This window comes from Anser cygnoides, chromosome 2 (assembly GCF_040182565.1).
Source record: "Anser cygnoides isolate HZ-2024a breed goose chromosome 2, Taihu_goose_T2T_genome, whole genome shotgun sequence".
Taxonomy (NCBI): domain Eukaryota; kingdom Metazoa; phylum Chordata; class Aves; order Anseriformes; family Anatidae; genus Anser; species Anser cygnoides.
Window position 1 is genome coordinate 112,848,979 of NC_089874.1, and position 144,179 is coordinate 112,993,157.

The following is a 144,179-nucleotide window of genomic DNA, read 5'->3' on the forward strand; positions in this document are numbered from 1 at the left end:
AAATTAGCTGAACTCCCATGAGGAGATTTCTGCCTCACCTGTCAGAGCTGATATAGAAAGAAGTAAACACTAACTAAATCTTAAACTAATCTAATACTTCTTTTCATTTTAGCATCCATACTTACCAGATTCATCAAGAAACCAAACTCTTCTGTACCAAAGTAGCAAGAAATTAAGCCCCATTGTACTTAATCTTAAATATAACTGTGGAATTAAGCATAAACCACTCCTTTGTTTGAAATCGGCTGCTGCACTTAACCTGAAGTAAACTCAGTGCTTTAGCCCTTGGTGTCCTAATCCTTGCACTTAACCATCACCCAGAAACTCCTAATTGACTCTGAATGAGCCATAAATTATTTGCCAGCGCTGATCGTGTTTTTCCTGTATGTCTTGCAGAATTCAGCAGTAAGCTGAACCCTTCAGTTCCTGTTTTTCTGGACCCAAACCTAATTTTAAAGCTTTGATATAAGCCTAATTTTATTCTATCCCGGAGCAGATCAAGCTTTTGTTACCCTGAAAATAAATTCAACCTACCCTTGCTCCATTCCTCATCAAAGTCCTAGAGGTCTTAGTAGATCCTGAATCTTCCTGATTTTTTCAGCTTCCCACGGACTGAAACCTAACATTAACCCTAACCCAAGCACAGGGTTTACATACATCCCACCAATCTATTCCAACACGAGCTGCTGGAAACAGAAGTCTGTTTTATTTCATTCTCCTACCAATGCCAGTCCTCACTGTGTGCCTCTTGGATGCAGCAATCATTTGACTTCTCAGCCTTCTTGAGCGCTGGGTAACAGCCAAACTTTAATGCTAGCATTAATCACAACTCAGCATTTAATTTGCAGTTGTGGCTGGCATCTTCATCCCCTATTGCATTTCTGGATCAACCCTTCCTATCTGAACCTCTAGCTGCAACTCCAGACTTCACTGCAAGAACCCACATCCTATGCTGTTCTTCTGATCTTCATGCCCTCTTTTTCTGAACCCAGTTCTTTACCCCATCTATCACTAGCCTTGGAACCTACCCTTCTCTGTTCTGCTGCCACAAACCTTTCACCATGCCAACCCCAGCCATTGCCCCACGTCTGTGATAGCAAGGAATGAAGAAATTCATCAAGATCCTGCAGCGTCCATGAGGAGAATGGCTGGGTTTATTGCGGAAGAGTGTTTAGAAGACTGGAGATGGTGCTAGGTAAGGCCTGCTCTGAGGCAGGAGTGACTCACACAAAATTTGGAAAGGCTGCATCTTGTTGGGGGCGGATAATATTTGAGTTAGGGTTTAAAAAAAAAAAAAAAAAAAGAGTTGAAAATGAGTTCTGTTGATTGCTGAGTTTTGCAAATCCTACTGCCACAAGCACCCAGTGATCCACAGTTAACAAGTGGGGATCCATGGTTAAGGTTTAAGCTGCACAGGATGATTGGCAAGATTCATGTTGCCTTTAAATGAAGGTCCGGGTTTCTTTATGGGATTGCCAGGCCAGAAGGCTTGTGAGGAAGAGTACCACGGACACAGCAGGTTTGTTTATTTTGAGTTGGTAGAAATGGAGGCCGCTGCTCTGTAGGTATTCTAGAACTGGGATTGTGGGATTGTGGGTTCTGGGTGGATAGAACTGACCATTTTTGTTTTCTGCATTTGTCAAGCCCAGTGCACCCTAAAGCCAACTACTGGTTAAAGCTAGGGTTAGAATCATAGAATCATAGAATATCTGAGTTGGAAGGGACCCACAAGGATCATTGAGTCCAACTCCTGGGTCCCTAAAGGACCACCCCCCAAAAAAATAAAAATAAAAAAATCAGACCATGTGTCTGAGAGCGTTGTCCAAACGCTTCTTGAACTTCAGCAGGTTTGGTGCCTTGACCACTGCCCTGGGGATCCTGTTCCAGTGCCTGACCACCCTCTTGGTGAAGAACCTTTTCTTGATATCCAGTCTGAAACCACCCTGTCACAGGTTCAAGCTGTTCCCTCAAGTCCTACTACTGGTCACCAGGGAGCAGAGCTTAGCGCCTGCCCCTCCGCTCCCCTCGTGAGGGAGCTGCAGGCCGCCATGAGGCCTCCCCTCAGAAATGGCATTAGATTTGGAGTATGGGATGAGTATGGGCCTGGAATGGGGGGTTTGTTTCCAATAGAGATGCTCAGGATTATTAAGTGGGGGATCAATGCTAGGAATTGAAAATGGCTTTTTGGCATTTGTTAGCCTCACAGGAGCTGTCGAATCCGTGTGTAGACCCTTGGATTTCAGCAATGTTTATTTTAAATGAGACTGGACATGCTCCTTTCCCCAAGGGAGACTGGGAAAGGAGCTGAAATCATGCAGAGACATGAGGCACGGCTGCAGCAGAATTCCGGGTGCATGAGCTTGAAAGAAACCCGGGCTGCAGAGGACTGGGTACTGTGCCAGGATTTCAGCAGGGAGGCAACCTCTGTGGCAGGCACCCAGGGGAATCGGCAGGCTGGTTCAAGCAGCGAGCAGGGCAGTGTGGGATCGTAGCTGAAGCGCTCGGAGTGATATAATTAACTTGAAAGAGGGATGCAGCTGCATAAACTCCACATCCACACTCACTCTGGAGAAGGAGCAAGCTCACGTGATGGGGAGCCCTTCTGCACTTGGCAGCACAAAGCAATTCCTCTCGCCATCCAAGAAGCAGCTTTCCCATACATGAGGGTGCTCGCTTCTCGTTTTGCTCATCCACCTGCGTGCACTTGCATGCCCTGTGGGAAGACGTAACCGAACGATAGTGTCAACAGTCATGAGAGTACTTGACCTGTTTCTTTACCTTTGTGATAGACCTTGGAGCAGAAAGCTGGCCAGGCTGCGAGCCTCCCTCCAGAGACCAGCAATGATAGCTGCTCCTCCTGGGTGCTGGCCCTATTGCTGATCTGGGAGAAACACACAAAGTAGAGCATGCAGGACAAGAGCTAACAGCTTGGAGATATAAAAATGAGGCTCAGATCCTTATCCTGTGTAAAAAGTACCATATTGCTGAGTGGTACACCACCTGGGGATGGCGAAGGGCCCTTGAAAGCAAAGAGAAAAGCAAAACAGAAAAACAAATAGAAACAGAATTTTTTAATTATATATATATTAGTTGCTGTGGAATTTTAGAAAGTCAAACAACTCTGTCAGGGGTAAGATGATGGGAATATATGACCATGGCTCCTTAAATGCAGCTTTCAGACCAGCCTTTTGAAGGCTGCTACCCCACCCAGCCACGTGGATAGGTCGGACTCCACTGCTTCCTGAGAGACGCTGGCAGCCAGAAAACAAGTCCAGGCATAAAAGCGCAAATCTGTTCACCTCACTAAATCCTGTGTAGGGCAGAGGATCAAATTGCTGTGTAACAGTTACCTCTTTTCAAAAAATATTATTAATTAACCATTTGCAGTAAATAAGACAAATTCTTCCAGATTTGTAATTGACACTAGAGCAGGCTCTGGGTTAATTCTTTGCTCTGCAAAAGGCTAGCACTGCTATGCACCATTAGAAGTGGTTGGTGCTTAAATGAGAACTTCATTCATCAGGTTACTTTGGCTATTAAAATTATACCATTTTTTTCACCATTCTTTCTTCAAAATTTACTTGTGGAAAGTTATATTTTCACAAATACTGTGTTGCTTTCTTGGCATTTTTTCCCCTTTTCTCAGTGACTGCTTCTGCTTATGGAGGACATGATGAATTATAATTAAATATATATATATATTTCCTCCATTTTATCTCATGGAGAATCTCCTTTTTTCACTAACAGTGGAGGGGGCAAAAAAAAAAAAAAAAAAAAAAGAGAGAGAGAGAAATATTTTGGGGATCTTTTACAGAAAAATGAGTTTCCTGTATACATTTGTTTTTCTTTATTATTTTTTTAAGTTAGGGAAATATTGAATAAACCCCTCTCTATGAGCCACTGTACTACAGGGTGGAAGATGGACATGCCCATACACTTGCTTCACAAGTTGAAGGAGTTCTTGTTTCACCTGCCACCGCTCCTCAGAGACCAGCATATAAATGCATTCATGAATTTAAATGCACTTGTTTTATATAAGGTTTTCACAGGAGTCTCAGAGAAAAAGAAAAAAAAAAAAAGACATCAAGATTTAGAATTGTTCAAAGTTGAACCCTTAATGTGTAGCCTAACCTACACTCTTCACAAGTATATTTCCACCCAAGAACATACAATGTTTCCATTATTGCATACAAGGAGACTGGTGTCTGAACAAATGTCTGTTCATGAATTTATACATATAGATAATAATGAATATAAACTAGTTGTCAAGTCCATGCTGGATACTTATAATGAATTATTGTCCTTAGACTTAGTTGTAAATGTACTGTTTATATGCATATAGCAGTATGAACTCTGTTTTTCTTGAAGAATATATTATGATAGGAATCCCCCCAAAAATCAAGAGCACAAAGGTTTCCCAGGGTGCCTTTGAAGGCGTTCTCCACAGAAGTTTGCCTTCAAAGGCTGCCAGAGCTCAGACATTCCTATGTTGCAGCTAAGTTTTTGAAGTTCTCCAGGAAGCTTTGTTTCTGTGTGGCCTCAGGACACTTCTGCTATTTGTTTTTACTTTTCTTGCTCAGAAAAAATAAACCGGGAGGTACCGTGAAGCCAAAATAATCCATATATTAGGTACCACAAGAGGGTGCAGTTGCATTTTGTTAAGTCTGGAGCCAACCACAAATAACAAACGGATTGCAGCAGCAGCTGCCTAGCTGCCTACAGAAATGACTAACAAAAGCAATTATAGAAAAAGACAAGAAAAAATATATTGAAACACACTGAATACATTAATAAACAGCACTTTGTCAGGTGATGTTGGCTAAAAAAAAAAAAACAAACACTAATACATTTATACATTTAAAGTACCTTTGAAACCATAGCAAGATCCATTTGTATTTTGTTTACTCTGAGCTAGTGAAGAGCCACAAGTGCTCCAAAGGGAAGTACTCCGCTATGAAATACACCCATCCATTTTAATTTGACTCCACAGACATTCTCAGAATGATCATGAAGCAAAAAGAGCATTGATGAATGTGTGATGAAGTCCAGAATTGTTAGGATTATTTTGCATGTCTGCCTAGCAAGGCTTTTTTATATTCCTATAGCTCTTATTATGAAAGCACCCAACAGGCTCGCCATGGGGACTAGCATTCCATTTTGAAAACTGTGCAAAGAACAAAAAAAAAGATGATGCATGCCTGCAAGAACCAGATAAGCGATCATGTAACACAGCTGACAAATGATCCGCATGCCGATAGGCAGTCATCATTGTCAAATAGCAGGCAGATTCCTGATCTGGTTTGTTGCTCTGCTCTTCATGCTTGTTGTTCCCTTAAGCCTCTGCCACCCAAAGGTGTGGACTCCCCACCTCTCAGTGCCTTCTGATCTATATGGGACACTTTGGTCTGGCCCAGGGGCTGGGTTCATGTGTGGGAAAAAACTGAGAGGTGGTGAGCTGCAGAGCTTCACTGACTGATCTGTTCATCACTTCTGCTCCCAAACTTGCTGAATTACCTGTTTATTACCCTCAGCAAAGCATGTGATTAATTTGGGTTACAGAAAATGACAGGCTTTGCTCTCTATCCACTATCGTAATGATGAAGTCTGCCCTGATACAAAGGCAGCCAGGACAAAGTTTGCCACATTTAACGTGAAAGTTGCCCTGAAATATAGATATTGGGATGTCTGCCAATTCTAGAAAGCCAGAGGCTCTCTTATACTTTGCAGCCTCCATCTGCCATCAGGGACTCACGGCCACTTTTGCAACACCAAGGTTATAGGATAGCCTGGCAGGTTATCCTCACTACCAGCATCCTCAAACTTCAGTAAGAGAACCCTATTCCATATCTTCTACTTTGCTGTCATCAGTAAAATTTGTGTCCTTTTCTTAGAACTGAACCTAGCAATATATTTCTGGGTAATAAATAACAATGAATTTTTCCTTACGTTTCTATAGCTACAAGTATGTTTCCAAAGCTAAAAGCTGAAGCTTTTGCTTTGTACACTGTTTTTTTTTTTTTTTTTTTTTTTCAAAAGCAGTGTTTTGTTTTTTAAAAAAGTGCCCACTCCCAGCAAAACAGTTGTGAAATCTTGTGTGGGATTTTTCACCTCAAAGGCCTAAGCTTTCAACAACAGTTCTTTTACATTGTTAAACAAGCACAGCTTTTGAGGGCCTCTGTGAAACATCATATTTCCAATGTGTTGAAACATAGCAAGTCATGCCACATGGATTTCATTTTGTTATATTCACTGTCTATGAAATATACTTACCTTTATGCTTCGTGTAAAACATGGAGATAATATAAAATTCTTATTGCCAGGTTGGAGCAGTCCTAGTGTTCTCTAGGGAGCGCGTTTTCAAATGTGCTTGGTTTTGGCTTGACGTCTTCCCCCATTGCTGCCCCAGAATTTTCTGTTCATGCTTTTTAATAGAGAAGTGGTTTCTGCAATATTCCGTTTTTCCACAGGAAAAAAAGTTGGTTATGCCAAAACAATGTAATGTCCCTTTGGGAGAATAAAAGAGAATTCAAAATGTTTTGAACTGCCCAAGTGAATCTAAATGTTTTCCTTCAGGATGGCTTGTCATTACTCATCAGGAGTTTGTCATGGTTAGGTCCCTCATTTCTCCCTGTCATCTGGGGTCCCTGAATGGATTACATTTTCCATAAAGAACAATAGAGACCCTTCTAGCTGTGGTATGATGATCCATCAAAGGCGCCCTAAGCCCACATTTCAAAACCCAAATATTGTGGAACTTTCCATGTTTTATTTTTCTTCCCAATTAGAGAACAAAAGCAAAAATATGGGACAGTGTAGGACAGACAGTCTGATTTTCAGTAGGCTCTGTTTTGAAAGAACTAGGAACAGGATAAGCAAATTCCTGCGTTTTGGAAAATCCCACTTTAACCAAAAGTGAAAGGGAAAAACAAGCAGAAGGAAGCAGCAGGTGAGCCACATTAATGTAATCTTTAACACCACATATTTTTCTTGAGTATTTAGTATTTCTCTTTGCCTTCATATTATTAATTAACACTGTTCCATTATTGTGAGGAGAATGATAAATGTTTCTTTATATCCCATAATTTACAATTTATTCTATGAACAATCAATTATGTGATGGTATTTGGCTGCCACAATCTGTTTAAAGAAATGTAGGGACCATAAGCAGATAGTGAAGTAAGACGTTACTTTAAAAAATAAAAATAAAAAAATAATATTCTCTCTGCAGTTTTCCAAAACAACAGGGTCTATTACTTACATATTTAGAGGAAAAAAAGAATACCCACCAGATCCTTTTTTTTTTTTAATGACTCAAAATTTGGAGAAATGCATGTCAATAAAAATTCTACTTTCTAAAAATATATATATATATATATATAAAAATCTTAACATTGTCGTTTTTATGTTTTCAGTTCTGAGTTCATGGCACGTACAGTGTTTTCTACTGAGTCTTTATAGCAGCTTTCCCACCACAACCCCCTTTTGAGGAATACAAACCTAAAAAGTTCTGAAAAGCTGTGACATATCACCAACTTAAATGCTCATGTAAAGGGGCTCAGGCTGGATTCTGCTCTGCTCGTTTCCCCACTTGAGAGTCAGCTTCTAGAGAAATGTGCTGATAAAAGAGCACGATCGCAGCCTGAAGCATGAAAAGAGAGGAACTCGGAAGCAGAGTCTTCCTTATTTATTCTTCCCTGTATTTTTTTTGTTCTTTTTAAGCAAGGGGTGGAGAAGGGAAGGGCCGCTACCACTTTCCCACAGTAATTGTTGCATGGTGGGAGGTCCATCCCAGTGCTACGTTCCTACCTAATTGCAAAGAAATGCTGGCTTAGCCTTTGAAGCCTCGGAGCGGAGCATCTCCAGTCTGCTTGGCAAGTAAGGCTTGTGGGAGGATATGTAGATAGTCTGGGGAGAGCTCAGCTTAGATGAACTAAGCCCCTACATGTGAAGTGAGACTGTGCAGAGGCTTACTCACCACCAGGTCAAATGTGGGTGTATTATTAAGAGATACCGCAAAAGTCATATCCCTGACATCAGCATGGGAGATTTGCTAAATTTCAGATGACTGTTCCCAGTTTGGAGGTCGAAGTACTTCTCTACAGATCAGCTGGAAAAGTTACTTTCTTCTGACATGAGAAAACAGCACATTTTCACAGTGCAGGTGTCCCCGCAGCGAGGCAGACAATTGCCAAGAACAACCTCAGCCTAAGAAGTTGAGGCTGGGTGGTTGCAGGCAACTGCAAACTCACTAGGCATCATTAACCAGCAGCAAGGCTACCAGCGCTGCTTTTATTAAATCCAGGCTTCTTCCACCTGTTGATGTGTTTCTCACATTTTAAAAAATGAGTTTTTCCACCGGTGCCTCTTGTCTGGCATTTGTTGCCTCGGCTGCCTCGCTCCTGACTGTCCCACTGGTCCTTACACCGATACTTATGGAAGGACGAAAAAAGAGGCTGTGGCTGCTGCAGCGGAGCAGAGCAGGTAACAAGGAGGGAACAAAAGGGGATTCGTCTGGAGCAGGGTGGGAGCTGGAAAAGAGCCATGTAGGGCCAAGTAACAGTTAAATATTAGGGAAACAGAGCCACTGGTTCTTCCCTCATCCCCACCACTACCGCAGTCTCCTCATCTATCAGTGTAGCCACATTGGGGTTTTCTAAATTCTGAATTTTAGAAGAATTCAGACTGTGGCTGCAGCTGAGGAGGATTAAGGAGTCGCTGGTCTCCTCCTTATGCGGTTACTTCTTTCCTCACAGCAGTGAGTACAACTGTATATATCTCACTCCCTAGATAAGTTGTATCAACCCTACCTCAATTTTTTATAAAACTGCGAAGAGACTTAAACTGACTGCGATCGTGTTGACAGAACTGCAAAAATACAGGGGAAAAAATGATAGCTGTAGTTGTACTGGCAGACCTGAGGGGACTGAAGCCTTCAGTTGCAGGAATAGTGATGAGAAAACAGAAGACAGGGGAGAAGAAATAACAGAGATACAGGACATGCCAAGTAAAGAAAATAGCATCTGACAGCTGTCCAACTTTCTGAGATCTCTACATGGTGCAAACCATTCGTGTTCACCTGTAATGGTGAGCACCATGACAGTGAACAGCCCCATCCTGATCAAAGCTCCACTCCAAGGATTTGTCTGGCATCCCGGACTGAGGCATGATTTTGCTCCTGGAGCTATTCCCAAAGTAATAAACTTCATCACATTCATCTCCAAGTGAAGAGGGAAAGCTTTCTGGTGCCCAGGAACACCAGCCAGACAATTATCCTCAAAACACCAGGGCACGAATAAACAACCAGGCATGGAAAATTCAGATCTGTTAAGGATTAATGCATAACAAAGGGCACCGACACAGGCCCCCAGAGATTGTCCATCTTCAGTCAGGGTGGGAGCAGAGAGGAAAGGACCACCCTGAGATTCAAGCAAGGCTGAGCACAGGAACTACCAACCAGCCCTGAGGAGGAGAAGACAGGGGAGTACGGCAGGGATGTGAAGGATGGGGTGGGCAGAGGAGAGGCTAATTAGGGAAAGACTTCTCCCACAGGGCCATATGAAGATGACGTATGTAACCCCTATGTCTTTGTAAGAAGAAAGTTGAATTTTGCTTCATTTTGCTTAGTTTTACGAAGTCATGTATAAAATCTCTGTATCAGCATGTGTATCCAGCAGCTAAAACTCAGGGTGCCCTGGAAAAGAACTGAATTTGGCACAGAATCCCCTAACAACTCTCTCTAAATGCTGTATTAACATGGATTTTGCAGCTAATAACATTAATAAGTGTGTTTCTTCCACAGTACTATCTTAGGCAGTCAGCACAATGTGCAAGAATAACTTAATAAGTAAAACCAATATTTATACATGCAAGTCTCCCAAAGTCAGCAGAAACTGCTCCTTTACACTGGCTGCCAAATGAGGTCAGAAGTCTCTTAAAGGCTCTGAACGGCTCTAGCACTGATGTCAAAAACAAAACTAGTTCAGGTCAGTTTTAACACATGTATTTCTTTTTCTCCCACTTTCTGAATAAGAGTGCACGACCCGCTTTGTGAGGAAGAGAGTATAAATTCCAAATCTCTCAGAAGAACACAGTGACTCAAAAAATGCATTACATTTTTCTGCACATGTATGATTTCACAGGTTTCAGATTTTTCAAACATGAAATTTAAATGAAAGCACTTGTCTGTACCTATTCATACCTGTGTCTGTGCACTTCCACTCGCAAATCACGCAAGATCCAAAGATACAGGATTTGTAGCTGCTACCAAAGCAGGGCTGGGTGTTAAGTGCTCATCATACAGAACACTGCCCTTGAAATAAAGGCAGTAGCTATTTTAAGTAACCATAAGCAATACTTATGTGCAATTCAAAGGAGATCGGATATAAAGAGATAAAGATTAGAGTACAGCAATACGGCTTTCATTATACAATGTAATCCAGCGTGTCTGATATAACTGGATGTGACACAAATGTAAATAGCAACAGGTTTGGAAGTGCAGTGTTTTCCAAGAGTGTAACATGCTCTCAGAATAGTTACTTCTGAGACATCAAAAATAATGTTTCATTCAATCTTTTAAAAAATCACAACAAAACCAACCTCCACACACTTGCTAAAAGTATAATATGTGTAAGTAGTTGGTCGTGTTTCAGAAGATCAAATGGAAATGTTATCTGAGTAAGAGCAGAATACTTAATCTTGCAAATAGAAGTGAGTAGCAAACACAAAGACCCCGGCTATTTGGAGATGCAGAATCATTTTATGGCAAAATGGGATATTTGTGAAGAAAACATTTTGAAGATTAACATAAAGTTTAAATAGCTTGCTTGTTTCTGAATAAGAAACAATGACAGATCCACCACTTGGTGACTTAACACCCCTTCCTTACTGAACTACTACATGCATATGCAATTTGCGTTATATCCAAGGAAGATGTGTGACTTTTAAAAATCAATGATCTTATTAATAACTTCACTTTAAGAATTTAACATGACAAAACAAAAACTACACACTTAACAATTAGAATAATCAGATTCAAAAGAAATATCTATGCTTTGCTAAACTCCCAATTCTTAAAATATTTACATAAGCGCTTAAAAGTTAGTATGCGATGAATACCAATTAATTCTAAGAAGAACTGCTTTTTGTAATTTCATTACATCATCCAATAGACAATGGGAACTTGCCAATGAATTTTAGGAGGTGTTGCCACTATTTTCCACACTTTTAAAGCTAAGATTAGGCCTTGACTACCATTTATTTCTCAAAATGAAAGGATGAATTTAGGTCCGGGTTTCTTTTAAAAGTTATTTGGAGGAGGCCATGAACCTCTACAGTATTTTATTTTTTATTCATATTTATTGGGAAATAATCCCAACAGTTGTGTTCAAAAACGTCTCAACGTTCCCAAGTTACTCTATACCTATAATGTGCACCATATATTAACCTTCAGCATGTATTGTTAAAGCTCTTCAGAAAATCAGTCTGCCCGCCTCCTTCAAAATCTCAGGGTACAAGTCCTGTATTCCTCAGTCACAAATCAGTGAAACCATACAAGTATCTGAAATAACCCAGTTTGCCTTCCTTCATATCTGTTCCTCTGCTCCTCCTTCTTTCTTCTCTTATACCTGTATTCCCTCTTATATTCCTAAAAATACTTCATCTGGCATACTCAGTTCTTGATCCCACCAATCACAAGGTAATTTGAACCAAAACACATTTAGAATTGTATAAATATAAGTGATTGCCTTCTTTAGAAATCAAATCTATAAGAATTTTCACAGATATAAGAATTATGTAAGAATTTTCACAGATAGCCTATATTTAGGAATTTACCTGAATCTTTGTGATTATGCTAATGCCAACCTCAACAGCAGCAATTCTCCTAAAATACTAAAAACACAACACAGTTGTTGCATTAACAAATGCTGAGCCTGTCTGAGGGGCTGGTCAGGAAATCATACCCAGCACATGGCAGCAGCTCACCTCTGCAGTGGTAGCATCTCACTCTGCATCCCAGCTGTGCTACAGCTCCTCCTTCCCCCTCCTGTACATGGTCAAAAATATAAATTTAAACCAAAAGGGTGGAGAAATTCGTAAAAGCAGGCACTGGTCTTAGCTGACTCTCAGCTGAGACTGGTACCAGCTACAGCTGATGCCTCCTGAGTGCACAGCGAGGGGTTTAAGCCCGACCTTTATGGCTTATGGCACTTACAGCACTGCAACAGATTTTAGAGCCCACTCAATAGCAGCCGAGCAGTAACAGAAGAGAGCTTTACCTAGGTAAAATGTGGCGACAGGCTGCAGGCTGACTCACAGGCAGAAGGTGGCAATGATGCCCCGAGTCCCTTCTAGCGCAGAATTAAACAGAGTGAGCCACCAGCAGCTTGATGGGTTTAAGTCACCTGTTCCACATGGCCTCATAAAAACGAGGAGCACTCAGACTGCCAGTAACAAGTGCAAGACAATTTAAGAAGTGGCCAGTTTTTCCACTGCAATGAAAGCATGTCTAGCCTCCACGACTCCAGACTCAAACCCTAATCTATTCTTTCACGTCCACATGGTGCGGGGCTGAGCTTGTTACCAGTTGCAAGACCGGTCATCTCCTCTTCCCCCAAACTGCTGTGCTATTTTAATCACACTGGGCTTGAAATTAAACATGCCAGTCTCTTCACTATTGAGAGAAGTCGATCTCTGGTGCAGCCCTAGTACTATTTGTGGAGGCACATCTGGGCAGTCAACAGCATATATGCCGTAAGAGAGCAAGCGGAGGCCACAGTCAACTGCTGCCTTTCAGAAACCCACCGACACTCTCCTTATATTGCTCCTTGGCAGAGAAAGCAATCGGAGAGGTACGATGTACTGAAAATCCCAGGTAACCTGTCGTTACCATATGCGTACAGCCAGGTGCGAAGAGAAATCCCATCCACCTACCGCAGGCCTGAAACCTAGACACCAAACTGCAGTGCCAAGAGCCAGCATGCCTCTAACCATAAAGCTTCAGCCCAAAGCTGCTCCATTTCTTACCAAAAACGAGTAATTTTGAAGCGTAATGATGACGACATCCTTGAGGCTGTCATTTTTTCAGATATGCAAGTTCTACCACTGAGATGTAAAATTAACCACATGGCGGTGCTTGCCTGTGTATAGGCAAACGCGACCGATGCTGGAGGTCAGACTGTGTTCCCACCAGTGCTGGGAAGCAGAGACAGACTCAGGCCTCTGCCACTCCGCAAATACTCCTCGGTTAAGTAATTCGCTGTCCAGCTCGATTCATAAAACTCGCTGTTGATTTCTAAATTAAAAATCAATTCTTTATAATGTGATTTAGGCTCCTGACAGGGCAGGAAAATGATAAACTCCACCACGCTAACAGGATTGCATGAATATGATTTATGGTAAGGAGCCTCAAAATCTGAAATGCCTTTTTTTTTTTTTCTTTTTGCTAACTGCCTGCTTAGTGTATTTATGGTCCTGTAAAAGCAAATACATGTATTCTCTTAAATTAAAAATTACAAACGTCTTTACTTTGCATCCCCGCCTAGAGAACAGATCTTGTGTTTTGCTTGCTTTAATGATTAAAACTACACTATTAGATTATCATTGCAGATCAATACAATTACCATTTTATATTCAGCCTGTGAACCAAATAAAGATGCAATAGACACAAACACTATTACAGCACCAAATTTTGCTATTAGCGAGCTGAAAGCAATAAAAGATAATTCTGAGTGATAACCACCAATTTGCCCACGTAAACTTCAATAACTTTGTCTCCTTCGGGTGGTTCGTGTTATTTTTTTTCCCCTTCTTCCTGCAGTCCGTAATTGGGAAGGCTGGATGCGTTGCAGTGACCCTTCTCCTTAAGCCCACCTCGACACAAACCCAACCTTTTTACTTCTTCAGCGTGAAAGGCTGGGGTCCGGAATTGAGGCTGGTGGGAAACCCATGACTCCAGACACCACGGAGCTAAGGGAGAGGACAGTGGGAAACCCTTAAAACCTAACATGAGGGAGCTCAGGGAGCCTTGCTCCCGCCTCGCCGGGCTTTTGGGAGCCACTTGGCGGTGTGGCGGAGGGGAAGGAGCTCACACACCTGAACCGGCGTGAAGCCGGGGGGGCACCAGCCGAGCTCGGGCTGCTCCCTGCTACCCCGGGGGACCCCCCTACGCCCACCCCAGCCCGCGGGGGCCGCCCCGGGGAGCGGGGACGGCTGCCCCCCGCCTCCCCGCCGTCAGGGCAGCGCCGCCACCATGTTGGCTCGGCCGGAGGGGGCCGCGCCGCCGCCATCCCGCGGCGTGGGGGCCGCCCGGCTCCTCCCCGCGGCCTCTGACTCGGGCGGGGAGCCTCGCCCGGAGGCAGCGGCGGGCGAGGCGAGGCCGGGCAAGGCGAGGCGAGGCGAGGCGGAGGAGGGGCCGGCGGTGCCCGGCGGAGAAGCCCGGCCGTAGGGGCGGGGAGTCTCCTCCTCCCGCCGCCAGGCTCCGGCTCCCCGCACGCACCGGAGCGCCCGGCTCCCTCCTCCTCCTCCTCCTCCCGCTCCTCTTCCCTCCTCCCTTCCCCTCCTCCCCCCCTTCCCTCCCCGGGTCGCCGCGGCTCCGGGAGGAGCGGGGGGGGCCCCGCTTCCTTCCCTCTCCCCCCTCCTTCTCCCACCGGCGCCGCCGAGGACAGGCAGGTGAGGACCCGGCCGCGCTCCGCCGCCCCGCGGGGAGAGGCGGCCGCGATGGCGGCGGCGGTGGCGGCGGCCGCAGCGGAGGCGCTAGGCCCCGGCCGCCCTCCCCCGGCCTCTCCCCGCGCCGCGACCCCTTCCTCCGCCCGAAGTTTCTCGCCAACTTTCCTGCCGGGCCCCGCCGGGGCACCGAGCGGGGAGGCGGCGGGGCTGGGGGGGACCGCACCCGGGGGGGGCGAGGAGGCACGGCCCGGGGCCGGCTGCGGCTCCCCGGGGACCCCCGGGGAGGGCTCGGAGCGGGGCCGCGGTCGCTGTGGGGGGGCCTTGGGGCGAGATCCAGGAAACTGGTTTCCGAAGGGGCTGTGCGCGCCTCGGCTTGTTTTATTTTATATATATATATATATATATATGTATGTATGTATTTTTTTTTTCGTTCGGTGTTCTGGTTTGCGTCCCTCCACCTAGCAAGAACACGACTGCTTGAGATTTCTGAGTCATTAATTTGAATATTCAGTCATAACACTTCATCAAACCTCCTCATGTTCCTTACATTTTTTTAATTTTTTTTTTAAAAAAAGCATTAAAAACACACAGGCCCCCATCCCCGCAGACACCGCGTGCAACTTTTCTTGCTGCAGACCCCCAGGCGTGCGGTGAGTGGAGTTATGTGTGCGTCCCTCCAGGCGAAGGGCTAGCAGCGCGTTGCCTCCCTGCCTTACACCCTGCATGGGTTCACTGCGTTTGCTTCAGGATGGTCCCTTCCAGATGTCGGATGCCTACAGAGGCACGAGCCAGTTTGTGTCAGAGAAAGTAGGATATGAATACGAGCGAACCTCGTGATTGCTGAGAAGGTTCGTTCAGGCCTACCTGCTGAATTTGAGCCCAGGCAGAGGCTGGTTGTTAATTAGAAAATAGCTGTATGAATTTACTTTAACTGGCAGGCTAAGACAAACCCAGCTTAAAACCTAGGACGTGTTGCCAAGGAAAGTGTATTGTATTTTTCTTAACAATTCGTCAGCAGCTGAATGAAATTTCAGACAAATTTTGCAAGCAAAATTGACCTTTAGTTGAGGAAGTGAGATACAAAAGTTTAATTGTCTCTTTTCTTTTTCATTTTTGGAAACCAAGACTATAAAGAAGGCTTTCTAATAAAACCGTGTTGTCAGTTACGTTTGTAACACTGTACTTCATACACCACAACAACTGTATGTTTCTGCAGGCTTGGTAAGTTTAAGGATTGTTCCTTTCCAGCCCAAAAAAAAAAACAGAACTGGTATGTGTGTTTCCTATGCATGTTTGTAAATTCAGCTGTAGGGGGTTTCTACTGAACATGTGCGTAAAGCAGAGACCCTGGGTGTGTTTTGTACAGCCAGGGTGCGAGGGTTAATTTCAGGATGAGGTAGCATTTGTGACATGAACAGAAGGAGAGCAGCACTGGCACTCAAAGGGACTGTGCTGAATTTCAGAAACAAACAAACAAACAAAAAAAAACCACCCACAATACCAAGTATATAAAACTGTGTCAATAGTTGGTAACAGTGATTGCCAATAATTGTTTTATTCCACCAGTTTTGTTAGCTTTATTTCCTCAAGAAGTGCAACTCAAGTGCAACTGCAACATCTGTGTGCCTGTCAGTCTCTCTAACAAATCTTCCAGCTGTTAGCCAATTTCAAACAAATTTGGCAGCAGAGGTCTCCCAGGTGGACAATTTGTACGGAATTTGCGAAAGTAAGGAAGCCAGGTAGAAAAGAGCTCTTAAGCTGCACACCGGAGAGTTCACATGAGCACTTCATTCGAGCTGGAAATCGACGCAGGAAATTAGGCTTCACCGGTTCTGCTGTTCGCAGAGCTGCCCGTGTAGTTTTTAATAACTTCCTAATTTTTGAACCCCTAGTACTCCTCTTTGAAATCTGGAGAATTTCATTTGGAGTGAGGGTGAGGCCGTGGTAGCTGTAATCTGTATTTCATATTATAAAGAGGGATTTATTTTATTCTATTTTTTTAATATTTACGACCTAACAGTTCTCTGGCTATGAAATAAATGAATGGCACTAAAAGTATATTGGAATAGCCAACTTGTTTGAAATAGCTAAAGGAGTGTCACACTTAATAAATCTTTGGTGTGGTGCATAGTGAGTACCAGAATTATTTCTAGAAAAATTGCAGTTTATAATTTAGTTGTTTTTTTTTTTTTTTTAACAATCCTGTTCTGCACCGGAGGAATATTCTTTGTTTTGAGACCTGTGTACTTCCTGCAATTCCAGAAGATAAGTCAGGACTGTGTTCACGCTGATAAAAGATTGTCATCATGTGACAGGGATGTGAACGTCTGCGTTGTGGCTCATGTCAGTTCATGTGGCCAAAGTTTACTTTATGAACGCAGTAGCTGCACGGTTTTACTTTCCTATATGCTCTGTATGTGGGCAAAAGCAGCATGTTTCCAGTAGCTGATTCCTCATGTTCAGACTGATAGTTAAGAGAAATACATTCTTTCATCTTTATTTCCCATTTGGATCAGACTGTTTTGCCCTGTACTTTGATCACAGTTTGAGTACGCTAACTTGATGTTAATTTAGAAATCGGTGTCAGTATTAACACGCAGACTACTTCAAGAGCGCTTGCTTATTCGGCTGTGTCGTATTGGGCAGATATTGTCAGGTAGGACACCTTCCATGCCTGTGCAGTCTCCAGTTTTTGAGAAGCCCTTCTGAAAGGTTTCAGCTTCTAGCACTGGAAATCCTCTGTAAGTTGACAGAACAGGTCCGGTATTGAGGAAGAAATGTAGTTTCTAAAACTACTGTTAAAAGTAGGGGCTGATTTTTAGGGTCCCAGAGGAACCACCTTTGACTACGAGAAGGTAGCTCATTCTCTGTCTTTATTTCATTTCTCTCCTTGAGAATGCCAGTAAGGTGCTGCTCTCTGGTGCTGGATTTTATGATGTAGCGACCACTATTTCTTGTTAATGATTTTTATTTTGAATACAAACTGCCTTACGGTTGCCATATGGTAACTTCTTTCAGTCGCTGCAGTCCTGGGCTGCATTCAAACCAGTGACTTGGAGCTGTGGGGTTCCAGAGCGTGTTAGCAGTTGCCAGGTTTTGAAGGCAAACCTGAACAAATTCCCATCTGTATGCTGAAGGGAAGAAGCAGTATTGAGAAGATGCTGTCAGCTAACTACAGGACAAGTTTAATTTTAGTCTTTCAGAGGTCATTCTTACTGCCAGTTCCACCTATGGGAATAGGATTTATTCTTAATGGTGCCAGTGCATCAAAGCAGCGATCAGCACCAAGGCAGGTTGGTGAAGCGAGTGGGACTGCACCCTTAGGTAACGTTAACACACACGGCTGGTCGAGGGATCGGAGATCAAGATGATAGTAATGGTAGTGAGAGAAGTAAAGAAGTTATTAGTTGCGCACAAGTTTTATTCTCTTTATATTTAAATGGATATTCTTTAAAAACGTGACTGGCGATGGGATTAAAGCCACCAAGCATCCCTTTCTGTTGTCCCTTCAGGTAGGTGCCTGTGTGGAGTGCTGGGTCTTGCACTGGGTCTCATGCTCTGTCCCAAAAATTAGTAAGTGAAAGCTGCACTCTGCTGCAAAGAGTCCCTGGGCCAAGGGTCTCCTCTGGGGACTGCCTGCTGTAGGCTTTTGTCCGACCCCGCAGCTGAGCGGGATGCTGCAGAAGGGATTGTCAGCAAGCGCATCTTTAGCCATGCTGACTGTTATCGCTGAGTTTGGGGTTTTGTTTCGATTTTTCTTGACTGTAGTCTTACGTAATGTTACAGGATATGGCTGGAGAGTGCCAAGGAAGTAGTGACCACCAAAACCTCAGGCAGGCATTATATGGTTTTCAACTTTTTGAGTACTCTGAGAGGCCACATATGGAGTTAGATGACCTTTTTTTGGCTAGGCTAGCTCTGTTTTATCTTTGTATTTTTGGAAGGCAAATGTTATCGTAATAGCATTATATAAGATAGATATAATCAATACAGATACTTAAATCTCAAGCGTTTATGTAAGTTGTGAATTCTGATGGTGCTACTGAACTTCAAAAAGCTTGTCTTTCAAATCAGTACTTCAGGAGGAAGCAAAACTTCTGTGGTTTAAGATACATGTTTCTGTGGTTTTCTTCACACCAGAAGTCTAGAGATGTCTGAGAAAAAATAAATGATCCTTCAGAAGCTTAGAGCCATGCTTTCTGTTTGGATTTTAGAATGAGGCTTACAGAAGTGAGTATCTTCATTTACTTACATTGCTGGTGAGCTGAGTAAACACGGTCACAGGAGTTAATCTTTGTAGATCGGGGTCTCTAACTTGTTTCTGGGGAAACTTCGGCACGTTTGGTGGCGTTAATCTGATATTTCAAGTTAGTCTTCATATCGGGGGGCTTTGGTTCACTGGGGTTAACTTCCTTCCTTTCCACATGCCCAAAGCACCTTCTAACCTTATAAAAATGAGACAGTAGAAGTGTTTTATCCACAGTGTGAATAACAGAGCATAAATGCAGTCAGGTCTCAGGTATGCTTACCAGGATCGATGGCCCCATAGCAAAAGAGCAGTAGGAGCAGAGGACAGCATTCATGTTTGTCCGTGCTCAGCTCGAAATGTTTGTCCACGGTTCAGGAAGACCTTCTAATGCTTCTACTCCGTGCTGGGAAAGTTCAGCTTCAGGAAGAAAAATGCAGTTATCTGGGCTAAAGGTTCTGAAATTTTCAACCGTACTTAATGCCCTCACGACTGTAATAAAAGACAGTGCTTAAGTGAGGTGTTTAAAGAGTAATTAGAGGGTACCCTGAATCCCTTGTGTATTGCAGTTGTGTAGCGTGGTAACTGCTTTTGGCAGTCAGCCAGGAGAAGACGACATAAAACAAATTAATGCTGAACAATCCCATGCTAATAAGTTATTTTTAAGTGCAGTTAGACAACAAAATTAATATTTATGCGTAAAATTTGATGAAGGAAAAAATAGGTCCGAGTTGTGTTGTACTTTTTTGCTTTTCAAGAACGTTTTATTGGAAACTAAAATCACTACACTTGTAATTAATTAAAAAACAAAACAAAACCCTCCCAAGTGCTTATGTATATACCTTGCTCTACTCTTCTACACTCTTCATGCTTCTGGTTGTCTTCACCAGCCTGGCTTGTTCAACACAACTACTCTGTTTTGCCAGTGACAGTACCACAAAGTCCAGAAACCGTCCTTGGCACGGGCTTTCTTGGTTCTTATGCTCCTGAACACCCTGAAGACACGGCACAGCTTGCCATCCCAGGCAGTAGGTGCTAGTGGTAGGCTTCTGATCCAGTTCAGGGGGAGATTGGGGTTAGATGGACTGCTGGTGAGATGTTCTTTCAGTGGGTTTAACTGAATAATGTGTGTGCATCGGAGAGGAGACGCAGCTAAGGTTTTGGTCAAAGCATGCTCCACTGAAAAATGAATACAGAATTAATATATAGGCGATATTCTAGTTTTCAAAATCTACATTTACCTGTTAATGCTTTTTCCTACAGATTGGCAGAAAAATGTTTCAAGGAGCTATTATGTGGTCAAGAAAGGAAATCCAAATATAATAACAGAAGTTCTATACTGTAAACTTCTTAAAATCAGCAAGTTTAGTAGTACATTTTCCTTTTTTAAAAAATTTTCTTTGATTCTGATATTATTTTTCTGAATGTCTGCAGTTTGAGATTAAAACCTTATCTTAGTACTTTCCAAACTGAGGTCTTCAGAAGCATATTCACAGGCAAAATTTTTGGTGTTTCAGAAAAAAATTAACAAAGTTATCCTGTGAGAAACTGAAAATTAAGGGCCATGTGTAGGTCTGAAATATGTTTGGAGTGAGTGGTCTCCAAACACGGTTTAAAAATGTTATATAAATTTGTTTTATATGATTTTAAAATGAAAAATTTGCACAGAACCTAGTAGCAAACTTCCCATTTTAAAGACGTGGCTTTTATGTTCATGTAAGGACTAAGCAAGGGTGAGATGGAATGGGAGGAAGGCACATGGTGGTAGAAGTGAATGTTTTGTGTCCCTTTTCCCATAATGTTTGGAGCTGAAAACAAAATGTGCAGGCAGAATGTTTTACTTCTGATTTTTTTTAATGATTTAGTATTTTAGATTAGCTCTGATTTCAGTAATTCAGTCAAAATAGTCCATGTTTCCACATAGGTGCAAACTCATTTGGTGCTACTATGAAGCTGCACGCCTTACGTACCACTGGGTAATTTCCCTTAGTAGAAAGTCTTGCAATATGCGACAACTGAACCTGAAAGCACAGATTATTATGTTTCCTAATGCAAATTTATGTAAGGCTTAGGTAACATCCCTGGGGCAAAGGCCTTTCTCTGCTTTGAGTGATGGCCAGCCCAGGTGAGTTGTGCGTCACTGTTGTAAGAAGGCTGTTCCTACTGCATGGGCGTTGGAAACCTGGGTTTGTCTGGTTTTGTTTTTTTTTTTTTTATCTTAAGTTGTAACAGTGTTTTTCCTCTTTGATGCTCATATTCAGTACATAAAGCCTCCTGAAAGGACAGCTGTCATGGATCAGACCAAAAGTCTAGACCAAATATCTCTTTATTAAGAGATTATTTAGAGATATTAAGAGTTTATCCTGAACTCAGAAATAATGAAGTCTCCAGTAAAAGTTTTTGGAACATCACTTACGGGGAAAATTTCAAAGTAGGTTTGTTCAGCTACAGGTGGTGGTTCTGATTCTGCCTGTTTTATATGAAAAGTATTCAGGTTTTCTTCCAGCTGTAGTATCTCAAAATGTACACGTGCTTTCTAGTTTCTGAGGCACTTGATATTTGGGACTTTTGCCAAAGTATGTTTTCGGTTGTGTTTTTTTTTTTTTGTGCATGTCTGTGTTCCTCCCCCAAGTTCTAGGTAGAAGGCACATTAATAGAACGACAACCTCCTGAAATCAAAGGGAGGGTTTTAACTGATTTTTGAAGATTGGTTTAAGGGGTTGTTAAAAGTTATAATAGTACAGTCCAGATCTCATCTGTACCTAACTGGAAAGCATGCTTTGGAGAGAGAGGGGGTATACTGTTCTCGCTGTAGACACCCATATTTAATTCCTTTTTCATTGTAAAGTTAAATACTCTAATCAGGAATGTATATAGTAAAATACTATTCCTTTTGAAAACAAGTACTTGTGAAACAAAGAATTGTAGGGAAAAACAGGATAATTCCTGAGCTACAGTAGTCAGTGGAAATTGTCCTGAATAAAATTGCTTTTCTCAGCAGCTATACTTTTTCAAGCCTGAAAAGTAAGTAGGTATTGTATTAATATTCTTTGAAGGTTAGAAAAAAAGGTTATGTTGTTTTTTTTTGGTGTTTTATGTTGTTGGTATTGACTTTTTTTTTTTTTTTTGCATTCTGGAGTTTTCAAATGAGCGAGCAAAATTCAAGGACAAAACTCTCAATTCCTGAAATAACACAGAAATTAAGCAGTGACTTGTACATGGTGTTAGAGGCTAAAATGCAATAGTAATATGACTATAATTTTCTTGTTTTTTTTTTTTACTTTTAAGTACAGCTTTGTACTTGAAGTACAGTTCTACACTTAAAACGCAATTCATAAATCATAGTGATTGAGGTTGCTCTTATCACTTTAAAAGTAGCTTGCTGAATAATTATATATATTATATAATTTGCTAAAGATATCAATCTCCTTTTTCATTCTAGGAAATATTTCATACACTGTAAAAACCTGTAGAACTGATTGATTCAGGTTATCATGATACACGAAAAAAGACACAAGTGATAGTTTAGAGATGGAAACCATATTGCTCTGAAAATAAAATTGGTTTGTTCATACAAAGTAGGTATATTTAAGTATTCTTGAATTAATTTGCATTGGTTATTAAATGTAGGACTTTTTTATTAACTTTTTTTTTCCACCTTTAGCTTAAGTCTGATGTACCATCCAAATACTATTTACATTTGGTGTGTACATGGTAAAACCATGGCCAAGTTAATACAGGGTGATTTGTAAAGTGACTTAAGTTAACAAGCACAGCACCTTGATTTTATATGGTATTTTAAATGAATATTTTAACCTGGTTTTGTACTTGTACTTCTTAGCTCTTTTCCCAGACAAAGAGGCTGAGTATTCCAGGTCAATAAAATAAGTTGACTATAACTGTATAGTAGGGTTTGTGCTAATCTTGCTAGTTTTTTTGCCAGTGACATGGATTTTCCAATTGTACTGTTTAATAATAAAATGTCTTAATAACTCTTTTAAGTTACGTGTATATTTGTTAAACAATGAAACCGAAATTTATTTGCGAGATAGTTTTTTCTTTCCATTTTGTGTTCAGTGGCATTTGAATGGGAGCTGTGATTGAAATTCATATAAATAACCAGTGTTATATTTTAAGGTGTAAGTTGTTAACATGTTGACTTTTAGATAAGGTTTTAGAAGGTGATAATTTGAATGGAAAGCCCATTTTGTTTTAAATCTGATGGGTATATTTACAAAAGGGAATGTTAGCTTCCATTTGTTAATTGGTTTTGGTTACCAAAAGCTCTGAAATGTTAGAATGAATGGATCTGTACTTGTAAGTTTTAGTTTTCTTTGAAGACATGAACAACAATCTGGCCTCTTCTGATCATATTTTGCCTGAATGTTTCACAGATTGTAGTGAACTGATATTTATATAATTTGGATGGAAATCCTCCATACTTGTAAGAGAAGCTGGTGGTTAAGGTACATCACCTTGAATCAGAATTTGAACGCTGGTTAAAAGTGAGCTCTGCCTGATTTGAATTGGTTTAAAATTTTGTTAGCTAGCATAATTTGAATACAATTGGACTTAATATAGGTTATCCTAACAGTAAATTTAGGTCTTACTATAAATAGATGTTGTAATTAAAAATAAATACTTATTTCTCAACTTTAAATATTAAAAAATGCAACCGGACAGGTAACTTTCCATTATAACATGGCTTGTGCCCAGCTAGCATATGACTCTGTTTGCCTGTGCAGAACTGGTATATTTTCCTTTTGCTCTTGCAAGAATACTCAGAAGTTAATGTTACTTACTGCGTTAGATGTCATATAGTATAAGCAGGTAACCAGATAATTTAGATGTCTGAATCAGTTCATCTTCAGGCTGACAAAGGAACCTGCCAAAACTTTGGAGCCAGCAATCGCAGCGTGAGAGATTCTTGAGGAAACCCCAATGTGCTGATGGGCAATTGGGAAGTGTGTAAGTGTTGTTGCTGCATGACTTGTACAGCTTGCAAACCGTGCAATTGACCTGTTGCTTCTGTTGACCTATTTCCTAGACTTGGACTTTTCCCCGCCTCTCGGTTCCTGTGAAACTGAAAAGACGAAGCAGGATGCATTAAATGATGCAGCTCTACAGCCAGAAAATTGGAATGGGGTTATTATTATTATTATTATTTTTAAAACCTTGCCATATTAAGCAACTTCTTACATGCTTTAAACTGAAGTGGAAATCAGACTTTTTTCCATTTTTGAATTGTTCATTTAGTCAAATCAATTGTATGATTTTTTTCAACTAATTAGGAAGTGGAAAAACCCGAATCTGTTCTTATTCACGGATATTTTAGTTTTGCTGTTCTAGGACCTGATCCTTTTTCATGTTGAAGTTAAGTGCAAAATTCCTCCTGACTTCAGGGAGAGTTGGTTTAGCTTTACATAAAAGGACCAAATTGTCCGCTGGGATAAGTGGAGGCAACTGTATTGAAGTAGGCTTCACTGGAGTATAAAATGAAGACAAAGAAGTGTGGCCTGCCTTTACAGGAGTGAAATTGGATCTGCTGTCTCAAACAGCTAGGCTCATTTAGCAGTGAATCAAAGAAGTTTTTTTCCTTTTTCCAGTTAGATAGAATCGGTTGTTCTGATTCACTGCACTGAGCAATTTCAGATGTCACTTACTTTTGACTAGAGATATTTTACAGTATCAGTCTTTTAGCACCGGAAAGCCGCAACCTGTTTATGAACTCTTGTGCATGTGTGATGTAAGAAATACGGGGAGAAAACACAAACACTTTCTGAACTGTTAGCAAATTTTCAAGCCGTTCACCTTCTCAGTTGCTTAAAGGGCTCTATATGCCATTTAAATTTGATATGATTTATATTACTAGTTATGTGGGGTTTGGGGGGCTTCTGTATTTTCACCTGCTTCATGTAGCCTCAGCAGCTGGGCAGGTCTTCTGAGGGGCTCTCCGTGGTCTTGCTGAGGTGGGAAGGAGATGCGCTTACACCAGAAGCTGGGCTGGATGTCAGCCTGTGTGTTTACCAGGGGTATGCAGAGTAATTTCACCGACTTCCACAACAGACAATAGCGTCTTTGGCATCTCTTTTGTGCTTTACACAGTGGTGTTGTCTGTGTTGTGTACGCAAACAAGGGAGAGAATTCGCAGAATGAACTGAAATACAGTGATTACTCATGTACTATTGTGTAATACTTCATGTAAAATGTATCGTGTGTCAATTTTGCTTATCAAGTCTTTCTTTCAGTGCTTCTAGTATCTGTTGGGATCGCAAATTAATTCAAGTCTCTGCAACTATTTTGACCTAAGCACTGGATGGCTTTCTTTTATTGCCTCTTTGAAGCTCCACAAAGGGAAGAAGGGCTGGCACGTTGTAATCCCCGTAGAATAATCGTAGAATGAGTGCGTAAATGCTGTTCAGCGTTCCTTTATTAATGTTTCACAAGCAAAATGAAATCCCATCAGTGGGAATAATGCAGATCCACGGCGCTCTAAGCTGTTTAAGCTTTCGCAGCTCTGCAAAAATAAAAATTCCCCAAATCCTGACTGCCGCTGCAATATTTCGCCGGGGTGGGGTTAAGCAGTAAATTAACATTCACTGTCATACTTGAGGTGCTAAATTTACAAATCAAAACCTAAAAGGGGCTTTAAGATTAGCCGTAGTTAGGAAGGTTATTGAAGCACGGGCTTCTTCCCGGAAACATCCTGTACTTTTGTTGTCTTCAGCTAGCTTCATCTATTCAGCGTCCTAACTGCTTTTCTGGTTTTTAGAAACTCTTGCTGCAACTTCTTTGTGACTAAAGCACATTGTCAATCAGCCCAAGCCTCCCCATGCCAGCCAACTGTCCCCTTAATGCAGCAATTCAATGGAATGAATAGAGCTCATACTTTAAGGAGACAATTGGCTACCAGAGCGAGTGCCAAGTTGATTTAACTTTGCACAAGTGTGAAAGAGTTTTTAAATGGATGCTGTCAACTAGTGTTGGCCCAAGGTTTCAGCTGCCTGAAAATTGTTATAATCTCATTGGGAGTATGTCCAAATTTGTTTAAAATATTTTAGTCAACCACTTCACTGCAGCGGGTATGAATATCGTAGGAACTATTGTTAGACGATCATCCTTGGTCTATCAAAACCATGGTAGATGTGCCCTGGCCAAATGTACAACATAGCTTTTATAATGGGCTCCATTTTTTTGGCAGTACATCACTAAATTGGTGAAAGAATACAGGATTCGTGTTGTAATCTGCTCTTCCACTGCAGTGTAATGCCACAGCTTGTGTTTGAAGCACTTAGTCGGATGCATAATACAGTACAAAACCACAACTGCAGCCTGCCATCCCTGTAAGGCTTGCAGAGCTGAGCCACCAGTTAGCCACACAGCTCCTGGCTTATCTAGTACCTGGAAATGTCTAGAGCTGTCTGGGATTTGGGAATACTGCATCATTTCTTTGCGGGCCAAAGTTTTTTGATGAATTTGTAGTGGGTTTGAAAGGATGCTCACGTTCTGGATACGCGTACTGGGCAGTACCAAACCCGCCCTTCGTTGGAGTGATGGTGTAAGCACAAGGCACCTTCTTAGCACAGTTTGTGGTCTGATAATTGTCGTCGCTGCAGCCTGAAGGGAAGACAGAAGGTGAAAAATGTTGTGAAAAAAAGCATGGAGAAGATGAACCCTAAGATTCCTAATGTCTCGATTGCTGGGAGGCTTGGGAATCTGTGAAGGGGAGCTACTTCTGTCAAGAGCACGACAAAATACAGGAATAAAACTAGCTCTGCAGAGATGTTTTTAACAAAATGCTTAATTTAAATTTAAATTTCTCCTAATTTAAATGTCTCCTCTAAAGGAGAGAAAAGGTCTTGTAGGCATGATTGTCATACAGTGTGCCTGGTAAACTCTTTTCCCAACGTTAAGTAACGAGTGTGTTTGGGGTGTGGGGGTGTTTTCCTAGCCTCTCTGAGATCATTTGGCCATTACAGCTGCAACAGCATTTCTATCGGTTTAGATACATTTGCCAGAGAAAAAAGAAGCATTGTTGTTTCAGTGCCTAGCTGGACTAAGCAGTTTTTTAAGGAGCGGCGTGAGATTGTCGGTTGTTTTAAGGACATCCCAGCTATTAGATGTGCAACTACTGTTGAGTGTATGTATTTGTGTAGATGTGAAAAATATTTAGTTTGGAAAAGATGGAGAACGGGAGCTGGAATAATTCCCAAGTATGACGGGCTGGAAGGTGTTTAGCAGCTGTCAGCATAACATGGTTTTATGAAGGGGAAATCATGCTGAAGGGGGCTAGAAACTGGCCGAACTGCTGGGCGTGGAGGGTCGTGAGCAGTGGTGAGATGTCCAGCTGCGGTCCGGTCACTAGTGGCGTACTCCAGGGCTCAGTAACAGGGCCAGTACTGTTCACCACCTTCACCACCGTCCTGGGTGAGCAGACAGGTGTGTCCTCAGCACATCTGCAGGGAGTACGAAACTGGGATGAGCGGTTTATAGACCAAAGGGCTGTGCTGACGTCCAGAGGGACCTTGACAGGCTGGAGACCTGGGCAGAGAGGAACCTCCTGCAGTTCAACAAGGGGAAGTGCAGGGTCCTAGACCTGGGGAAAAACAGCCCCAGGCACCAGGACACCCTGGGACCACCCTGGGAAGCAGCTCTGCAGAACGGGACCTGGGGGTCCTGGTGGACACCAAGTCGAACACGAGCCAGCAGTGTGCCCTTGCAGACAAGAAGGCCGATGGTGACCTGGGCTGCATTAGGCAGAGCACTGCCAGTGGGAGGGAGGTGGTGATCCTTCCCCTCTGCTCAGCACTGGTGAGGCCACCCCTGGAGTGCTGGGTCCAGTGCTGGGCTCCCCAGTACGAGAGGGACCTGGCCACGCTGGATAGAGACCAACATAGGTCTACAGAGATGATGAGGGGGTTGGAGTGTCTGACATGCGAAGACAGGCTGGGATTGCTGCCAGCTGGAGAAGAGAAGGTTGAGGAGGATCTCGTGTGTATGAATACCTCACAGGGTGGGTAAAGAGAACAGATCTAGACTCTTCTCAATAGTGTCCAGAGACCAGACAAGAGGCAGTGGGCACAAATCGTAATATGGGAAATTCCATATAGACATAATTGAAAAAGAAATTGTAAGGATGATTGAACACTGGACAGGTGGTCCAGAAAGGTGGTGTCATCTCCATCCTTGCTCGTAACTTTAAACTTAACTGGATACAGCCATTACCAACGTGCTGTGGTGGACATGGCTTTGAGCAGCAGAGGTGGAGTAGACAACCTGCAGATGTCCTTTCCAACTTTACCTGTTCAGGGTAGTTTTCATGTAAGGAGTAAAAGCGACACAGAAATAAGTGTCATAATTGAATTTTAACAAAACACAGGTGTTTAAAGGCAGAATATTTTTGTTTGTTTGTTTTGCCAGCCAACTTTTTTTTTTCCTGACATCTTGGGGAGGGGTGAAATAACTGTTTGCAACTGCATTGTTATCTTGGGTTTCTTTGCTTTCTGCTAGTAATATAAAGTCTGTGTATGGCCTCGTTGTCTGTCGTGCCTCCCTCTGCTCCATGGAAGGAGTGAAGAGGAGTTGGGATTAATTTCTCTGCTGCCTGGAAGGCTGAGCAGCACTAGAGGCTTTTAAGTTGAAGAAATGTTTTCATCTTGTGTTTGGAAAGGTGGTTTTTCAACATCTGTGATCGAATCATCTTTTTTTGTTGTTGTTCCTTAATGCTGTAAAAACTTAGGATGTGAACTCTATACTTGCTCCAATGTTGTCTTTACTAATGGTGACGAGGTGTTTTTTTTTGTTTTTCCTCCATATGTTTGACTAAACACCCTGAATTGTCGAATCCGTACTGTCATTGTGTTGGTGTTAGAACTACAAACTTGACTTAAACTAATACAAAATATAGATAAGAATCTGAAAGTGTTGCATGTGGATTTATATACACTGTTATATTAGAAATATGGTCACAAGGAAACCTGTCACAGGCAGGCATATATGAAACTTCTGAGCATACATCAGAAAAAGGCACCTGATGAGTTCAGTGAGATGGGACTCATTTTCAGCTCTGTCTTAGGACTTGTGAGTAGAAAATGACAGCACCGTCCTGAAGAAAAATTAGGTGAACTTCAACTTGAAATTTAGAGAGCATTTAGCAACCTTGTAAAATGAAGCTGCAATTTCAAACCATTGGTAAGGATAAAAATACTTGCGTATATTAAAAGTTGGCTTGGTGTAGTCCTTCTCTCAAGTTGCCTGGTTGTTGGTTATAATTTCTGTAGAAGTTCTCAATTCCTGTCTTCAAGCAAGATGTTAAAAGTTATACTTCCCTTTGAACAGTATCTTATTTATAAATGAATAACTGTGTTTTTACACATTTGTTTGTGTCTTCTGGTGATTAGGACCACTCTTAAATAGTTGACTAGCTCCTGCTGTACAGCAGTGCGTATTTATGGAACTATAATTTACAGACTGGAAAGATAAGAGAGTTCTTTTGATGCAACTAAATCTTTGTAGTATTACCGTTAAAGTAAATCTTTATCATGTACTGATCTCCCCCAAAATACTGTTTAAACTGTCTAAGGAAAATAAAAACATACACATCTCTTTCTAGAGGCTTACATTTATGCTTACACCCTTTAAGTCTAGCTTTCCAAACAGTAAGCAAGCAAACGAACATTGTACTTACTGTACGCAGTAAGCAACAAAGACACCATGTAGTTAAGATACAAATTCGTTTATGGATGATTTGCTATGGCTTAATCCGTATGTAACACTGATTTTTTTATTATTACTATCTTTTAAAAGGCTTCAGGAGAGATCTGAGGATCAGTAAGCTTGACACCTGTGCCAAGTAAATCAGTAAAAATAATAATGGAAGACAACATGGACAAACATGATGTGGTGAGGAAGAGTAAGGAGCCTGCTATGAAGGGATGTCATGTTTTGCAGACTCACTGGAGCTTTTTGAAGCTGTCAACAAGCACATGAATGAGTGAAATCTGACAGAAATAGTTCATTTGGATTTCCAACAGTCATATGACAGGAGCCCCCACCAAAAACCTTTGAAGAAACTAAGCAGCCATTGGATATGGAGAAAGGACTTCATGTGGCTGAATTGATGACTAAAATAAAAGGCACAGAGGGTTGGAGTAAATAGAGTAGAGAGGAGTCCTGGGTAATAATTCTCCATGGTTTTGTTCATGGGCTATGTTATGTTCATGACGGGTATGGGAGAAAGGTGAGCTCTCAGAGTTGACTGACAGGTAGTAGGCACAAATACAGACCATAATGCCATGTAAGGACTTGATAATGCTCAGCAAGTGGACATTAAAACAGCAGAAGTTGTTTGCCATCAAGAGCTTAATGTGGTGCATTCTGAAGGAGTAGGGGATTAAGCTTACCTTCACATCTAAAAAGGTGAGGTTAAAGCTGACTTGCTTCTCAGCATTGATGTCAAAAACAGCCAAAGGTTAGAAATGTTTAGAAAATAAAGAGAGACTGGTAGTTATACTGTTTTGTTGTTTTTTTTAAAGTCGTGAATTATTTTATTTAGTTCTGCCCCACTCACCTCTACTACTTCTTAAGACAATTAGAAATAAAAATCAAGCAGTTTCAGAACATAATTGAAGTGTTATGGAAGAGCAAATATGAAAGTAATAGGAAAAAATTGTGTAAGAGGAACAACGTGAATTCTTTTGGGTAGAAGCAACGACTGAAAAATGGTGTGGTAGAGTTCTGTAAAGTGATCAGTAGCAAAGGGGACATAAATAGGGAGTGTTTGTTCACTGTCTGTTTTTAGCACACACACACCAAGAGGTATCTAATGAAACTAGCAGCTGATGAATTGAAAACAGACAAAAGGAGGTGGTTCTTGACAGAACGTGTAATTAAGCTATAGAATTTCTTGCCTCGGGAATTTAAGGAGGCTAAACATTTCCCCTCAGCGCTGATGTCAACGTGGAGGAAAAATCATCAGTTGCAAATACCTGCTTGTTCAGGAAACCATACTTCTGCAAACTGTTGGAGGATGTTGGAGGCTCCTCAACTAAGGAGTATTCTGGGGAAGTATTGCTGTATATTTATAATGTTCTTCCATGCTTCTCTAGGTATCTAGTATCGGGTACTGTTAGTGAGAGGGTATTTGAATGGACCTTTTGATCTCGTCAGTACAGGCATTCCTTTGTTGTAAAGCTTTTTTTTTTTTTTTCCTCCCCTGATTTCTCTGTTGACTCGTTTTCCAGAATCCTTACTACCAGTAGCACTCAAACTTTGGGCCATAACGAGACACTAACTTCTGTAGGTGGTTTAGGTCCATAGGCTACATACTCTCTGTGTGACCTTGTATTTTCTGCCAAAATACACAGTCTCCACGAAGCCAGGGTCATGTTCAGGGCAGGGAGAAGACTGCTGGCACATGTCAGACAGTGGATTAATTTCGTATGACTTTGTCCTGTTACTGTTGCCTAGTATTTTTTAGGTTATTTAACGGATGCCCTCCCAGTCACATCTGTCTCATGCTCCATGCACAACAGAGGCCCTTTGGGGAAAGAGGTACTTTGGGAGAGAAGCATTTTTGAGTGGGTACTGGTGAAACAAATGCACGGCCTGGACTGTCTGTAGGCTGGTTATTCCTGCTTTCCCTTCAGACTCCTTTGCAGTGATTTTGTCTTGCCCTGCCCTCCCACAGGCATACTCAGCACCCTGTATCTCCGTGTCGTATGTGACCAGTTTATTGATGAAAAATGTAGTTCTTTTTTTCTGCAGTGACTAGAGAGAGCTCTCTACTTGTAAGTGGAGGAGTAATATAAAGAAGACATACTTTGTTCTGGATAGAAGTACTGCATTTGAGCAGATTCATGCTATTTGAAAAAAAAGAAGCTGCTATTTAATATAGCTCCTCTCTTCTTAATGTGGCAGCTGCACAACTCATGATTTTTTACTCTTTGGTTCAATCTTAATTGATAATTTTGATTTAATAATGTACCTTAGCATGGCAGTGGTTTTGAATCCCAAGTCCCTATTTTTCCTTAGAAACAGTTCAGGCTGAGTTTAGGCAATTAATAATCTTAGCATTTTCATCTAGTTCTGTATAAAAGCTTACTGTATGTGGTTGCATTATGTTAAAATAATCATTTCATATTCATCAGGTGTTACAATTTGTACTAAGATGTCAGATGTCTGGGGTTTATATTTGAAAGATGTGCTCGTTTTTATACGAAGAGTGCTCTAACCATAGCGTGAGGGGAAAATAGTAGTGGGTGCTAACGTTTATACCTAACTTAAACTAATTCCAGATGCTAATTTAGGGCATTGCTGCTTCTCACCTTCTTGAAAGAAAAGTTTCCCAGCCTAATTCTTTGACTCAGTAATAGATGGCACCATTAAGCATGCTGTGCAACGTGAACTTCAGCATTAGCTATCAGGAGACAGGTTGGTGAACACCAGCTTCGGCTGCCTGTGTGTGAGCTGGTTCTGTAGGCTCCCTTTATAGTCAGTGGAGAGAAATAAGCACTTCCACTGCATGATTCATCTCGTCCTGAGCGAGATCTCTAAATTTGGAAGATGAATTCCACCTGAAGTCCATTGCTGAGTATAAATGTCATTTGTTTAAGCTAGGGAGTTTTTTAAAAGGACACTAGCTTTGACTGGCACAGCAATTGAGTAGAAGTCCTTTGTTTTCTCCCATGAGTTAGTTTCCAGAGGTTTAAAATCAGTGCTCTGTATCCTGTTTTGTGTCTTGTGTTTTCTGAAGCTGCTCTGCTTTTATGGCACATTTGAAAGTTGACGATTAGGGTATATTCACATAGCCTTGTGGAGTTAGATGCTTAAAATTAGGCAAGCTGTTGTGTTGCCAGCTGGTTTTATTTTATTTTATTTTTAAGTGGCATAATGAGAAGAGCAGGGCATATAATACAATTTGCTTTACGCTCTGAACTTTGTTAAATGTTAGAGAAAAAAAATCAACAAAGCCAAACAAAAAAACAAACACGAAAACCTCTTCAGGTATCCAGAGCAGCCCATGTCTCTCTGTTGGTTACACAGGAAGCCCACGTACAGGTGATCCAGCCTTCAGATTTTCCAGACTGGAAGACAGGCATACAGATACCTTCCTTAACTTTTGTTTTGATTTCTCTGAAGTTGACGCTTGGAATAGCTCATATCCCCCCCCCCCCCTTTTTTTTTAAAGAACTTTTAGTGCTGTGCCGTGCTCGTGCACTCCATCACGCTTGAATACTCTGTCCCCTGCCTGCCCCCTCCCCTAAACTTTATTTTTCCTTGTTTATAGGTCTTACTTCCTTTCAGGGGAAATCTTTTGTTGTTTTCTTTTTATTTCCTTTGGGGAATTCTGCTTTTTAGGTCATCATTTGTGGCAATTTCATCTTCTTCATCACACTAATCAAGTCCTGCTACCAGACTCTATCCTTATATCTGGGGGGGGATTGTACTGTACACTTCTACTTTTCTATCCTATTCATTATATTTATGTTCAGCTACATATCAAAAGCAGTCAGAGTTTTGTCAGGCTTGTTGTGTTGTGTTTTTTCTCCATTACAGTTAGTATTTTTCATTTTCTCTATCCATCTTGACATTCTAGACAAGTAGTTTGGGGGTAGAAAATAACTCATATCATCATCTCGGGTTATATATACCTAGATAAATGTGCATTTTTCAAACATTTTTCTTGCTGTGAATTTTAAAGCACCAGATAGAAACACCAGGGGGAAAGGAGCCCCTCACCGTGAGCTCAGGGTTATTGCAGCTCACAGCGGGGAGCTGGGTGTCGGACACATTTCATGTGCACTCCTTACTTGTACCGACAAGGATGTAAAACAGTTCTCGGCTCTGCCACAGAAATAGCAAAAGTCAGAAGTCGCAACTATGACGCGCCGCAGAAAAAGGACGAATGAAGCACACTGCTGGCCTGTCCTTAGCACTCACAGAGCGTTTCTCAGATAGAGATTACCATTACACTGTGTAGATTTTACCAGTCTTCGTGAATGAACCATGCCAACCTTCCCCTGGTGGCTGAAGGTGCAGATATTTCCTCCTGCTAATCCTGCTCGGCCCCAGGGTTATCACTGTTGCTGTTACTGGTGGTGAATAGCAGGGCGCTCTGGCAGCGAGCCGTCCACAAGTTGTTCCAAACAGCAGAGCTTGTTTTCCAGCAGATTGGGTTAGTGTTTGGTCTAGAAGACAGGCTTTAAAAATACACAGAATTGGTTCTTGAAGTTAACCTGTGGGATGATGGCATTGCACTGGCCCTGCTTGAGAGAGGAGATGCAGAAGCACAATGGTTATAGAGCTGGTAAGGACCTGAGGAATTTCTGAAGTTTAAAAGATTTGAAGCAAAACAATCCCATTTCTTCTGGATTGGGAATACCTCTTAACTTTCAGGTAGATACAACTTCCTATTTAAACTTACAAGAAGTGACAAATACAAGTTTTTAAGTATTTGTAAGCCACTAGTTTAGATCAGTGTAAGTACTGGAGCACTGAACTGAATAGGAAAACCACATAAAAGGACTTAAAATACCTTCCCTACCACCCCTGGAAAGGCACAGAACAAGGTTTTCTTCCCTCTCATTTTCTGGAAAAAAAAAAAAAAAGAAAAAAAATAGTAGAATTATTTTGAATGCTTTTTAAAATTTTATTTGTTTTTAATAAATACTTTGTTTCACAGAAAGTTTCTGTTGGAGCTTCTCGGCTCTGCTGTGGGGTACATACTTCAGCTCTTTTAAGCATGCTGCTTATGTTTGAAGAGTATGAGTTCTGGCATCGCAATCTTTCTATTTTAGGAAGCACTAATTCTTTCTAAATGTCGTTAATTTGTTTCCTTCGTTGTTACTCAGAATTTAAATCCTTCTGACCTGTGACCAAAATGTAAATAACTGCCAGAAGTTACCAAGGAATAAGTTGTTTGACATGCATGTTTTTTGCTGAATCCTGGCCATCTTCCCCCCTCACCTTTCAGTGTTTCCACCTTTAACATTTTATTAAAATGGGAATTGCCCTTCCTTCTGGTTATACTCTTCAAGTCAAAAGAGCTCTGCTCTGCTTACTGGGTAGGAATGAGAAAATTTGCTACTGAACAGTAGTTAGCTTGAAGTGAATCTTTAAATATAAACTGTGTGCTCTGAAAAATAAGTACCAGAATGACTGAAAACCAAAAAAAAAAAAAAGGCTAAGGCATTTTGTCTGCTTGTTTAGAGTAGTGTTATCAGAATCTACAGATAAAAACTGAAGGATGTCCTTGTACTACGGAGTGCTTTATTGTAGGTGAACAGTATTTACATACGTGAAATACCTCAAAATAAAAATTTTCTGTTGTTCTTTCCTTTGTTGATTACTAATATTCTTTCCTTTTCTAATAAGAACCCATAGCACTCCAGTTGTACCTCTTCACACCCTTCTCTCATCTATTCCTCTTCTGCACCATGTGCAGCAGCTAACTTGTCATCGGTTGTGTTCACTTTGCACGCTGGGGAGACTAGGGACTGATAATGTGTTTCATGTGTTGCTCACTTGGAGTTTCACACTTGGATTTTGTTGACTGCGTGTTAGTGAGTAATCTGAGCTGGAAAATGCTAAATGAAAGGAAATATCTCTTGCCTGGTGTGGAAAACCCTTTACAGATAACAGATAACTAGATAACTGCTGTAATCTTTAATATATCTTTAGAGTATGCCTGAAGACTTCAACTTTTTTTTTTTAAAGTCCTTTGAGCAGTTTTAAGTGGTAAGGAAAAATCAGCAGAAGATCCATCTGAAGGAAAACAAAGGAGAAATGGGAAGTGAACGCTGTGTGGTTTTCCATTACATGTCATCATTGCAGGCTTGGTACATCCTGTACATGCCACTCTAATTGCTAGTCTGGAGCTGGAAAGAGTTGAGTATTTTGATTCCTTTAGGCAAAAGGATCAGCGTGAACGTGAGGGAAAACAGCACCTTGCTTTTGAAAGCAAAGAATTGAGGTTTTGGGGTTTTTTTTGGTAGCAGGCTCACAAATTGCTTGTGAAATGCCCACATGAAGAACAAAACTTAACCTGTTGAAGAGAGGATACTCCTACTTTACAGGAGCCAACCCTGGACTGGGACAAGTGATGTAGTGTGCAAATAGTCCAGTGTAGCCTCCCAGGACAAAAAGAAAGTGAATGCTTTCCTGTCTCCCAAGACAAAGTGGACGCTTTCTGCAGTGTGTGTGCTGTGGTGCAGCAGGAATATCTTCCTCGTACAGCAGCAGATGAGCTTGGGAACTAGAGCTGCTGCATGGCTGAGCTCCGTGCTTGTTGCAAAGCAGTGCCCAGTGCTTGTAGGGCAGGTTATGAATGGGACTGTGCAGTGTTTGGGGCATGTGTAAGAAGCCCTGGGCGTGGTAACGGTGAGACTCTGCTCTTACCATGTCCAGTTGTCTCTGATTTCAGATGAACGATCGCTTTTTCTTTTTCCAGTTCTTCCTCACAGCTCCATGACTAGAATAATCTGGATTAGTTGAGAGTCTGGGCCTGTTTTGTGCAGCGACATGTAATGTACCTGTAGCAAGAAAGATGAGGGCTGTGCTTTCAAGATGAGGGTGTTCTGTTCTAGAGCAGCTTTGAAAAATCCCTGGGAATGGTAAGGGACAGTGGCTGCAGCTGAAATAAATACTGCAATCTCAAGGAAGGATGAGGAAGAAAATGCCTTACCTGGGATGCTGTATCTGTGCCTGGAGATCCCTGCTAAAGGAAAGCACTGAAAAAAACTGAGGGGGTTTGGAGAAGATGAGATTGTCTGGAAAGTCACTCGCAGGACTGCACTCGAGTGAGATGCATCACGCTTACTGGAGGGAAAGGTGAGAGTCATGAAATGCCCAGAGAATGATGTGGCTGAGGTGGAAAAGACCCTCTGGAGGTCCCCTGGGGCAGCCCCTGCCGGGCAGGGTGCCCAGGAGCCTGTGTGCAGAGGGAGCGGAGGCTTGGTGCTGGTGGGGCTCTCAGGCGAAGGTGTTACAGGTGTGATACAGGGCACGTATTCCAGAGGTTACCGTGTTTAAAACGTGCTACTTGTCCAGCGTGGGTGGCTTCTCATAACAGGTCGTTTTGAAATTGAACGAATTCGAGCATGTGTGTACTTTCAAAAACACAGAAAAAGAGACATGAATTTAGCACAGCCCTATGGCCTCTATTGTGCGAGATGCCTGACTAGCTAATTAAGATAATTTCTTCCGGTCTTCTTTCCTATGACAGCTATTAGATCTGTCAGTACAGAAAGTAACATAACAGCCATAATGATAGCTATTAGGGTTATAATTCTTGTTTAGTTAAAACATCATCCAGCTCTTCCCTTTTAATAAGGCTATTATTTAGCAGGTGTCGTACATTTTTTCTGTTTAGTTTTGAATTTCGTTACAATATAATTGTACTCTTCACTTGTTTTTTATGTGCAAAGGGAAACACAAGCTATTGAAACACGAAAAAGAGCGTACATGTCTGGTTGTAATTGTTTATGCATACTTTTACTTTTTGTTTTAGTCAAAAGGGTGATGTTTTCCAGCTGGCTTCCTGAAATTCCTGTTGTTCAGCAAAGAACTAATTGCTGAAGGAGATCTGGGTCTATGGTCTTTGAATAAATGAGCTGTAACGTTTTATCAGTAATTGGATTTAAATACTTTAATTACTGATTTTTGTTAACGTGCTAATCATGTCAATTACGTTAGTGAGGATAAAATGGCTTTAGAATAAAGGGGAGTGTGCTTTCAACTTAGAGTGACATTTGGCAAACAGTAGCTGTAAAAGCTCATCTCTACAAAGTAGGTATGTGCAAATGTAAAGTAACTGTTGTGTCAAACACACACCAAATTAATTAAGTTCCATCAGATTCCCTAGCACTGTTCCTATGTTATAAGTTGGGTGGAGGTAACAATCATTTATTAAAACGTCTTTTTTTTTTTTTGGTTCACTTTCTAAGTTGCTGTGACTGGTCCTTTCTTTAGTATTTCTGAGTTGACTAACAGTGAGTAAATGAAGTAGCAGCTGGAGTGTTGCTATTACTAAATTCCTCTGTTCTCTCATCTTAAAATGTAATTGTCACTTTATCCGTAAGCCCAGCTGAGAAGATGCAAAATACTGTAGATTCATGTGAATTTCAGTATCTGAACTTTTGTGAGCTTGTGCTTCATGTAACCTATTTTTTGTATGTAGTTCATAATTGAACTTTGAAAAAAATGACTTCTTAAATTTTCACAGAAATTTTCAGAAGAAAAATGCTGCAAATTGTTCTTCTACTGCAGAAATTTCACTTCGATTTTTCTCTAACACAGATTTCCCGTGGGAAATCTGTATGCATCTTGTTGAAAACAGAACAATCATTTTAGTGAACAATATATAAAATGTGCTTTTTAAATTACTTCTGGAGGCATCTTTTTCTGAAGTTATATACTTAAATAGAATAGCTGGAAATGGTATATCTAAAAGTATTATGTGATACCAGGCATACTTCTTGTTCTTTTCCGAATAGGATTCAATGAAAACAAAATCTTTCTGTTTATAAATAAGTTCGTAAATCCTGTCTGAAATAGACTAGACAGCTTGACAAGTTATGACATGCATCTTACTGTCATCTGAAACATTCTTTTGGAGAGACTTCTCGAATATTTCGGGCTTTTAGTTTTCAAGATAATTCTAATTATTTACAAATTAGGAAGTATAAATAGCTCTTGCACTAAATTGTCCTTTTCTGCTTGAATTTATTTATTGATTGTGAGCTTAAATGTTCAAGACAATGGAGCAGCAATAATGCTGTCTAGACAATATATTGGTTGTTTTGTCTGTGGTATAGTCTATTGTCAGAGAAAATTTCTTGGTGTGGTAAAGGCTTCAAATTGTATTGCTTGACATTATAACTCTAAATTTAAAAATAGCTTCATGTATATGCATTATATATTTCAGCACATAAAATTGCTTTTGCAGTTCTGATATTTCAGTTAATCTCTCCCTTGTGATCTTGACCTCTGGAATAAAGAAAATTAATCTCAGTGTTGTGTATCCATTTTGCATCATCTGCCTTAGGATTGTTGGCAGGTCTTTGCTGGATGTATAAAAAGGCAAATTAACTCTTTCTGTGTACGAACACTTTTGACTCCACTGAAAATGCAGAGTAGATCCCGAAAACATAAACTTTCTTAAAATAAAAGTTCTGCATAGCAATTTGTAGGTATTTTTTAATGAGCTTAAACATTAAAATTTGATGATTTTGTCTTTGCTGTGCTATGAAATTTAGAAGCAGTTCCCTTTGGCTCAGTCTGGCTAGGCTCTGCCTAGTACATGTGGGTTTGGGGTGCTGTTTTTTTTTTTTTTGGTTTTCCTTCCAGCATCTGCTTTCTTTCATGCTTTCTGTTACCTTCCGCACAAGGTAGGCAGCTTCCAGCTGAAGTGGAGGTAGAAATCTTATCCGTGTGTTTCATGAACATAACATACATTGGTTTAAATCCATTAGCTGGTTCGCACCTGCAGGACTTTTCCAGTGCAGCAGAGTCGCTCGTCTCCATCTGACTGGAATTCCTGAGTGGATCACTGAAGGCTGAGGACATTTCGCCTGTGCTTATCCTGCTCCTCTCTTCTTCCAAGGCATCCGCTGCTGGTCACTCTTCCTACAAAAAGACAGCCTGCTTGGTTGTCAGAGGCTGTGCCCAGGCACGTGGTGTATGGGGAGCTCTTGGTAGGAGGCAAAGGCCAGTACTGAGGACAGGACACTAACTAAGCTAGGTCATCTTTCGTTAGAAAAGTCATTAGAATTGCAGTAGGCTTGCTGTCTTCCAGGTCCAGTCTGTCTTTCCTGAGCATACATTACTCTGGTTGGAAAAAACATCTTTATTTGCTATCACAGGGTCATAGAATGGCTTGGGTTGGAAGGGACCTTAAAGCTCACCCAGTCCCAGCCCCCCTGCCACGGGCAGGGACACCTCCCACCAGACCAGGCTGCCCAAAGTCCCATCCAGCCTGGCCTTGAACACCTCCAGGGATGGGGCATCCACAGCTCCTCTTGGCAGCCTGTGCCAGTGCCTCACCGCCCTCACAGTGAAGAATTTCCTCCTCACCTCTAATCTAAATCTCCCCTCTTTACAATTCCCCCTTGTCCTGTCACTGCCTGAGCAAAAAGTCATTCGTAATCTTTTTTATAATCCCCCTTCAAGTATTGAAAAGCTGCAAAGAGTATTGAAAAGCTATGTTGTCATAAAATATGTAGTCAAAGCAAACCTACGTTATCTCAGATAGTGTAGGCAAAACTGTGATTATAAACAGTTTTATGAGCATATATTTTGCAGAGGAAGCCATGTGTCATCCATGACATGATCATTTTCTCCTATATGCCCCCAAAACTTTTGCCTGTCTTTAAAATGAAAGACCACCTCTACAGCTTGAGCTGTCCAAGTACATAAGGAGTGGGAGGAGATCCTACATATTTTGTCCAGAAAGAACAAGAGTGTGACTGAGAGGGAAAACAGAATGCTCACGTTTTCCTTGACATTACCACACTAATAATCCTTATTTCCATTTTGGTCGTTAGATTTTTTTGTTGTTGTTGCAGTGGTTATTTTTTCCTTTACATCTGTAACCCCACATCTGATGGAGCCTTGCAGCTGGATGATAGGACCTGGTGTGGATTGGGATGAGGGTAGTCCTGCCCTCTGGAGCAGCTCCATCTCCTCCTACATATTAGTTCCAACAACAGTAGGTGTTTCTTCTGGAGAGAAGCCTTTGTCTGAGACAATTCAAACTGGAGGACTGGAAATACTTGTTCTCCTTCATAGACAGTTATGTCCAAAGTCTGATACATGTAGGCAAGTGTCCCACGTGTAACCCAGTCAAGCCTCAGAAGAAGCACACATCATCAGACTCATCTTCCATACCAAAATGTTAAGAAATCATTAGAGAACAGGAAAGATTGAAGGGCTTCATTCTTTCTCATGCAATTCCTGCTTATATTGGATTTTCAGGTATTATTTTGGGATCTGTTGTTCCTTCAGAGAATAGTTGTAATGATCTTGCCAGCTAGTTCCTCTAGACACACTCAAAGTCATTAATGTAAATTTTTTAATCTGATTTCTGTAAGAAGTAGGAGCTAGAACAGAAATATGTCATACTTGCAACAGCTTTTAACTCTCTGAAATACCCAAAATTTCCAGTTATAAAAGAAGTTCTGTACTCATTTTTTCTCTTTGCGCAGTGTCCTCTGTTTGCTATACTAGTTCTGTTAGTCATAGCTTTATTAGCAGCCTAGCTGGAGTTTGTTCTGCTTCTGTGAAATCAAAAGCATTGCCACAGGAGCCTCGTAATTTTTCGTTGAATGTGTTTTTGCAGTCATATTGAAAGCAGGATTTGGTCTGTAGAATTAGGATCAAAAGTTTCTAGTTAGTGATAAAGGACTTTATTTATATACGTATTTTAATGTATGAGCAACCTAAGATCTAATAGTGCTGGTTTATAGTTATTTTTCTGGATGGACTTATGCTCAGATGAGTGATAAACATTGAAATTGTAACAGCCTGAGTCCTTGCTTCTATGTCTTGTTTTATGCTTCTTCCTTTATCTTCACTTTTCGCTCCTTATTAGATCATTAACTACAAGGTCATGTCAGTGGCACTTTAAATGCATAATCATACAGACTGTCTGAGGTCTCATTATGCTAATGTTACTGCTAATTATAAAACTGAATCCAGTGGAACATCATTCTTTGAAATGTCATGGGTTGTTCGTAGTAAAGTAAGGAAACGTTGCAAGTTATGACAGCTTATAGAAGATAAACTATCGCATGGTAAAAAGTACATAATTTGAGAATGAAAATTGTGTATACTGTGCAGAGAACACAAGCTAGTTGTGGTCGTTCTTTAGTGTATTTTTCTTTACCTATATGGTGGATTGCTTTGTATTTAAAAAAAGTTATAAAAATAATAATATTTTCGTATCAAAGCAGTGAATTTTAAAATTGAGTTAGCTGAATGCAACTGCATTGGCCAAAAGGGTTACCAGCCTCTTTTCTGATTATTTTCATTTGGTTCGGTCTGTGTCACTTCTAATAAATGAGTTTTACATGCTGCCATCTGAAACCACCTGTTTGGTGAATGCTCCGCATTGTTTGCCTGGTGTACAAAAAGCCAGTAGAGGTTGCATGTCTCCAGTGACATACGGAGTCAGCTCTGCACTTGTTTAAGCAAATAGTCAGCTGTTAGCTAATGGATCCATTAGTGTACTTTCTGTAGAATATCCTGTCTTTGTTACAGCATGAAACTTTAATAACTTCAAATCATGGCTCTATTTAAAACTTGAGAGGACTTTTTTGTGGAGGACATTTTTTACATTTGAGAACTGAAGATGCTACTTTTATTGATAGAAACTATTTTTATTGTTGTTAATACTGAGAAACGAAAGTAGAGTAGCAGTGGAAATCTTTACTTTTTTGGTCTTTTCATTAGCAATTTGTGAATCTCAAAGTTCACTTTTATATTATGTAACATAGGGTTTTTGCTTTTATTTTTTAGGAATAAAGATACTTGCAGTTTTACTTTATTCTTGTTGAAAGAGATTTGACTTCCCCAGTGTTCTTGTAATGACTCCTCATCATAGTGAAAAAGGACTTATGTGCTCTTTTCAGCAGTGTGAGCGTTTTCAGTAATTGAAAGGACTGGAGAAAAGAAGTGTTACATTCCACCATCCCCCTTACTGATTTTTCTTTTTTCCCTACCTCTTGCATTTATTCCGTGTATGGTTCTAGTACCTGATTTAGTGAAGAGGTTGAATAGAGAACAACTCCCTAGAGCATCTTTCTCTTTGCAGTGTGTTAGAGCCTCTTTGTGTGGCTGCCATTTGCTGCCTTATGTAGTGATGAAGTCTCCAGAGGACTGGAAGTGATGGTTCGTAACAGAAGTGCGAGAGCAGAATACCTTCAGTTTGGCCCCTGGAGGAAACTCCTTACTTTTCTTGATTTTAAAAATATTTTTTTTTCATAGTGAACAGGTTTTGTTATTAAATCAGTGACAGCAAGCAGAACAAACATGAGGCTCTCCCAGCTTCTGGTCGTCAGGATTTCAGAGCCTAATCTGTGGCCCTCAAAATCTTGATGCTGATGGGTAGAGTTTGAAGGAAGTGGAAATAATAACACAGTTTTGAGGTCATTTGCAGACTGCTTTGCTCTGAGAATGCTAGCTGTTGCATTGTTGGTCTATCCGCCTGATGTTCTTTCATGCCAGTAGGAGACTTTTCTTGAAGCATTCCCGAGAAACCTTATATTCCAACAAACCGGTGAATAAATAACTTCTGTAACTATCAACTGGAAGGAACAAAGATGAATTTAATGAAAGAGTGGGTTCCCTTGTGGCACCCACCTCTCTGGGCTGGATGGACATCAAGGCTGCAGATTCCCTAAGGGAGTGGTACCTGAGGATATGACAGCTCTTGAGGAAAAATTCGTTTTTCTTGGGCTGGTAGGTCATCCTTCTGAAATGAAAGCAGGAAAAAACAAAACACAAAGGCATTACTAGCCATACCTTTTCATTTATTGAACAGTGTTTTCCTTATGATCTAGCACTCTGCTGTAAAATAGGAAGATAAGGGGGCAGCATTGACTTTCTTGGAGCTCTCTGTTTGACAGAGGGCTTGTTAAGGTGCCTTTGTTATTGAGGTGTTTGTAGAGTATTGAATGACGATGAACTTCTGCCCTTTGTATGACTTCTTCTAAAATCCCAAGTCAAATTAGATGTCACTAAAATCGTATTTGATGACGACTACTTTCTGGCATACACTCATTCTATTGATTTTTGTGGGCGTCCTGCTAGCCTTCATCCATCCTTCCAGTAATCGTTTTAGCTTCTGCTTCTTGAAAGCATTCTAATACAGGATTGTTTCCTGTAGATAGCACGACAAGACATCTGTGGTTTCACTCCAGGCCTTTCAGACTGTGCTTTCCTGCTAGTCTTCCACCAAGCCGACTCCTAACCCACCCACCAAACATGTTGGCACACTGGAAAGTATTTGTTCAAAGAAAGAAAAAAGCTACTGAAGTTATTCTGTCTGATCTACAATAAAGGTTTGACTAATGGGAATGGATCTGTGGTTTATGGATTACTTACCTTGGGTTAGCATTTCTTTGAATAGATGGACTGACTTCAGCAGAGCCAACAGGAACTTCTTATATTTCTCTCCGTTTCTAAAAAGAATGTGGTGCTTCAGAAAGAGCCATGGATGTTATGGCAGAAACATTTCTTAGTGTTTTGTTTCTGGTCAAAGAGTAATGAAGATTGTTGTAAGTTATTCCAGTTACATAAATTTTTAATAACAAGTGCAGTACTAGAAGAAACAAAAACACTACCAGCTGCTTAGTTTTTTTTTCATTATTCAGTAATATATTGCAAGGCTAAACAGTAATAAGGCTTTTTTTTTTACCCCCTTCCATTGTGTGGGCAGTCTCTTCCCTACTACTCACCCTTTATGCCATATTCCCTGTCTTTTCTCCTCATAAATTCGTACGCAGTATTTTTCAGAATTTTTTCCACCTATGTTTTTGACTTTCAAAAGCAAATTATTTTGCTTTTGTGATTTTGTTTTGTGGGTATGCAATTATAAAAGTAGAAGAATGATTACATTTTTGTTTGCCTATTGTGAATGTCTGTCTCTTTGAAGTGCTGATTGAATCTGTTGTTAATCCCTTTTACCCCTGAATGAAGATTACTTTAGCAGTGAAATGGGTGGGGAGGGAAGAAACAAGGAAAAGAGACAGTGTATTTCTCTAGAATGAATTCAGGTCTTCAGTAAGGGCTTTTCATTGCTTTGAACTACACCAATGCTAACTTTTTACTGTGAAACCACCACTGAAGGACGTGAGCACATACGGGTGTTATTAGTTATAATTGCAGCATGCGATACTACTGTCACTTAGTGTGGGCAGAATCCACCAGTTTTGTGAGGACTGGTGAACTTGCATTTATTATCTTTTTTTTTCTTTTTTAATCTCGAAGTCTTGTCAGCCTGTTACAAGTTAACCAAATGCCTGAAATATTGGAGGAAAATTATTTGCGATGAACATGTACGAATGTTCCTACCTTTACCTTTTAATCTACTTATTAACATAAGTACTTTTTAATCATGCATGATGCTTAAATTTTTACCAAAGGTAGGGAATCAGTGCTATTTCCAAACACATTTTCACAAAGGTGTTTGGACTTGTATTCCCTGTTTACAGAAAACTTTGATTGCAGTTGTTTAAGGAGAATCAAAGAAAGTAAGACAAGAATTCACAAACAGCAGACAAACAGCCAAAAAACTGTGCTTCAAATTACAGTGTCTATTTTACAGAGGTAGAGAAACGAAAAGGATGTGTTTTGTGTATTTGATCCACTTATATCATGAATTAATAACTAGCTTTTCTACTATAGATTGTAAGGCTTCCTTTGGAAGGTATTTAGACATGTTACCTTCTTCATGTATGTACATGAGTCATTAATTGTGCCCAAATGTTAATAGAATAAGCTGGCAATAATAATAGCAGAAGTAGAAAAAAAAAAAACAATAAGGTGTGCTTTTGTGATGATTCATTATTCCACATAAAACCCTTAGATGAGATTTGTAAAAATGCAGTTATTTGACTTTGTTGCTTCTTGTTTCTGCACCAGTAGTTCTCTGTAACACATTAGTGTTAGAGACTGAAATGTCAGATGAATATTCTTAGTTTTAAATTTTATATGGTGTTTCAATAGCTATGGATGTTCTTCTTTCCAAGAACACTGATTGAAGGTTCTTGAGGAAATTGCAGCATTTTTAATATTGTAGTAGTTATACAGAGGAAATGAGAAAACTTTTAGATTGGAAAACTAAGTTTTCTCTTTGTGACTCTATTAAGGCAGTATTTGCTTAGTAAGATTTACTTTGCTCTAGATTTCAGTATCTAATAATCAAGGTAAGAGAGAACTGAAAGGGAAAAATAATTAGATATACAATGGGAAACAGTTTTTCTAACTCCTAGTTAAAGAATCCATGAAACTGCTTTTGCAATTATTGAAAGAAACATTTTTAGTGCTTTCAGATTGCTGCTATTATTTTTTTTAATTGATTTGTTAGAGAATTAATTTCCTATTTTTTAGGGTTTTCTATGTTTGAGGTTAAAGTAGGGGGGGGTTGGTGCTTTTGGTGTTTTGTTTTTTTTTTCTCCTAAGAACATAGAAATTTTCATGTCAAACTAGCATTGCATCTAAAACAGACTCCTCTCCAAATCTCTCTGATTTGTTTCCCAGCTGGGGAAGCTATAAAATGCCCGCTATCAGTTGTCACCACCTGATAAATGACAGGTGGTGACTTCTTAAGACATGGTAATTTTAATTGTTTCTGACATGTCTCCTCTCTGATGACTGTCATCAGGTAAGAGGTGTCCCTGCAGTAAGCACGTCTGGCACGGTCTGCCTCTAATGGAAATTTGTGGCCATCCTGGGCTGCCAGGGCCATAAATTGTCACCTGCCTTGATGTCAGTTTCTAAGCTACTGCGGATATTGTAATTACTCCTGTAAATTTTTTTCTAATTCAGCTTCAGCACTGGAGCATAATGCTATCCTGTGGCAATGAATATTGTGGGTTTGCTTGCAAGTTGCATTTGGGGGGTTGGAAATGGATGGAAACCTCTTTACGTCTTTAAAGATATCCTTAGTTGTTATGCCGTCGGCAGCTCTGGACCTTATTGCACAAGTGCTTAAAAAAGAGAACAGGGGTGCCCCACTCGTCCTCATGTCATGGCTTACATCGCTCTGTACTCGTCACCTCTGGTCAGAATTCCTGGTCTTCTCCAGGTTTCCTGCTGTAGCAGACTTTGATGTCTTTTCCTCCTCTGTTCAGCTGCCTGTTTTTGTTGGGTTTTTGTTTGTTTGCCTTGTACAGTCCAGCAAGGATCTGGGGTGAAGAATAATTCAAATGTAATGTTTTTATGTGTTGTGGTAGGGGGAAATAATTATGTCCCCTCTAGTCCAGGAATGGCTTAGATCTTATTCCAGAGCATGTTAATATTGGCATTTATAACCTGCACATAGTAGAAGTTGCTGGAGGGTTTTGTTTGCTTGTTTGTTTTTTGTCAATAAATCAACATCAATAATCAAAATCAATAAATCAACATTTTCAGTAACTTTGTGGGAGTCTTCTGTATTAACTAGCAAAAGATGCAAAATCTAGAAGAACTAATTTTTTCCTCTTGTTCTCACAGAAGCAGTCATGGGGTGCATTAAAAGCAAGGAAGATAAAGGTCCGGCCATGAAATACAGGACTGATAACACTCCAGAACCTGTTAGTTCCCACGTCAGCCATTACGGGTCAGACTCCAGCCAAGCAACACAGTCGCCGGCAATAAAGGGATCAGCAGTTAATTTTAACAGTCATTCCATGACTCCTTTTGGAGGACCCTCAGGAATGACACCCTTTGGAGGAGCATCGTCTTCATTTTCAGCTGTGCCAAGTCCATATCCTAGTACTTTAACAGGTGAGTATTACAAAAAATTCTTTTTGTATTGCTATTTATATGTAAGCTTCACAGTCATAGTCAAAAAAAAAAAATACTACTACCCCTTGCCACACAGAAATAAATTTCAAATTTCAAATAAATTGCCTTTTAGAGATTTTTAATTTTCAGTATCTTTACTGCTCAGATAATAATTCAGCCCATACCAACTAGTAGCTGGGGCTTGGTGAATTTTTTTTTTGGCTTTGGGGTTTTTTTAGAACCACAGCACAGAGATATTTGACACATTAAAGGCAGTAATAAGAGTAGATGATAAAAATGTTTTAGAAATTCTAAGCTCTGGAAGGGATGCACATGCAGTAATGGCTTTAAACTTTTGGAGAGAGAGGCAGAATGTAAAGCGTCTGAAATTTAGGAAGCTGATACTTTGATTTAAACTGTTTTTCAGATCTTTTGATTAGCTGTAAGTTATTTACATTAAGGCAGTATGAAATCTATTTTTTTATAAAGTTATTAAATATGTGAGCAATATAAAAAGAGTAGAATTCTTGTTGTTGATGGTCATATTAAAAGCAAATTTGAAAATATAGAAGGTAGCATTTACAAGGTGCGGAGACCTTGGCTGACACACAGTCTCTGAAGATACAGCATTTAAAAGCAATATACACTTGATATCAAAATCTTAAAACTTCATTAAAAAACACTAGTTTTGTGCTCATGGGTAATCTTAATAGTTCACTTACTTTTGATGTATATTTTTGAGAGGAAACTGTCATTTATTCTTTGAGAGAGAGAGAGAGGGAAGAAACCTTACACAGACACTCCACAAAATATGGTAAATAATTCCTTATTAGTCTACTTCTAGTTTTCCTACAAAATTCTGTTGTTAGCACAGTTATAGTGGTAAAATGTTTGCTGCAGTAGCATCTAAAAACTTCTAAGCACAAAAAATTTGAGATCCATGAAAATCCACTGTGGCCTTGACATTAAGAAATTCAGGAAAATAAAATATGAATTGTCAAGTAATGATTACGTCATATTCCCTATTTGGGAATTCTTTAAAAAAAATGAACATCTATCTTGTCTCAAAGTTTTTGAGCCTGCTCTGAATCCTTTTTGGATGAACATGTGCAAAAATGAAATAACAGCAGCCTTTCTTTTTATTTAGCATGCTTACAGTAATCTTCATATCCTCCAAGAAACCCCTGTGTATTACTTCTTGCTAGATCTGGTTCTTTCACGTGGGAATCTCCTGCAGTGCATGCAGGCACTCCTGGGCATTACCAGACATCAGGAATGTAGCCCCCCCGGATACCATAAATCTTTTTCTGCCTAGACCAGCAGGGCTGGTCTCCTGCATGTCTCTGTTCCTGTTAGTACTTAAGCATGTTGTATCTTGGATCAGAGTCAACAGCAGGGATTTCTCATGAAAAGATAGGCTTGAATCTCATTAAGAGTGCATTCAGTTATTTGCAGGCAAGTTGATTTGGGTGAATGCCGCAATCATTTTATGATCAGGTAAAATGATACTTCGTACTTAATTATTCCATCTTGTTTTGCTAAACCAGTCCATCCTCAAACACACACTCTCTCCTTTTTTCTTTTTTTCTTTTTAAATAAAAATTACATCAGCAGTTGTTTGATAGATCCACTTATGATTTTTCAGATCAATCAAAACTGGGTATTTTTGTGAATGGATTAAATGACAAACTTCATCTGGCTGTAAGCTTCCAGTCTTTGTCACAAATAAAGCGCTAGATCACATTGTGGAGCCCTTTGTTTTGCAAGAGAGGAGAATAGATGGGCTTGTCAAACAGGGCGTAAGTGTCAGTAGTACTTATCCAGTCCATCAGTGATGTCTGATAAAAGGACGATACGGTTGTCATCATGGCTGGTAGTGAGGCTGAAAAAGAGTTGAGCCATTCTTCTAGAGCAGAAGAGAAGAAAGGTGAGTTAGTTGCACTGCTCCTGTACTACACATTCTCTCATCAGACAGTATGAATACACAGAATATTACTGAAAATCACAACAGAATAATTTACTGCCATTCTTGCCTTCTATGCAGCTATGTATGCACTAGTGCTCTCTAGTCCTTACGCTGAACAAGAAAATAAAGTCTTCTCCAAAGCCAGTCCTAGATTAGAGGATGAAAAATCGGCACTAATGAGAGGATTCTCTTTCAGGGAAAAGTTTTGATCCCACATATCTTGAACAACTCGTAATTCACAAAGAAGACATCTGCAAGAGACTTAAAAAATCATTTGAGCTGTATCTGTTTAAAATATTCCGTGCTGATGCTGTTTGCCTGAAGCATTTTATTATTATTTGCTATGGAGAAAATTACACTCATGAGTGAAAATAGAGGTTTTATGATAGCTGAAGTGTTGAAAGCAAAACTTTACAAGGATTGTACATGAGCTTTTTCAGTTCTTTCTTACAAATAATTGAGCTCACAAATAATGATAATTTTCTTATTTCATTGTTTACACTTGAATACATTGTTTCATTACTCTGATACAGGGGTTTGGATGCTGTCTCCCATAACATCTTCATAGGCAAGCTCAGGAAGAGTGGGTTAGATGAGTGGACGGTGAGGTGGATTGCGAACTGGCCGGATGGCAGAGCTCAGAGGGTTGTGCTCAGTGATCTAGTTGGAGGCCTTTCGCTAGCAGTGTCCCCCAGGGGTCAGTACTGTGCACAGTCTTGTTCAGTTTATTCATCCATGGACCTGGATGATGGAATAGAGCGTGCACCTTTAGCAAGTTTGTTGATGATACAAAACTGGGAGGAGAGGCTGATCCACCATAGTGCTGTGTGGCCATTCAGAGAGACCTGGACAGGCTGGAGAGTTGGGCGGTGAGGAACCTCATGAAATTCAATAAAGGCAAGTGCAGGGCCCTGCACCTAGGGAGGAATAACCCCAAGCACCACTACAGTCTGAGTGCTGACCTGCTGGAAAGCAGCTCTGCAGAGAGAGACCTGAGGGTCCTGGTGGATAGCAGGTTAACCATGAGCCAGCACTGTGCCCCTGTGGCCAAGCAGGTCGAGGGAGGTGATCCTCCCCCTCTACTCAGCCCTGGTGAGGCCACACCTGGAGTGCTGGGTCCAGTTCTGGGCTCCCCAGTACAAGAGGAACATGGAGCTACTGGAGCGAGTCCGGAGGAGGGCTATGAAGATGATTAAGGGACTGAAGCACCTTCCATACAAGGAGAGGCTGAGACAGCTGGGTTGGTTTTGCCTGGAGAAAAGAAGACTGAGAGGGGATTTTATCAATGTGTATAAATATCTGCAGGGGAGAGTGTTAAGAGGATGGGGCCAGACTCTTTTTCAGTGGTGCCCAGCGACAGTACTAGAGGGAACGGGCACAAACTAAAACCTAAGTAGTTCCATCTGAATATGAGAAAACACTTCTTTACTGTGAGGGTGACAGAGCACTGGCACAAGTTGCTCAGAGAGGCTGTAGAGTCTCCTCCTCTGGAGATACTCAAAACCCGACTGGATGGGTTGTCCAAATGCTTCTTGAACTCCGGCAGGCTCAGGGCAGTGATCGCTGCCCTGGGCAGCCTGTCCCAGCGCCCGACCACCCTCTGGGTGCAGAATCTTTCCCTAACACCCAGCCTGACCCTCCCCTGTCCTAGCTCCATGCCTCTCCTCCACCAGTCTGTACATATACACAGGGTTGCCCCATCTCAGGTGCAGAATCTAGCACTTGGTCTTGTTAAAATTCATGCAGCTGAATACTCAGCTCTCTAGTTTGTCAAGATCTCTCTACCCGCAAGGAAGCCAACAGCTTCTTCCAATTTAGTGTCATCTGCAAACTTTGAAAAATAATTGAGAGAGGTCTCATGATGACATCAGCCAGCTTTTTGAGTACCCTGGGATTAATCCCACTGGGCCCCATAAATTTGCATGCATCCAGCTGGAGCAGCAAATCCCACACAAGTTTGGGGTCGGCTGGGAGTTTATCATTCCCACAGTCACAGTCAGGGTTCTTGGAGGCCATCATCGGTGTTGAAGACAGAGGCCAGGAAGGAGTATGTTTGACATCAAGGTGTTTTAGGATCTCCTGGACCTGTTTGTATCAGCCATGGTTTTTTTTTCCAGTTAATATCTGGCAGGTTGAACTCACCCATAAGGACAAGGGTGGCTGATCTAGAGGTATCTCTTAGTTCCTTAAAGAATAGTTCTCTGATGTCGTCATCCCAGCTGGGTGGCCTGTAGTAGATTCCCACAACAACATCAGCTTTATTTGGTTGTCCCTCAATCCTTACAGAGGCTCTCAGCCGTGTCATCGCCAAAGGCGAGCTCTGTATGGTACAACCACCCCCTACCTCACCTGCCCTGCCTGTCTCTTGTAAGAGCCTATAACCATCCATTGTAGCACACCAGTCACAGGACTCTTCCTTCCCACAGGGTTTGTTTAAGCCAATGATGTCATAGCTCTGGGAGGGAGCCAAGGCTTCTAGCTCCTCTTGTTTGTTCCTCATGCTGTGTGCATTGCTGTAGAAACATTTCAAATGTGCTTCATTGGAGCCAGCACCTCATGAAGCCGACTGAAGGATCTCACTAGCATGCAGTCCCTCAAATTTCCTCTGAGAAAAGTGCATCCAGTCAGGCAGCAGCAGGCCTGGTGTTCAAGAATCCCATGTTCAAGAAACCCAAATTTCTGGTGAGACCAGCCTCCAAGCCATGTATTCATAGAATCACAAAATGGTTTGCATTGGAAGGGACCTCAGAAATCACCCATTTCCAGCCCCCCTGCCATGGACAGGGACACCTCCCACCAGTCCAGGCTGCCCAAAGCCCCATCCAGCCTGGCCTTGAACACCTCCAGGGATGGGGCATCCACAGCTCCTCTGGGCAGCCTGTGCCAGTGCCTCATTGCAGTGTCAACAATCAGCTGGGCCTGCCTGTTCCTTACAATATTGTTCCCTGCTACTGGAAAGATAGAGGAAAACGCTACCTGTGCCCCTGATCCTTTAATCAGTTGTCTCAAAGCCCTGAAGTCCCTTTTGATTGCCCTTGGACTTCTCTTTGCAACTTCATTGCTGCCAACATGAAAAACCAATAAAGGATAATAATCAGAGGGCTGTACCAGGCAAGGGAGTTTTCTAGTAACATCTCTTATTGGGGCCCCAGAGAAGCAGTAGACTTCCATGTGGGTTGGATCCAGATGGCATATCAGGCCCTCTTGTTCCCCTCAGATGGGAGTCACCTATGAGAATAACAGGGTTTTTTTAGTGCTGAAGGTGGTACAGGGAGTGGGCTGACTTGCCCAAGGTGACCCCTCCAGCCTGGCTGGACCTTCACCTGCATCATCATTTGCCTGGCCATCAAGTTCCAGAACCTTGTGCCTGTTGTGTAAGGGTACCTGGGAATGTGAGGTAGGCAGAGAGGGGATTCACCTGCCAACCAGAGGAGAAGCCTGCTTCCATTCCCCCATCTCTTATTTCCCCTACTACTACTTGGTGGCGAGAGGGTAGGGGATCCTTCGTTTCTTGTGCTGCGGCTGGCTGATACATCTGTCTATGCGGTGTTAGAGTGTGATTCCACCAGTTGATCCTCTCTGACTCCCTGATGCTCCTCAGCCTGCCCACCTCCTCCTGAAGCTCTACCACCAGGCTGAGCAGTTCTTCTACCTAGGCGTACGTCCCACAAGCGTACTTACTGCTGCTAACTGACACGGACAAAAAACTTGGACATACCCTGCAGCCTGAGACCTGGTATCTTTCTAGAGATTGTACAGTTTATTTTGAAGTTCTTGGAGTCTCCAAGTTGCTTTATAACAGTTACAAGTGTTTGTAATATTGTGACTTGGGAGTATTGATTTTCATAATCTGCTGAAGAATTCTCTGGAGATAGTTTACTTCCTTAACATTCAGTTTCTGATTGTGTGAATATGATATCTGTTGCCACAATTTTCTTACTCCATATTGCAGTTTGTATCATCAAAATAACGCATTAGCACAATAATGCGGGCAAAAATTGGTAGAACTGTGTTGATTTTTAACTTACCGCAGAATGACTCGGGTTGGAAGGGACCTTAAAGATCATCTAACTCCAGCCCCTAATGTTAGGTATGTTAGGTACTGTTAACTTCTGCGGGATAGTCTAATTTTCTGTTTGTAAATCGTACTTCAAAATAAACTCTCACTTACTTTATAATCTTAGGGAGATTTTTCTATTTTTCCTAGAGGAACTATAGATTCATTCCCATTTGTGGCCTGCTGAGATAGTATCAGCACAGAAAGACTCTAAATCAAACTAAAATATTTTACTGATTTGGAACTTTAATGTCAGAAAATATCCGTAGTACAATAACACTAGATGTAGACAATACCCATTGCATTACGTATTCTTCACCATCATGTTAATTGCCGCATCTAAGATTAGACACCGCTTGTTTCTGTAGATGGTCTTCTGTGTATATCCTGGTACATATATATGCATGTTAGAGATGTAATATTGTACTTTCAAAAATTAATTATTTTATTCCTCGGATTATCATTAGGCTTCCTAAATGCCCACTAGACTGTGAAATAGCATTTCGAGAGCTCAGGAAGTGTTTCTGAATTGCCCATCTGCAGTTTTCGATTTTAAATTTCCTCTAGCTATGGTACTTATTTTTGCTCATGGCTTGTACATCTCACACAGCCTGTTCTCCTTCCCCTCTTTCTCTTCTTTTAGCCCAGTTTTATTAAGTAGTTCTTTCAAGCATAGAAAACGTGTTCCCACTGTAAGTGTAGGAGCCTCCCTGCCATCATTCTCTCACACTTGTGTCATGTTTGTGGGTCACGTTCAGCAACGCGCCCTGTACCAGAAGTGGGACAAGGGAAGCAAATTCCCTAGGGCTGGGGGAGCGCAGCTGCTTGTCCTGTGAAATATCTCAGGCATTGTTCTGTAGAAGAATGCGCTGATGGATCATCCTCAGCAAGGATATGCTTCAGTGGTTGGGATACTTGATGGAATTTTTAAAAATTGTTAGTATTAAAGCAGAGAAATGTCTTTGTCCTCAACAGAATACTTGTATTTCTAGTTGAATTCCTTGTGTAGATTGTTGTTCTGTAATCCCAGAAAGTTGTAAATACGACAGTTATTTACAACTGAGTTCAACAGGAAACTACTTCTGGAAAAAAAATATAATTAATGTCTGCCAGTTGACTGTTTTTGTGTTGTAGAATATTTTATTATAGCATTTCTTAAGAAGCCAACTTAATAAAGAAGCTAACTTTTGGTTTTTTTTTTTTTTTTTTTTTTTTTTACTATTGATGTGTTTTGCGGATGTCTCTCTGTAAGTACTCTATTTGTTAAGGTACTTCCAGTGATGTATCTAACTGTTTTTTTTTGCTGTGGAATTAATATACCTTTTAGGGTTATTTACAGACTTTCCTTTATCTTAAGAAATGAACCCATTATTGATCTAGCTGCTAAAATGAGATGGAACCCGAAGTGTTCAGTTGCTTCCAAATTAAAATTGATGAGTTGTTTTCACAGGCAAGTCCTTAAATCAAGAGTTGCAGCATTACTGCTATATCTTTTTTTTTTTTCCTTTTCCTAAGGTGGTGTTACTGTATTTGTGGCCTTATATGATTATGAAGCTAGAACTACAGATGACCTTTCATTTAAGAAAGGTGAACGGTTCCAGATAATAAACAACACGTAAGTGTTCTCATTCACAAACTTCACTTGGGCATTGTACAGAATGAATGAATTCCTTAGCCCGTCTTCAAATGTGTGTCATATGTCAGTGAAGAGTAGATGGATTATTTTTTTTTTCTTGAATGACAGAGTCAACACGCATGGGATTTAAATAATGATACTGGGAAGGCGATAACTTCCAGGCTGAGGTCATGTTTGGGTGCAGATGTAGAGCTGTAGTGACCAGGGAAGCCCAAAGCCATCTCCTCCCCTGCTGATAGGGCTGCATCCTTGCATTCCCTTCTGCAGCAAGGCACAGGTATCCCCTTCAGGGCAGCAGAGGTGTCACAGGCTCTGTGTGTTGCCAGTCTCCACATCTGACAGGGAGGTGGGGGAACTGGCAGCACTGCACCACGAATGCTGGAGTGAGCACCCTGCCGGAAGGAGAGGACTTCTGGCCGTGGAAGCACATCTTGCTGGCCTCCATAGTAAACCCACACTAGGGTAGCTTAGTAGTACTTTGATGTTCTGGAGCGTTATGGCCTGATTTCTAGAAGCCCAGTAAAGAAGATTTTTTTTTTTCACTTTGGAGATTTCTTTGCATGCAGATTTTGGCTGTGGTAATAGTTCTAATATGTAGGTGGAGCACTTTTCATTCATCCAGTTCTCTTTATTAGCTCGCTTTCTGCTTCTTTTGTTGTTTACTGTCAGCGTATAGGCAGAATGATGTGGGTGAGGCAGAATAAGACTAGAGAACAGGGAATTTTGTCTACACACCTCCATCATAAAATGTTTTGTTGCAGGTTTGTATTTTGCATATATAGGTAAACTCCTTTTACTTTAAACAAATAATCATTTAAAGTACAAAATTCCACTAAGAAGCACTCACACTGTTCACAGTGAAAAGAAAAATACATTCTGGTGTAGCACAAATTCTTTCAGATTCCTTCTCAATTAAAATAAAATGCTACCTAAATTTAACCTGTCTTTCATACGTGAGGATGCTATAGCTGTTAGGGAATGATGTATTTTTTATGTGTGGAAGAGATAACTGATCTTTCATTGCAGGGAAGGAGACTGGTGGGAAGCAAGATCCATTGCTACGGGAAAAACGGGCTACATCCCAAGCAATTATGTAGCTCCTGCAGACTCCATTCAAGCAGAAGAGTAAGACACTGTATCCTGTCAATCTGTTCTTATTATCCATTCTGCATTTGTACCCTATGGTGATGCTATTCCCTTAAGTCCCTGCATGTAACACTTAAGGGATGGTAGGGTAACACTACTAATTAAAGGATAGGAATGCTATGTGGGTAGTGTCAAAGATGTAATTATTACTAGTGGTAAAGTGGATACTTCTGCAAATGTTTTATGCCTGCTTGCCATGTGCAGGGCTAAAGGAGAAAGTTTGGTAGAGTGTAGTAATGGAGGTGAGAACTGTGGGACATGCACTTTATTTCATGTAGAGCAAAAATACATGCTGTTAGTTAAGAGTTCACACATCCTTAACTGTAGGTTTTTATCGTTATTTTTGCTTGCTAAACCCTAAGTTTAATATCAGCTATATCCTCAGTAGTACCCGTTCTCACATTATTAAAAAACAGTGGTATGGACAGCTATTGATAATCTATTAATCTATAGCAACTTCTTGGTGACTAAATTGTTAGGCACACTAGGGACAACTATGAGTTGGGAAGCTTTCATGACTTTGGGTACCAGTACTTCCTACATTTATTTACAAACATCCCAGAGTGCTTACAGAATTGTGTAAAGTTATTCTGGTAGTTGCGAGTTGGGGTATACTTTCAGGTGGTACTTGTTTCAAGGGATTAATTGTATTTATTGTACTACCAATGTAAAGCTCCACAGCTCTTGCTGTGATATACAGGCATGGTTCTGCAAATAAGCAGTTCCCCCATACATGATCTGGGCGCTTCTGTGTTTCCTACTGCACTTTTGGGAAAACAGCACAATTTCCAGGACATTTCCTGAATCTCATCTGAGACTTAAGCATGCTGCTGCTCTCACCTGGCTTTTTGCAATTGAAAAGTGATTGTGCCACAGGCTTGTTATTTTATGCCTTTGCATTTCAGCTGCTTTTAAAATTGAGTTGAGTTTTTTTGAAAAAAGTTGAGATTATTACTATTATTACCCTTTTTTAAACTCTGCAATAAAAGCATGATGTCATTACGGCTGCAGTAGTGGTCAAATGGAAACAGTAGCCCTTTGCAAACAAAGAATGCGGTGCTTCTGCAAAGAAAGTATTGTTCCTAAAGACAGGCAAAATGGAGTGGTCGGGATTTGTTATAGGTTTTTGTGATGACTGGAGATGAGAGTGAGGGGTAATGAGTGAGGAAGCTGTTTTAAACTGACACGATTTTAAAGAACTAGTGCTAATTTTATTAAATATTACTACAGCATTTGGAATAGAGCTCATTTGCTTTAGAGCTCATTTGTTAGCCCTTAGCCTTGATTGTGTATATAGATTTTGTGTTGTGATTGCGGCTGGAGTTACGAGTGCAAAAGCAATATACATCCCCAAATTGCTAGAATTTCCTTTAAATGGTCTTTTCTAAGCCTGAAGGCATTTATATCACAAACTGCTTGTCCATATTATCCTTGTGGCTTTTGAATGCTACTATAACATAGATGTTGAACACTCATAAAAAAAAAAAAGTTAAACCTGCTATTATTTTATAGGTACTAAAATAAAGTAACACTTTACAATATCATTTTTAAATTGTCATAGTCTTGGGGTTCAACTTTGCTTCATTAAGACTAAGAGTTACTTCAAAGTTGTTTCAAGTGTATGTACACTCATGACCAATTCTAATTTTGCATGTCTACTTAAACAGTCAAATTGTGAGCACAATAATAAGTAAAAATAAGTTTAAAATTCCTAACCGATTGCACAGGCCATTCTGATCACAAGCCAACAAAATGATCCCTCCTTACCTACATTTTTTGCCAACTTCCAACAACCATAAAGCCAGATTAGCCTGATGCTACAACAGTCCCAAATTAAATTGTTGGAAATTTACACTTTGCATCATTTAGTGACTTTTATGAATTTTATGAAAATTATCATTTTCTTCTAATAGAAGAAGAATTTCCTTTTCTGAAATAACTTCAGGCAAGAAAAGAAGCAGATGTGTTAAAACATCTACATACTTTTCAATGTTAGAATTCAGAGATGGAGTGTTGCTCAGAGGGAGCTACATGATACCTACCACAAGGGTATTTCAACATGAACAGTAGAAAAAAGTGCTCCCCCTACTGAGGTGTGCAGCAAAAGGATGAGAGAGAACAGAAGTTGAACAGAGGAGGTTCCAGCTGGAAGTAACAAAAAGCCTTTTACCCTGAGGACAGGCAGCCAGGTAGGGTCACAGGTTGCATATGGAAGCTATGCAGCATTCATCCTTTAGGGTTTTCAGGACTGAACTGGACACCCCCTAAGCAGCCAGGTCAGATCTCACAGATGATCCTGATCCTGCTTGCAGCAGGAGGCTGGACCAGAGACCCCCCAGGGGCTCTTCCAACCAGAATAAACATGTGATCCCATGATCTTGCTGCACACCCACTTTGCATTAAATGCTGTTTTTTAATATGTAGCTGAAACTTCCTAGAGAAGGTAGTTTTGGCTGCTGTAGTATTTTGAGTATGCCACCAACGGTCTTTCATTGTCATCTGATTCAGCTTGACCTATGAACTTTACTACAAGGAAGGTGTTACTTTCAGTAGTGAATACTATTGACGTCTATTGTTGAACCATAAGAAAAACATAATATTTGCAGACAGAGGCCTCTTTATACTTATTTTGTGAACAATAGCAATTAGAGTCATGTAGAAATAGGTCTTCTTAATCTTCCAATTATATGGATGTTTTTACTTTTATTGATTTGTAACTGCTTTGTAATATCAGTAGTCCAGTCAATGCTTGAGATTTATAAATCTTCTATTTATATGACTAGAAAAGCATAGGAGACTTTTATTTACACGTATTTCCTTTAACTTTTTATAGGTGGTATTTTGGTAAAATGGGCAGGAAGGATGCAGAAAGGCTACTTTTAAATCCTGGGAACCAGCGCGGCATTTTCTTAGTAAGAGAGAGTGAAACCACTAAAGGTATGTGTATCTCTGTATATCTCTTCTTCCTCTTCTCCCCAGGGTGAGCATGATGACTCTTTTAACATCGATTACGTTATACGTATGCATGTGCACACACGTATGTGTATAATGACAGTAGGGGAGATGCATTGAAAATATTTGTAAATTTTTGGTGAAACAGCAGGTGTGACTTATTTCCTAGGTGCTTACTCCCTTTCCATACGTGACTGGGATGAGGTCAGAGGTGATAATGTGAAACACTACAAAATCAGAAAACTTGACAATGGTGGATACTATATCACAACCAGAGCACAATTTGAATCTCTACAGAAGTTGGTGAAGCACTACAGAGGTAAGCCTAAATTTTAGTGTTCCAATCCTAGTTTGTGCTTATCATGAGGAAGAAAAACTTCATATGTAGCTTATTTTTAAAATTCACAATTACAAAGTTTCCTTTTGATTTTGACAAACAGTAAATGAAATAGTTCTTTTATCAACATTAGGGCATTACTTCTGCTATAGTTTACCTATTAAGCCTACTTTTTCCATTTTCCAGAACATGCCGATGGGCTGTGTCATAAGCTAACAACTGTGTGTCCTACTGTGAAACCACAAACACAGGGGCTAGCAAAAGATGCATGGGAAATCCCTAGAGAATCTTTGAGGCTGGAAGTTAAGTTGGGCCAAGGATGTTTTGGTGAAGTATGGATGGGTAAGAGCTTAATCTGACATCTTTCAGTTGTCTGTTTCAATAGTATTTTAAGTATTTAATAATATTTAATAGCATTTTAAGTAAGTCAGTTTCAGCATCTGAAAAGGTAATCTTATAAACAGTTGAAGGAAAAAATATCAAGTTATAGATATAAAATATAAAGTTAAAAATATTCAGTGTAGTTAATAATTTAAGATTTCTCTGTTATCTAACAAAACTGAAGCAAAAAGAAAAGTCTTAGCAGAAAACCTCTTTGTTTTTGTAGCAGAGAATAACATCTAATTTGCTTCTCTAGGAACATGGAATGGAACCACAAAAGTAGCAATCAAGACACTTAAACCTGGAACGATGATGCCAGAAGCTTTCCTGCAGGAGGCTCAAATCATGAAGAAATTACGACACGACAAGCTTGTTCCACTGTATGCCGTTGTTTCTGAGGAACCAATCTACATAGTCACTGAATTCATGACAAAAGGTGTGTGACAGAATAGTCTGAAGATACTGTATCTAAAAGATTATTTAAAATCCCAGGAACAAATTAAATGTTTAATTAATGTTAGGTTTAAACTAGCTGGAGTATAAATGGTAATTCTGATTAAATTAAAATGAGCAATGCTTGACCTACTTGAAGCAGTTCTGATTTAGATCATGGGTGGAGGCATGAATTTTTTGATGCATCTGTGTCACCCTTGCTAATCTTCCAAGTACATGACTTCATTTCATTTCATTTCATTTCATTTCATTTTTCCTCATTTTTTTGGTGCATACTGCTTGGTATATTTAAATTGGGTGGTACAGCTACGAATACCATTACAAGAATATGCCTTCCTTCTGTCCATGCTCACAACTACAGAATCAGTTGTTTTGTTTTTGTTTTGTTTCTTGTCTAGAAGAGTGATGAATTTTAAAATGGTTGGCTATTTTTAGCAGACTCTGGCCGTTATCTCTCCTTGTTTTCAGTCCTTCACCCTTCTTCCCCTTGATATATCCCCCTGCTAGTGAAATAGAGATTTAGTCTGAATGTGGAAATAAACTTTAAAAGCATATTAGTATTTAGAAGAAACGGATTCTCATGTCAATTTTTCCAGGTTTTTCAAAAATGCAAACTTGTGTTCACCTCAGAGAAATTTTGCTATCCTGGTAAGAAATAGAAATAATGCCAAAGCCAAGAGAGTAGCTGCTTGTGTTCAGTACTCTTCCACAAATATGTTTTGTGTGTGTTTTTTTTCCCCATTTAAAAAGATTTTAAAGTGTTTTACAAGTTTGAAAACATAGGAATAGAAAATCTAAGAATTTTCTTCTGTTTTGTTGTTTTTTCTAGATAACAGTAGACAGTCTCTCTGTCAGATCTTAAATTAGTCATGCAAAATCAGTTTGCATTGTTCAGAAATTGGGTTTTAGCAAGGCAGTCAAGATAAACAATTGCTTTCTAGGGATGTTACCTTGAAAAAGCAGCCTTGAGCCTTTCACACTCTTATTTTTGATGAAAAAATACAGCGACTGACTAAAAACACATCAGAGAGATCTAATTCATTACTACTGCCATGAGTCCACTGCAAGACCTGCCATTTAGTGATTTTTCCCCCACCATCACTGCACTTTTCATTTTGTCTGTCTTACTTTGACTGCAGTAAGACAGATTAGGGATTAGTCTTTATTCAGTCTGTTCCTCTACCCTTACGGAAAGCTGTTATGTCAGAAACAGGATTTTAACATACGTGTAAAAATTATTGTCTTTAAAAAAGCACAGGTCCTTGGAATTAATTCCAAATACTACTAATGTTGAAATATTCTGGACACAATTGTGTTATATAAATATGAGAACATAATGTATCATAAAGTATGGAAGATACTTTTGTTTTCCCATGTAAGGAATTAAAAGCAGCAATTTCAGAATCACTTCTCTGGTATAGAATTGGAGCTGGCAGAAGATTTAACTAACAGATAGGTTTTTTTTTTTTTTTTGTCGTTGTTGTTCATTTAATTATTAATTGTGGAAAGAAGTCCAGCTAGGAAAGGCATTGATACCAGGAAGGTCAGGCAAAATAATCATCAGGCATATAATCATCAAATGGCAGTCTGCTTTATCAGTGTTTTGTTATCTGAATTATTAAAATTGATTCAAAAATGCTTGGATAAAATTTGCAGCGTAGAGTCAACTGTACAGGCATACTCATTGAATATTGCTCTGGTAAATGAGGATTTTCAAACTCAGATTTTGGGAGCTGAATGCATCAATCGTAATGTCTAGGAAAAAAAAATCTTGTTCATGTTTTCAGGACAAGTTAGCGTGTTTTTCTGTTGTTTTTCACTGAATTGTGTCATATTTTACAGGCAGCTTACTAGACTTCCTAAAAGAAGGAGAAGGGAAGTACTTAAAACTTCCACAGCTCGTCGACATGGCTGCTCAGGTACACTTTATAAACCGAGAAAACTGTACATTTTTTGCTTAGAAATTTAAAACTGTATCAAATATCAAGTAAATATAAATATTAAACACTAGCAATTGTATGCTGTTCTTTCTTACGTTTTCTGTTGTAGGTTTTTGTAATTTGTCAGAAAGAAATGGTCTGTTAGAAATTAATAGATACTGTAGAGCCAGGCATGCTCAAATCAATGTTGTCACAAGCTGTGCTTTACTTCCTATACTTACACAATGAGAATAGAGCTAAAATAAAAGGATATAACTTAATGCTTGGCATAAATGGAAAGTAATTTTTAATAAAACTTTATTTTTAAGATTGCTGATGGCATGGCTTACATTGAAAGAATGAACTACATCCACAGGGATCTCCGGGCAGCTAACATTCTTGTAGGAGACAATCTTGTGTGTAAAATAGCAGACTTTGGTTTAGCAAGGTTAATAGAGGACAATGAGTACACTGCAAGACAAGGTAAGGTTGATTTATTTGCTGTATAAATAAGTCCAGTTATCTTAAAATTATTTAGAACTATTACATTTAGCAGAATATCTATGTATGCTGTCTGCATGAATAAAGATAATGCATGTATGTGCTTTCACAGCTATGTTTGGGTGTCCCTCTTGCTTAAGTGCACTTTTTGTAAACTTTCTGTGTTCAAAATTATTTAGCAACTTGCTTATGTTTTTGAAGGACATTTGAAATGATTTTTTCAGGTAAAAACTTGCTACAGTTTGAAGAGAGCTGAGGTTCCAGAGAGGGTATTCCTCACTTTCTGAAGATCACCCCACTTTTAGAAACATCTTTAACTAAGAATCGCAGATGTCTTAACTGCTTCCAGTAATTATAGCCAGTAGTCGCTGCTTTTGTGTGAAATTGCTTTCCAGCTTAAAATACTAAAATACTAAACCACCTTGAATTCGGTCAACAAAGCAAACTAAAAAATTTTGAGTGCTGTATTCTTTTTAAAATATTTTGAAGTGTAAGTAAACGATGCATGACCGAGGGTAAATTGAGTATCTGTCTTTCCAATGTCTGCAGGAGCTAAATTCCCAATTAAATGGACCGCTCCAGAAGCAGCGCTGTACGGTCGGTTTACAATTAAGTCAGATGTGTGGTCGTTTGGCATTTTACTGACAGAGCTGGTAACAAAGGGGAGAGTGCCATATCCAGGTAAGAAGAAAATGTGATAGATTTTTCTTTACTTTGCAGTGTTCTGTGTTTCTGAAGTTACCTTTTTGACTTTTTACCTTCATCCAGAGCCCACAGTTGACAAGCAGAGACAAAGGCTTAGTAATGCTTCACTGGTTCCTTTGTTCACAAAGCTACTTGTTTTATTTACAGATTAACTATTACATGCTCCTTAAAGTGTTTTAAGCTTATAGAATTTGCAGATGTGACTGATAGTTCTTCTCAGATTAGTGGGTGTTCTTAGGTTTTCCTGTCTGTCTGTTTCTGAAGCTTCTACTTTTGTTGACATTTTCCCAGTCTACAGTAAGCATCCCTGGAGTGAACCTGCCAGACCTGTTCTTGAAACTAAGCATATGTAACATGTTCTGTCAGATATTTTTCTGTGACTAGAGTTGTAAGGTAGTTCTGCTAGGCATATGCATAATAAAAAGGCATAATGATATCAAATTAAGTGGTCCTTTAATAGAACTTCAGGCAAGCAGAAGGTATCTGTGCTTGAGTCTCCTTTTTGAAATAACAGGCTCAAAACAGTGATAAATGTTCTGTAGCAAAACATACAAGTAACTATACAAATGGAGGAAGGACCAGGTATTGAGGGATTATCAGAACAATGAAATAGTTTTCAGAAAATGTTTTAATCCAAGAATTTAAAAATTCACTCAACATAAAATGCGTTCATGAAATATTCTGAAATGGTAGATTCACATGCACATTGTAAACAACATTGTGGCTGGAAAAGCTTCAAAAGCCTTGGCTAACTGTTCTTTGTATGTCATTCAAAGGTAAAATGCTTTCTTTTTATTAGGGATGGTGAATCGGGAAGTTCTGGAACAAGTGGAACGTGGATATAGGATGCCTTGCCCACAGGGCTGCCCAGAGTCTCTCCATGAGTTAATGAAACTGTGTTGGAAGAAGGACCCTGATGAGAGACCAACATTCGAATATATACAGTCTTTCCTGGAGGACTACTTTACTGCTACAGAACCACAGTACCAGCCTGGAGACAATTTATAAGCCAACAGTCTATGTAACATGCACAAATCTGCCAAATGTAAAAGACTTGCAAAGAATTCCTGACGTCTATAAGGAATCAAAGGAAAGAAAATCTTCGCTACTTTGCATGCTCTTAATGGCAAACTGGAATTTCATAATACAGTTGCACAAAACCACTTTTAAAGTGTTATAATCTAATTTACCAATGACATGTTTTTTTTTTTTTTTCCTATTTCCCTACTTCAGGGTCCAAAGGAAGCTTACTGAAAATATGGGCTAGTAAAATGAGTGTTGGTGTGAATGATAGCAGAAAAAAACAATGTTTCAAATCCTGTATTTTTCCAACATTTAATCATTTACTAAGGAGGGAATTGTCTGGAATTAAAGTGATCTTGGGGTAGGACATTTTTAAAGCAGAAGAACGTCGTGGGACCAAGCAATGCTATTCCAGTTCTGTAAAACTTCCTGTGTTCAAAATTACATGTCCTGTCCCCATTCCCCCCCCCCCCCCCCCCCCTTAAGATGGTACAACCATATTTGATACATAGTCTTGATCTTTAAGCTTCCTCTTGCATGGACTTAATTAGGGTAGGCAGGTTAAAAGAGAAATTGGAACAGTGAATGACAAACTTGATCTAAATGGTAGACCTCAATAGTGAAATTAGAGAGCATAATGCACTGTGTTAATACTTGTATTAATATAACTGGAAAGTAGCATGAGAGATTTTTCTTTTTTCTTTCTGCGTAGCTAATTAAGAATAATGAAGGTAACTAGAAAATGAGGTAATATTTTATAAAATCATGTTGCTAAAGTATGATGATATTTGAACTTGAAACTATGTGATACAATCATGGGGGGAAATCCTTTAATCTTTTAAGCTCCGATCCTACAGAGAGCTTTTGTATGGGAAGACTACCTGAACAAAGCTCACCATGAAAGCAAGATTGAAGCTGGTAAATGGCCACTTTTTAGTCCTTTTGCAGAGACAGATTTGGTACTGTTGTATGTGGCTTATATATGTTAGCAAGGGTGGGTGCCACAAATGTTAATTGTCACTAGTTCAGGGATTTGATTGCACTTTTGCTTTTCTTGACTATTAAGACACCCTTACACAGTTGCTCTTCCCACTTATGCCCTTCCTTACAGAATTATTTAACTAAAAATAAAGAAAATGTGAAAGTTTAAAAACTAAAGGGAGAAAATATATTTAATATTGTCCGAATATAGTGACATTGAAATTTGCTGGCTTTCAGCTCAGCTCACACAACATCTAGATTTATTTTCTTTGGCTACTGACATATCAAGCAATAACATCATGTCTTTTACTCAACAATTTGCATGACGTTTTTGAATTTCTGATCAAGCTTATATACTTTAATTTTGAAACACTAAACTCTTACGTATCTATCGGGTTTGAATTTATATTAGCATTGTAAAGCTATCCAACAAATGAATTTCAGAAAAGTTGGTAATATAGTTCCGGTACTAAACCTACCATTTTTCATGGGTTTACACTACACTGAATCCAGCTACCAAACAGATCTTTGTAAGTACAGTACCATCATTTTCCATTTTCCTTCGTCATCACTCATCACCTGTGCATCTGTGGTTATCAAATTTTAAAAGGGCTTTATGTAAGAAAAACAAAACAAAACAAAAAAAAACACAACAAAATCGAAAAATACAATGGAATTTTAATTTTTCTAAATATTTTAAAATAAATAACACAATCATATGAGTTTATGTATTAATACAGCTATAACAAAAAATGCCAGAAATGACACTGGCATTGTTTGGATTTTAATTACAGAATGGAACAGTTCATTGTAATAACACTTGTATAGCAAAGGAATAAAACACTAACTTAATGAACGTGTTCATTGTAAATGGTTGTGTATTATAAGACTTCTCCAAAAGAGTTTGTATGTTTATGAAAATGTATTTGTTTCACCTGAGGATCTTGATGTGGTTCTTACCCTAACAGAGTTTAAAATTCACATTCACACTTTTTATATAAATAGTAATAAGTTTAATTATGTAACTAAGTATTTTTATAAAGTATGGCATTGTTGAACTGTTTTGCAGAATTGGTTCAAAATAAATTTCTCCTTGATTGCATCTGCTTATTTGGGGGGGGGGGGGAGGAGGAATGGGGCAGGGAGAGAACAAAAGCCTTCATATTGAGGGAAAAAGGAGGGGAATAAAAGGAAAACTGAACTTTGAATCTATAGCTGTCTTGATGACTTTGGGGTGTATTTTTATCCTCTGTAAGCTGTTTTAATGTACTTCCTTAAAAGACGCTGAGTTCATGGTGTGTTAGAAACTGTTGTTGTGAAAAGAGAGACTTTTTCTAGAGCAGTTCAGAAGTCCTTGGGAGGAATTGGCTAGAACTATTCTCTCTAAACTTAAAATAAATGCCCCGCGATGGACAGACAGACGGACAGACAGGCTTGGGGTTTTGATGAGAAATCCCAAAGTAGGCTCTGGGCTGGCAACCGCTGCCACGCTGCCAGCCACGCGCACATCCCCTCTCTCCCTTTATCTGCTGTTGGCAGTCACTGCTGACTTTTGTGCAGTTTTTTTCAGGGAACTTTGTAAATTTGTTCTTGTGATAGCTGGTGTTTTATCTCAACTTCATAGACTGTTAGCTGTCACAAAGACCAGTGCGCTCAAATCACAAATCCTGAAATTCATGTGCAGTGCCACTAGATGAAGCAGCTATTGCTGCCAACATACGGTTTGAGTTTCAATAACAACTCATAACACGGAGCTAAAAGTGTTCTTACTGATCCTATGAGCTGCAAGGTTTACTGTATTTTAAATATGTTCTGTACTGTAATTAATGTTTTGCTATTTTTAATGACAACAATCATGTAATGTCTGGTAATCTGTGTGCTCCCCATTGTCCCATCAGAGTGTCATCGTGTCCAGTCTTCGTGGTAGGCCTGCAGATTGTTTCTGTCACTCATTCTTTCACGCTGTAGTGTTTTAAGAATATTTTTCTACTTTCAAGTAAACTTCCAAACATAAAAAAGTCTATGATCCTACTGTTTAGATAAAATACATCCCGATTTAGTATAAAACACGATGAAAAGAACCTTATGTGTTCTTACCCTTGCAACCACTGAAATGTCATTTCACTGGGCTGAAAACTAGCCTTAGAAAGGTCTTTAAAAAATAAATGAATAATAATAATAAATAAATAAATAGAGACAAGCCAGAATGCTATCTTACCCTTAGTCATCTAGAATAATGTTTGTTCTGAAACATCAACACCACATTGAGAAACCTCAAACATGGAAAATGAATATAAACCTAACTAAACTTAGAGCCCTCACTCTTGTTATTTATTTTGATCTGTTTAATCCAATAAAATCCTCAGCTTTTATGTTTTCTGTGAAAAGGCTGTAGTTGTTTGTACTTGTACCAACTTTCCCTCAGTACACAGGACTGCTGTGGAGCTACACAGTCACCTTGGTTTTAAACCACAGCACGCTCTTAAGCTAAGCAGCATGTTGCAAACAGCAGGTTCAAATCGTCACGTTCTAGTCAAGACTTCAGGGTTAAATTTGTGTAACTGATCTGGGCACCAAAGGCAGGTCTGGGTGGACAGCTGCTGGAGTCCAGAATTGATATTCATACGTTCCTTACCTAGCTCATGTCTTGTGTGGTGGGTACCTGGACTCTTATTTATGTGAATGCCTAGAAGTGCAGGTGCCTTCACATCTTGCTCCTGTGTCAGCCTGATCCTAGAGCAGGAACACTGCTGCCGTCGACCTTCCAGGCATTGCTGGAGGCTTGCAGCCAGTGCAGGACAGGGAATCCTCTTGATGCACATCTCCAGCAAACGCCTTTTTAAGCCAGATGGGAAGAGGCAGTGGATGGGAATGGCGTGGTTGCATTTATTTTTTATATAACGGCCTAGAGTGGAAAACTTGGGCTCTGATCTCGAGTCCTGGATTGCTGCTGGATCTTATGTAGGTGGATGGTCAGTGTGAGGGGTTGTGTTAAAGGTAGGGAGTGGAGCCCAGCGCAGGACTTCATCCACAGACATAGGCTTAAGCGTTTTCTCTAGGACAAGGTTCCTAGTTTCTGCAGCATTCCCTACTGACACTTAGGGGCAGAGGATGAGCTGGAGAAGCATCAACAGCTTCCTTGCTTCTGCAGCAAAGGGGTGGGAAAAGGAGAGAGCGGGAGTGAAGGACGGAGGTGAGCAGCTGAGGTAAGAAGTTCAGCACTTCTCCACGGGGCAGAGGGAAGCAGGTTGAGGGGCATGACACTGCTCATATCATCTGCTCTCCTCTGCGTTGTATTTTGAGGAGGAGGTAGAAACGGGCACGCAGGGGAACTGAGGAGCTTCTGCTGTCCTGTGCACAGTTGAAATGGAAAAGGGCTGATGCCGAGTGCTGTTTCTGTGGTGCTTGTGTGTCTGGCCAGCTCACACTGCCTGGTTCCTAGCAGAGTGCCTTAATGTTACGTAGTCCCAATATAAAAAGAGAGCAGCATCCTCCTGTCATTTGGAAGAAAGAACCTTGATAGTTCTTAGGCAAAAATGATACAGAGAGATACCGGTCTGGATCCCGGCTTGACGGGGTTGCCTGCCTCTGGAACTCGCCCTCAGAGTGATGGCATTTCAGATACTCTGGCTTAGTTTAGCATTTCTTTCCTTGTGGCGGTATATTGACGTAGGATTTCAGATTAGGTTTCCTTCCTCTCTGTGTAGGTGTAGAGTGCTTCAGAACCTACTAGAGTTCAGGCATTCACCACAGGACCCATAGTCTTTGTGGGAGCCACTGAGCTCATTTCTCCTATCAGTTCTGCATGCAAACATTTGCTTATTGGGCATAACACACTAGTTATTTTAAACATTTTCTTTAAATTTGAAGTTATATTTATTGTTAAAGTGTAAAACCCACTATTATTGGGGGCATCAAGTTATTCAAAGCACTGTGCGCTTTTATAGAACGCGGTCCATCTCCCCCAAGCATTTCATTTATTTTGAGTAGAAACACGCGTTGGCCCTTGTGCTGCTTTTGATTTGTTCTCCCTAAAGGAGAGGAGATGGTTACCTAGTTAAACTCAGCAGGGCCTGAAGAACAGACTGCAAGTTTAAAAGGGAAACCTGAGTACAAGCATTCATGATGAATCAGTCATGCACCAGCGCTGGAGCCAACTGCTGTGAAAGCATTCCTTTTTTTATCAGAAAGCTACTCTCAGTGGGAGACTTCACCCCTCTCCTTTGTGCCCTGCTGCTAGGTCACTGAGTCTCTCCCTGAGGCTACTGATAAGTGCATACTGGCAGATGGATCCCTGAAAATCCATCCCGTATGTGCTAACAACTCCCTTTTTTTCCTGGGCCTCAACAGGTGCCACGTGCTGCTTTCACTGCTTGTTCAGTACCCCCACGCTCATTCACATTTAGGGCAGTCTTCCAGGGGGTTTGTGGCTGATGGTACCTCTCTGTTTCAGTGTTTGGAAGCACTGAGGAATGACTGTCTCTTTCAAACTGGCTTATGACTAGCATAAATGTATATTCTTTGTGCTAAAGGACTGCAAGTACAGTAGAAATGCCTTCAGTATTTACATTTTAATTCAGTGCTATTTGGTAAGGTCATCCCATCAAAATCTGTGCATTTCATCTTCTTGCCACCTTTATCACAGGACGGCCATTTGCAAAGATTTTTTTTTTCATACAAAACCAAAGTTCACTTTCACGGGGTTTAAGATCATAATAATTAGACTACTGTTAGGCTAAATATAATCCCTGATGCCACTGTCATTAGAATGGCTCCAGCCTTTTCAAAATGCTAAGCAATATTTTGTGACCAAGTCTACGTATACCTAGCAATATATTTGCCCAATGAGTTCAACTTTTGCCCATTGAGGTAAGTAAGAAGGAATGACAGTCTCTGCAGCTCAAGGATGGCTGATGGCGTTTAGGAGGTTAATGAGATAAAAATCCACTTGGACAGACCAGCCTGCTTTGTGCAGGTGCTCTTGGATCAGCAACAAGCTGGCACAGCCCTCATCTGTTCTTCATCCCAAAATTGACACTGTTCTGCCAGGCAGTAGTGGAAACCTACTGATAGGCAGCATCTCTCTTTGGGGTTTCCAAGGCATCTGCCATCTTACCCCACAGTCTTTATAGCATTTATATACCCAAAATAGCATTTCTCACTCTCCAACACTTCAAAACTGAAATCGGTTTCATTATCTCCAAATGGGAAATCAAGGCAGGGTATTTTGTCTAATCCAGGGTCAAGTTGAAGACTATGACCAAGCAGCAGACAAAATACAGGGTTTGGGAGCTACCTTGCAGATGGGTGGGTTTTAGTACCTCCTATCAAACACGACTCCTGGTCTCAAAGATGTGATTTCCTAAGAAAAGCCTGCAGTAATTTCCCATTATGCCCCGCAGCAGACACCTGACCTACTCCGAAAAATGGAAAAACCTGGATTAAACCCTGCCAGCCCCTGTCACGCTCGGCCTGGGCCCAGCTCAGGCGCAGCCCACGTGGGGTGGGTGCTGCTCATGCTGCTGCTGCCACATCCGCGCTGTGGCCACCCTGGGCCTGGCAGCCTTTGCCTCAGGGCAGGGGTCTGTAAGGGACCTCGGGGCATGCTGCAGCCCTGACAGCGAGGATAGAAATCCAAGCAAAAAATACATGGGGGAACTTTTTTTTAAAATTGTGATCAGAGTGAGTTGAATGGGGTTTCTACATAGTGTTTTTATTTGTGTAAGCATTGCCCTTGTTTATACAGAACTCTTCCTCTGCGTGGTCACTCATTCCCTGTCCTGCCCACCAGCTGCACTTTCAAAGCAGAAGTCTGTCTTTCTCGCCTCCTGGGAAGGGTAGCTAAGGATCTCCTCTCCCCTGTGCATGCAAAAGGCTATGCTGTCACGAAGAGGCAGAGCTGAGTTGCATGGGATTTTGTTTGTTTGTGTGTTTCATACAATACTGGTTTGCAGCAGTATTTTATAAGGCCTTTCTGTTGTCCTTTTCAGCCAGTGGGTGCCCTAGGCTGCAGTACAAGCAATTCCTTTGCCACTCAAGTCCTGTGTTTCACTGGCACTGCCGCATGCATCAAAAACCTCCAAGCAGTCAGCTGAACACCCACAGATCTGTGGCCTCATGATATCATGGTTTTTCCTCTCTCAGCCTACCTTTGCAATTGTTTCTTATATATAAACTTCAACACACACAGTCACACACATATATGTATATTAATTCAACTAGCAATCTGGCAACTACCCACTCAGCTATTTTAAGCTTCTTTAAGGATTCATTATTATTTTTAATCAGCCTAAGATTTGAGCCTGCATGCCTCCTTGCCTGTTACCTGCTGCTCCAGCCCCAGGAATGCAGGATGCTGAACACCCTTCCATCTTCACGAGTGAAATGAGCTTGGTACGACCTGCCTGCACACCTACATGACCTTAGTCGCCCTAGGACATGATTCATTGCATCCAAGGCAAGTAGGATGGGATGTACTCCGCACGGTTCAGGTGGGAACAGTGGAGGAACTGAGGCACAGGCAAGTGTCTTGCCCAGAGTCACACAAAGAGGCTCCTACAAAACTAGTTTCTTGGATCTCAAACAAATACTCTGAACAAGAGAGATCTTACAGAACTGGACTCATGGTCTTGTATTCCTTAAGACCCTCTTTATTCCTTGCTGCTGCAGAAAACAATGGTTTGTATGCAGTCTCATACTGTGCCTGTCCTCCCTCTGACCCTCTGCAGCTTGCTAGGCATGATTTGCATGCATTTTACTCTAACAAAAGCCCCTTGCTGGGAATATATGTTGAGTGAGTAGTGGTATGTAGGACTGGAAACAAACATAATTCTGCCTCAGCCCTGAATCCTGGGGACTCAAAATGGTTGGACTGCAACCTCCGCGGCATCATTCCCAGCAGCTGGGTGCCTTGTTAGGAGACGGGTGCTTGGACGTGACTGCAAGTACCAAAACAGCTCTGGGAGATGCGCTCCACTCCCAGTTATAGAAGTGCTGCTTTCTCCAAAGGAGATGGGATCTGACAGCCTCTGTCTCCTCCACAGCGTCCTGGGCTGTCGGTTTGGAGCTTACACCGGTTGCGGTTTTGTTCCCCTGTGGAGCAGAAGGGATACAAGAGCAACTCTTCCTCTTGAAAGCCTTTTGTAATTATTATATGCTTTGAGGAAGGGATCAGCATCCAGAAACAGACAAGTGTGAGATGAAACATGGCCATGCAACTAGACAGAGAGTGGCCACCCAGACCTGGGTGCCAAGTGAGTGGTTTGACACTGACACATCACGCTCACAGGCTGTTGGGAAAGGGTTACTTCTCTCAGCATCACCTGCAGAAAGGGCCCACAGTCATTCTGCTACAGGTATTTTGCTGTAGTGAGTCAGGAAATCCTACAGTGCATTGCAGTTGCTTGTGCTACCAGTGCTCAAAAGAGACATGGAAGAAATTGCCAAAAGCTCTGTTGGCTTCCACAGAGAGCTCACCAGCAACGGGCAGCTCTGCTGGTGAGATGTGCTGGGGGTGGTGTTGTGAAAGGGAAGGTAACAAATGTTCAGGCTGTGCATTCTCACAAAATAGTTTTTATTCTTGGAAACTCTGATCATATAAGGTGCTAAGGGCAGGAAGTGTGAAAATGACCACTGAGAGCACTCCGGATGGGCGGTTGATACAGACTGCATGTTTCAGCATCTATTTCTTTTGTAATTTTTGTGTTATCAGCACTGATGTGTTTTAATCTTTGGGGAAGCAAATGTCATTTAACAGAAGCAGAGGCACCTGGTGAGTATCAAAGCACTGTGGATGCCACTGGTGCATGCACACCTGTGTGTTCAACAAATCGGACCAGAGAAAGGTGCTGTGCTCTTGGCCACCACTGCTGTCCTGAATGCTCTGTGGGATCTGTAGGCCTAGCAAGAGGGAAAGGTAATGTTCATGGGGCCTGAACGTAAGGCTTCTCATTAATCCAGAGAGTTTCCCCACTCCTTGTTGTCCTCTTTTGCACATCTGGTCTTGATTTTGTAGTAATTTCTACATATGTTTGGCTTTAAAATATCAGATAAAGTACAGGCATCACAATTCTTGGAGTCTCAGCACAGGACTAAGTTTTTGCAGTGTGGAAGGCTGCAACAACTGTGCATTGCTTAGAAGTGGAATTGACCAGAACATTTCAGAGCGATTTTGTTGGAGCTTTGGCTGAAAGAAAAGATTTTTGCCTAGCTCTGCTTCTCAGATATTTGTATGCCCCTCTCTTGATTTTGTCATTCTCACTTGGAGATTTTTATCTGAGATTTCAGTCTTTTAGTCACTTCCTTATTGACTATGTTCCTGACCCAGGAGCCAAATCTCATATACTTAGCATGTTATTGAATATTAAAAATAGCTTACTTGGGCAGAAATTGGCTCCTGTACCATGCGGCTCTACCCTGAGCACGCAGCTTGCAGGCGGGAAATCCCATGGGCGCAGGGCTGCCAGCATCCACTCTTGTCCTTGCTTCAGCTCTGTCAGATGGAGCCTTTGGGTATCGTTCCTCGGGAAATTGGTCAGCAGCCTTCAGCTCACCAAAGTCCAGGAGTGTAACACAGTCCTTAAAAAAAGGTTCACCAAAAATTCACAAAGAGGCATCTTAAATGTAAAAAGGGTCATTTGTATGGTGATGCCTTCCAGCAAGGGTGGGGAGCATGGGGAAGGTCATCACTTCAGGTCGCTGATGAGGCTCACTTCTTTCGTTTCGTTTTTAATAACCACCAGTGTTGCTTCCATAATGAAACCAAGATGGATGCTCAAGCCTTAATGATTTTAAGGGGAAAGCATCAAATGCTCTTGCCTGGGGTTGAGAACCACATCGCTTTGCTGTCAGTAATTAATTTTGTGTGCCAATTGTAAACATGTTTGCACTTTGTGACATTTCCTCAATGAAGAAAAAAGCATCTGTATGTTACCTCCTTTACGGCATCCATGTGGTTCCAGTTACTCAGTCTGTTTTGTCTTCTGGCTTCTGTGGAAATTACTAGGTGTCACGGTAAGGAAATCCTCTTGTATTTCCAGTCTAAAGGCAACTGGGCACTGTGTGCCTACTGAAATGCTCTCACAGCTCATTTTGGAGAGAAGCCACTTCCCCAGCAGGCGGTGTTACTTTCTGCTCAGAGATCCCCTTCCCTTCCAGCAAGCCCTGCCCGTGTCCCTCCTGATGGGAGATCCTCCAGGGAGGTGGCTGCAGTTTGCCTTGTGCAGCTCTAGAGTCACAGCTAATGGGAACTGACGCCGAGTGCTGGCAGGAAGCTGTGTACCTGGAGACTATGCTTTAATCTGTAGGTCTTTGTTTATGACTTTGCAGAGGAGCTACTTTTCTTTAAGCTTGGATAATTGGGTGTTTGATTTCATTTTTTAATGGCTGGGGTCTTTTTTTCAACATTTGCTCCCTACTGAAAACTGAAAACCAAGTAACTGAACTTCATACGCTACCACTATCTGCTATCAAATACTTGGGCCTCGTGTGTTGATCTGTTTGCTGAAAGGATCAGTCATTTGGGGGGAATTCTCTTCACTTCCAAGATTAACTTTCCTGTTCTAAAAGAGCCTGCTTTTCCCTTAGAGCAGGAGGTGTGACAACAGGGGGTGCTTCTCTGAGTAAATAAGACAGCTGAAATGTTTGACTTGACTTTCCCATTTAGCTTTTCACTCCTGCTTGTACAGAGTTTTAAAGGAAGCTTATATCAGCTACTCACAGCCACAGAGTTACTTGTCTGGCAGTGCAACACAGGCTGTGTTCAAATAGCTGCAGCATCTGAGCTCCCTGCTGGCTTAAGGGGAACAGGGAAAAGATTGATAGCCATGCCTCAAGTGGCTAACATTACTTCACCTGTTTTCATCATACTGTCTTACTATGCTATGCTTTTTATTTTGTATGCCAGCCTTAAATCAGGATGCCAAACAATTGCTGTGCTGCATAGATTTCAGATATGTTGTTGATGTGCTAACAAAGGTCATAGCAAGTCATCTTTCCTTCAAAGGTAGACCTTGGCACCCTCCTTCTTCCTAATCCTTGAGTTGTTTCATCAGTTTTGGGGGGAATAGCACAGGAATACCCCACCAGTTTGTGCAACTTAGGCTGGAGGGGCAACCATAATGATGAAATCCAGAGGGCGAGGAGAAATCCTTTGGTGTAATTTGAAATATATGCTTGCTCCCCAGCAGAAACACTCCAAAATAGCCTGCTTGGGGAAAAGGAAAGGGATGAGCCAAAGCAGATCTGCACCTGATGAAAACCATTGCTCTGCATCTCATGGAGAATGGGAAGGTGACTGTGTGAGATGAAGGATGTTGTTTGCCAGCATCTTCTCTTGTGTCCCAGGAGCACAAAGTCACAGGCATTTGGTTTGTGCTGCATACAGCTGTTTGTGTTGGGTTAGCAAGGAGATCGTGCTGTTCTCTGCTCCTTCCAAGGATTTTTCTGATTTGCAGTTCTCTTGCAATGAAATTGCTAGAGAGAAGATAGAGGGGGTAATTCAAAATTTGATCTATTGAATCAAAATTATGACTTTTAAGGAGAAGAAAAAAAAAAAAAAAAAAAGAGGTCAAAACACCTTCACTCCTACAGTTTCCCCAAAGAGCGGTCTTTGATTGGCCATTTAACAAAATAATCCTCTGTTGACTAAAACACCACCTGGCTTGAGACAGTCATCGTCTGCTCCAGAAGAGCAAATGTTGAAGCATGGATATCCTGCTTAAGCAACATCCTGTGCCTGGCTGCACTACTCTGACCAGCAGGTAAAACAGGTTTGAATGTTCTCTCTTGCAACAGGAGGACCTAAAATGGTATACGGAATGGGGAAATGCTAACAGACGACGGTCAGTTCTCACTACTTGCTCCTAAACACTTTGAAGTTTTGCTGGACTGAGTTAAAAAGTAACCTTGCAGAAACATTTTGAGAGGTAAAAAACAGGCCCAATGCCATTTAACTAATTCTCCCAGTAAGACAGAGTTACAGTCCTCTCTATTCCTTGCATTGTACCCAAAGCATTTGAGTATTGAGAACTAGGTGTTAAGGTTGAAACGGAAGCCTCTTCGTGTTGGTATGCTGTGTACAACAGAGTTTACTTTGGTGCAGCTGTGTTTGGTTAAACCAGGAGCTGAAGCACAGAGGGATACTAGGAAAGTGATGTGTATTAACCAAAGGTGTGATTGTTATGAGTTAATGCAAACACATTGAGTCTGTGCTTGGATGGTTATGAGCAGAAGCACAGTGCTGTTAGCCTGCAGAAAATTCATGTTTGAGAAGTGGGGATGTCTTCTTGGCTGATTACATGACCCTCTAAAGACCAATAATTTCTGGTTTCTTCTACCACCCCTGGTTGCCTTGGCTTTGAGGGATACTTTGAAACTGTGAACAGGAGAAGGGTCCTTATGTTCCTTTGGGGAGCAGCATCCTTCCTGCCTGAGCAGGTGGTATGTGCGATGGACTTGGCTTTCAGTGAAATGCTGTGAAAGCTTTTGACAGTTTATTGGTGTCAGATTTAGTTGATACAACTAGGATTTGTCTTCTGGGAAATACACCTCTTGATATATCTAGAAATAGCAGTGCTCAGTCATGAGATGTTCATATCTGACTTAGAAAAATTTGTCATATGTTATACTTAGCTGAGTTGAGTTTGATTCCTATATTGCAACTGGAGGTTATTCATACGTCCGATCTCATTTTCTGCTGGCTTTCTGCTGGCTCATAGGAAGAAATAAAATTTATATATTTTTATTTTTTCTAAAGATGCGTAAATTAATATTATTCTAGAGTTATTTGAACATGTGTAATTAATATAACTTTATTTGCAGCTATGCACAGAGGTCTTTAGAGAGGGCTGGACAAGGTGCAGAAAACACTTCTATTGAATATATTGAATGGTATTCTGTGTTTTATGCTTTGAACAGATAGATAGACTAGATCTTGTCTAACTCTTTCAAGTCTGTGATAAGGGCAGTGATGTCTTTGCTTCTGTGTATCTCTGACACCTCCCCACTTCCACTGCTGCATAATACTGCATTGCAGAAAAACAGTAATGGTATGGCAAAGCTGAGGGATGATTGCAAATGACAATAACCACGTTTCCACTGATTGATGAAAAAAAAAAACAAAAACACATTGCTGTTGTTTTCAGAGTAGGATGAAGCCTACTCACAAGAGAAGTAATAAGAAAATTCTTTCATTAAGACGGTGATGCTGCAATTGTGAATTCTAGTTTATGGATCCCAGTTTACAGCTGCATTAATCATTCAGAAGTGATCTATATCTTGTTCCAAATGTGCATCTGGCTTCAAAATAAAGGTGGGTGCAGATCCGCAGTACGATATTCACAGATGCAGATTTATATGACAAATGACTGGCCCTGGAAAGATAATGGGGAATATCACCTTTTGTTACTATGCTGCCTCAAAATCCTTGGATGAAATATCTCCCATTATATACATTTCTTGATAAAGATTATTTTTCATTTTTCAGATCCTGAATAATAATGGCAATGAATGGTGATATAATACCAAAAAAAGAGCATTATTTGACATGATTGAGGTGGATGTATGACTAAGTATTTTACGTGCCAGAACTTTCACTCAGGTCTGTGGAGGAACCTCATGAAGAGGATTGCTTTCTAGAAGATTTAGCATGTCTTTTATATTCAGGGAGGCTTCCAGAGGAAAGCTTGTTAAGGAATAATTAGATGGAAGTCACGCATTTTGATTCAGAAATGTTGCTCTTTTGGACTGCTATAGGCTGGAATCTCTGCCCCATTTGTTCCCTACTTACCATGGGTGCTGCAGTGCAGCACAGGGCTTTCACGGTGCCGTATATCATGAAATGCCTAATCAGAAACTCTGAATGCAGCATGACAAGGACCTGAAGAGCTTGTAGAGGAAGTGTAGTGTCTTTTTCAGGTGTTTCACTCTTTGAAGGCAGGAAAATTCTCCCTTGTGTGAGAAAGATATGCTGGTTGGGTAGCCATCTTATTTAAACTATGTTTTTTGTCAAAAAAGTATTTTCCATTGAAAACTTTAGGCAGCCACGTCTGTGCTTTAGGGTGCTTTGATCCAACACATGCTGCCAAGATGTACTCATTCCCGCAGAAGACTCTGCTCTCCTTCCTGCAGCTCCTGATTTGCCTGGCTCAAACCTAGTTTGGCTATTACTATAGTCATTGCGAGCTCCTGGAGTAAGTGTGGCCAAAAGCACACAATACAGGCAGAATGTGAATTCCAGCTTTTAATTTCCTTTCTATTTCCTGAATTCCCATCACTTCATATCAATGTTTCAGCTCTTTTTATTAGAGTTTGACAGAAAAAGTAAATAGGATCCTGCAGTGTATTTGATTCTTATTTTCCTTATCCCCAGATGCTGGTTGCAAACCAACAAGGGGAAATAAAAGCAATAGAGTGGGTCACTAAACTGGCTGAATTTAAACCCTCATGGAGTCAACTCCTCCAGACGATATTCTTTGGAGGGTTTTTTTATTATTATTATTTGTTTAAAAAATGACACAGTGAGTTCAGTCTAGAAAATTGTGGTGTAATGTTGATACCGCTCCTTGACATACTCAGAGTTCAGGTTGAACTTGTTATTCAGGGTATCATTACATATATTTGCTACAGGACCCTGACACACATTCTGCACCTGTATTCCCTTAAGTTTAAAGGAATAGCTTGTTCCTAAAAAAAAATATATATATATGTAAAACGACTGTAATGTCTGTATGAGGAAGGCAGCCAACTTTTAGTAGGAAATGTGAATGGACTTTTTTTAAAATGTGTGGCTTCCAATGAAACTGGAAGTTTGGTTCAGCATTTGTGCTCCCCACATGCTGCACTTGGCAGCACCATTAAAACCCCAGACATACAGAACATACATTTCTTTACCGCTCCGCACACACTGCTATATAATTCTTCACGTTGTTTGTGGAGCAGAGAAGGCAGAAAAAAAAATATCAATAAAATGTTTTATAAAGTGTGTAACATTTTCTATAAAATGAGTATGCCGAATCAACTGTTATTCCATCCTTTATGCTACTGGGTAACTCTGTTGGGAATTAAAAACCAGAAGCAAGTCTTGAATGTTTGTGATTTCCTTGCAGGCCTTAGCACTGCTAGGAATTGGTGTGGCAACCAACAGGGTAAGTGTATGTGTAAGCGCTGTGGGCTTTTTCCTAATTACTATTTATTTAATGCAACAAACACCTAGCCTTTGGAGCTAGTGCCAAAACTCCTTTGCATTTCTCACTAGAATTAAATATTACAGCTGAAAATTACCTGATATCTATTTCAGCTATTGCCTACCAAGGCTGCCTCCCTTCACCTGCTCTCCCTGGTTCCTTTCTTCTCACACATAATTTTTGTGAACAACCTGGAAATACATGATTTTTTTTTTTAAATTAAGAGAGTAACTGCTGACATTATATCCCCTCAGCTGTGAGAAACATGAAAGTATGCAGCTGTGATCATCATTGCCCACACCACAGGTAGAGAAGCGAGGCACAAGGAGAAGTCCGTGCTGCTCAGCATGAAGCACAGTGCAGCCACGTCCATGACTTGAAGCTGTCAGGAGCATCCTTGCAGAACATGGTCTGGACAACGTGGTCTGGACAGAGCTGCAGAGCTGCTGATATCCCCTGGTAGCCCAAGAGTTATTAGCAGAGCTAGTTTTTCCTCTGCGGCTGTGGTGCTCAGGTTGTGCTCAGCGCAGCACACCTTCCTGTGGCTGTACGAGCGCACGGTTGTAGGTATGAAGAGGTTCCTGGCTCCTGTTCTCGTGTCCAATCTATTTGTGCTGCATTAACTCAACTGCAGAGACCAAATCCACGGAAGGTTATTCTGTTACCAAGTTGTACTTCATCCTCTTAAGCCTGTCAGGGTGCCTGTACGCCATTTGCTTGAGAATCGGGTCTCCTGAAGACCCCGCAGAAATGTAACCTGTCCAGCATTATGCTCGTCTCACGCTCACTGCTCGCAGCAGATGCAGCACTGAGGTTTCATAGCCCAATCTCCACATCACCCTAGGGGAAATTTGGCTTCTCCACCAGGCTTTGCTCAGGTGAGGCTGGCACATGGGCAGCGCCGTGCTTGGACAGACATGCTCGGCCGTGCCTACGCCTTTAGCCGTGGTGCTGTGCATCAGGGTGAGCTGGAGCAGTGGAGAAGGAACACGTTTCCCCTAAGGCCAGCTCTGCTGTGCAGGCAGTAACCTCTGGAGAAGAGGAACCAGAAGGAAGATGACATGCTGTGCCCCTGTCAGGGTACAGTGAGGGCTGGCTGCTCCCCGCAGCGCTCCTGCATGTTGTATATGTAGCTGTGTTATAAGGCTGTACGTAACCTTTCCTTTCCCCCAAGGAATCTCCTTGTCAGCATCAGTATTAAGTCATTGCCATCAGCTACACCTAAACACTTTTCACATTAAATATTTTAATGAGTCCAAAGACCAGAACTAACATATATCATAACTGTCAAAATATACCGTAAGCAGCGAGGTGCCAATAGACCAACGTGTACCTTTCAGAATAGCAGTCTCCAGCCCGAAGTAAATGTTTTCTTGCTGCATCCATCTTCTTGCCAGCTCTTGACACTAAATCGACAGAGCCAAACAACGCGAATTAACAAATTCTCATTCCTCTGCAGCAACTGGAAACAACATGATTGCATTAGCATAGTTCCTCCGCTGCCAGTTTCTCATGCCAAGCCCCGCTATCAACACATTTCGTTGTACTTCTAGCTGTCAGCTGTTCTCTATCAGTAGATAAGACACTTAATTTGCAGAGGGGGGTGAACGTCTATTAGGAAGTGTTTGAATCACCCATTAGTATAGCTCTGCTTTACAAAGTAAAGGCAAGTCCTGAGTATTGGCTTTACTTGATGGTTTGTGTAATCTTTTTCTTCTTTTCACCATAACATCTGAGAACCACATTAAGTGTTTAATGTATTTATCCACAGTATTCCCCTGAGAATAGAGGGAGTACCATCATCCATACTACAAACCCGGGAAATTAACGTGAAGCCTGAACTGATTGAATAACTCAGCCAAGCTCCAGGCAGGAAATCTGTAGCACAGCTAGAAATTGAACCCTGACTCTTAACCAAGTGCATCTTTTCTAGCAGGCCATCTCTCATCTCGACAGGTCTCCAGGAGAAAGAATGATTTCCTGTAGCAGAATCACTGCTGTATTCACTTTGGCTGTCTCAAAATGGGAATAGCTGCTTGTTCACAAAGGCAAGCAGATCCCAAAGCTGCTGAGTGTGCTGAAGTATGGCTAAGACAGTCCAGCCCCCAGGGCATCCGCAGTCCTTACCTGTAGACACTGAGCTTAGATGACCTCAGGGAGTTGAGTTGGCTCCTAAAGGACCCTAAACCCTGAAATGATCTTGAGGCAATCTGGGAGGCAATTACCTGGCAGAGCTGCCAGATCAGTTTGTGTGAGCATTACCTAATGGCTTCCCTACAAAGACAGCCTTATTTGCTTAGGTGAAAGCCGCTGTCCTTGTCCTGCAATGGAAGAACCATTTTCACTTTGCCTTTGACTTGTGTAGTTCAACACCCAGTTAAGGGGCAAGAATTTCCAAATGCACTCCAGTGAGGCTCTGCCCTCACACACACAGATTTTTTTTTTCTTCCATGTAACTGAGTTCATCCAGACCTGGGTCAGGTGTAGTCCCCTTATAGTAACTTACAAGTGCAATCCGATTCTTTTAATATTGGTAACATCCTTGAACATTTTTTCATCCAAATATTCATGCGACCTTTCATTTAAATGGAGTAATTAAAATAATTTGCATTTATTGAACCACACAGAAGGGATACTGTACAAATGTTTTGATATCAGTTGCCAGCAGCTCTTGTAGCAGCTCTTGTAATATGTTAATTTGGGAGACTTCAGGTCCTTTTATTTTTCCCTTACAATGCCACAACAAAGTGATATTTAAACAGCTCCTACAAAGCTAGTGCCTTGAGTTATTGCCAAAGTGACAGCTGCAGGCAGGAAAGGGTGAATGAAACCTTGTCTGTCACTGATGGACAAAGAGCTCCAGAATAAGGCTCTGCAAAATGCATCAAGAAAGAGAAAATCTTTTTCTCCCTCCCCTCCGAACTAGTCTGATTGGTTTCTTCAGCTGTCATGTCTGTGATTTCTAAGCATAAGCTTGTATGCAGTTCTGTAATTTTCTTTGTTTCATGTCATGCTATAGGGCTGCACCAAGAGACTTTTGATCCCTTTTGATCCCCAGTATTGGACACTGTCTTTAGTATTGATTTGGGGGGGAGGGGGGGGATGTGGGCCAGAAATTGCTAGGACAGCTTGTCAGAAGCCGTCTTAAAAAATCATGAAAGAACAGAAACACAGTTGATCTTTATCATTTAGTCCTTTATCATTTAGTCTATTATTTAGAACATTCCTCTCGTGTGCTTAATTAAACACAGGCATTGCTGTTGTGTTTTCAGTGCCTGTTTGCTCTCATGCTGAGAGTGTTGGCCTCTGTGAATTGGTCCAGCACTTGATAATGATGATATTTCAGCATCAGGAAGTCTTGAAAGCATGTTAGTTATACAAAACACTCCTGTAACAATTTACCATGAGGTTCCTTTTTTTATTATTATTAAAAAGATGTTGCTACTTGGTGTTCCCAATATGCATTAGCCTTGTTACCCATGTGGGCTACAAAGAGAAGTTAGAAATGTGATTAAATTTCAAGCATATGAAAGTGAAAAGTTTATTTTTAATAAAAGGTACTCAAGACCTGGGCTATATTTAGTCTTCAAGACACTTCACGGATCCCAGACAGTAAGGTGGCAAACTTACCAAGGCAGACAAATGAACAGACTATGGATTTTGATGATTGATGAGATGTTAGTCTCAAAATTCAGAGACAGTTCCTTCTTTTATGACCCCTTATCTCTCATAACTAGATAACTAATACTCTTAGTGGTATTTCTGCAAGACCAATTTTGTAACATATAAGACAAAAGCAATAATGTGGGTTACAGAAGCTTGACTAACACAGATGCAGTTAGTGTGCCTGACAAATGTGCTGGCCTTCTACAGTGGGGTTACAACACTGGTGGATAGGGGAAGAGCAGCTGACATCACCTACCTGGATCTGTGCAAAGCATTTCACACCGTCCTCCATGATATCCTTGTCTCTAAATTGCAGCGACATGGATTTGATGGATGGACCACTCGGTGGGTAAGGAATTGGCTGGATGGTCGCAGAGAGTTGCTGTCAATGGCTCAATGTCCAGGCAGAGATCAGTAACGAGAGGTGTTCCTCAGGGGGCAGAGTTGGGACTGGCGCTGTTTAACATCTTTGTCCGTGACATGGACAGTGAAATTGAGTGCACCCTCAGCAAGTTTGCCCATGACACCAAGCTGTGTGGTGCAGTTGACACACTGGAGGGCAGGGATGCCATCCAGAGGGAGCTGGACAGGCTTGAGAGATGGACATGTGCAAACCTCATGAGGTTCAACAAGGCCAAGTGCAAGGTCCTGCACCTGGGCTGGGGCAATCCCAAGCACAAACACAGGCTGTGCGGAGAATGGATTGAGAGCAGCCTTGATGAATATTAATTATATTATACCACACATTATTATTATTGTATTTTATTATATAATTATACTATATATGTGTATGTATGTATAATAATTATTATTAATTATAATTTCAGCCCAGAAGGCCAACTGTATCCCAGGCTGCATCAAAAGAAGCGTGGCCAGCAGGTCAAAGGAGGTGATTGTTCCCCTCTACTCTGCTTTCATGAGACCGCACTTGGAGCACTGCATTCAGCTCTGGGGCCCCCAGCATAAGGACATGGACATTTTGGAGTGAGCCCACAGGAGGGCCACCAGGATGATCAAGTGGCTGGAGCACCTCTGATGAAGACAGGCTGAGGGAGTTGGGGTTGTTCAGCCTAGAGAAGAGAAGGCTCTGGGGAGACCTTACAGCAACCTTCTAGTACCTAAAGGGGGCCTAGAGGAAACTGGGGAGGGACTCTTTGACAGGGTGTGTAGTGATAGGACAAGGGGTAATGGCTTTAAGCTAAAAGAGGGGAGATTTAGATTAGCCATTAGGAAGAAGTTGATGCTGTGGATGCCCCATCCCTGGAGGTGTTCAAGGCCAGGCTGGATGGGGCCTTGGGCAGCCTGGTCTGGTGGGAGGTGTCCCTGCCCATGGCAGGGGGTTGGAACTGGGTGAACTTTAAGGTCCCTTCCAACCCAAACCATCCTGTGATTCTACTATCTGAGCAAAGTGGTACAAAATTTCTTTGCTATCTCCAAGTTGATTGTATTACCCCTGGAAACTGGGGAAAGATATGATGAAAGGATGCATTTGGAGAAGGAATGATGAAAGACTGGAAGAGGAAACTTCAAGGCCAAACTGGGAGGCAGAATGAGTGTAGCATTCAGCAGGGCGAATGGCAAGGACTCAGAAATGCTACAGTATGCAGAGCTAGCAACGAACTGACTTCTAATGCCACCTGTAGGGCTCTTTAATGCCACCTGTAGGGCTCTTTAAGTCATCAGTTGGAAAGTGTGAAGGATAGGAAGCTGCTGGGGACAGCTTATTCATCAGAAAGAAAGTCCAGGAACACCCCCTTCTCTCAAAAGGCCTATGGGTTCCTTTCATAGCTTCCCAAAAGATCTAGAAATGTGCTGTTCTGTCTAAAATACTGCTTTAAATATAGTCTTCAGTCATACCAGTCATCTTTGCCAGCAGTGAACAGTCTTCACATTCTGTAAATTCTTTGAGTACTTCGAGTACTTCCTGTTTAAGTCTATATATTCAAATTTTCTGAATATTAATTTCCATTGCCTGAAAACATGCAAGTCTCAAACTTATTAATTTAAACCACATTAAAGCCTGCTGTATAATAAACTACTACTTTTTTATATCTTTCTGATCTCTTGAGCAGCGTAAACTAGCTTGGACTTTAAGGTCCATGCTTCAGGTCAACAACTGCTATCAGTACTAAATCGTGCTAATAAAGAGGAACAGTGATGTTTTAGTTAATTCCTATAGTGAAAAGAAGTAGCTCTCCCAGAGCTATGTTCTGGTCTGTTACCACGTTTAAGCACTCTGTGTATGTCCATATACCTATGGGAAGATAGACCATTTGTCATGCTTCATACTTAAAAAGATTTTTTTTTAATGGTTGGACTAAGTCCTCTTCAATTTATGAAAGGCAGGCAATGATTCCCATTCTAAATTCTTTCTTCTCATGTCTGGGTGTGTCTGTACTAGTCAACTTCACCATGTGCTAATTCCCTCTACTCAAGCCTTGAGGCCAACATTCTGCTTCACATTCTCTCTAGCTACACTTGCTAAAACACCCTGCACATTCCACCTTAACTGAAGTGTTACATAAAGTGGTTTCCAGCAAAAGGAACTTAACTTGCTAAGTGCAGGCAGAACTCTTAAGTGACTGCACAACCTAAACTGTTTTCTTGTACTTTAGAGGGCTGTAAATACACACAAGAATCGTTAACTTAGAAAAGTATGGTCATGGTAAGAAGCTGCTGACAACCTAAAGCTGCGAGGTATGCTTAATGTAGATGACACCTGAAGAGCCTAACTAGATGACCTTAAAACTGCTAGAGCTGGGATGAAATTTACAGGAAAGAGCGTGTGACATGACTTTCAGGTCTAGTAACAAGAATACTGCTACTGTCTGTGAGTTCAGTGTGTTTAACCACAGATTAGCTACTGAGCATTCATTTAATGGATCAGAAAAAGGTAAAGTTTGATCCTTCCATGTATTAAGCAAGTTTCTGGTATGATCTCAGGTGAAATAGTATGTACAGTCTGACCATCTCTGTTCAAGAAAGGTGGACTACATTAGATGCTGAGGAGAACCTATCTAATAAGCAGTAGCTTATTTACATTTGGTGCACTTACAAAAGACAATGACATCCCTGTGCTGTGTGTTGGGCTACATGTCATAGAAAGAAAACAATAATTTAAGCTTTGTAAGTCCTACTGGTTGGAAATTAAAATACATTTTTTCTATTAGTATTAATGTACTGAATAGGAGTGAATAAGGGCAGAAAGACACAACTAGTTTTACAGTGAAAGTTGATTTCTTTATGGAAGAAGATACAGGAAACTGTTGCCCATGGTAGCAGAGATTGGACTGCTAAAATAGAATTCACCTTTGCTTTCCAACTCTTATTAACAGCATTTACCTTTGTTTCCCAGCTCTTACTTACTACTATGAAAAAACATACTAAAATTAAATGTGCATCATCCATTCCAAAAGACTTTTTTTAAAAAAACCTTTATTATACATATGTATTTTAAAGACTTCTATAAACTTGAAGAAATCCTCTATCACACATAAAAGTTCTTATTTTCAGTACTAAATTAATCATCTAAGCAAGTACGACTCAGAAATAGTAGATGAATGGTAACTGAAATGGCCGCTGTTAACTGAAACGATGTGTAGGAAACCATCTCACAAGCAACCTAAAGCTGGGGTAACCTCTGCATAGTACATGCATTGCTTACACAGAAGGAATAATCCAAACTCACCTTCCAACTCACGGAAGCTAAGAATTCTACTCTGCTTTGTAACAGATGGAAAAAAACAGCAGCGCTTTCCATGCCTAGGAATTTGGTCTGACAACTCAGTACTGAAGATAACATTGACTTATTATCGCCCATTTATTTTTCAATAATAAAGCTTATGCCTTTTGAAGTATATGAAAAAAAAAGTTACTGTAAGCACAGAGAAAGCTAAGTAGCTTAGGTAAATTTCTGTGTTAATAGAAGCTGTTCTACCGCATTAAACAGCCATCTCCATTTTAATAGGTGGATGAGGATTATAATCTTCAATCTGAAAGTCTTCTGCCTTAAAGTCACAGATGTCGTCAACCTTACGAAGAAATCTGAGTTTGGGGAAAGGTCTTGGCTCCCTTTGAAGCTGAAATAAAAGCATGTCCTAAGTTTATTGTACATAGGTAATACTTGGAGGCAGAGATTTTATGTTATAAATTTGATCTCATTAATCTCAATTCGGATTACACCATGTAGATTCTCCCCCCTCCCCAAGAAGACTTAAAGGCAAAAATAATACAGTTTGGCAGTATCTAATTTAGTATTTTGATTGGAAGCAGCAGTGTCCAAATGCACTGCAAGCAGTTTCAGTCTGTAGAGCAATTCTCATGGATGCAAATTAAATTCCTTCCAGAGGAAACTAAATTGGAAATTCTGACCCAGATGTGCATCCAATGTGCTGCAGTTTCTCATGGGAACATTAGGGCCCAAACCAATAACTAGTTCTCTGGATGGTTTTGAACCATATGAATGGTGAGGATGTTCACTCCGAGCAAAGTCTAATCAAATAAAATTCTAATTGTTTCTACTGCACCAAATTAGATCCTGAAGAAAATATACCCTTATTCAGCCAAATAGTAATACCGACTAACTAATGTGAATTGATGAGTTATCCTTTTCTGCTGTACTCCAAAGACATTTTATTTTGTGTTTATCCTATTAGGCAGAACAGTTTTCTAAGGCTTTGTAATGACGAAGTCAAAAGTAAGGTACAGATTCTGGGCCTCTAACTTGGTTCTAGAGCAGTACATTTCAATGTGGAATGGTACATTGATGTCCATTTCAGTCATGTTTGTATTATATTTCTGTTTGCAAACAGAGGTGAACATAGGTTAAAGGCCAGTTTATTACAATAATACCCATTTTCGATACTACAATTATTAGCACAGAAATGTGAAGAAAAGACACACAAATGAGTATCTGCAAAATAGCAATTACAACACCAATGTAACTTTGTATTGGATGAGCATTGTGGAAGATAAAAGGATACAAGAACACAGAGTAAGTACTTACTTGAATTTTTAGAGGTTCCACATGATTCAGATATATGTGAGCATCTCCTAATGTGTGTATGAACTCTCCAGGCTGAAGAAAAAGGAGAATACAAGTGGTCTTCAAATAGTCAGATTTCAAGAAAGCACAACATTACAATGCCTATGGTATTGATTCTTAGCATCAAACAGCTGGCATGGAACTGCAGCTTCTGTACTGGATTACATTATCAAGACATCCTTGCGAACTTCAGAGGACAGTCTCTTCCCAGACACATGCATGGTTAATAAAAACATAATGAAACTCCCATTAACGTACTAAAAAATGTATCCTTGAAATCTTCCTTAGGAAACAGGTACAGTAACTGAACGGAGTACTACTGATCTGTTCACCCAGTTGGGAACAAGTGTGGCAGTGACATCCAGCTTTCTCTTCCACATCCTCAGCAAGTTAGGACTTGCTGAAGTTGTTTCGAACTAGCAACCTTAGTCACTACTGAACAATGTCGTTTGTGGCAATGGAGGTGTCAGTCACAGGCTACAGCATTTATCCAGCATCCAAATGAGTTTTGCAGGCTTGCAAGTTCTGTGACTTAGCAACCCAGAAAAGTCTAATTTAACTTAAGTTTTACTGGCTATTTTATCAACCTCTGACCAAGGTAGATGAGCCTTTGGATACATCACGCTAAATGCTGTATGTCTGACACTCAGAGATTACACTGCTACAGTACAGAAAGGGCAAGGAAAATTTCCTTGTACTTAGTTACAAAGGAACGGCATGGAGCTGGGACAGGGGAGGGTCAGGCTGGGTGTTAGGGAAAGGTTCTGCACCCAGAGGGTGGTCAGGCACAGGGACAGGCTCCCCAGGGCAGTGGTCATGGCACCGAGCCTGCCGGAGTTCAAGAAGTGTTTGGACAACGCTCTCAGACACATGGTCTGATTTTAGGGTAGCCCTGTGTGGAGCCCGAAGCTGGAATTGATGGTCCTTGTCGGTCCGTTCCAACTCAGGATATTTTATGATTAGTTTAGACACCTACCTTGAGTGGTCAAAATTGTCTGTCTTCAGAGGCTGCATTACTTCTCAACTAATGGTAAGTAGGGCAAAAAAATTTGAAAACTAAAATTTATCACTACCCATTATACATGCGTATTAAAAATCTATTTAATTTGCAATTTTATACAAACCAAGATATTAAAATACTTATTCAGAGCTCTGTATCACGTAGCATTTCTCATTGTAATATTTCACAGTGTGCTAGATTTTAAAAGCAAAAATTTGTGGATCTCTCCACAGGAAAAAAAGGAAACCATCAAAGCTGTGAGAGGAAGTGGTGGAGGGGGAAGAGCTACTTTATGGACATAATGTTATTTTTGCTTTTCCTAGTACTTTGGCCTATTTTTTAAAGTATGTCTATTCTCTTGCTGTGAAGTTTGATTCTTCCCTACTTGCCTATTTTAACTTAAGTTCCCTTTCGTGTTGCTGGTAGCAGGAGGATCAGGCCCAAATGGCCTTGCTATTTTAATTTTTAAATGCTCTAAAGACAAGGGGGTTCACTTGTTTAAGACTGTGGGCCACTTAAATTATTCTACCGAACTGCAAAATACAGCTCTGGAATCAGGGCAGTACCTATTTGAGTACATACTGCCATTCTACATAACCATCTACAGCAGGAAAAATAAACAAATAAATAAATAAATAAAGCCACAAAACTGAAATTATAGCAGGACATTAGGTGGGCAGAACATCCAAATTGGAATCTTGACAGCAACTGCTGTGCTACTGTTCACTTACAACAAAATAACAAATTCTACAAAATTTAATCACTTGTATGCTATTATCCCTTAACGACAACTGCTCAGTTAAGATTTCTGAGTAGAGTACTGGAACAGGTCAGTTTTGACACGTTCATTTAAAAAGACCTGGAGGATCTCCTCTGTTTGACCTGAATTTAAGCATTCTTACACTGCTGATCCCAACTGCCAACCTCTTTTACACATATTTCAGCAAGATTTTGAAAAGTATGTTCATTCCATTTTTTTTGGACATGACACCAGAGTCTTATCTTTGTCACTCTTCAAACAATATCAGGTAAAAATGATTGACTAGCCTACCTTCAGCCCTGTGACATGGGCAATCATGTATGTGAGCAGCGAATAGCTGGCAATATTGAAAGGCACTCCTAGTCCCATATCTCCAGACCTCTGATAGAGTTGGCAAGACAATTCTCCGTTTAGAACATAGAACTGGCAAAGGGCATGACAAGGTGGCAAAGCCATCAGAGAAATATCTACGAATTGCAATACAGGAAGAAGGGGAAAAAAAGTCAAAACAGCATTAGTGTCATAAATGTAGAAAATGCAAAATCTGAACGAGCACTTGATGAGATATGGTAGACAGCAGCATCAAGCTGCACTATCATTCTGTTGCTTTTTCTCTTATTTAAAAACACCTGCTGCCTGAGCAATTAAGACTGGGTCATGACAAGCTGTCTCCTGGGCTGTATGATTAGAAAAATCATAAACAGATATTCCACAGAACAGATTTATGCCATAATGCTGCACAGCAGTTTGGTTTTACTCACCTAGGTGAGCCAATTGATTTCCCTAAAGGAAGGCATTAAGACTAAAATTAAGCGTGTACCCTAAAGCAACTTCCAACAGCTTCATCTTATGCTCTTCTCACTGCAATGTACCTTTACTGCTTGTTGATATAAAACCGAATGATCAACAATAAACTAATTAGCAAACAAAAGATCTTTTGAGTGCTTATCTACACTTAAAAGTGAAGATAGTAAATTTACAGCTAGGTAAGTAAAACTTTAACCCACTCCTGATATCGGAGAATGTTTAACCTTAAAAATACCAGCAACAGTGCGTGGAAACCTCTTTTAGAGACATGAGTGGAAAATGCTGGGGGATTTTTTTGTGGGCATGGAACTACTGCTGCTGAAGTAAAACATACTCTAGCAGCAGCTCTTATTTAGAAGCAGTGCTACAGAGTGAACAGGCATCCAGACAATGTATATCCAAATAAAATGATTACAACACAAATAATATTTTTGTTCTCTAGTTGCAAGGCTTTTTTATAAGTTTATGGTTTAATATATGACTGAAAAACAGACACGCTGCTTTGGTATACTTTTTTTTTTAACCTTTTTAAAATAACTTCTGTCATTGGTAGCCATGTATATCCCTCACTCTTACCTGCTAAGAAAAACTTTGGAGTAATCGTTCAAAAATTATGAGGTCTGAACATGAGAATTAAGTAGAAAGAGAACCAAGCTGATAATCCCTGATCATTTTTATTGCATTCAGTGACCTACATTCCTCGTAGTTTTATGAAGAATAAGCAAAGACACCAAGATGGAACCGATTGCTGACACAGTACTTAGAGCATAGGTTACCATACAGTAAGATAACATTCAACGGCATTCCCTTAACGTGTGCTGTTCAGTACCTTTGGGATTCCAAGCACACATAATGATTCTTCTGTCATCTGGATTGGTTTTGATCATATCAATCACGTTTTTCAGCTGATCAACTCCTTGGTTGGAATAATCTGAAGAAAGATGCCAAATATGATCTAAGTCAGATAGATTCAAATCGTGATTTATTTCCAAAGCCCAGCTCACACCCCACTGAAAGGTCATACCCAAATAACAGCCTCTGAAGATTTTAGTGGAACTTTGAAAGTGACTAGATTTATCAGTTTGCACCTTCCAAGTGTAGGCTATTCTTGATCTTCCTTTGGGTGCTCTAAGGCTTGTGAAATTCTCATGATGGTATTACAATACGTCCCACCATCTCTTGTGTGCTTTCAGTACCTTTAGCACCCATTGAAAGGGGAACATTCCTATTCAGAACATTTTCTTCAAAGCATCAACAACTAGACATTTTTTAAGACCAAAAATGAAATCTGCATGAACACTACCTCCCAAAAAACAATGGTTACAGGACAAAAACCTTAATTGTACAAAGCATGTTACTTCATCATTCATGACGACTTGTTACCTAAACAGGATAAAGGCTGTACTGGAATGAGCAACAAGATAGTCATTCTAGTCATCTAGTCATCCACATTATTTAAAGTAATTCTCCCATTGCACTTCTGGATTAAGACATCTTTGTCTGTAGATGTTAAACTTACATGCTACAGACCTCCTTAAAAATATACATATGTATTTATGTATTTTACATCCAGACCAGTAACATGGAGTGCCACGAATTCTTTGAATGCTCAAAAGGAGAAAGTTTTCGGCAGGTGAATATACACATCCATCTGGGAGCCCTGGGAGCAGCAGTAAGGAACTCGGGAGAGCAGGTTATTTTTTCACCAGCCCTCCCAGTCAAAGGGAAGGGGATTGAAAGGTGCAGTCAGATCCAGCATTGACGTTTGGCTACTTAGACCATGGGACTTGCCTTGAGAAACCTGGGGGCTGATGAGGTCCACCTATCAGAGAAGGGGAAGATCACCTTCGGTCATAGGCTTGCCAAGCTGGTGAAGAGGGCTTTAATCTAGAGTTGCCAGGGGAGAGGAACCTCAGCACATCCCACTCCTCCTGGTTTGATGCCAGTGTCAAGAGAGATGCCCAGAGCCTGGAGAAGGGTCACAGGTCAGCAGGAGAGCACCTGAAAACCCGCATGAAGGAATTCCAGCCACTCCAGGCAGTAACTTAGATGTCTTTATAGCAGTGGGAATAAATAAGAGGAGTTAGAGATGTACATGCACGTGCTGGGCTACAACCTCACTGGCACTTACAGAGACAGGGTGAGACAGCTCCCATGACTGGAGTGTTAGGATGGAAGGATACAGGCTCTTCAGGAAGGACAGGCAGGGGAGGAATGCCATACTGCACCTCGTTCTCACCAACAAGGAGTGTGAAATTCAAGGGCAGCCTTGGCTGCAGTGACCATGAAAAGGTGGAGTTTAGGATCCTGAGGACAGCAAAGAGGGAGCACAACAAGCTCACTACCCTGGATTTCGAGAGTGCAGACTCTGGCCTCTGCAGACTTGGCAGAGTACCGTGGGACAAAGCCCTGGAGGGAAGAAGGTCCCAAGAAAGCTAGTTAATATTCAAGGATCACCTCTTCCAAACTCAGGAGTGATGCACACCAACAAAGAGTAAGTTGGGCAGAAATACCAGGAGAGCTGCATGGATGAACAAGGAGCTCCTGGCCAAACTCAGCTCTAGCCACACAGCCCAGGTCCTAGAAGGCAAAGGCAGAGACTGGGAGAATGAAGAACCGCCCACTGTAGGAGAAGATCAGGTCTGAGACCATCTAAGGAACTGAAGGTTCAAAAGTCCATGGGACCTGATGAGATGCATCCACAGGTCCTGAGGGAACTGGCAGATAAAGTTGCTAAGCCACTGTCCATCATATTTGAGAAGTCGTGGCTTTTTTAAAAAGGGAAAAAAGGAAGACCCAGGGAACTACAGGCCAGTCAGTCTCACCTCTGTACCTGGCCAGATCATGGAGCATGACCTCCCTGAAACCATGCTAAGGCATATGGAAAATAAAGAGGTGATTGGTGACACCCCCGATGGCTTCACTAAGGGCAGATCGTGCCTGACAAACCAGGTGGCCTTCTACAATGGGGTTACAACAGTGGTGGAATGGGGGAAGAGCAACTGACATCACCTACCTGGACTTGTGCAAAGTATTTGACACTGTCCCCCATGATATCATTGTCTCTAAATTGGAAAGACATGAATTTGATGGATGGACCACTCGGTGGGTAAGGAATTGGCTGGATGGTCGCACTCAGAGTTGCTGTCAATGGCTCAATGTCCAGGTGGTGATCAGTAACAAGAGGTGTTCCTCAGGGGACAATGTTGGGACTGGTGCTGTTTAACATCTTCTATGGTGACAAAGACAGTGAAATTGAGGGCACAAGTTTGCCGATGACACCAAGCTGTGTGGTGCAGTTGACACACTGGAGGGCAGGGATGTCATCCAGAGGGAGCTGGACAGGCTTGAGAGATGGACATGTGCGAACCTCATGAGGTTCAACAAGGCCAAGTGCAAGGTCCTGCACCTGGGCCGGGGCAATCCCAAGCACAAATACAGGCTGGGCAGAGAATGGATTGAGAGCAGCCCTGAGAAGAAGGACCTGGGGGTGCTGGTTGATGAGAATCTCAACACACACTAACAATGTAATGCAACCCTATCCTGGGCTGCATCAAAAGAAGTGTGGCCAGCAGGTTGAGGGAGGTGATTCTCCCCCTCTACTCTGCTCCCTGAGGTGAGACCCCACCTGGAGCACTGCGTTCAGCTCTGAGGCCACCAACATAAGGACATGGACCTGCTGGAGTGAGCCCAGAGGACCATCAAGGGGATGGCGCACTTCTCTGATGAAGACAGGCTTAGGGAGTTGGGATTGTTCAGCTCAGAGAAGAGAAGGCTTCAGGGAGACCCTACAACAACGTTCCAGTACCTAAATGGGGCCTACAGGAAAGCTGGAGAGAGCCTCTGTCAGGGAGTGTAGTGATAGGACGAAGAGTAATGGCTTTAAACTAGAAGAGGGGAGATTCAGATCAGACATTAGGAAGAAGTTCTTCACTGTGAGGGTGTTGAGGCACTGAAACATGTTGCCCTGAGAAGCTGTGGATGCCCCATCCCTAGAAGTGTGTAGTGAGTTTATGTGGCAAGGTTTTGGTAGCAGGGAGGCTGCAGGAGCAGCTTCTGTGAGAAGAATTCAGCAGCTGCCCCGTGTTAGATAAGGGCCTGTTTCAGCAGGCTCCAAAGGGACCTGCCGAGCCAATAAGTGATGTTATTTGCACCTCTGTGAGAGCAGATTTAAGAAAGGGAAAAAAACACAAACAAAAAAAAAAAACCTGCCGTGCAACAGCAGCTGGGAGAGAGGAGTGAGAGCCAGCCCTGCAGACCCCAAAGTCAGTGCAGCAGGAGGGCAGGAGGTGCTCCAGGCACGCAGCAGCAGTTCCCCTGCGGCCTGTGGAGAGGCCCCTGGTGGAGCAGGCTGTCCCCCTGCAGCCCATGGGTCCCACACGGAGCAGATCTCCACGCTGCAGCCCGTGGAGGAGCCCCCGGTGGAGCAGGTGGATGTGGCCTGGAGGAGGCTGCGGCCCATGGAGAGCCCCCACAGGAGCAGGCCCCAGGCCGGAGCTGCAGCCCGTGGAGAGGAGCCCACGCAGGAGCAGGGGGTCTGGGGGGAGCTGCCACCCGTGGGGGACCCGTGCTGGAGCAATTTGCTCCTGGGGGATGGACCCCGTGGTACGGAGCCGTGTGGGAGCAGTTCTTGAAGAGCTGCTGCCTGTGGGCAGCCCCCGCAGGCTCAGTTCGGGAAGGACGGCATCCCGTGGAAGGGACCCCACGGGGAGCAGGGGCAGAGAGGGACCGTGAGGGAGCAGCACAGAGAAATGTTACGGACTGACCGCAGCCCCCATTCCCCGTTCCCCTGGGCTGCCTTGGGGTAGGAGGTAGAAGAAAGTGGATGGGGGGAAGGTGTTTTTTGTTTGCTTTTTTAGTTTCTCACTGCTCTAACTTGTTAGTAATGGGTAATGAATTACATTAATTTTCCTATGCTGAGTATTTTTGCCCATGACAACAATTGTTGAGTGATCTCCCTGTACTTATCTCAACCCTTGAGCCTTTTCCATCGTATTTTCTCCCCCTTTCCCTTTGAGGAGGGGAAATGAGAGAGTGGCTGTGGTGGAGCTCAGCTGCCCACCTGCATAAAGCCACCACAAAGTGTCCAAGGCCAGGCTGGATGGGGCTTTGGGCAGCCTGGTCTAGTAGGAGGTGTCTCTGCCCATGGCAGGCGGGTTTGGAATTTGATGAGCTTTAAGGTCCCTTCCAACCCAAACCATCATTCTATGATTCTATGATCTAGAGCTCACAAGGTCATTTATAAAAAATAAATTTCCGTAACATTCAGTGCCAGAAGGGAACTTTCATCTCGTATATCACAGGATATTACAATTCACCCACTGACCATTGTGCTGGCTGATTCTAGGCTCAATATCAATTATATATGCAATTCACTGGAATTAACTTACCAGCAGAATGGATTCCAAAATAAAAGAGTCATTAGTTGTTATTCATTATTCTGACTCATGCCAGTGAATCAGCATGGTTGGTAACTAATTTTTTCTAATAACTCTTATTGCAACACAACACCAAATTATAGTTATAGGGAGAGACCCAAGCTGGCTGGGAAGCAAGGTAGTAATACATAATTAGCATCTCAGGGATTTCTTCTGCCAGCAGCACTGTGCCAGAAGCCTTTTCAAATGGTTTTGTTAGCTCCTGAAGCTAATTACCGATCCATTAGTAGCAAAACATTACAAAATCCATTAGCAACAAAAGTTAAGGGTATTTATCTTGTTCATTTTTGCTACACTACGTCAGGCCTCAGTCCTTTTAAATTCAGTAACGCAAAAACATTTCTGTAAGTTTTTAGACTTGTCAGTTCACCATTTGGACCACCTGTGTTAACATAAAACTGTACTCTGCCAGTGGTCAACATGCCAAAATTAAGTACAGTATCTATATCTAATGTCAACTTTGCGAATGCATTGACAAGAAAATACAGGAAAAAATATAATTAACCATTTTGATATTCTACGTGAGTTAAAAAAAAATCACACCAACCAGACAGGGATATTCTTTTTTTTTTTTGATTCTTTTTTTTTATGGCAGTCCTTCTAAGTTTTTGTATGTCCTCTGCTTCGATGATTTAGAAAGAGCCATCCAGACACTTCAGAGTAAGTTTAATGGACCAGTTCCACTGAAAATAATATCAACAGATATTGCATCACATCGTAATTTGTTACAGCTATTCTATCCACGGCATCATCAGCTATGGATACATCCTACATAGTTCTAGCTGCAAAATGGAAATACCTTTCTGTTCCACAATCTCCCATGGTGCACTAACATCAGCTCCTGCCAGCACAAGTGCATCACGGAATTAGGATCCTGTGTTAGCATTCAGAGTGCAGTCTGTGTTCCACTGCAATCAAACTGAGCTAGCTCACATTTCTGGACTGCAATACAGATACCTTCCCATCTATCAATGCCCATGCCAATTCTACATTAAAGTAAAATAACACACGCCTTATGATTCCTCTGTTCTACAAATGCCAAACTACAATATACAACACTGCTTCTTTCAGGATAATTAGATTCAGTTAATTAAAAAATAAAAAGCAAAACTCACCCTCTCTGAGATTATTCATTCTGGTTTTCAGTTCACCCTGTGAACAGTCCTTTTAACAACAGTCCAAACCATCCACAGAATTCTGGAAGCGAGGTGCTACAGTCATCTCACTAAGCAATCAAGGTTGCATTTTTATGTGATTACCTGTGTGCATATCTTTGTATTCTGCTCCAAAGTGCCTCCACTGGAAACCATAAACTGGTCCCAAGTCCCCCTCCTCTCTGGTGCAAAAACCCTGCTTATCCAGGAATTCACGTGATCCATTGGCATCCCAAATCTTCACACCCTTTGCAGAGAGCTCTTTGGCATTTGTCGAACCCTACAAAATACAGATTGAGATGCTATGCTTCTGTTATTTAACTCAGGATTATTCTAACTGTGAACACGCAAACAGTACAGTCTCAAGGTCACCTGCAGTATATCAGTTCACATGCACATCTACAGAAGAAAACATTTTGCTTTTTAGATGGATGTAAGTAGACAAAAAACGTATGGCCTAGGCATTGTCTTTCCCAAGCCACCTATAATGAGCTTAAGGTCTTAAAATCCCTCTTGTTAGCATGACAAAAATTAAAAATGTGACAAAATGACCTAGAGTCATGCAACAATAACCATTGAACAATGAGCTCCTCAACAAGTCCGAATCAGCAAACTCAGAAATTCAACATAACAAGTGTTCTGTTTTGGGGAGTATCTAGTCTTTTATCTTTGGAAAAAGGATACTTAAAAAAAATATGCGTGTACTTGAGTACTGCTATTTAGCAAATGGCTAGGTAGATTTTCGCACACCAGTACAATGTCACAACGTATCAAGAACTCTTGTATAGCAACATATTCTCTACAGAATTTTAGTACTCTAACTAGAGCTATTAGCTCTATTAGGTCTCATTTTTTTGCTGCTAAAAAGCCTAGTGTTTACATCAGTCTTACTGCATCTGTGGTTCCTCACTGCTTGTTTCTATTCAAATCAATACAAACTACCTCAACATTAAAAAGCAGATCATTAAATTGTTTACAAGCTACTTCATATTATTATTTCTTATGCAAACGCTACTAAAAGAGGCTATATTAGGCTTTCCAACTGCAGAGTATAGCTAAAATAGCACAAGAACTCACTGTATGAGACTATTTCCCTTCAAAAGAAACAGTCCAAAAAAATTTAATTTGCAACAATGCAATAGTCTTCACTAAAATACACGGCATGTCTTGAAGATAATGGTCTTGTGCATGCAGTGTGTTCTGCTGTATGAACAGAAGCACCCGCAGTCATCCCAAATTCCTTAACCTATTCCATACCAGAAAGTTGTTTTGACATTATTCTCAGGCGTGCTACTGATAGAGACATCCAAATACTGAACCTTGATAAACCACAGCAGCTCCTCCAACACGCCTTTCCAGAACACTCTCTTGGTTGTTAGCAGTGGAAACTGATCTGAAAAACAGATACAAGGTGTCAGAGATGATCACCAATTTGTTAGGGTGAACTGACTTAGGGTTTTCTCCAGAGGACAGTGTCCTCATCTGATAGTCAGGAGTTTGGAGACAAGGTAAGAAGCTGGGAAAGGATGTGTAATGCTCTTATTGGGACCAAGGAAGGTAAGAGCCTGACTTTTCTTTTCCTGGAGCAAAGTGCAGCAACAGATGGAGGCCGATGGCTTGCAGAGGGGGATTTTGCAGAGCGCCGCTGATAAGACACTGTGGGGCAGCATGTGGGGCCGTGTAGGCCTCATACGTAGAAAGTACAAAGAGGAGGCTTCAGATAAACTTTTATAGGATAACCAAACCTATTTCAGAGGAGGCTTAGGGTAAACTTTTATAGGATACACAAACCTATTTGACCAGTTCTCCCTCCTCTGCCCGCACGGCAGGAAGGTTCCCTCCCCATCTTCCCCGCTTCACCACCACACCCAGGGGCACTGCCACCCCTCCCCGCGATATCAAAAACATTGCCGGGGGGTGTCCCCGAGCCGTCGCAGCCTGGACAAGGGCGAGGGGGCTGCAGGGCTGCCCCCACACACCTCCGCAGCCCCCCGGGGCTCCCCCGGCAGAGAAGATGGCGCCGGACCCCAGGCGCTGCGGGGCGGCCCCGGGCGGGGCTGGGGCCGCGGGTCCCGGCTCGGTGCCGACCTCTGAGGCTGTAGCGCGCCTGCATGCCGAAGACGGAGATGGTGCCGGTGCCGGTGCGATCGTCCTTTCGGTGGCCGTGCTGCAGGATGTGCCGGACCTGCTGCAGGTACTGCGGCTCGCCGGCCATCGGCTCCAGGCCATCGGCGGCCGCGCTCGGCGGCTCCCCCGCCGTAGGCATGGCGGCGGTGGGCAGCCCGGGCTGTCCCTGCGGGCTGGGGGGGGGCTCCGGCTCCGGCTCGGGCTCTCCCCAAGCCGCCGGCCTCCTCTCGCCCGAGCACGCCAAGTTTTGCCTTCCCGCCAAGCAGCGCGGAGGAACGGGCGGAGCAGGGCTTCCCCTTCCTTCCCCCCTCCCGCAGTGGCCTTCCCCACGGCTTTGCCCGGGACCACCCGGAGCTGAGGGGGGCTGAGGGGGGCTGCGGACCCCTCCAGGCCCGCCGGGCTCGGCTGAGCCCCCGCTGCTCGGCAGCTGGCCGTGGCAGCCCCTGTGCCGCCTCCAGTGGCCCCCCCGGAGCGCCGTGGCCCCTCGCCTTGTCGCCCAGCCGCTAGTGAGGGCTGCAGGGACAGCAAAATGGTGTCACGGCGGGCACAGTCGAGTGACTGAGTGGCCGAAGGGACCCCAAGAGGAATCCTCAGTAGCATCCCCCTCGCACGCACCCAGACAGGCCTTCCCCGAAAACCTAACCGAGCCTGTGCACCAAACTGTCCTGACTTTTTACTTGTTCCACCCCACGGGCAAATTAATCCATCTCCGGTCTCTTTCGTAGCAGGCAGTGCTGAGCTGGGTAGGACAGAAGGCTCCGGCCTGTGCTGGCGGGCTGCAACGCCTCAGGAGGGATCGCTCCAGCCTCAATACCCAAAGCCCCGAGTGCAGCCCGGCACCTGCCTCCCTCATCTCCTGTGAGATGCTCCTGCATCGCCATGTCCCATGCACAGGCTTGCCTGCTGTGTTACACCCACCCGTGCTTTTACAGCTGGGCTCCTTTTCTGCCATACCTTCTCACCAAGGGTAGCACCCGGTGCTGGATTTTATTGAGTTTCATCTTGTCGATCTCAGCTTCTCTCCCCCATTTTTCAGCACCGTTTTGCATTCTGACTTGTGCCTTCTGAACTGACTGAAATGATTCCTGATGCAGCGTCATCTGAAATTTTTCTAGGTATATTTTCTCTGATCATCAAAACAAACTCTTCCCTGAATATTTCTTCACTAGTATGTCTTAGAAGTTGAGCATTTCCTAAGAGTCACTTATCTCTCAGATAAAACCCAACTTTCTAACTACTGGTGTGATTACAGGAGTTATGACTACTAATCTCTCAAGATTAGGATCCTGCAATACAAGCGTATGTAATGGAGGTTGAATGGAACAGAGGACTGTTTACTAGAAAACATTGCTTCTTACTGCAGGCAGGTAACCATATCTTTCTCACTATTTAAACAATGAAATTACAATTTTTCTTGTGTCTCGTGCATGGTTTTGTACATTTTGAAATGTATAAAACTTAATTAGCAAAGACACAGTTGAAAATGGTGATAACCATGTGCCAAAAATTCTAAGAAATGTCGGGCACAGTAAATGAAACCAAATTACTTAGAACTCTGCTTCTGAGAGATGTATCAGTACTTAACCTTTATTATAATTTGCAAATACCATGCAAGCTAAAGTGTATAATGTAGGAAAAGACAAACATCTTTTCTGATAAAGGATTCCCTGTTAATTATGGCTCCAGAGGCAAACTACAAGTAAAAAAGTGCCAAAGGCAGAAGACTTACTCATTACTGCATATTCAGAAAAGTCAATTAATGTGCATTATAAACATCAAAAGCAACTAGAAGAAGAGATGGAAAGTTTTCATTGGAAAATAATATGCTATATGCATATGGAAATCTGGTTGATTCAGACTTAGCTGAATGTGCAACATCTGTAGGGACCAATCTGGAAAAGGCTTAAAAATGTGCCTGAATTTAAGTATGCAAATAGGAATTATTTGCATGCTTAGAGCTCATTATTTCCTTAAGTCTTTGCATAAACAGGACCATAGCTGGTTATCAAAGATTACCTAATTTACAACATAAATAATATTTTATTTAAACAAATGACACTTAAAATGGTCTTGAATTTGTTTTCCAATTAAAAGATTGCTACAGTCATCAGTTGCTAGCTCATACGTCATGGTATTTATTAAGCAAAATTGTATTTATATGCAGCTACTTTAACCATAGGCATTTAACAATTAGCTGTACATCAAGCCAAGGAGTATTTCATCTAAGGAGAGTATACTGGATTTCAGGAAGTAAGATTTCACACATCTTCTTTCCTAGGAGAAAAATAGATAAATATTTTATTTTTAATCTGAAAGATGTTTGACAAATAAATATATGGGGAATGTATCAGTGTCCTGTTGCAAAAACATATACAACATGAAAAACAGGCCGAAGCGGATTTTTTTCTCTTTTTCACTTCTTGTAGAGCTTCCCGTTTTCTTGTGGACCTTCTGTTTTTTCTTTCATCATACTTCCATGTACCCTGAATTTGTTGTGCAAACGGAACATAAAATGGTATTGCAGTTTGGAAATTAACGCCACTTACTTTTCTCGGGTATGAAATGCATATACAAGATGTGTTGCACAGGCAATTCAGGCTAAAAATTATAATCAGACTAAAGAAATTAATTTTGTCATCATAAGGACATGAAGATTAGTCTTATATGATCTGAAAGAGTATATATTATCAATAACTATAGAAATTACAGAGAATTTTGAAGGCAAACTGTATATCACACAACATAAACCTAATAAAAATTCGTGGTGAGGCTTATTGTATTCTGTCTAAATTTTGCAGGCCAGGCCACCTCAGCCTCTCTGATGGACGACATCTCATCTGTTTAAAAATTGTGAGTCTGACCTCAAATAATGACAGTCAATAAAAAAACACTGACATTTTCTTTTCTTCATCTATTTTGTTAACTTTAATCCTTTTTATTTTCCTTCAGAGACTTCTACATGCATTCAGGTTATGCTTCCCAGCTTCATTTGCTAAGATGAGGCTGTCGGACACTCAGTGACCTGAAGAGGAGCCATCTCTGAGTCTAGTGCCTCTTCAGCAGATCCGTGGGACGCTGCAGTGCTTGTAGGTCTGCACTTCTTGTGGCTCTGGCCTCTAGGAGTGCCATTTGTGAGCATAGGTGGCTGCCTAAGCTGTGCATTACAAAGCTCCTCACGTTTTCTCCAGGTTTTGTGGCTAGCCCCATGGCAGCATGGTATCACCAGTAGCATGATACCACCTAAAAAACACACCATCTTTCCTGGAGTTTCCCCATGGGGTGAGATAACGTGAAGCAATGTTTGCCACTGCCTCTCTGGCCTCGTTCCTCCCTCCCCATCTGGAAACCTCTTAAACACGGAGCGAGGCCTCCATGAGCAATTCCTACAAAAAATGGTTAGAAGGCTGTGGGAAGGATTTTCCTCTTCACACTCCTACAAGTCAAACTGCAGACTTGGTTAACTGCTACTCTGAGCAGAGCACTGCTAATGTGCAAATCTTATGGCAAAGCAACTCTTTCAAGTCAAGATGCTGGTTCTAACTTTTCAGTCCTTTATTGTCAAAAATAACATGGAGCATGCTCTTAAACACCACCTAAAATAAAAAACATAATGAATAGTGGTAATTTCAGTTTGTACTTGATTAATGAAGGCGAAGACATGGTATCTGATGCCAAAGCACTGGACTGTGGTTACGAGGCAATTCTTTTCTGATGGAATATTTGTCATTACATTACCTAATCCCAGATGTTACTTAAAGATCGAGGGTTTCACAGTTAAATAAGTGAAGTCTTTTAATATCATCTTGTCTGCATTTTGCAGGCTAGAACATTGAGCATTTGTTTTTGTTTTCTGTAACGCTTGTGTTTGTCTCTCAATCAATACATTGTTTCTAAGGAGACAGTCTTGAACATACCACGACTGAATTCTGTTCCCTCTAATGTTTATTGCAATGTAAACATCTCTTATGAAGAACTGTGTTCTCTATAAAAGGAGAAGAGAATGAACTTACCACTTAAAAATTCTGCTTGTATAGTTGCAGTGCTTTTCCAGCTATGTATTCAATGAATTCAGCACTCTGTGGGTCTAAGTTCGGAGGAACTTTAATGGTGAAAGTAGGCGAAGTCAGAATATTCACATCTACCACAGTTTCATTTGCACCAGAGGGATCCCCAGGTACCACCTAGAAGAGAGCAAATCAGTACTTTAGACACTACAACCTGCTGTGTGCTTTCAGTTTTGTTTATACATACTGTGCCTTCCATCTTTAATAAGAGAAGATTAAACAGAAGAATATTTTAAACTTGTCTACTTTCTTTAAATTACTTTGTTCTGAAAAGACAGTGGGTGTCTTGAGTTTATGCCAAAGCTTATTGTAAGCAGTGGGAAGAGGTGACATGGCACTGCAAGACCGTGTTTAACAACTGTAAGTTAATATTTAAACCATGAACTACACTTATAAAGAGCTTCTGATCTCTTAATGAAAACTTATGTGTGAGTTGTTCCATTAATTTCAAAGGAAAGTTTGCATGGTTGATGTTACTCATTCCTATGTGTTTTTCTAAACCAGACTTAGTTCTGTAGCTTTATTTTCCTGAGCAGATAGCTCAGACTTGGTTGGGAAAGTGTGCTTAAATATTGCTCGTCTCCTTGTTCCTGATTTTGGGGGTGAGGGGGTTGTTGGTGGACTGCACAATTATTTTGTATAAAGTTCTTGTAGTAATAGTAGTGCGCTGGATTTCTGAATTGAAAGGGAGAACGGGCTTTGTCCCTGCCCAATAAAATCGACTGAATTTACCTTGAATGTATTCTTGTGGGCAATATGTAGTTAATCATGATGTATTCACTGCAATATTGACAGCTGCTCTTTATGATATGCAGCTTACACTGCAATAACCTGCATAACAGTTGCTTTCTTTGTGCTTTGGGATATATAGGTAGAGACAGGTACATATATTCAGTGATCCATTAAGGATGTATGACCAGCTGGTACAGTGAAATTTGTCCAAGAAGGTAATCGGAGGCCAGCCAAAGCTGCTAGTATCAATTTGCTCTTATCAGAGATGATTCGTGTTAGCCTGTCAGGCAGCCATCCAAATAAAAGTATTTAGAGGAAAATAGTTTCTAATCTCTGGATGTTTCAGCTCATTGAGGGATTACCAAGCATATGTAAATTCAAGTAGAGCAGGAACTTTCCATTGTAAAGACCAAAAATTACATGTATGCAAACAGCTACAATCCCCAAGAGCATGCGTGTGAGCAAGTCATAGTTGGAAGACAGCACTGTGCAATAGTTCCCTTTATTAGATAACCCTTACCTTAACTATATTGAAAATGTTTTCTGGTCCAATGGTCATATTGGATAGCTCAGAGACCCACCCAAATCTTTCTTTCATCTTGCTCAACAAGTAGGAAGTGTCTTCTGTATGGCGCTGAACCATCTGGAGAATCTGCTCATACTGCTCGCCAGAGAGATTAACCAGTTTAAAGGCTTCGTCAAACTTGATGTGCAGTTCAGGAACATTTGGGCAATCTGTTTAGAAAGACAGCCAGCATGAAGCTTACAGAAAGTCATGTGTCTTCTACTTGGCCTTCTCTATCTGAAGTACAGAAATCTAGGAAAACTACAAAAACAGTCTAGCAAGGAGGTGTATTTTTGGGTTAGTGTTTAAATAATGCTAAATAAAAAAGTTTAATTCTTGCTGACCTATTTTGGTAGCTTTAGTTTAGGCTTACAATGACTAAATGGATTAATTAACCCGTTTGCTGTATTGCAACTTACCAAGTACTTTAAAGTTTGTATCATATTGCATAGCAATAGATTGTCAGGTATAGTAACGAAGAAGTGGTAGTTGTTACCTTTAGCAACTACTTAATCTCCTTATATGTTATCTCTTTTTTTAATTGCTCGTTTATCAATCCATCCCAAGTGTACGGGTTGTTAGAAGACTGTAATTCATGATGTTAGTATTCCTGATGAGTGTTAAGGCCTAATTTGCTTTATCAATTGCTTTATCAATTTAACAATTGCTAAACGTTAGTATGTGACTGAGGACTGCTGTCTCTTTTCTTTTGTAAAATGTGTAGTTTAAACAGTAATATTATGTTATTCCTATGCAAGAATTACCATGGACACATTCAATTTATTCTCTGTCAAATAGGACTGTCAAGGGACACCTTCAGGCTGATAGCACAGCAACCACAGATACAAACTGGTATGTGTAATACGCAGCTCTAGACAAAAAGGTATTTTTAGTGAGATGGGAATGGTCCAATGCTCTCTCCAAAATGTGTCATTGGATCATTTAAATCTGCAACGCTGGAGATGTTCTGAAGATAATTTGGATTTAAGTATTTCCCGTGGCTTTTGAGGCATAAATAACTCTGGAAACGCAGGCATGTTATGCTGCAGTGGGAGCCCTGACAGTGTTTCTGTGTGATGCAGTCCGATTTTTTTTCCAGGTGCTCATGGAGAGTGCATGCCAGAGCTTTGCCATCTTCTTACATACTGAGAAGCATTCCCCTTTTTATTCGCCATGTCAGCCCTGTTTTACAAGCTCTTCAGTGCTTGCTTTCCTTGTGAGGAGCTAATGCTGCCTGGCATTATGTCTGGTTGTCTGCAGGAGGAGCCTGTCAGGAGTTTCAGCTTCACCTCGCTTTCTGCTTGGCACTTGTGCACCCAGGCAGGACTGATTGCTGCCTGACCTCTTGCTGCTCTGTAGGATGGCAACTCTAACAATGTATATAGGTATTTCGTGTAGAACTTCGGACCTCCAGCAGCATGTTAACAACTGAGTTATACTGACACTGTGTGGAGACAGTGGGGAAAGGTAATTGAAATCATCTGGAATGACTAATAGTGCTTAAATTCCTAATTACAGTAAAAACCCAGTGACTGGATGTTAATTCCAAAAATATGGAAACAGCACAGTAGAAAATGACAGCCTCAAGATGTACAAAACAATGGCCAACACATTATAGAAATAAATCAGAAAATCAGAAAGTATTTACCATGCACAAGATTGTCTTGACACTTCTGACATCTCTCGTGAAACTGTGTGCATCCGGAGGAATTCTCTCGAAGCTCTTTGCACAGAGTTCTTTGACGTCCAGACACAATTTTTGAGAACATGCCACTTCTGTCAGAATCTAGGGCGAAATTACAGTATTTTTAGACTGATGTTAAGCTTAGGTTCTTAATAAATACGCATTTGTTACCTATTACGATTGATTATATATAGATACTTTTAGCACTGAATGCAAAATAACTGGCATAAGTCCAAGCAAAAAATAGGGATTAAACATTCAGAAACAGAAATCAGGAGATGATGTAAACCCTGTTTTCTTCCAAGGAATTCATATTATTTCCTTGTAAAGGCCAGGTAATGTATTTCCCACTGATAGTCAAACAGTTCCTAATATTACTACGGACCATTTTTACAGCATGAGCATTCTGATAAGATCTGTTTGACCTTTAGAAATCAGGATGTTTTGTAATTGTGTAGAGCTAGATGAGAGCACAGTACCTAGGTAACATGGGTCATGATTCAGGAAAAATTAAAAATCGCTTTTGTAGAATCGCTTCAATTTATGTTTTCTGATGACTGTATAGTGACTATGCCACCTCCCACTCAGAGTTGTTGCATGTCCTTACTGTGATCTCTTAATAGATAGGCACCAGCATGTATTGGAATGATTGTCTTTGTTTTTTGTTTGTTTTGTTTGTTTGTTTTAATTTTCATTAATAAGATAGAAAGGATAAAGCTTATTTGTATTCTAAAGGTTGACTGAGGGTTGTTTCCTCCATCAAGAGTTATCACCTAAACCAAAATTATGCCCAGTGTTTTCCTGCTTACTGGGAAATCCCATGGCTGTTTTGTATTTGACTGGTACACTACACTGCACCAGTAGCTTCAGGCAGGGCTTGCAGCTGTCTGGCAGAGCTTAATGTCATTTGGCAAGGGCAGGCATATGCCATGACATCTTGCAGAATTACCCTGACTTTTTAGAGTTGGAGACATGTCAACATGGCATGATACATAAGTCTTCCTGACAAAGGCTGAGATCAGACCTGTCAGTCAGCCTTATGAAAACCTGCATCTGCCATGATTTCAAGAGCTCCTGAGGAGCTCCTGAAAACATTTTGAGAAATACCATGAAAATCAGGCTGTGTAGGACCCATAAGTCCCACTATAATATTTCTATGAGGTTTCTAGGTGATTTCTTCTTTTTAATTTATCCAATGAATTTATGCTTGACGCATGCCTGTTTAACCAAGATAGCCTCCAGAGCTTCCATACCTTGTCTTGCGCTAACATGCCACGGACTGAGCCATGAGCTATAGTTTAGCAATCCTGAGAGGTTTGATGTCACTGACCATGCAGTTGAGTTTTGTTTTCCAACACTTGCCTTTGGCTTGTTCCGTCAAATCTCTTCTATTATCTTTGTATTCATCGAATACTTCAGTAATCACCGCACTGACACCTTCAAACACTGTCTTGCTGAAATCAAAGACTGTCTGTAGGAAGCCCGGTATGCCCCAGTCTTTCTGTAAGCCATCACTTCTGGTAGGGTCCTCGGGTAAAGCAGGCATGCTGGGGGACTCATTCAAATCCAGATCTGACATGAAATATGCTTGAAAGGACTGGTCAAATTCTTTTTGCATGTGCTTGAAAAAAATGAAACTTCTGTCAAATATTGAGCCCATGTCCGATAATAGTTGGCTAAATAAATCTTCCATTCTTACTAGCTGGGTATCCTCTTTCTCAGGCTTTTCATTAACCTGGATGTCTTTTCCTTGGTCTTCATGAAATGTGAAAATAAGCGTAGGTATTTTCCTCAAAAAATCTTCAACCTGAATATAAGAAAGAGATAGATCAGCTGCCAGACAATTTAACAATTTTTCATCTCTCAGGGAAGTGGCTCTAAACTCTTTTTTCAAATACCTATAGTAACAATGTACTCTCTTAACAACCGAAATCACAGCAAATTATCCAAAGTAATTTAAGATGTTAGACTCAAGAGTGCAAGTACATTTAGTCTAAATTATTAACTCCAAATCAGGTCTGAAGAAACATGGCTGACAGTTGGCCTTTAATCTGTTGAGGCTTGAAGTTAGTATTGGCTTTTGGGTTTTATCCAACATACAGTTTGGACTTTATCTTGGAAATATTTCTGTGGTAGTTATGTGTCATCTAGAGAACAGAAGGCAGTTGTTCTCACCATAATCTGTAAACACCCTTGCCTCTCACCAATGGCCAAATGCTCAAATTCCTCTGCAAACTGAAACCCATTAAAATCAATAAATCAGTGGCTCCGAGTCCATGGTTTGATGACGGAGGAGACTGAGCGACAGCTCTGCTTCGTGGGGTTCCCATTCCCTAGGTCTCAGCTGCTCGTTCCCTACTTCCCACTTTGACGTAATGCCTTCACCTGAGCAGAAACACTGCCTTGTGGAGCCACAGTTTATGGCATTATAAAACTGGTAAGGGTTAAGAAACACCATGTCAAATATATATGTACACATATACATATGTGTATACATATATGTATACGTACATGTATACATTGACAGGTATTTTGGCAGAACTAGGGGGAAGGTACATTGTGAACCCATCCTGGAGGATCAGCCTCAGCTTGTATTGCCCCCACTGCCTGTGTGCCATCAGCCACAGCTAGAGTCTTTGTCCTCTTTTTTAAAAATAATTTACATTTCTCACGTTGAATGCTTCAAATAAACCATAGAGCTCACAGAGGAAGTTATTGAGAGTGTCAAAGACAGTGGCGGTGCAGTGGATGTTTTATTGCAGGGATTTCAACCTGACATCCAAAGACTCCTGAAAGTCCAGGTGATACATCAGGAATTAATAAGGAGTATCTAAAAGCCCAAAGAATCACCAATAGGCTTAAATTTAATACATCCCACACTTTTACTTGAATAATTTTAAGAATATGCACAAATGCTAAACAGCTTTGATCTAAAGCTTGTCACTTGCGAGACACACCATGTGTAAGTTTTCAATTAGCATATTTTTCGGTGCCTGGGGATCTGAAAGCTAGGTAATCTGGCTAAAATTTCAGTAGCAGTAATTGTGCAGGATCTGTTGTTAAGCTGCCGTTAAAGCATATGACCAAATTAAAAAAAAAGAAAAAAAAAAAAAGAAAGAAAAAGAAGAAAGAAATTACAGTTTTGTTAAATCTTGTAATAATGTACCAGCCAGGAAAGCATACTTTCTTTCTGGTAGAACTTGGGGAATCTCTCTAACAATTCACAAACCTCTGCTAGCAATTCCCTCTGTTAAAAACAATTAAATACTTTAAAGCTATTTTGTTACTTAAAGAGTAGATATAAAATAACCTAAATACAGAAAAGAATGATATCGTGTAAGCAGATTATTTTTTCCACAGGGACTTTTCCTAACTCTTTCTACAGTTTTAACTCTGCTGATTATCATATGGAACACAGAGAATCTATGTGCTATTTTTCACAAAGAGTTATTGAGCATCTTAATGCAAGTCCTACTGTGAGATACATCGCTCTGTATCTGGAGTGACTGCTTGGGAGCCAGGGAAATAATCAATGCCCATGGAGCCACGCCAGGGTGCCACAGAACTCACTTTGGCTCAGTGTTCAATGAATGTAATTGAATGTAATCTGTGCCTTATAACTTCACATTTCCAGACCCTCCAAATCAAATTAATTTTAGTAAATTGATATAACTGAAAGATCTGGCTACTGAGAAAATAAGATGTGCTCTCTCCAAAACCAGTATGTGAATTCAAGGGTATTTCCCAGATACAAAATTTCTTCCTACCTTGCTTCTAAATGTTGACGCACCACGTCTGCAAGTTGTAGAAAATCTCATGCAGGTACTTTCTAAACAAGATTCACATTCATCCCATAGATTTTTCAAGGATACTTGGCATTGTCTCTCTTCTTCTTCTAATCTTTCCTTTACTTCATCCATAATTCGCAAAGCTTCCTGAATAAGAAAAAAGATTCAGTTGATGGCAATTTTCAGATTAATATCCTGGATACTTATCCCAATGTTGATCACTCATTTTGCCTATTTATGGATCATTTTTTCTAATCTTTAACCGTTGGGGTAGGTTGCCTCTTCAGCTGCGTTCACATGTGGAGGGAAGAGAAAATCGAAAAGCTTTCCCATATAGAGTTTTCCTGACACTCAGAGAGTGTAATGTACAAAACCAAACTATCTCTACAGTCAACCTGGATCTTTGAGGTTATGAAAGAAAGAAAGAAAGAAAGAAAGAAAGAAAGAAAGAAAGAAAGAAAGAAAGAAAGAAAGAAAGAAAGAAAGAAAGAAAGAAAGAAAGAGAAAGAGAAAGAGAGAGAAAGAGAGAGAGAGAGAGAAAGAAAGAAAGAAAGAAAGAAAGAAAGAAAGAAAGAAAGAAAGAGAAAGAGAAAGAGAGAGAGAGAGAGAGAAAGAAAGAAAAAGAAAGAAAAAGAAAGAAAAAGAAAGAAAGGAAGAAAGGAAGAAAGGAAGAAAGGAAGAAAGGAAGAAAGGAAGAAAGGAAGAAAGGAAGAAAGGAAGAAAGGAAGAAAGGAAGAAAGGAAGAAAGGAAGAAAGGAAGAAAGGAAGAAAGGAAGAAAGAAAGAAAGAAAGAAAGAAAGAAAGAAAGAAAGAAAGAAAGAAAGAAAGAAAGAAAGAAAGAAAGAAAGAGAAGGAAAGAAAGAAAGAGAAGGAAAGAAAGGAAGGAAGGAAGGAAGGAAGGAAGGAAGGAAGGAAGGAAGGAAGGAAGGAAGGAAGGAAGGAAGGAAGGAAGGAAGGAAGGAAGGAAGGAAGGAAGGAAGGAAGAACAGTCTGCTTTGTTACTTTGCTCTGTTCTTTAAGGGCCAGTGATGCTTCATGAAGCTAGGTCTTTGCCATACATAAATTATCTCTCTAATGCAGAAGTATTCATAAGTATGTATTTTCCTCTCTTTGGGATTATACTAATCCGAAGACTGTAGTGAGGGGGTTCTTCCCCCCCTTGTGGAAGTGTGAGGTACTTCTTCCACACCAAATGGAAACAAGATGCATTTTGCAATGCTGCTTCTAATTACTGGATCATTCTTCATCCAGTAGAGCACAAAGCTGAGCAATGATTAGAAGAAGCATTTTAGAATAGACTGGACAATGGAAAGACAGAAAACTTCTTCTTGTTAAAGTAGATTGCACATCATAAATTTATTTCTTCCAGTGCAACAGATTTTAATACTTTAGGTTTCCAAACACTGTTTCACGCTGTTCCTAAGTATGACAGAAATATTTAATTGGTCAGCCTTACTCCTTCCTGGCAGTATTTCAGTAGAGTCTCTGAGAAAATAAGACTTTTGTCAGAATGTCCTTGGTGGAGCTAGTAATTTTGGTATTCATGTTCGATGTTTAATTATTTTCTGATCTTTCTAAATATATTTATTCAGTGTTTTATGAACTCTTGCTGTTGGGGATAAGTTCTGTGCAAATGAAATCATCCAGTAAGAACCAACAATGGACTCAATAATGGGAACATAGTGGTGTTTCTAAAGATGTTAGCAAGTTACTAGGAGCTTTTTGACTTGCTAATACATGTAGCTTAAACTAATCTCCAAATTGGGCCAAAATTGAATCTTCCTTCAAGCTCACTGAAAGCAATAGTTAGGATCTTTTTTTTTTCTTTTTTTTTTTTCTTTTTTTTTTTTAATATACAGCATTCTCCACTTCACTGGATCATCTGAGAACATTGGTCTAATCTTAGGCATTGCACCAGGACATTAGGATTTCCTCTAATCCCCTGTACTTTCTCTAGAGAGCATTATTATTTGCAGCAATATAATTTTTTTCTGAAGGTCTGAAGTCTGTAAAGCAAGCTGAGAAGTGCCTTGAGGCCTGCAGTGTATGAGGACATGGAGGGCAGAGCAGCTGGACTTTCTGCACTAAACAACTTTGCAAAGCTGCCTGTAGTTGCCTTGGTCTTCATTCAGTGAAGGAGGTGATTTCTAGAAATGAACCATAAAAGCAATAAAGAAATAAATTCAACACATTGCTGGATGTTACAAACTCAAGTTCTTTCTCCTAAATAATGTTTGAGTCCACGTAGAGCATTTCATGGCTCCTTTTACTGCAGAACATCTATGTTTTCACGTGGTGGTCACCACCAGCTTTGACTATGCCTAGGCCACTTCTTGTCACTAAATAATTGCAGAATATAATGCAAGAACCCAAATCCCAAGGGGGATGGTGTCAGATGACACATTTTAACGTACAACCAGGATGGGCCGAGACAGCGTAACGTGTTAACTTGTGGTAACTCAGCTGCATTTTGTCTACTGCTCGCTCCTTTATTTTCAGTTTAGAAATGCCTTAGACATTCAGCCACAAGGGAGAAGTTAACACTATGGCACTCAGTTTGGAAGCTGTGTTTCTGAGGAAAGATGGAAACTCTTCATCTCTATGTTTTGAAAGAACCAGAAAATCTGGAAAAGGCACCAGTGAGACAGGCGTTGGTCTCATTCAGTGCTTTACTCCAGTGCAGTCTGAGAGCTTCAGTCAGAACTGAAGGCTCAATATGCCAGGTTCCTGCAAACACACAACCTCTTTCTTAAGATAGTGGCAAATGTGAAATATTTTAACTTTTTCAGAAGTGTGAATCCAGGCTAGAAAAGGATGTCAATTGGCCCAGCTCCTGGTTCAAGGATACATATATTGAGAACCTCTACAGAGCTGCTGTAGGAGTTTTCTTTTGCTGGTAAGAAAAAGCAGAAGCAGAGATTTGCCATCGCTCCTGGCTTTGCTATGTGACCACAAAAAAGATGTATGCTCCTCAGAGTGTATATACAATATGGCTTGAATTCTTCCCAGAAAAAGGGAGACTCCAAGGGATCCTTTCTTGGTTGGTTTTTGGCCTTAGCATAATAGCATGCTATACCACATCCAGGAGGTAGGCTAAAACCACGTACAATCTGCCTCATCTTTTGATTAAAAATAGCCACAACTTAAAAAATAAAAAATAAAACACAAACAAACAAACAAAAACACGGATGCATTTGTTACCTGTTTTTCTTCACTGCTCTTCTTCAAGGTCTTCATCAGATCTACATGCTTATCTTCATTTTTTTCCATCATAATTTTCATCTGCTTAATACCAATCAAAGCTTTCTTTACCTCTTCATCTACATATTTCTCTCCAACTTCAGATAACACTAATAAATAAATAAATAAAATTATAGAGTGACTTAATCCAGTTTGAGCACTAGCGCAAATTGCCATACACAAATGACAAAGGAAAGCAAGCCAGCTCTATGTTTCCCTACAGTTGCCAAACCTTGGGTCAGTGAATGCTGAATAACATGCAGCCAAGGCAATTTCCATCAGTTAAGAATTTGGCCCAGAGTCTTTGACAGTGATTAGCTGTGTTTAATTCAAGCTATATACTTGGCTGTCCCATTTCTGATCACCAAACCCCAGAATAGTTGAGGTTGGAAGGCACCTCTGGAGGTCACTGTGTCCAACCCACCCGCTGAAAGCAGGGTCAACTAGAGCAGGATGCTCAGGACCTCATCCTGGGTTTTGGGTGTCTCCAAAGGTTGCTCACTAGTTTCTTAATGACATAACCTCTATATTTATTTTTGATCTGAAATCAGTCTGTGAGAGTTTAATATTTTGAAAATGTAGATTACAGGAGCCTGCAACCTGCTTTCCTAAAAATATAATCTCTAGAGTTCCTGTGAGGTAACACCCATAGAGTTTTGGTGAAATGCCAGACTGGTCTCCATGTTGCACCTTGAATCTCTTCATAAGTGCACATTCATTATCTGTATTTGTTCCCTGTGCAGAAATACCCTGAATATTACTGGAGCTATACAAAACAAGTAAAGGGCACACTACCATGAGACTGCCAAAAGCATATGGCATTCATTTATTCCATTATATCTCTCTTCCCCTTCTCTAACATTTTGTTTGTCACAGAAGTACTATTAAAATAGACAGAAGCAAAGGAATATTTCATGGCTGATCCTCTTGGTATTCCTACCTACACAATAAAGCCATGCTTAGAGGTGAGTATACACAGAACATCTGTTGTAAGGTCGTATTGTTTTTTTTTTCCTAAATTAAGTCATTTTATTTCACTTATTTTTAATAATCATCTTTTCCAGCTAAGCATATAATTCTGGAATAAATATTTGCAAAGGTTATTTAAACAAACAAAAATCAGCGGGATTGACCATTGAGTTCAGCTTAAACTCTAATGATCTATGAAGGACCAAATAACCTACAAAAATGTAAGCAGTTTATTTTGTCACAGGAGGCTTCTCTGTTAATACCTTTAGTTTCTCACTCAATTGTTCTTATTTCCCCATTGTGCGTGTGGATGCTTTGCTTCAGCAAAATTCAGCTATGTCAGTTTCTAAGCTCCGCACATGAAAACAGATCTCTTGACTGCAATGAGCGTGAAAGTCAAAGTGCACCAGGGCAAGCCTGAATGGAGACCTGGGCCTAGGGGCTTTCAGCACCACCCACCCCTCAAGAAACGCATACATACTCTTGAGGCTCTCCCGGAGATTCGTTTCCTCCTGCCTTGTCGGTGCACACTGGTGACCATTCAGACAGAGCACACATATTAGAAATACCCAAGAGGACTTCATGGTCTTTCTGTTAAAGAAGCAGGTTGATAAAGTTAGATGTAAGCATCTTTGTGATGGCCAAATGTCTAGGTAATTTTTACTAAGCATAATACAAGTCCCTTTATTTTTGTCTCTAACTATGGTTTCTCAGATCTATAATATACTCCTAAATGCTACTGTTAGTAAAAACACGAGTAAGAAGGTGACCTCATTCATACTCTATTTATTCATACTAATAGATCAATTCCACTGAGTTTACACAGTGATGTAATAGAACCAGGGCACAAAAATATAAAACTGGAAGATTATGAAGCTCAGTCTGTCTCTTGTCTCTTACACTAAAAGCTTTTTACTCTTTTTATTGTTAGTTTATGTTATACACGAATCCATGCTAAACATTATTGCTAGGTTTTGAAAAGGAAATTTCTAGAATATTGTTCCCCTTCTTATCTCCAAATATGTGTCCGCTTTCATTGTCCTACAGGATAATACTTAACATAGCAAAGGCAGTAATAGGTGTGCTAAGAGGCTGGCAATTAGATCAATTTTATAAGTAAATGTAGCAGCAATTTAAAGAAATTCCTAAAAAAAAAAAAAAAAAGGAAAAAATGACTTTTGCTATATTTCCCTCCCAAATACAGCTACAAGAGAAAGGTTTATTTTTTAGAAACCATGCAACTACACTTTATAGTTCTCATCTCATGAAGTAAATGCGGTGTTTACGTTCCTTCTTGTTAGGCAGTGCAGCCTTCTGGAAGATGCAATTATCAGCTGCAAGTGCATATGTAAATGAAGAGCTGGGATTTATCTATATCCTGGATTTACTTCTACAGTCACTTGCACATTTTACTTTTACATTTATAATTAAAGACTGATTAACTTTGCAAAGAAATACAAACCCATTACCAAAGAAAAGTTAAAAGCAGCATATTTACCATTAATACTGGAAACACGTCTTCTGAAAAATTGCTGCCCGCGTCAGGAAGGGCTGGGGCTGCGCTCTGATCTAATTGCTTAGAGTGACAGGGATTTTGCCATGTTCGACTTATCTGATGACAAGGTACTTAATCCTATTAATGGGACATATTGTCATTAGGCCGGGGGGGTTGCTTCTATGGGACTTCGTGCTCAGCCGTGTGGGCAAAACCACTAGGGGGAGTGTTGGATAGAATTACATAATTGAACGCGAAGTGGATCTGCTATTTTTCGGTAGTCCTCTCTTCTTTACAGATTTTCAGTCATCTTGCTTTTTACCTTAGGAGACATCTGCAGCTTATGTTCTTAGTGAAATTGTTACAATTAGTTTGGCTAAAAATAGCTTCCAACATTTAATCTCTTCAGCTGTAAAAAACATTGAATTACGTCACGGCTTTCTTCATATACCTTCTGAAGATACAGAAGTTGAAAGAATTAGGGAACCCAGGTGCAGTCTGGCATATGAGTAGAGTCTGAGATGAGATAAGCAAATCTTGGCATTTTGTATATCATTATTCTTGCTGATGTTTGGGGGTTTTGCCCCCTTAATGATTTTCTTCAGTAAACCCATGTGTCTGAAGTACATCTGGGTTCTGAGCTGCATGAAGTTTTAGATACTTTGAAATGAGATACTTAAATGCTAGCAGATGCTTGATATAAAATATGCACGAGTATTGTTGGCAGGTCATATCGCACCTGTGATGCTCACCAGCAGTACTCCCTTGAAGTCAAAGAGGGGACAGTGAAAGTAGATGTATGTGGTTAGTGGTCAGTAACATCAGTTTTAATACATCCCTTTTGTTTGTTTGTTTACCTCGTAGTTCATAAGAGTCAACTGGTGATTGATGGTCAAGATCCAGTAAGACTAGTGGTGCTTAGGCAAGGGACTTGTTTTTTTATTATTATTATTTTTAAAAACATGTCAGGAAGAATGGAGAACCCGTTAGCTTTTAATGGGAACTGCAAGTCCTCGACTTGCATTACCTATTCGTATAGCTCCACTCTTATTTTCTGAAAATGATGTAGGGGAGGGCAATTCATTTTTTGTTTTAATGTATATGAATTGCTGGTTCACTGAAATGCTGCTGACTTCTTGACCAAGATTCATCATTGCACAAAATATTTCAAATTATCTTTTGTGACTATACCAAGCAAGCACCCTTGAAGGACTTGCAGTCCCCTGCCAGGAGCAGCCTGACTCAATGTAGACAAAACTGTACTTGATCTAGAGTAAAAATGGCAGTCCAACAGATCGCCCAAAGCTCATAGCAATTTGCAAGAAAGCAGCCAGCCTCAGCCCCATGGGGAGGGAGACCAGCATCCCTGCCAAAGTGTGGAGAGGCTGGAGGCTGCCTCAGGCACAGATTCCACAGCTTGTTTTCAGAATTGCTCTTCTTCTGAACGCCCATGTGGGTCCACAGTCAAACACATTCATGCACCTTGCAACGCTAGTCCTTAAGGGAAATCAGTGCTAAAGCTAATGCTGAGACATGAAGCCTCATGCATGTCAGGCTCTTTTTTCTCAATTCTGTTGATTTTGAACATTGTGAAGTGTGTTGCATTGTCTTAGGTGTTATTCGTCGTCTTATTATACCCACTATGTAAGCAAAAGGAAATAAGCATTTTTATATAGATCTATTCATTAAAAAAAAAAAATCCCGATTCTTTGCTCGAATGTTATTTTTTATATATATGATGGTTGAAATAGGAGGTATAAGAAACCTAGGAAATTTCAACCTGAAGACAAAATTATCTATAGCTAATATGCCTGTTAAAGTTAATCTTGGACTTATATTTAATCTTTGAAGTGCACTTGGGAACCCAACACTCTGTTCTTGAAAGGTAATTACTAGTAGTGCTCACTCTGGAAATCATTTCTCTCACATTTCCATTTTGAATTTAATTAAACAGAAATCTCCAAAATTATAACTTCAGGTTACATATCAAATATCCATTCTATTTTCTTTTAATGTTTCAAATCTGTTCTGCACTGACCCATTGTGGATATCTCCAATTTTTGTATCAGCTACAATGTTCAACTGTTTCCTCTTAATGTGTTATCTTCTTCTGAATTTGAGTGATTCACTCACCCACAGTGTGCCATGTCACCACATTATGGTACTGACATGCCTATTTTTTCATAAGCTAATACAAGCAGATGATTCAGAGCATACTGCTGTGGCTGCAAATTAAGATATAGTTTTGTAGCAACTACTCATACTGGACACAGTCTGAAGACGCCTTTATGAGCAAAGCCTCGTTCTCCCCAGCCCAACAGTTATTCAAGTACTGCTGTATGTTTACTGAAAGTAATAAGTATATATTGGAAAAAAATATAAGAAAATAACTTGAAAAGGGATTTGCAGAAAAACAGGGTTTTTGCAAGAATCTGATAAATTGAAACTGAAATAATTGCAATGATTCAGATCAACATTAAACTTGAACCTAACTGAACTTTAGCAATGGGAGTTGTAGCTGATTTTTGGAGTTGCCTTCTGTCCTACTGGATGACCTCCACAAATGTATAACATTTTTTTCACAATGTACTGTGACTTCTCCCTTTTTGTTGATCCATTCCACCTGGCAGGATTAAGAATCAAGAAATATGTTGAAATGGAATTTCCTGTGTTATACATTAGCTGTGGGATTTTGTTCCCGTTTTATATTTATACAATTATTTGCTGTTTGGAAGAGTTGTTTTCTACTATACATTTTCACATTTATGCCTGAGATAGGCCAGTCGTTTAATGATCATGCTGAAAGTATGGTTACTTGCTTTCAGACTTCACGAGCCATGCAAAGTGCTATACATCGACATTAATTCTCTTGATACTTCTATGGAATAGTCCCCAGTTCTACCAAATCTTAATTAGCTTTATTTGTAAGCACACCATTAGTTCCAGTGCTTTCAATTGAAATTAAATCCTACTGGGGGCTTATTGTCTAATTACATGCCTAATCTAAAGCACGCAGAAAGCTTTGCTAGCAGTTAGTATGGTTTTTAAGGCTATAGGAATTGAAGTTTTTATTTTGTTTTGTTCTGGTTTTAATACTTTCCAGTACTTCAGGAGCCCCTAAGTGGTTTCCACTTTCTCCTGTCTTTCAGAGGCCATGGGAGCCCTCCTTCGGTCTGACTTTGAGCTTTACCTGAGTAGTTGAAGTTAGGAAACAAGGTTCCTTCCTTAGCCGGGAGACAGAGATGCTCTCACTCATGCTGGAGGGACTAAGGAGCTGAGGTTACACTAAGTTACATAGCTGGAGTTAGACCAAGCTACATATCTTGTAAATATCTTGTAAATATCTTGTAAATGTCTTGTACATCTCTTTAGCGTGACACAGTCTCAAAGTTCATGAGCCCCAAAGCTCGGAGCCGCGCCGATGTGATTGCCCTGTCTGGAGGAGGTTCAGGCAAGGCCACATCAGGGCCCTGCACTGTGCTCCATGCAAACACAAAACCAGCTGAAGGCATGAAATCAGCATGCATAGCTTAGTGCATCACTAATTAATGTGTCTTTATTTGAAACTATTAAGCTTTTGATGCCAGAGGGACCATCTTCACAAGTTTTGTTGTGTTTTAAAACGTATGAGACTGATTTTCTTTTGCTTATCTATCCATGGACATTCAGGAAGACTATAAGGTGTGGAAAAAATCTTCCACTTCACTGCTGAATTTTTTTCACAAACACTCCAGGGCTTTGACACAAAGCTCTAAATGCCAGTCCCCGCAGTAAAGTGACGTCTGTTGTTCACAGAGTTGTGCAAAGTTTCTTAACGTCTAATCCAAAGCCTCTACACAGAAAGGAGGGATCAATCAAGCCAGTAAGCGATAGCAATATACGGAACACTGTATTTGGGAAGACAAACTTATGAAGTAAAGGGATTTAAATACTTTTAAGGACCAGAGAATGAAAGCTTTAGAATTGAATGTAAGACAATATGAAGTTGAAACCTAAAAATTATGTGGTTGTCTTCAGAATTTGTGCTTGGGATATCAGCTAACTATTGAACTTGGAGTAGCACTATTACTGGTGTTATGTTATCAGCAGGAGATATCAAAGTCAGTGCAAGGATAACAAAATGAGTTAGAAACAATTTATTATAAATCTGTGAAGCTAATCTGCATGGTACAGTTACACAAACAGATTTCAGGAAGCATTTAATATTAAAATGCTGAAGTTTTCAACCAGATGTTTTGCAAGGATTTAGTTTCAAGCTTCCCTAGGAACATTAAAACAAAAAAGTTTTATTGCATGCAGACATGTAATATATCAGCTTTCAGCCTGCAACTCAAAGGAACAGGGTTCCTCGTGTGTTTTCATCTGGTTTGCTTAAACATATCTTCATCATTCAGTTCTGTATCAGCTAGTTAAAGAGCGGTTGCTCGTTGGAAACAATTCTGGAGTTTAATGAAATTAAGATGAATGAATTATCAGTGCATAGTTTGTGAGGTGCTGAACAACTCTTGAAGATGCTGCTAACTGCCCCAATCTGCTGGTTTCTTGAAAAGTTAATTGAAGGCATTCACAATAGGGCCTTAATAATATTCAGCAAAACTGGAAATTGCTTTGGTGAAGAATAATCCTCTGGCAAGAAACTTGGCTTCTTGCTTCTGCTGCATTTAAAGTGGAACCGGCTCTGGTGCCTGAGGGTTCGAAAGTCCAAAGAGGGATGTCTGAAGATCACACTTCCTCAATATAACCAGTAAGAGAACAAACACAGCCCCCTTGCTTGCAGTAGCACGGAAGTGGAAGGAGTAAAGCTGGAATGCTGCCTGAAGTTGTCTTTTTCTCCATTTCAGATATTAGAAGCAATTTCTAAGAAGAGCATTACTGCAATTAGAATTAATGACTTCATGCTCCTAACAGTTCTTGCTTAATTGCCATTGCACATGTTTTTACAGCTGTCCTTTTATATAACTAGTACACTGCCCCGTGCAGCTGCCTCAGTACTCAGAGCTTTTAAAACTGCGAAAAAACAACATCAATTACAGAGACCTGACAAATGGGAGGAGAATAAAAAAGAAACACACAGTTCCGAGCAAATGAGAATTAGCAATGAGATTAAAAAAAAAAAAAAGACAGAAAGGGAAATGAAGGTGAGACATGAAAGACCACAAGGTGAGACATGAAAGACCACAAATGCCAGGGGAAACGTTGATGGGGACAGCCTCTCCAAATGGAAATATATGAAGTAAAATACAATTCCATATTCCCCACCAACAGATAATTCGTTCTTGCAAACAGCAAAAATGTAGAAAGCCCATGAAGATGCACATGTGGCAGCACAAGAGAAGTACATATACCTTAAAATCCTTCCTCTTTCCTCCTGTTTCCTTCTGCTCTGGTATGAAACCATTTGGGCAAAGTTGGGAATTTGCTGATGCTTCAAAGTTCTTAAGACATTTCCAGGTGCTGTGAAATGCTAAGGACTAAGAAAAGAATATATGGGAATTTTCAGTTTGGATTTGAGTGTGCACAGTGTGCACCTCAGCCACTGAGCTAGGCTTTCTTTGTAGCCAACCGAGAGCTTTAATCTAAGCCACAGTTGAACTGACCTGCTGTAGACCTTGACCTCAGAATTAGTTGAGTCACAGTTTGGAAGACCCTATTTTTGTTGCAAGTAGAAAGTGAATGTAGCAGACTAACCTAAATGTAGATCTCTAAAACTGGGACAGATGAATCTCATTGATATGACATGCAGTTTCAGCACAACCTGGCTTATTTCTAAGTGTTTGCCAACAGCATCCTGAGCTGCATTAAGAAGAGGACTGCCACCAGGCCATGGGAGGTGAACCTTCCCCCCTTCTCAGCACTGGTGAAGCCACACCTGGAGTGTGGGATCCAGTTCTGGGCTCGCCAGCACATGAGACATGGAGTTACTGGGTCAAGTCCAGTGAATGGTCATAAAGATAATTAAGGGACTGCACCATCTTCCATGTGAGGAGAGGCCAAGAGAGCTGGGACTCTTCAGCCTGGAGATCTTCAGGGGGATCTTATAAATAAGTATAAATAACTGGTGGGAGGGAATGAAGACGAGAGAGCCAGACTCAGTGGTGCCAGTGACAGGACAAGAAGGAATTGGGCATGAAGTAAACACATGAGGTTCCATCTGAACACAAGAAAATACTTTTTATGGTGAGGGTGGTCACACACTGGAAGAGGTTACCCAGAGAAGCTGTGGAGTCTCCAACTGTGGAGGTATTCAAAACCTGATGGGACATGTTTCTGGGTAACCTTCCTTAGGTGGTCCTGCTGGAGCAGGTGGGTTGGACCAGATGATCTCAAGAAGTCCCTACCAACCTAAACTATTCTTTGATTTCCTGTTAATATTTGTATGACATGGGCCAAAATGGGATTCATAGTCTGCTAATTATGGTTACATGTAACTTCCAGCATGCGTGGAAGTTGGCAGGTTCTGAGCATTCACACTTAGAGCATAACTGCGTTAGAAATTATTTCAAGCTGTACAGATTCCTGTCTACCATTTCCTAGCACCATCTGCAGTCAGACGAGATGGCAGTTACCACATCTAAATCATCATCTTTCTGAAAACTTGAATCCAAGTGTTAAAGTCATAAAAGATAAAGGAAAACTCCTACTGAGCATAACATAGCACAGTAATTTACTTCGGGATTAGACTCTAACACTTCAAAGTCTTTCTAGATTTTCACTTAGCTTTTGGGTTAGCTATATTTATTAATGTCCAGCACAGTATCAGATATCCTAATTTCTGGACAGTGGCTAGCCAGGATTCCTGATGCAGATGTTTTTATTTTGTTTCCTATAGGTAACAGATGTAAAAAAATCTGTGAAGATAGACTCATTTTGGTTATTTAACACAACGGAGAAAATGCTGTCTCCAGTGCTGCTGGAAGAATATTAAAGGTAGCCTCCTATTTGTGCATTTACATGGAACATATTTGTTTTCTCATGAAAGTGCTAAAACTAGATACTTCACTGGTTTTCTTGAGCTTTGGAAAACTGAGATACCTCCTCTACAATTGAGGGCAATTTTGCACCTCTACACTACGATTTTAGTAAGATGTGGAGTAAAATCTTTAGTAAGATGTAGAGTAAAAAAAATCATTCCAGCTCCAACTGGAAACTGGGCAGAAAAACACAGTCATTTGCTCATTCAAGTTGAGTTTTATTTAGTTCTTTAAGAACTGGATCTTTGTTATGTCCAGTATAGTCAGTGTATGCAAATTACTGATGTGCAATTTCATGACAAAAAGTTCTACTCTGGAATGTTGACAAAAATCTGGAGTACAGGGCTAGTACTATGCATTAAGATGTACTCTCACTGCACATTCTGGGCACCTTGCAGAAAGGGTTTTGCTCCGCATCTGGTCAACAGAGAGATATAAAACCCTTCAGAAAATAATTGAAACCGTGAGTTAGGCAGTACTTAACTTCCTAACTCGGCTGATCTGAAATGGCCACTTCGTTTCATCTGCAAAAGGAGCCAGAGCACCTGGTCACATGTACGTAAGACATAGGAATGGTCAGTGATTAATCCTAAAAATTCTGAAATAAAGCAGATTCATTTGAAACACCTTACATGCTAGAAAGCTTTAGGAGGTCCGAAGTATAGATGTGATTTTTTTGCTAACATTAATCAAAATTATTTCGCTAGAGGCACTGGAAGATAGTATCATACTCCATATTTTCCTACTTGACCTCAGGAAGAAATTTTTCATTTCACTCTTTTGCCCTGGCATCTCTAGTAAGATATCTCATATCCCAAGAGCAGGTTGTTGAAGGCCTATTCATCTGTCCGGGTCGTGTATGTTTAACTGCGCATACGCACACATTTGTATATTAACACAGTAGGCAGCAGGTCAAATCCTTAGCTGATGTAAATAAGCATATCTCCCTCATCTCTGCAAACAGCACTGATTCATACCAGCTGAAGACCAGCACATTTTCCCTAGGTCTGGATTCAGTAAACCACACACACACACAGTGCAAAGCAGCCTATTGTTTGAAGGAAACCTTTCTTGTTTAGGGCACTGCTGAACAAATAAACCAGGCAGCAGAGGGAATTAACAAGAATGAAGAGCATTAACTCCTCAGAGGAAATAACACCAGAAAAGCCCTTGGTATCCATCAGTCAGAATTCCTTTAGTGCTAGACAAAAGCTGCAATGGAAATTGCTGTGTTGTGACCTACGTGATCCCATGTTGAACTATTTACTTGAAATGCTGTGCTTCTAACACATTGTACAGATCAAGTATCATGAGCAAGGAATGAAAGCGAATAAGAAATTAAAAAGAACTTAAACACTATTCAAGCAAAGCACTTAACCACACATTTAACTCTTAGCCTGAGAGTAGTCCCATTGAAGTCAATGGGATTACTTCCGTGCTTAAAGTAAATCATGCGCTTAAATGGTCCCCTGGATCAGGATTTTAAAAATCTAAATGGCTACTACTTAAACATGGATACGATACAATAGGGGAAGAGAAAGGGAAAAATCTGTTTTCCATCTCCTGCTTCAAGTGTGCTGACAAAGGCCTGATAAGATCTAGCACCAGAAAGTTGGAGTTGGAAAAATCCAGCCTTGAAATAAGACATTTCCTCATAGCTGTGAGGAAAATATTGAGACACCTTATGAGAAGGAAGTGGATTTACCCTCATGCAGAGTTCTTATAACGAGATTAAATATATTAAAAGAAAAAGGGGATTAATCCAGATTTTGGGAACAAAATAAACGAGGTAAAAATAAATAAATAAATAAAAATTAGGTAGTTCCTGAAGATGAGATCCCTCTAGATTAGTTCAGTATGATGGTCCAGCTCCATCCTCTGGTTCAAGAGATTCCTAAACTACTGATTAGGAAAAGGATGATTTTCTATTGCCCAGCTTTTTGCATTTCTTGTAAGCATCTGCTACTTTTGGAAGTAGTACTGCACTACATGCATTCTTGATTTAACCTACTACAACCGTGTTTATTTTTGAGACTGCATGAATTGCACACACACACACTGTGAGGGGATGAGGCAGGCCAGCATTCGCAGTCTTTTCTGGCGGCTGTGGCTGGCAATGGAGTGAGGGTCACTGGGGAGTATCGTGCCTGAGCCAGCCCCAGCAGCCAGGGTGCTGCACAGTGAGGAAGGCACCTCCATTTCTCCTCACCATGGCACACACTTTCCAATCTCTTGAGGAAAAAAACATGTTATTGCAGTGATGGCATATCTGGATAAAACTTGCATGTCCTGTGATTAACCAGAGATCAGACTGGATGATCTCATTTAGTTTTTTCTGGCTGCAAACACTATAAACTCTTGTCCTGGGCCAGGGCCATCAAAGCCCATCAGAGTCCCTGGAAATACTCCTATTGACTTCTCTGTGCATGAACAGGACTTCAGCTCAATCTACAGCCTCTGCCCAAGTCAACAGGAGTCTAAAGAGAATGCAGCTCAGCTTCCAACAAATACATGTACCTATATGACCACAAACGGAGCTATTCAGAAAAGACTAACAATAGCATCATCACAGAAATTAAATGTGTGAACACTCAATTAAAGACATCTTCAGAGCATATTCTTATCAACTTTCTCTATGAAAGGTCCATTGAAGCGAAAAGCTTTGAATGTTGCTCATAGAAGAGAAGCTTATTACGGTCCAAGCCCCTGCAGAATTCAGCCACTGGAGAAAAACTGTTTCACCACAGTTTGTCTATTTCCCAAAAGAAAACTGTGATCAGCCCACATAATTTACATGAGTATTGGCTGGATTTTAAATGAGAAAAGAGTCATGTTCTGGGCCAGAAGCACAGCTGGTATAATCCTAAGGATCTAGTTCATTGCAGTAATATTTTGCTGCAGTTTTAAGCCAGAGCTCCTGCAAGTTTCAGTATGATAGCTCTCAGCTTTAGACCCAAGACATAACAGAGTGCTGGGAGTAATTAACTGTGTACGTTCCCCCAAAATATTGCAGTTTATGACTCCTGTGTCTTTCATGGCAGTGAGATGATCCTAGTTTAAATGCTAGGCTTTTTGCTAAATAGTAAGCTGCATTTCTTTTTTGATTTATGCAGGGATTGAGAAATAGAAGCATATTTACATATAAATTCACCATTGTTATAAGACAGGTGTTAATACAGTATTTATGTGGCTGCCATTTAAATGTAAATAATAAGATACTTAGGAATGTTAGTTGAAAAAAAAAAGTAATTTTTCACCTTTTGTAGGTGAAAAAAGTTGCATTAACAAGCACCAAGACAAATTTGTGACATTAATGTCTTTATGCATAGTCACAAGAAGGGAGATTTGCATGTAATGGCTTTGTGTCTTTGTCAGCAGATTTGTCTTCTGCACTGTCTGTTCTTGAAATAGGGAATTCATGAGGCAAAGGTAACACGATATAACTTTGCTCTACTTGGCAATTCAAAATTCCCACAGGTAAGACCAAAAATTGTAAAGCATATAAGGATTAGGGTCAATTTTCTCAATGCTGGTCTATTAAATTACGGAGGTAGCTGGCTAACCAGGCACGATATCAAACACCCTGATTTTCAAATGTGATAACCACCCCAAATTTCTTTTCCAGAGCTTAAGTCTCTGTGGCTACATGTATCCTATCTTTGTTAGCCTCACCAAAATTTGGACTTTAATTTGCTGAACTGTGTGCCTCAGTGTGCTGGTTTTATTCTGTAGGAAAGAAAGCTCCAGTTCCTCCCTTTGTCCTAGGTTTTTCTAGCTGTAAGCTTGCTTTGGACAATAGCCAGAGCTCAAACACTCCTGTAGGCAGAGTGGACAGTCTGATGATATTCAGGCTCAAGCACAAGTCTGACCCTTGAACTGATAAGGACGTGGTACTGATGTACCCAGGATTGTCCTGTGGTACAGCCTGCCCTGGGCCTAGCAGAAGTTGAAGGTGCGTCACCTCCAGCTACTGCAAGGGCTGGGGCCCTGTGTAGAGCCCAAGGCCTGGGTCAGCCTCGCGCACTGGCGAGCAGAGAACAAAGTCATGGCCATGGAGTACGTTGAGGGAACAAGCAAGAAAAAACGTGAACCATTAAGTACGTACGTGTGAGTGTAATATGTACATGTGAGTGTAATATGAAGTCACTGGTCAGACAGAAGGACTCTGTTTGAGAATAATGATCTGGAAAATTTACCTCTGGCTAAGATGATAAACTACTTTCATAAGAGAGGGATTTTTTCCCCCTTTTTGTGATCTTTGCTTTGTTAGCATTTGTTTTCAATTATTTATATGTAATTGTTGCATTTTCATTAAAAATTATAACTTTGGCATGTAGGACTGAAAGACAGGTTTCATGTATGTCAGAGGCATGCACCCAAGGAGTAGTGAGTTTGCTTTTTAATAAGAGAGAGGCTGCCACAGGAAATTATCCTGGTTAAAAAATAAAATAAAGTAAAATAAAAATCCAGGAAAGGCAGCCTTTGCTATATGATATATTTTAGAAATAACATTTTAGTCATAGCATTCTACAAACTGCAAAAACCGTGCCTGTCATTTCAAAACACTTTAGGGAAAGGCAGCTGAATCCCACTCCTAATTGTGAAACGATAAGCACGGTTTCATGCATTTTTGGGGAATGTGAAATATTTCTATCATTTTTGCTTTCATTTCTCCTGATCCCTGCCTCCTCTGTCTCCTACTCCCCTTGCTACTTAATGTAGCATTTAGGACAGGAAAGCCATATATTGGAAATACGTACGTAAAGCTTTCTTACAGAGTCTCTTAGAGAATATATATTGATTAGAGGCCAGGGGAAGAGGCTTTTTCAAGAAGAGGCTTAACAGGAGAAATTGAGCATTTGATACACGAGTATGGAGTGAAATGCTGGAACAGTGCCATGGGGGCTGGCAGCTGAGGAGAGAGCCAAACAGCGTGGGGTAGCACAAAGAGATCAAAGTAGTGAAAAATAAGCCTAATATATGGGGAAATATCCTGGCGCTGTTGGACTGGAATGGCGTCCAAAAGGAAATTTTTGTGTCTCAAGACAGAGACTGGACAAGGGGCTGGAAACACTTCCTGGGCAAGAATTCTGCACTGACAGACAGACGGATGCGTGTCTGTCAGCTCAAATACCATGACCAGAGACACAGGATTAGTCATAAGCTACTAGCTTCCACATGGTGATCCCAGGAGGCTGCAGCACTGACGCTGCCTGTTATAAATCTCCTGCAAGGGAGCAAGGCACCCAAGAAAGACATTTAGCATACAGTTAGAGAGACGGGAGACCTGACTTCCACCTATCTCAATCCCACATCCTTCCTGATTGTCTAATTTACTCAGATGCTGAGTTGCCTCTGGAGACACCTAATTCCAAGGAGGCATCTCAATTATGTAGATCAGCAAATCGCAGCTGTTTCTCGACCCAGATGTTAGAAACTGCCTCCAGCACGCTTCTCCCAGGAGCCGAGTCGCCTGTGGTCGGCTGCACAGACAGCTCCTCCTCTGTGCCTTCCCCATTCCACCAGACCCGAAGGCCAAGTCTCCCCGTGCTCCTCAGTGCCGCTCCACCAGGCTGGTTGTTGTTACAAGTCAGGGCAGATAAGCTTCAGGCTGAAAGTTCAGAGCTGTGGTTGAAGAATTGGATCATTATGGAGCTATGTGGCTTCTCAGATTGATAAGTGATGTTTTCATTGCAGATGAGGCTGCATGGGCAATCTGTAAGTTATCAGAGCTGTCTTCACTTCCATTTTCTGGGTCCGGGCTGTTTCCAGGTTGACGTGAGACACAGGTGAGCATCAGCTTGCCATCCTGCCTGTCTACCAAACCCTGATATGTCTGCACAACCTACACAACCAGAGGACTGGCCCTAGGATGTGTGCGTAGACACAAGCTACAACACACAGGGGGAAATATGGCATGATATATCACATCATGTTACTCACCACAAAAACTTTCGCTAATTGGGTGATGAGCCCAGGGGAGACGAGGAACAGCTGTAGAAACTGCACAGGAACTCATGTGTAGTTTTTATTTTAAAAGCCTTAGCTCCAGAGGGAAGTGTCCTTCCACCGGCCACTGTTCTGCATTATGAAATGAAAGGGCTCCTGTCCTGACCTGTGTTGGTGACATTCCTCCCCTAAGGGCTTAATTGTCTACTTAGCTGTCACTGTCTGAAGGAGGAGGATATAGCAGAGAAGGGGTCTTAGGAAACCTGGTGGAAAACAAAGTATTTGGCCAGCACATTTAATTCAATAAATAAAAGGACTTGCAGTTCTTAAAAATCTTGAGTGCATCTGCCCTGGACTTGCATTTGAAGTTTAGGTTTCTTTTCTTCAAGATTAAATAACATTTAATTAATATTTACTCTACAGAATCACAACCTATTGTTTCCTGATAGTAAAGCTGATCCTTCCATTAAATGATGCTTATGACTAATTCCTTTGAGTAGTAAATACTTAAAACAATATTTCTTGCTCACCTCCTAACAAAGAAATTTGGTGCTGGATCTCTTCCTGCTGTTATGTGGATGGGGTATTTTCACTAAATCTAAGGAAACAAACCAGACAGAGGTCACTTATTTTGCAGAGTATAATTTAAAATGTTTGTTTGGCACCTTTGAGCTATTCATATCTTTTCACTGCCACTACAGAAAAATATGGTTTCATACTTAATAAATATCATTAAGGAGCTTTCTGTTCTTGTTTAAAATGAAGTAAACTTTAAGACCTTATCAAAGCAAGTAGGTTAAGCTCAACTAATCAGCCTGAACTCATACTATTAATAGTGAAGGCAGCATCATTATTCCACTAATCTTTGTCTGGAATACTGGGGGCAGGTACAGATTTCCATACAGAAGAGGTTAAACCAGATGAACCTTTCCAAAATGAAAATACAATAGTTGTCATTTATGTTATATTTCTTAAATCTGGAGAGGAGTATTCTGCCCAGCTGAACAAAACGGGACACATGAAATTGAGACTTTTTCAGAAAACGTTGTTATTTTACTTTCTGCAGGAGGGCACTTGCTTTGCTATAGCTTGGCCAGGTGGAGCCTGAAGTGATGTTGACAATCTCATGGAATATGATTATATCTGTATCAAAACTATGTACATTGCTCACCCTACATAAAGTACTTATCAGACAAATTATGATCTCAGCTCAGATATTAAATGCAATCTGATTAAATTAAGATGATCAGCAAACAAAGATGCACTTTTGATTTCTGTCAGCCCCATGGAAGAAGGATATAAAACTTGGAAAAGAGGTAAAATCGGGTTTTGTATTTTCAGATAAAATAAATGCAAATAATCAACTACATCCAAAATACAATCAGTTACCTGGAAATCACATTGCATCATTGCTCATTAATTCTTTTGTCCACAACATGAAACATTTAATCCAACAATGCCTCATGTATGTAGGTCAGGATGAGGACATCCACTGACAGCATTTTGGTTTAGTTTTCCTTTTTGTTGGCAGATTCTTCTCCAGGTCTTACTGAAGAGTGTCATCTGTAGTTCCCAGAGGGAGTTGAAATGTAGATATTTCTGTGTATGGCTTCTCTCAGTGATCATCTGCAGCACTAAAAAACCTGGGCATATCCCTGTGAACACTTACCCAGCAGTACTTTCTCCTTCTCAGCTCTCCTAGAAAATGGTTCCCTTTCTGAATCTTTAGCCCAACAAAAACACAACGTAAGGCCTTTTCTTTTTACATAAAGACTGATGTTTAGACATTATTTTTAGCCACTAGCCCAGGAAACAAACTGAAGCTGAGAGCTGCTGTCTTTATGTGACCGAAACTGTACAGATGAGCAACTAGGACAAGCGTCCCAAGGTCCCAAGTATCTGGGGTTCAGGTAAGCAGCTATGTAAGACACCAGTGTGCAGGAGCATAGGAGAAAGGCTTTAATTTTAGTCTGCACAACTGCAAAAAATTAATGCTATATGCTGACTGAAACCTTTATAAGAGAAACATTTTCTTATGTTAGGAACGTGGAAGCATCAAATGGACAAATGATACCCGTCAAATGTCACAGTGCTGTGGATCTGTAGGGCACTCAGATCTCACTTTTTCAATAAAATTATCTAATAATCTTTTCCACAGTTCTTTGCTGCAATCTCTTAGCATTCATACCCTCCCTTTAGTAGTATTATTTCTTACTGCAACTGTTTCTTACAGCTGTAAATTTCCACAACTGGAGACCTCAAGGAGATTAGACTCATTTTTCTCTGTAACATGCACATAATTTACAGGAACATTAATGAGAAAAAAAGTAGATGACAATTCCCCATCTGTCTGATGTGTTTGTGCTAAAACAGCACAGCTGCATTTTTAAAGGCACTGTGGATTAATACGAGGTGCTATCAAATAAGTTGTAAGGGCTCCCTATTTCCCTTACAGGTAGGTCGTAGTGGTAATGAATGACTTATCACCACTGAAACCACCTCTAACATCTGCTCTCTCTACACGTGATAAGTAAGGCTTCAGTTCTCACATACGTGAACAGACTTAGGGATTTTGATCGCTGAAGAAGAATATGCACTGAAATATGAAATCGAGAATGGAATGCTTACTGAAGAAATAATGATAAAAAATCATGTTCTGTGACATTAGAAAACCTTAGTTGTTTTAATGTCAGACTGTGTCCAGAACCCACTTCCAGTTTTCTTGAACAACGGAAGTGGTTTCAGAAATGAAAGCTATGTACCTCATTTTGCCACATGTCTGGAGGGCCAGGACAAAGTTCTCTCTCAGATGTTTTCAGTGTTCAGGCGTAAAAATAAAATATTTCAATCTGAGAAAGTTTCATGCTTTTATACCCACAATGGAAAGTTCTTCTTCCATTCCCCTCAGCTAAAGGGAGATCATCCCTCCTGTCCTAGCTTCAGAACTTACAGATGATATTTCTTTTTCATTCAGAGAAATGAGCATAGAGACCTTTTGGCAGAAACTTCTTCAACAAAATGTTTTTTTCTTCTACCCAAAGGCCATGAGCAAACAATATGAGTTTATCTTCTGTGCCAGGAAAATCTTCACACATATAACCCATATGAAGGACACTCCTCTGACAATCCTGCAAATGTTATTTAGGACTGAGATAGCCATATCCTTCATCAGGGCTCACATACCCTTCATTCATGCTTGCTTATAAGTGCTGTCAGAGCAAAGAGCAGTTTACAGAATAAAGCCTCACAATCTACTTATTTCAACACTAGTCAAATTAAAGAGAAATGTGTATCAACAGTCTTCCAAGCATTTACTCTATTATTTGCACTTAAAGCAGCTGCTTTTCACACACACACACGAAAAGAACGCATGTAAACTTCACTCGACTGATGTTTGTAATGTTTGCTTGCAATTAAATAGCATTTGCTGATAAACATAATCTTCAGTGTTTGGATTTACTTTAAAAAAGAAAAAAAGATTTTTCATGTTATGGAGAAAACAGAAAAATGCAATTTTGTCAACAACTCGCAACATTTATCCATATCATGTGAACAGTCCACTTGAAAGTGGACATTTGCCAGAAATACCAAATCTATATCCTTAGCACATATTTTTTCTATTCCTCACTTATTACCTGGGACCTCTGAGGTCCTTCTCTTCCATTCCTTATCCCTTTTGTTCCAAGTAGCCAGGACACTGATAGTAAAATGACAGAGATTCGCTCACAGACAGCTTCCATTTTGTGAGTATATGGAAAACATATTTGCATATGCAAGTGGAGGCAATTATATTAGGAATCCAGTTATGTAGCTCTGCTTGCCAGTGCAGATTTTGCAAGACATCTTCATGGCCTCGGCAATCAAAAGTGCTCCTCAAATGTTCTCCGCAAATTATCTAGCAGTCCCACTGGCAGGGGGCTGGCAGGGGGATTTGCTCCTCTGACCAAAAATCCATTACACAGGTAAGCTCATTGTCCTTACCCAGCTCTTCTTATTTCCTCCATTGAACAAGATGTTTTCTTCCCTGTCCTGCCTCTCAGTGCTTGTATGGTGATGCTAGCACACGACAGTGGCTGCATATTTAGCACTGTAGTGTCTAGTTCCTTGTTAGCTCTTCTTCAGGTAACCCCAAGCACCTGTGCCCTGTCTTGCTCTTCTTTGCCTGGAGTGCTAGCTGTAATACAGCAAAAACTGCTTAGTACACTCAACTCATACTGAATTTTAGCTTCTTCCAGGTTGGTCGGGAAAGGAAAAATTACACTGCCTAACGTGCCAGAATTAAGGTATTTCTGCCCATTGTCACTTTTTCCATAACTCTGAGTTTTAGGCCACCTGCTTCACTGTTTTCTTCATCATATTTTCTAAATGTGTTTTCTTTCTATTTGTGTGGATGATGAAAGTAATGCATTTTAGCTGAAAACTTCTGTTTTTCCAAAAAGCAAAATCTGCTCTTCCGTATGTCTCTAACTAGGGCAACCTCATAAGGAAGTCATAAGAGAGTTTAATGCTAATGCCCCTGTAACCACTTGTACAAAAGGAAGTATTGAGGGATGGAAAGTACCTGTTCTCCAGGCTCAGGCTTGGATTTCGAGATATCAAGCAAAGAACATTATCAGTCCGCTGTCTGGGGAATCGATCATTTGAGATTTTTGTGGAAATCATCTGAAACCACAGGATTCCACAAAAGTAGCCCTGCTCTGAAAGAGCTAGCGTTTGCAGAGGGATGGCTCGCTTGCTGACAGATAACCCGCTTTCTTAGGGGAAACAGCTCTCCTGCCCACTCAAGAGTCCTTGAAAAAGCAAAGGCAGCAAGTTCAGTCCTTCGGGTGGTATTTCCACTGAGGAAAGCAGAGGCAGTCCCACACAGGTCTTGGGAAAAAAAAACAACTTGGCTTGCAGAATGTGTCCTGTAGGAGCACCTAATCCCAGGCAGTGGCCACCCAAAGAAAGCTCAGATGCTGCTCTTTGGTTTGGTCCCAAAGAGGGTGGTGTTATTTCTGGATAACTTGTGCTTCCTTTTTTTTCAGTCTCTTTATGAGAATTTTGTGAGATTTTCTTAGTTCCTTGTTATCCACCTAAGCTGCATTAAAACTGCTCGGTATCTGGTAGCTTCTTTTTCTGCATATGAGGACAGGAGCTGGCAAGATTATTTTTCTGCTGTCCCAGGCAATCCTTGCAAAAACAGCCATTACGATGTCGAAAGAAACATTAAATCTCTGGCATAACAAAAGAGAATCAAAGTGTCTTATAAAAAAAAAAGGCTAAAGCAGTGTTATTTTCCCAACACACATTCAACAGTATTGTAGAAAATTCCTTCAGCAACAGAAATGGAAAGAGCAACAAAGTTTAACATTTCAGTGTCTTACTCAGCAAAGTTTTCTGAGGAAAACAGATCAGCTGAAATCGTACACTTTGTTAGTTTTTCCATATTCTTTATTCAAATAAAGATATATGAGCTACATATGTTCCCGTTTAATTTGAAGATTTTATTCGAAACGCCTTTGATGTACATTAACTTGATATTTTTATTTATTAGTCATTGAAAAGAGTGACACACGGGAATAATGTTGAATGTGCTGTAAGTCAGTGCAGTATTTAGTCTGCAGAGATTTAATCAGAAAAGCAGGACTTGTAGAGAGAGGAAATACGTTTTACTAGCCTAGCTGCCACAGTTGAAAAAAAGGACACAAATCCAAAAATCTTTGCCTATTTTTCGAATTAAATATTTGGTCTAATAAAAAATAGTACCTCTCTTGTAGCCTTAAACCGCAGAAGCTGCAGTAACAGCAGCATGACAACACGAAAGATTAATCATTAGTGCAGACATGGCCACAAAGTTATGCAGCTTCATTGTCTGCATCTTCCCCTCTGCCCAGAATATAAAATATGGTTATTAGACTCATAGCTGATGATTTTGTTAGGAAATGTACTTGATGCATTTCATGAGGGAAACGGACTTACACAGATGAGACTAGTCCTTCTCAGTCTTACGGAGCAAGCAGGACTGTGCGTGCACGACAGCTCAGCACTTAGAAGCAGGAGCAAACTCTTGGTTTCAAAAAAAAAAAAAAAAAAAAAAGCCTGTCTCTCTGGCTCTGTGATCTTTGTTTCAGTACTACTCAGGCCCACGAAAAGATGCAGGGTTGAGTCTGAGTGACAAGTTTAGTCCCCTCTTAGGGCAAAGGTTTGACATTCCTTTACCTAATGAGTAATTGTATCATACCACCCCTGCTGAGCTGCTAATAGTGAATAAGAGACATTTTGGGACTGAAGGAAGCTAGGAGTCCTTTCCAATTAAGCATGCCCCTCTCTGAGTTTCTAGATAAACTCCACAGCACTTTTTTCAAAAACCTTGTGCCCCCTCTCAGTACGCTGTTCATCCTGCATGCTTCATCCACTGCTCTGCAGGCAGAAAAATTCCGCTCGAATTCCTTCTGTGTCTGGTCATTCCATAGATTAAATCAGAGCCCCTTGGTTTATTACTAGGAATGCAATCATCTCAGCTATTGACATGTCCTTGGACCCTTCTTATTCCTATTTCCACCCTTAAGGTTCCTTTGGAGCTTTTAAAGTCAAAAGCCGCATTTCCTTAACCCTTTTGAACTAATATCTGTGACTTTATGCGTAGTCTGGTTTATCTCCCGTGCTTTGTCTATGCCAAGAAATATACAGAGCCATGAAGAGTGCTCAGTTTTGCTTTTGATGTATGGCCACTTCTCTCAAATTTCAGCTGGATGTAGATGGGGTTGTGCTGAGCACAGGAGCCCCGCGATGGCTGGTTTGCTTCATAGGGCTGGAGCTGGCTCACCACAGACTCGCATCCCATAGCCTCTATGTCTCTTGTTGAATTCTCCCTTTCCTTCTTTGTGTCCTCACAAGCATGCTGCTCTGCCCCATGCCTCCAGTTCCTCTCACGTTGCCCATGCTTCCGACCATTGCAACACAGATAACTTCCTCCAGTGTCCTTCAGTGCCCCCAAATCTTTTGGGAAGCCAAGCTGCGGCTGGCTTGGACCTGTGTGCGTGCCATCTGGCCAGCCAACACGCACAAGTGGGTGGGTCGGGTGGACACTTCCAGACTGAACAAATGCTGAGCTCTGTCTGCCTCCCCTCGAGGAACAGATGCCCCTCTGGCTCTCATTTCTTTACAAGGACAAATGGTTTGATCAAACATTTAGGGACTAAACAATATCGAGCTCTGTCAAACCTGACTGAAACTGGTGAACTGCATTACAAAGTTACCAAGAAAAGATTGAGAGCAGACAGATAAATGGTCATACAGTCGGGCTGCAAAAGTCATGTAAGATTCATTTTCTTAGGAAATCAGGCTGAAAATCTAAAAGCCTGGGTGGAGAATGACATCAGGGAAGCTGGATTTGGCTTCCTGATTCTTAGGCTCAGCCTGTGCATTGCCATAAATAACGCTGCTGACAGGCAGTTTTGGATTGCACAACAAATGGACCAGGGCAGGGCTACTCCACGGAGCAGAGCAAAACACGGCCTCTGTTCTTTCCTGCTCTTCTGCTCCTTGCTGCCAGATACCTCCTCCTCCCCCTGCCCTTACACAACCCGGGGTAAAGAACAGGCTTCTGAAGGGGAAATAAGTCCTGGTGGTTACTGCACCCCAGGTCCCCCAGTTTAGAAGACAGATTGCTTGTGCAAGGGGGTCTCACGCAGACTGTGGCAGGGCTGAAATCCCCAGGTCTACAGCCAGTCCTGGTGTGGTCCTGGGCCTGGGTCTTGTGTGCATTTTAGTTCTGAAGCACCTAAAATGTCTTTTGCTCGAGGTGGTGTGAGTCCCCATGGTAGTAAATTTGTAAATTACTTGTAAATTTGTAAAAGATGTATACCCAAGTAACAAAAACACAAACTGGCTAAGACTAGAACGGGAGAGATTATTCTTGTGAAGCAAATTTCCCAGTGTATGGGCTCTTTACCACAACAGGCTTAACAGAAACTAGCAATTTTCTGGGCTCTTTGCTATATTCTATCTTCGTGGCACCTCCTTCATGATGTGAAATGGAGCTCTTCTGGCACTGGAATTTTGTCACTCTTCAGATATTCTAATTATCTGCCCTAACAGGAGCCTCGTTTCCTAGTTCACTGTTTCTTTTTCCTCCCTTGAGACTGTTCCTGGCATCTGTTTCCACATCATTATGTGAATGCTGAGTACAAAAATGTCTTTAATGTTTTAGCAAGACTCTACCTTACTTATCAAGTAAATACAAATCCGCAAATCTGCAAGAAAATCCACTGTCTTTTTCACTGACCCTTTTTCTCTTCAGGTTGAGTTTGAAAAATGCCTTGTAACACATATTAAAACCTTATGATTTCCTGTCTCTTTTTTTATATATTTTTTTCCTCCTTGGCTGTCTCTTCTGATGTGGAGTATTGTTGGCTGCTGCTTCATTTATCTGCTCTCATCCATGTAAAGCCCAGTCCCACTTGATTGTGATGGGGCGAAAAATGGGGGGGGGGGGGGGGGGGCAACTCAGCATCTCACAGAATTATTCTTCAAGAGGGAAAGCAGAAATGTTAAATTTTGAAAAAAATAAACAAGATAAACTCATCGGGTTACTGTAAATAGATCAGTGATTTCAAGGGCTTTATTTAGTTAATCTGAAAACTAGTAGCAAGCCCCAGAAAACTGCTTCTGTTTGCAGCCTCTCCTACAATGGATGTAGACTCTTTACTCTGCAGAGAAAACGAGACGGGTATGCAGCAAATTAATTAAGCCATTTAAAACATTTCCTTTAGTGACCTTCCCCTGCACACTTTACTCCCCTGTAAGACGACCTGCATCCTACCAGACCTGCAGGACCCTCCGCTGCGCTCCCCAAGAGCGGGGCTGCTCCCATGCCAGCAGCTGCAGGCAGGGGCAGGGGACTCGCCGGGGCTCCCTGGAAGGGCTTTGCCATCCAGAACTGCCACCTCAGCAGCTGAAGCAGAAGCAGCAGCACGTCTGCCTGTCCAGAGCTGTGGCCCAGGTGAAGGAAGCCTCCAGGCTGCCGTTATCTGGCCATGCAGATGCTCTGCCCCAGGAGCTCTCTGCTTTGCTGCCTGCTTCTTGCCCTGGTACGGGCAGGGAACTGCTGCACGTCTGGTTTGCCATTGCTCTGTCAGGTTACACTAAGCCAGAACCCAGCCTCTCCATGTGTGCCTAAGAGATGTCCAAACACCCATTTTTAAACTCCTGAGTGGGCTGTGTAGCTCCTCAGCTGTCCCTTCATAAGTACAGGCTGAGCTACATTGTGCCCACAAAGAGAAGCATGTCAATTCAGTGAAGAGGGTAATTAAGATTTTATTGAAAACACACATCAGAAGGAATGTCTCCTTAAAAACTGCCTCCCTGCACATAACTACAGGCTCTACCTTTTGCATCCCGCTTAGGAAAGAGCTAACCAAGCAGGAAGGATTTACAAGGAATGCTTATTAAGGAACAGCAGTTTCAAAGAAGAGTCAGGATCACAGCGTGCAGAAATGCTAACGGTGCCATTAGGCAGATCAGAGTTTCAGACAGACTAGCTGCCTTTTTGTGTTTGGCCATTTCACTCCTCGGAGCTGCTTACCAGCCGATTCCCTCTTCTGCCCTGCCCAAGAGGACTATCTATGTGGTGCATGTATGCATACGTCAAAGTAAAAGTAAAAAGAAAAAAAAAAAAGAATGGAAAACATGCTGATCTTAATGTGAGAATGTTCATCCCACAGGCTTTCACATGGAGCAATTGCTATTCGCTTTTTCCTTACAAAATGTAACCCCTTTCAAATTTAGTTACACGTAAAGTAGGCCCAAACAAACCTTTAGAGAACAAATTAGTTAGCTCTGTGGCACCTCATAAGGCTGTGGAATCCATGAAAACCGCATTCCTTGGATTCTAAAGCACTAGCCATCCCTGCTGCTCTTTCAAATAATGTTGGTTTTGCTGACTGTTCTCTCCGAGAGCCAGCACAGTTGTCTAATTGTAAGTAAATAATCTTGAAACAAATCTGTGTTTGACATACTGTCATGCTAACATTTACTGTTTTGAAAAGGGGATTTACTTCAAGGATATTGAAAAATTCCATTGGTGTTTAAGAGGAGTAGCAACTGTGACCCTCCATAAATTAAAATGCTTGACCTTGCTATATGATATAGATGATCTAAAGTATTTCACATGTAAAGATCAGAGAAGGCAGAAAGCAAACCTTCCTCCTGAAGGTATGGTATTATGTTCATGCAAACATCCACAAGGGATATAAAGGTTTTCAGGGGTTAGCTATTTAAAGCTGAGACTCTTCAGCTCATGTGTAGCCCCATGAGCTTCTTTGGGAATATGTAAGGTTGGTTATAAAGAGCTACCCCTGAAGATTGCATTGCCAGGAGAGGACATTCAGGACAAATCCAGTTCTTAAGAAAGACACTGGTGCTACTGTGATGCCAAAGTTCAAGAGCTCCATGAGCCCTTCAGACCACCTACGACCTGAGGCTGCCAAACCCCAGAGTCCTGTATTTTCAAGAGAATAAGGAGTTGTGAAACCTAGGCTAAAAATTTGGGATAGGCAGCCTGAGCATGGCCCATCACTGAGACCCTCACGGGGCAGGCTGGGATCATTTAGGGACTCAAGGTCCAACAGCCCCCCCTGCTCTTGAACATAAAGCTGTAGTAGTTGTGGCACCTGAAACAGTTGCCTGTAGCAAAGGGTTTGCTCAGCTGAGATGCCCTAACTCTGGTTCTCTGTTCCCTGTAGTATAAACCTAGCAATCTGGCATTCTAGGAAGTTCTGAAGAGCTCAGCAAGCTCTAGCATGAGGACACCGCAGTAGCAATGCAATTACAGCAGTCTGCATGGTCACGGTGCCTGGAAACCCCAACACTGCAAATCTCTGCACCTTGCAGAGGATCTGCTAGCACCCGGGATGAGACAGATGACATGGTCCATCTGAATTGCAGACTCACCTCCTGTATAAACCCATACCCAGGGTATTCTGAGAGTGATGCAAAATTCCTGAATATGTGTGTTTCAGCTTGTTAGACATAGGCTGACACATTACTTTTCTTAAGAAGAAAGCCAGGTTGTATCAGCTCCTAGTACAAATGCTGAGTCCAATGTACCTTGTAATATCAAGTATAAGAAGACAAAAAAGTAACAGAATTTTGCTTCTGATTTCAGACTGCGAACAATTTAGAATATAATTTTCATATCATACTTTTACATGACAATGTTTTTTTCCTTATTACCGTGCATTTACCATGTGTAGAGAAGAGAGCTTTTGCCAGTGGTATAGTTTAGTTCTAACCTCTTCCATGTTGCCATTAGAAAGAAGTGACAAGAATGGCTTATTGTGAACAAATCTGATAGAAATACCCATGAGAAAAAAATATATATATATATTTTGTGACTAACGAAAACATTTAAACCGAATATCCAGATGTCTAATCCATCCTGTTAATAAGTTTGCCATTATCCAAAAACTCAAACTATTGAAGTGCAGTCAGAGTGATGGAGGTGTACGAAGTTTTGTTTAAATTCTTGGCTCCTTCAGGGAAAAACTCACTTTGGATTTGTGTACCTCTGTTTCCATCTGAAAGTAAAATCCAAAGAAACAGGAGCTGGAACTGCTTTTGGTGTTGATTCAAGCAGTGCATGAAAAATCAGGTCATTTCTCACTGGATCAGCACCAATTTCACCATTTCCAGTCAAAAAGTTATGATGCATGTTATTAAAATGTTCTCAAATGGGACTGTGTAAAACAACTCTAGCGTGTCACACACCAGTTCTTCTGGAATTGCGCGCTACCCGTGGAGAGATCACTAATAAATGCTGCTAACAAATTTGCCCTTTTTGACCTCATGCTGTGAAGTTACCACAATAATTAAAAGAGTTCCTATATCAAATAACAAAGCCCCCTTTTTGACAGAGGAATGCGTAATGTTTGTAGATTTTCCTCTCCAGTAAGCTGTCAACATTTTCAAAGGCAAACAGGAAGACGTCTAGTGGTGAGATCACAAGATAGGGAGTCAGGAGGTCTAGGTTTATTCTTGGCCCTGTCGCCATCAGACTACATGACACACGGCTCTTCTTTGCCTTGTTTCCATCGTTCACCATGCAACAGCGCTGGTACGCATGGATGTTGCAAGGCTGTGGCAATGGTAGCTCATATCCTTATTATTTAGGGAGGCTGGTGAAGGAGTTGTACATACAAGTTGCACATGCAAGAAGCACATGCAATACCCTGTGAGTCTCCATCCCTAGCCAGCATATGTGGGGAGGGGAAGACTGGGGGGTCTGGGCTGTGCTACGTGCCCTGGGAACGGGTGGTGATTAGGAAAGTGTTGGTAGCAGGATGTTTTTGCAGGCACCCACAGCTCCTGGGCATCTCCAGCGGTGCAAGTTTGCAGAAAGCTCCAATTGCCTCTGAAAAACCTGTAAAGTTTTTTGCCTCTCCGAAAAGTTGAGCTGCTTTGCCGGGAATATTAACTGCTCTCCCACGAACACATGTACTGGCCACGAAGGTGCCATCATAATAGTTGTCATTTAATCCAATGTTTGTCTTAAGCAATAAATTTTCAGCAACAATCCAGTTATATTGCCATGGGATCCCAAAAGGTTTCCTTTCTTCTTCTATTTTTTTTTGAAGCTGAATTAACAGTTACGTAATATAAGTTTATTTTTTTTCTTTTGCTTCATAAATGATTTTTTGTTAGGCACAGTGGAAAAAGAACACCATATAACAATTCCAAACGAAGCCATCTGGCTTTGTGTTTGTCTAACAATGTTAACAAATATCCCACATTTAAAAGAAATATGAAGCACTATTTCTGTGGTGTGTTCATTTACTTTATGTCGAAGGAGCATAACACTTACATACATATTTTCAATGAAGCACATATTTCTTCATTTTTTTCCCATGACATTTCATGGCTCCATTGCCCGTGTTTCAGTGATCTCGTCCTTCGTTGTGGTTAGCATTAATATACTCAGAAAGATGAACCAATTCTCTCAGCCATGACCTTACTGTGCAGTACTTCTGTGTGTGCTCCCAGCAGAAGGTAGCTCACCCAGCCAGGACTGCAGGTAAAACCCTTTACATCAAGAGAAAATAGAAGGGAAGTGCATTATCAAGATGCAACTGTGCTATAAGCTCATGTTCTTAATTTACTTCAGAGCAACTTGTTTGTCTCTCTCATACCCTCATGGGTGTACCCTTCCAGCAAGCAAGCACACTGGATGATGCAAGATAAAGATGCTCCCATATGGAAAATGTCTCTCTGTTGGCATTTTGATATTGCTTGTGGGAAGGAAAAAAAAAAAAAAAAGAGCAGAAGGGATTTCAAGCTAAATTTGTGCTACTAGGAAAGTCTTACAATTAGTCTACACCCAGTGTTCCCTTAATGTGTGGTCTCCAAGACTTCAGAAGGGAGACAGTGAAACAATTGTGAAAAATTAAGAAAACACACGCAAACACACATATTCCCACAGATGCAAATAAGGGAGCAGGCAAAAGGGGGGCAAATAAAACTAACCGATGTGGTTTTGAAGCTTAGCCTCAGTATCTGGTTGTAGTGAAAACTATTTTGGCAATGCCGTGCAAGGTGATCCTTGGACTTTCCTTTCCCCAAATCATTACATGGTACTTCAGTAAGGAGGACTGATAAACACAGGCAAGTGCCTTTAGTGAAGACACAGCTTCCAGTGATAAACAGAGTTTTGTGTTTACACAGCAAAAAGACTTCATGGAGCTACATTGCAAATACTCACAGAGTCTGTTGGCAAAATTTGTCAGTTTTGGGAGTTGCTCCTTTCTGATAAGACATATGCCAAGCACACTTCACAGCGTTAAGTCTTGTTGAAAACCACCAGGAGGGAGGCCAACTTTGATGAAATAACTCTGCTAGTAAGTGAAGATGGGCATCTCTGCGCATGAAACAATATTTTGTTTTGGAGGGAACAGCATCCCTCTTGCAATCTCCTGAAGGAGCTTGTACCTGCCTGGATTATTATGCAGTGAACTGCCCCTTGTGTGAGCGTGGGTGAGGATGGGCAATGTCCAAGGACTTGTGCTGCTGCAGCCCTCTTCTCCCATCTCTGAAGGAAGCTGCTGGCGGTGGATATTAGGAAATACAGGAGAGCTTCTGCAGGACACATGTGTCTGTCAGGGTCTGCACCTCTTTAGGCCCAGCACTGACACAGCTGAGCAAGCAGAACTCTGTAGAAGAGCCAAGCTTTAAGACAAACAAACAAATATATAAAAGCAATGTTTATATATCCAGCTCCTAATGTATATGTAGCACCCACCTACAGAAACCCTTCTGGAAATTATCATTTGACCCACTTAAAGGATGAGAACATCTTGTCATATATATCAGCCATTGCAATTCGTTGTACTTGTTTATAGGAAAGAAGAAAGAGTCCAAGGAGCCCCTTGTCTTCAAAAGGCCAGGAGCTGGGGCAGCCACCAGCAGTGGTGGGATTCCCGCAGATGTGAACATGCTCCGTATCAGGCCACAAGGTCTCATTCTGGGAATCCCAATGTTTGCGTGTACACACACATGTGCTTAGCTGATGCAACTTCAGTGCTGCTATCAACAACTTCGCTTCTTCTTTTTCATGGACATCTGCAATTTTGACTCATTTCTTGCAAAACTGCCCTGCTAACCAGGACTAGCTGTCTAAAATTAAAGATCTTAGCTGATCTTAGCTTTCTTTTCCTTTCCCTTTTTTAATCCTTACTGTGGTTTCATTAATTCTGCCCTCTTCTGCTCTTGTGACTTCAAGGAGCTCAAATAGGTGCCTTAAAACAGGGAAGAAGAGCATCGAAATCCTGTACAGTGGCATTTTCATGTAGGTTAAAGTGTCTGAGAGAGCATTGAAATCTTCTGTGCCTCTGCCTCAGACTTTCTCTTTTCCACAACTGCGGTGACACAAGTGTTTTCTTTGCCATTAGCTCACCATGTGGGAATCAGTGGCTTAGCATGCATAACAGTACAGCAAAAGTTTAGAATATGCTACGAAGCTTAATGACAAAAATATGTGTAGAATCAAATAAATCAAAATCTTACTTTTGGATTGGTTTCTGTGGGCGGAAGGTTGTTCTTTCATTTCATTTTAAAG

At 41.0% G+C, this 144,179-nt stretch overlaps 3 protein-coding genes and 2 long non-coding RNA genes across 8 annotated transcripts; 2 read left to right on the forward strand and 3 right to left on the reverse strand.

Moving 5' to 3' along the window:
• Positions 1-14,374: 14,374 nt before the first annotated feature.
• On the forward strand, positions 14,375-66,554 carry YES1 (YES proto-oncogene 1, Src family tyrosine kinase). Its single transcript, XM_048057947.2, has 12 exons — positions 14,375-14,667; positions 47,123-47,395; positions 54,934-55,033; positions 56,081-56,179; positions 59,034-59,137; positions 59,322-59,471; positions 59,676-59,831; positions 60,127-60,306; positions 62,166-62,242; positions 62,572-62,725; positions 63,293-63,424; positions 64,248-66,554. Exons 2-12 carry the CDS (start codon positions 47,131-47,133, stop codon positions 64,454-64,456), a joined length of 1,626 nt encoding a protein of 541 aa, XP_047913904.1. The 5' UTR covers positions 14,375-14,667; positions 47,123-47,130; the 3' UTR covers positions 64,457-66,554.
• Positions 43,296-52,861, reverse strand: LOC136790171 (uncharacterized). Of its 2 annotated transcripts, none has more exons than XR_010829631.1 (5): positions 52,470-52,861; positions 49,212-49,301; positions 46,668-46,815; positions 44,012-44,158; positions 43,296-43,379 (listed from the first exon to the last, which is right to left on the reverse strand). It is a non-coding gene; the product is annotated as an uncharacterized lncRNA (long non-coding RNA). The 2 variants fall into 2 exon arrangements; XR_010829632.1 differs by lacking the exon at positions 52,470-52,861 and adding an exon at positions 52,338-52,425.
• A 20,163-nt stretch (positions 66,555-86,717) lies between the features above and the next one.
• Positions 86,718-100,269, reverse strand: TYMS (thymidylate synthetase). Of its 2 annotated transcripts, none has more exons than XM_048057975.2 (7): positions 99,593-100,254; positions 98,824-98,897; positions 97,610-97,784; positions 91,742-91,843; positions 90,397-90,572; positions 88,307-88,378; positions 86,718-87,380 (listed from the first exon to the last, which is right to left on the reverse strand). In XM_048057975.2, exons 1-7 carry the CDS (start codon positions 99,768-99,770, stop codon positions 87,243-87,245), a joined length of 915 nt encoding a protein of 304 aa, XP_047913932.1. In that variant the 5' UTR covers positions 99,771-100,254; the 3' UTR covers positions 86,718-87,242. The 2 variants fall into 2 exon arrangements, with proteins under 2 accessions (XP_047913932.1, XP_047913933.1); XM_048057976.2 differs by lacking the exon at positions 86,718-87,380 and adding an exon at positions 89,322-89,369 and having other exon boundaries at positions 99,593-100,269.
• Positions 99,558-104,426, forward strand: LOC125182095 (uncharacterized). Of its 2 annotated transcripts, XR_007161066.2 has the most exons (5): positions 99,560-99,698; positions 100,668-100,746; positions 100,884-100,998; positions 102,430-102,481; positions 102,581-104,426. It is a non-coding gene; the product is annotated as an uncharacterized lncRNA (long non-coding RNA). The 2 variants fall into 2 exon arrangements; XR_007161065.2 differs by lacking the exon at positions 100,668-100,746 and having other exon boundaries at positions 99,558-99,698.
• Positions 103,645-116,725, reverse strand: CLUL1 (clusterin like 1). Its single transcript, XM_066992829.1, has 8 exons — positions 116,172-116,725; positions 115,155-115,264; positions 113,666-113,814; positions 110,444-110,611; positions 108,039-108,483; positions 106,641-106,778; positions 104,948-105,162; positions 103,645-103,812 (listed from the first exon to the last, which is right to left on the reverse strand). Exons 2-8 carry the CDS (start codon positions 115,255-115,257, stop codon positions 103,645-103,647), a joined length of 1,386 nt encoding a protein of 461 aa, XP_066848930.1. The 5' UTR covers positions 115,258-115,264; positions 116,172-116,725.
• Positions 116,726-144,179: the final 27,454 nt, after the last annotated feature.

Excerpts from the sequence above, each read along its gene's own strand:
- YES1 (XM_048057947.2), top strand. The coding sequence starts at position 47,131 with ATGGGGTGCATTAAAAGCAAGGAAGATAAAGGTCCGGCCATGAAATAC. Across the intron at positions 59,138-59,321 it reads AGAGAGTGAAACCACTAAAG|GTGCTTACTCCCTTTCCATA; the intron begins GTATGTGTATCT and ends CTTATTTCCTAG. Across the intron at positions 60,307-62,165 it reads CACTGAATTCATGACAAAAG|GCAGCTTACTAGACTTCCTA; the intron begins GTGTGTGACAGA and ends CATATTTTACAG.
- TYMS (XM_048057975.2), bottom strand. The coding sequence starts at position 99,770 with ATGCCTACGGCGGGGGAGCCGCCGAGCGCGGCCGCCGATGGCCTGGAG. Across the intron at positions 98,898-99,592 it reads GGCGCGCTACAGCCTCAGAG|ATCAGTTTCCACTGCTAACA; the intron begins GTCGGCACCGAG and ends TCTGTTTTTCAG. Across the intron at positions 90,573-91,741 it reads GTGTGCTTGGAATCCCAAAG|ATATTTCTCTGATGGCTTTG; the intron begins GTACTGAACAGC and ends TGCAATTCGTAG.
- CLUL1 (XM_066992829.1), bottom strand. The coding sequence starts at position 115,257 with ATGAAGTCCTCTTGGGTATTTCTAATATGTGTGCTCTGTCTGAATGGT. Across the intron at positions 110,612-113,665 it reads AGAGCAGTGAAGAAAAACAG|GAAGCTTTGCGAATTATGGA; the intron begins GTAACAAATGCA and ends TTTCTTATTCAG. Across the intron at positions 106,779-108,038 it reads TTTGACGGAACAAGCCAAAG|ATTCTGACAGAAGTGGCATG; the intron begins GCAAGTGTTGGA and ends ATTTCGCCCTAG.